This window comes from Cervus elaphus, chromosome 9 (genome assembly GCF_910594005.1).
Source record: "Cervus elaphus chromosome 9, mCerEla1.1, whole genome shotgun sequence".
Lineage (NCBI taxonomy): Eukaryota > Metazoa > Chordata > Mammalia > Artiodactyla > Cervidae > Cervus > Cervus elaphus.
The window spans coordinates 11,560,735-11,683,746 of NC_057823.1; the positions used below are offsets into that span (position 1 = coordinate 11,560,735).

At 50.8% G+C, this 123,012-nt stretch overlaps 5 protein-coding genes across 22 annotated transcripts; all 5 read left to right on the forward strand.

The window, feature by feature from the left end:
• Positions 1 to 9,382: 9,382 nt before the first annotated feature.
• PGLYRP2 (peptidoglycan recognition protein 2) lies at positions 9,383 to 15,577 on the forward strand. 2 transcript variants are annotated; one of them, XM_043913894.1, is made up of 6 exons: positions 9,383 to 9,438; positions 10,100 to 10,223; positions 11,370 to 12,455; positions 12,970 to 13,180; positions 13,798 to 14,095; positions 15,097 to 15,577. In XM_043913894.1, exons 2-6 carry the CDS (start codon positions 10,133 to 10,135, stop codon positions 15,184 to 15,186), a joined length of 1,776 nt encoding a protein of 591 aa, XP_043769829.1. In that variant the 5' UTR covers positions 9,383 to 9,438; positions 10,100 to 10,132; the 3' UTR covers positions 15,187 to 15,577. The 2 variants fall into 2 exon arrangements, with proteins under 2 accessions (XP_043769829.1, XP_043769828.1); XM_043913893.1 differs by lacking the exon at positions 9,383 to 9,438 and having other exon boundaries at positions 9,782 to 10,223.
• Positions 15,578 to 18,420: 2,843 nt separating this feature from the next.
• RASAL3 (RAS protein activator like 3) lies at positions 18,421 to 30,649 on the forward strand. Of its 2 annotated transcripts, XM_043911143.1 has the most exons (18): positions 18,421 to 18,498; positions 18,641 to 18,975; positions 21,042 to 21,172; positions 21,325 to 21,403; positions 21,514 to 21,575; positions 22,343 to 22,413; positions 23,137 to 23,263; positions 23,351 to 23,449; positions 23,894 to 24,436; positions 24,774 to 24,918; positions 25,170 to 25,314; positions 26,389 to 26,625; positions 26,713 to 26,914; positions 27,020 to 27,138; positions 28,168 to 28,558; positions 28,847 to 29,004; positions 29,496 to 29,559; positions 29,683 to 30,649. In XM_043911143.1, exons 2-18 carry the CDS (start codon positions 18,654 to 18,656, stop codon positions 29,824 to 29,826), a joined length of 3,039 nt encoding a protein of 1,012 aa, XP_043767078.1. In that variant the 5' UTR covers positions 18,421 to 18,498; positions 18,641 to 18,653; the 3' UTR covers positions 29,827 to 30,649. The 2 variants fall into 2 exon arrangements, with proteins under 2 accessions (XP_043767078.1, XP_043767077.1); XM_043911142.1 differs by having other exon boundaries at positions 29,496 to 30,649.
• A 1,216-nt stretch (positions 30,650 to 31,865) lies between these two features.
• On the forward strand, positions 31,866 to 58,159 carry WIZ (WIZ zinc finger). 10 transcript variants are annotated; one of them, XM_043911145.1, is made up of 13 exons: positions 31,867 to 32,029; positions 33,453 to 33,716; positions 38,796 to 38,868; positions 40,857 to 43,009; positions 44,100 to 44,423; positions 49,093 to 49,263; positions 50,167 to 50,670; positions 51,729 to 52,127; positions 52,700 to 53,251; positions 54,375 to 54,902; positions 55,096 to 55,515; positions 55,791 to 55,986; positions 56,995 to 58,159. In XM_043911145.1, exons 2-13 carry the CDS (start codon positions 33,512 to 33,514, stop codon positions 57,152 to 57,154), a joined length of 5,685 nt encoding a protein of 1,894 aa, XP_043767080.1. In that variant the 5' UTR covers positions 31,867 to 32,029; positions 33,453 to 33,511; the 3' UTR covers positions 57,155 to 58,159. The 10 variants fall into 10 exon arrangements, with proteins under 10 accessions (XP_043767081.1, XP_043767080.1, XP_043767082.1 ...); XM_043911146.1 differs by lacking the exon at positions 49,093 to 49,263 and having other exon boundaries at positions 31,866 to 32,029; XM_043911147.1 differs by lacking the exon at positions 51,729 to 52,127.
• A 2,963-nt stretch (positions 58,160 to 61,122) lies between these two features.
• On the forward strand, positions 61,123 to 91,799 carry AKAP8L (A-kinase anchoring protein 8 like). 6 transcript variants are annotated; one of them, XM_043911161.1, is made up of 15 exons: positions 61,123 to 61,254; positions 66,101 to 66,175; positions 69,792 to 69,824; positions 70,111 to 70,168; positions 70,271 to 70,351; positions 72,183 to 72,636; positions 72,728 to 72,824; positions 72,907 to 72,977; positions 73,346 to 73,409; positions 74,236 to 74,344; positions 75,801 to 75,942; positions 76,036 to 76,141; positions 76,378 to 76,508; positions 91,235 to 91,330; positions 91,420 to 91,799. In XM_043911161.1, the coding sequence occupies exons 1-15, from the start codon at positions 61,242 to 61,244 to the stop codon at positions 91,729 to 91,731; spliced, it is 1,842 nt and encodes a 613-aa protein (XP_043767096.1). In that variant the 5' UTR covers positions 61,123 to 61,241; the 3' UTR covers positions 91,732 to 91,799. The 6 variants fall into 6 exon arrangements, 3 of the variants coding, with proteins under 3 accessions (XP_043767096.1, XP_043767095.1, XP_043767097.1); XR_006342595.1 differs by having other exon boundaries at positions 70,111 to 70,351; positions 76,455 to 76,508; positions 91,420 to 91,558; XR_006342596.1 differs by lacking the exon at positions 91,420 to 91,799 and adding an exon at positions 76,237 to 76,286 and having other exon boundaries at positions 70,111 to 70,351; positions 91,235 to 91,329.
• Positions 91,800 to 91,941: 142 nt separating this feature from the next.
• Positions 91,942 to 109,741, forward strand: AKAP8 (A-kinase anchoring protein 8). Of its 2 annotated transcripts, none has more exons than XM_043911158.1 (14): positions 91,942 to 92,207; positions 94,885 to 94,923; positions 96,359 to 96,391; positions 96,886 to 97,162; positions 97,614 to 98,097; positions 98,672 to 98,801; positions 99,043 to 99,089; positions 100,283 to 100,316; positions 102,155 to 102,242; positions 104,039 to 104,180; positions 104,538 to 104,631; positions 105,075 to 105,205; positions 106,346 to 106,441; positions 108,085 to 109,741. In XM_043911158.1, the coding sequence occupies exons 1-14, from the start codon at positions 92,189 to 92,191 to the stop codon at positions 108,520 to 108,522; spliced, it is 2,052 nt and encodes a 683-aa protein (XP_043767093.1). In that variant the 5' UTR covers positions 91,942 to 92,188; the 3' UTR covers positions 108,523 to 109,741. The 2 variants fall into 2 exon arrangements, with proteins under 2 accessions (XP_043767093.1, XP_043767094.1); XM_043911159.1 differs by lacking the exon at positions 91,942 to 92,207 and adding an exon at positions 92,260 to 92,904.
• The last annotated feature ends 13,271 nt before the right edge of the window (positions 109,742 to 123,012 follow it).

Below are 123,012 nucleotides of genomic sequence, written 5' to 3' on the forward strand. Positions count from 1 at the left end.
AGAGATCATGGGGCAAGTGAAATGAACAGCCATCAACCACACCAAAGGCTGGTCTTCATCCAAAGAAGGTGATGTTGTGTATATGGTGAGATTGGAAGGGAGTCCTCTATGATAAGCTCCTTTTGGAAAACCAAACAATTAAGTCTAGCAAGTACGGCTCCCAGTTAGATCAACTGAAAGCAGCACGTAACAAAAAGTGTCCAGAATTAGTCAACAGTAAACATATAGTCTTCCATCAGCATAATGCAAGACCTTTTATTTCTTTGATGACAAGGCAAAAATTGCTACCGATTGACTGGGAAGGTCTGACTCATCTGCCTTATTCACCTGACATTGCACGTTTGGATTTGCATTTATTTTAGTCTTTAAAATACTCTTAATGAAAAAAATTTGATTTCCCTGGAAGACTGTAAAAGACACCTCAAACAGTTCCTTGCTCAAAAACATAAAAAATTTGGGGGAAGATGGAATTATGAAGTCTCCTGAAAAATGGCAGCAGGTAGCGGACAAAACGGTGAATACATTGTTCAATAAAGTTCTTGGTAGAAATGGAAAATGTGCCTTTTATTTTTAACTTAATAACTGAAGGAACTTTTCGGCCAATACAATTCTCTATTTTTTAAAAAATGCATTTATTTTTAATTGGAGGATAATTGCTTCACAATATTGTGTTGGTCTCTGCTGTCCCATCCCCCTTGAACCTTCCTCCCATCTCCCACCCCATCCCACTCCTCTAGGTTGTCACAGAGGACCAAGTGTGAATCCCTGCATCATACAGCAAATTCCCACTGGCTATCTGTTTTACACGTGGTAATATATATGTTTCAGCGCTACTCTCCCAATTCATCTCAACCTCTCCTTCCCCTCATGTGTCCACAAGTCTGTTCATTATGTCTGCACCTCCACTGCTGCCCTGCACATAGGTTCATCAGTTCCATCTTTCTAGATTCCATATATATACGTAAGTAAACGATATTTGTTTTTCTTTCTGACTTACTTCAGCATATAATAGGCTCGAGGTTCATCCACCTCATTAGAACTGACTCAGCTGTGTTCTTTTTTATAGCTGAGTAATATTCCATTGTATATATTGTACTACAACTTCTTTATCCATTCATCTGTCGATGGACATCTAGGCTGCTTCCATGTCCTGGCTATCGTAAATAGTGCTGCGAGGAACATTGGGGTACATGTATCTTTTTCAATTTTGGTTTCTTCACAGTATATGCCCAATAATGGGATTGCTGGGTCATATGGTAGTTTAATTCCTAGTTTTTTAAGGAATCTCCATATTGTTCTCCACAGCGACTGTATCAATTTACATTTACACAAACAGTGCAAAAGTGTTCTCTTTTCTCCACACCCTCTCCAGCAATTATTGTTCATAGATGTTTTGGTGATGGCCATTCTGACTGGTGTGAGGTGATACCTCATTGTAGTTTTCATTTGCATTTCTCTAATAATGAGCAATGTGGAGCATCTTTTCCTGTGCTTATTAGCCATGTATAGATCTTCTTTGGACACATGTCTGCTTAGGTCTCCTGCCCATGTTTTGACTAGGTGGTTTGTTTTCCTGATGTGGAGCTATATGAGTTGCTTATATATTTTGAAGATTAATCCTCTGTCAGCTGTTTCATTTGCAACGTTTTTACAGTTTTACTTATTATTTATTTATTTTTGACTGTGCTGGGTCTTCATTGCGTTACAGGCTTTTTCTGCAGTTGCAGTGCATGGGCTTCTCATTGCAGTGGCTTCTCTCGTTGCAGCACAGGCTCTAGGGAGAGAGAGTCACTAGTTTCTGCACACAGCCTCAGTATTTGCGGCTCCCAGGCTCTAGAGCACAGGCTCCGTAGTTATGATGCACGGGCTTAGTTGCTCTGCAACACGTGGGATCTTCCCAGACCAGGGATTGAACCCATGTCTCCTGTTTTGGCAGGAAGATTCTTTACCACTGAGCCACCAGGGAAGCCCAATTCTCTCTACTTTTGAATATACTTGAAATGTTCTGTCTAGGAAAAAATGTTAAAAATTCTTTTGCCCTGTATCATTTCCTCAAAGCAAGATGATTAGGAGCTCATTGGTGCTGGGGAAATATTTCTCAGGAAGTGCCAACACCTGACCCATTTACCTCACACTCACTCTTGGCCTCTAGCGTACCGCTGAGGGCCGAGCTCAAGGTTTCGCTGCAATATCTAGAGTGCTCAGTTGCCACACTCCCTCCTCTCTAATTCCAGGTGTTGAGAGATTAAATCTCACCTCTAGTCCCCCAGAAAAAGGCAACTGAAGTCAATCTCTGCCCACCGGAGAGTATAGCATAACACCAGCTGGAAGCTGTGAGGTCACTCTTAGACATCACAAGTTGTTTTCCCCTTTGGCAAAATAGATCTGATCAATTCTTGGAGCAGTCTGCCCTGGGATGGAACAATTTGGCTGTGGTTTCAGGCTGCCTAGAGCCCAGCTGGCTGCTAGGAGTGCTCGGTGGGGGGCAGTGGGGAAGACTTGGCTTGATAAGGGCCCCCAGATGCAGAAATAATAAATGACTGTGAGTCTGGACTCATCCAGGATGTGGGAGTCTGGCCATAATAGATTGTCCTGTGGGCTGGCCCTCTGCTGGGGAGGCGGGGGCAATCAGGTGGATGGGCAGAAATGACTACTTATTGAATACTTTCCACATTATGGCACAGTTGTTGTTCAGTTGTTCAGTCATGTCAGATTCTTTGCGATCCCATGGACTACAGCACTCTAGGTGTCCCTGTCCTTCACTGTCTCCAGGGGTTTACTCAAACTCATGTCCATTGAGTCAATGATGCCATCAAACCATCTCGTCCTCTGTTGACCCCTTCTCCTCCTGCCCTCAATCTTTTCCAGCATCAGGGTCTTCTCTAATGAGTTGGCTCTTCGGGTCTGGTGGCCAAAGTACTGGAGCTTTAGCTTCAGCATCAGTCCTGCCGATGAATATTCAGGTTGATTTCCTTTAGGATTGATTGATCTTCTTGCAGTCCAGGGGACTCTCAAGAGCCTTTTCCAGCACCACAGTTTGAAGGCATGGTCCTTCAATCCATTTTGCATGGATCTCCTCATTTAACTCTCTGAGCCACCAGGGAAGCCCATTTAACTCTCACAATAACCCTATGAGGTTGATACTATTCTTCCACTTCAGAGATGGGCAAAATGAGGGCTCGAGACTAAGTCTTTCTCTAGTTAGTAAGAAACAGAGTGAGAATAGGAATCTGGGTGGGCTGGCTCAGCAGGGGTCAGCAAATTTTATCTAAAGGTCACATGAAGCTGAATGAAATGAAATTACTCCCCAGAAAGGTTTCTGCACCCCATGTTCATTGATGCATTTTTTTTCATAATAGCCGAAACAGGGAAACAGCCTAAGTGCCCCTCAATGGATAAAGAAAATGTGATATCTTAAAATATACAAGGGCTTCCCTGATGGCTCAGTGGGTTAAGAATCTGCCTGCAATGCAGGAGACACAGGAGATCCGGGTTCGATCCCTAGGTTGAGAAGATTCCCTGGAGAAGGAAATGGCAACCCACTCCAGTATTCTTGCCTGGAGAATCCCATGGACAGAGGAGCCTGGCGAGCTACAGTCCAAAGAGTTGCAAAGAGTCACACATGACTGAGAGACTAAGCATGTATGCATATTATGTATATATATATATATATATATATATATATATATATATATATCACAAATGTTATATATATTATATATTTATTTGTATGTATATAAATTGTGATATATACAATTCAGGCATAAAATATAAGAAAGTCCTGCCATTTGCAACGGCATGAAGGGAAGTTGATGGCATTATGTGAAGTAAAATAAATCAGACAGAGAAAGACAAATACTGTATGGTCTTGCTTATATGTGGAATCTACAAAAGAAAAAAATGAACTCATAGAAACAGAGAGTAGAATGGTGGTTGCCAAGGCAGCAAGTGGGGGAAATGGGGTGATGTTGGTCAAAGGGTACAGACTGTTAGTTATAAGACAAAAAACTTCTCAGAACCTAATGTACAGCACGGTGATTACAGTCACCAATTTTGTATGCTTGGAACCTGCTGAAAGAGTAAATCCTAAACATTCTCACCGTATACACACAAAACAGTAACTATGTAAGGTGAGGTGATGGATGTGTTAACTAACCTTATTATGGTAATCATTTTGCAATATGTACCTACATCAAATCATCACATTGCATGCCTTAAACTTACACAATGTTATATGTCAGTTATATCTCAATAAAGCTGGAGGTGGAAGATGCACATTGTAAGCATTTTCAACTTTGCACAAAAAATGGTTTCCATCGCAGGGACACAACTCTGCTGTTAGACCATGGAAATAATCATAGGTAATGTAGAAACAAGTGGGAGAGAATGTATTCCAAGAAAATGTTCCTTTTACATAAACAAATTGCGCTACATCCGTAGAATGGAATATTATTCAGCCATACAAAGGAATGATTCATAATAAAATGCATTGATTCAGGCTACAACATGAATGAAACTTGAAAACATTATGCTCAATGAAAAAAAAAAGCCAGCCACAAAAACCACATATTGTATGATTACATTTATATGAAATAACCATAATAGGCAAATCCAGAGACCAAAAGATTGGCAATTGCCAGGGGCTGGTAGATAACGAAAAGTAGCTGTTTATTGGGTACAGGGTTTTATATTGGGGTGATGAAAATTTTGGAACTAGATAAGATACTTGTGATGGCTGTACAATATTGTAAATGTAATAATACCACAGAACTGTACACTTTTAAGTGGTTCACTTTATGTTAGGTGAATTTCACCTTGAAAACAAAAAACAACTGTTTACAAAAACAGATGATCAATCCACAGACTGTGTTTTGGCCACTCCTGCTTTAAAACATCTCTTCACAAAACCCAGAGCTGAACTTAAAAGTGCGGGCTTATACAAAACACAGAAACAATTTAAATGACCATCGATGGAGAAGGAAATGGCAACCCACTCCAGTATTCTTGCCTGGAAAAGCCCATGGACAGAGGAGTCTGGCGGGCTGAAGTCCATGGGATTACATGACTGAGCGTGTGTGCATGAGGGTGGAGGGAAATGGGTTGGTAGCAATAAAGTGGTAGAACTAAAAAAAAAAATGACCATCGATAGATTAATGAATAAAGATGTGATACATATTTACAAAGGAATACTACTCAGTCATGAAGAGGAATGAAGTGATGTCATTTGCAATGACATGGGTACAACTAGAGGGGTTTCCCCGATGGCTCAGATAGTAAAGAATCTGTCTACAATGCGAGAGACCTGGGTTTGATCCAGAGTTGGACAGGATGGGTACGACTAGAGATTATCACACTATAGTGAAGTAAGTTAGAAAGAGAAGGACAAATATCAATACCACATGATACCATTTATACTTGGAATCCAAAATATGGCACAAATGAACTTATCTACAAAGCAGAAACAGATTCACAGACATAGAGAACAGACTTATGGATGCTGAAGGGGAAAGGGGTGGAGGAGTGAAGGACTCCCAGGATTGTTGTTGTTTAGTCACTAAGTCATGTCTGACTCTTGTGACCCCATGGACTGTAGCCCACCAGGCTCCTCTGTCCATGGGATTTTCCAAGCAAGAATACTAGAGTGGGTTGCCATTTCCTTCTCCAGGGGATCTTTCTGACCTCCCAGGATTAGCAGATGTAAACTATTATACACAAGATGAATAAACAACAAGGTCTTACTGTATATCACAGGGAACTATATTCAACATTATATAATAAACCATAATGGAAAAGAATGTTCTAAAAAATAATATCTGTATGTGTATAACTGAGTTCACTTTGTTGTAGAGCAGACAATGACACAAAACTGTAAATCAGCTACACTTCTGCAAAGAAAAAAAATGTTTAACATGGGCACATAAAATCTTATCTTGGACTTCCATGATGGCTCAGTGATAAAGAATCCCCCTGCCAATGCAGGAGACACAAGTTCGACCTCTGATCCGAGAAGATCCCACATGTCTCAGAGCAAATAAACCTGTGCTCCACACCTACTGAGCTTGTGCTCCAGAGCCCAGGAGCCACAACTACTGAGTCCATGGACTCCAACTACTGAAGTCCACACTTGCCCCAGAGCCTGTGCTCTGCAATAAGAGAAGCCACTGAAATGAGAAGCCTGGGCACGGCCATTGGAGAGTAGACCCTGCTTTCAACAACTAGAGAAAAGCCTGAGCAACCACAAAGAGCCTGCACGGCCAAAAATAGATCAATAAAATTATTTTAAAAATAAACAAATAAAACCTTCTCTCAGAGACCGGTACACAAGTGCATCAGGGTCCTCACTCTTATTATTGCTACTGTTACCCAAAATGTGTAGTGAAAGTGCTAACTGCTCAGTCATGTCCGACTCTTTGTGACCCTGGGGACTGTCACAAAGTCCAGGCTTCTCTATCCATGGGATTCCCCAGGCAAGAACACTGGAGTGGATTGCCATGCCCCCGAGCCCAGGGATCGCACTGGGGTCTCCTGGATTGCTGGCACATTCTTTACTATCTGAGCTACCAGGAAAGCCCACTGTTACTGAACTAAAAGTTATTAACTCTGATCTTGGCCCCAAACCCAGCCCTGCCCCCAGACTCCATTTCCTCTGTCCTCTGGCCTTGATCCCAGCTTCACTTTAGATCCAGATTCCAGGGCTCTGACGGTGTGTGCTGAGGCTACCTCCATTCATGATGGACCCAGGTGCCAGGTACTCTCATAAGACCCCTGGTCTGTCCGCAGCCTGGAGGGGCCTTGACCTTCCCTGCCACTGGGCATCACAGAGGTGTGAGGGACGCGGGGGCGGGGGATGACTCATCATGGGAATTCCAGCCTTCATGTCGCCTCCCAGGCCCGGCCCAGCCCAGGTGCCTTGGTGTGTGGGTGCCTGCATGTTGCTTGCGTTTTCGAGCCTGACCTCAAACTGACCCCACGTCCTCAAGTCACTCCCTGCTACCCATCTGGTCTCTGACCTGTGGTGGGCATCCTTGGACATCCTAAGAAAATTCAACATCTTCTAGTCTGGGGGAGACGGAACCCCAGACAGAGAAACTCGGGGTTTTGTATGGCGAGGTCTGGGTCAAAGGTAGGAATCCTGGGCTAGGGAGCCAGAATGGAGAAACTGGGGAGCCAGGGGCAATCAGGGAGGTTTCCTGGAGGAAGGGTCCCACCCGAGAAAGTCACTAATCCCAGATGGACCCTTGGGGAAATGCTGGCTGGCCATGTCCCTGGCTCCAAAACAACCAAGCTCCTACCACAAACTTCAAGCTTTAAAAGGATATCAAGGCTGCCCATCGGGCCCGAGAATTACTGGGGTGAAGTTGGTCGGTCACCGGTCTTGCCTCTGACCCTGATCTTGCCACAGGATGGTGAAAACACGCAGTGGGCTTGGAGCTCTCCCCCGGTTCTCACTGTGTGACCTTGGGCAAGTTATTTAACCTCTTTGAGCTCACCCTCCTGCTGGGTAAAACGAGCATGAATGGGTGGTTAAGTAAAACTTCAAGGGACTTAGAGAACAAACTTACGGTTACCACAGGAGGAAGATGGTAGAAAGGGAGAGTTAGAGAGTTTGGGATGGACATGTCCACGCTGCTATATTTAAAATGGATCACCAACAAGGACCTACTGTATAGCACGGGGAACTCTACTCAATGTTATGTGCCAGCCTGGACGGGAGGGGAGTTTGAGGGAGAATGAATACATGATATACGTATGGCTGGGTCCCTCTGCTGTCCATCTGAAACTATCACAACACTGTTAATCAGCTATACTTCGATATAAAATAAAAAGTTTTAAAAAATAAAATAAAATGGATGACCAACAAAAAAAATTTTTTTTAATAAAACTGCAAGTGTTCCCCAACAGCCACAAGAATCAGAGAGACAAACCCAGGGTTCATAAGGCTGCATCAAGCTCATTTCCAGACTGCGAGGACAGCAGGTAGGGATCTCATGGGACAGTCCACCTGGCAGCCCCTGGGGGCTACCCTCAGTGGGTCTAGGGCCTGAATGAAGATAAAGCCAGTGAGGCACAAAGACAGTATCAGAGTTCCTGGTTTTTCCTTTCACCTCTGGCTCCCATATGTCTGAGCACAACACTGCCCCTGATCCTGTCTTTACTGAAATGTTGCTATTTTGTTCATCATGCATTTTTTTTTTTTTTTGCTTTGCTTTTAGTCTTTAAAAACATTGCATTATGAAGTAGGACACTGAAAGCTGGTGCTCTGTGACAACATAGAGGGATAGGATGAGGAGGGAGGTGGGAGGGGAGGATTCAGGATGGGGGACACATGTATACCTGTGGCTGATTCATACTGATATATGGCAAAAACCATCACAATATTGTAAAGAAAAAATTATCCTCCAAATAAAATAAGTTAATAAATTTTAAAAAATAAATAAGTAAAACATTGCGTTAGCAGGACTTCCCTGGTAGTCCAGTGGTTAAGACTCCATCTTACAATGCAGGTGGCATAGGTTCCATCCCAGGTCAGGCAACAAGGATCCCACATGCCTTGGGGCACAGCCAGAATAAAAAATTGCATTAGAATATTATTATCTTGATGGCTGAGATTTTCAGCACCACCTTAAATTCTACACTCTCCACTCTAGTCCTGCACCCAACGGACACACAGTCCACATCCTCCGCATGGTTCTACCAGGCAGAGCCCCTGACCCCAAATCCTCAGAATGGGCTTGGGGGAGGAGATTTCCTCAGAATCTCCTGGGGAGCTGCCTCCAGGCTAAGCAACCCCCTCCCTCAGCACCCAACTGTGAGCCCCCACTGTGTGCCCAGATTTGTGCTAGGCCATGCTTCAAATTTTGGATTTTTGGCGAATTTGAGGTGCCTGCTTGGTTGTGTCTGACTCTCTGAGACCCCATGGACTGCAGCCCTCCATGTTTCTCTGCCCATAGGATTTCCCAGGCAAGAATACTGGAGTGGGTGGCCATTTCCTTCTCCAGGGGATCTTCCCGACCCAGGGATCAACTTCCCAACCCAGAGACCAACCCGCATCTGCTGCATATCCTGCATTGGCAGGTGGATTTTTAACCACTGAACCACCTTGAGAACCACCAAGGAAGCCCATGCTGGGTAAACAGAAAGAGGACTCTCAATAGCTAAGTAGGCCCCCTGGGGAATCCCAGGCCTGGCTCAGCCCGAATATTCCCAGGCCCGCCCAGGGCCCGCCCTCTACTGAATGCCCAGCCTGGTGGGTCTCCTGGAAACTCCCCGGGCTGGTTTCGAGATGGGAGGCCCACAGTGAAGCAATATCCATGGCAGCCCCAGCCAAGCTGAGCCCATCCCACCTGACACCAGATAAAGGGGAGACGGGCTCTCTTCAGCAGGACTTGGCCACAGACACCAGTGGAAAAGGGAGAGAACCCCTCAACACCAGCCCAGGTGAGCCCAGAAGTCAGGTCCGGGGACAGAGTCAGGGTCCCGAACACCTTCCCCGAGCCCAATTCCTGCTCTCAGCTATCCCTGGCGGCATGGGATCCGGAGCTGGAACCAGATGAGAAGTGACATCTCCGAGTCCCCCTACGCTCTGAACAGACTTCAGCAAAAACAGTCCTCGGCCCCTGCACCCACCCTCTGCCTGAGGCTAAAGTGCTGGCATCAAAGAAGGCAGGAGGTAGTGTCAACTTCAGGCCTGCCTCTCCTCTCTCCACTCTCAGCACAGCCTGTCCTACCAGTTGGGCAGGCACTTGAGAGTCCCCTCTGGTGGCCAGAAGCAGCCACAAAACTATCGCCATAGGAAGAGTGGAATGCTGGATGGGCCTTAGTCTACCTCTCTTGGGGAATGGGCTGAATCTGCTGGAGTCTGAACTATCTGGTTTCCAAGGCCCGTCCTGGAATTTACTGATCCTTGACCTCAGCCTGGGAAGAATGGGATAGGCTAGGGGAGCCCCTGCGACCCAGATGACCTTGGGCATGGGCACTCTGTACCCATGCCTCTGCGGCCTCCCGCCCACAGCTCCACAAGCGGCAGCCGTGTCATTCACCGCTGGACTTTGACAGTAGCTGAAGGTACTACTTGTTTGCCCTGTCTGTCTCCTTCCAGCCCTGCTGAGATCTCCGCTGAGGTCAACCGGCTATGTCCTTTGGAAACTGGAAGCCCACAGTGGTGGTCCAGGGTATACTCTGGATCCTGTATGGATTGCTGCTGCAGCCGGAGCCAGGGACAGGTGGGTCAGAAGGCAGAGGCCTGAAGCCAGGACTCTTAGTTCAGAATATTGCTGCCCCTCTGTGTCCAGCTCTTTACAGGGTGAGGTTGGACTCACAAGGCTCAAGTCTCTCGGAAACTCCAGTCTGGGAACACAGATGTTCCCAACCCCATAGGATCTGGGCAAGGGCTGGGGGAAGAAACTGGGGCCAAAAGAACAGAAATTAGGAAGACTTCCTGGAGGAGGGGATATAAATCTAGGACAGGAAGAAGAATTTTACTTGGTGGTGAAGCAGTAAAGGACATTTTAGGCAGAGAGTAAAGCAAAATTATAGAGGAATTACTATGTGAACTGTCTGGAGAAGAGTCTGAATTGCAGCAGACAGTGGAGTGTAAGGATTAGGACTTCCTGTGTTCAAATCCCGCCTCTGCCACTTCCCCCCTATGTGATCTTAGGTGGGTAATTTAACCTCTTCACACTCATAGGGTCCTTGTGAAGATTAAATGTGTTCAGTTATATAAGTCACCTACAATGGTGCCTGGCACTCAGTGTTTAATTAATGTCAGCTGTTATTCAACAACTCACCCTAGCTCTGAGCCCCACACTTCTAAGTTCCAAGTTCAGCCACTGACATTTCTCTCACATGGCACAGGCTCACCCTCCCCTGGGTACCCGTCAAGACACCGTTCCCTCTATACTTCTGCAAACTCCAGTCCACTAAGAAAAACTGTCCATCATTTCCTCAAGATACCTGGGGACACTGCCCACTCTTATCCATCACAGCATCACCATCCTGGCTTCAGCCACCTTCACTACTTACCTCCACCTATACTACTTACCTCCACCCTCTCTCCCCTTCTCTACTCTGATCTGCCCTCCAAAAAATTATACTCTTCATACGGCACTCAAAAGAGCAATCTTAGAATCTCAACCTGGCCATGTATCTCTCCTGCTCATGAAGCTGCTGTGGCTCCCCAGTGCCCACTGGTAGTGTAAGCTCCTTAACCTGCTGTCTGTGTCTCAGTTCCCTCACCTACACAAGGGCAGTGTCAGACATTGTGAAGTTGTCCACAAAGAGCTGGGGGCATTGAGAAGATGTATACACGGCAGGGGGAGGCTGAGGAACAGGAGGTACTGCCTGGGTTAATGCCATCCCTCCTCCCACAGCGACCCTGCCCCTGCTCATGGACTCTGTCATCCAGGCGCTGGCGGAGCTGGAGCAGAAGGCGCCAGCCACTGAGACTGGCCGTAGTGCTGCTGCATGGCTGCTGTCAGCCCAGGGCTCTGGTACCCTCAGTCCCCTCCGTCACTTCCTGCTGGAGGGGAAGGGTCTCAACACCACCGATCTGGATCCTCCTTCGCTGAGCCCAGAGCTTCAAGGCCTGATGGGAGAGGTGGCGAGACACAGCGTGCAGGATGGGAAGGAATATGGGGTGGTTCTAGCACCCGATGGCTCGACCGTGGCTGTGGAACCTCTTCTGGCAGGGCTTTGGGCAGGGCTTCAGGGACACAGAATCGTAAACCTCTCCTTAGAGAGCTCGGCCACCCCTCCAGATGCTGAAGTCACCTTTCCAGACCTTGCAGACACCTCCCCGGGGCTCAGCGATGCCTCTCCTGATGTCACCTCTGCGGATGTCAGAGCTGTGTCTCCAAATGTTAGCACCAAAGATCTAGATGTTGGAGCCACCTCTCCAGAAGTTAGACCTGGCTCTCCAGATGTCCAAGCCTCCTCTCCAGATAACAAGGCCAAGTTACCAACCGCTGTGGACAGTGTCCTTGTGGTCACCCTGGCTGGAGACCTGGGCCTGAACTTCCTCCAGGGCCCTCAGACCTGGAATCATTCTGGACTGGGAATTGAGGGATGCTGGGACCAGCTCTCTGTTCCCAGGACCTTCACGCTCCTGGGTCCTGAGGCATCATCCCTCACCACGGCCTTCCTCAATGGTGCCCTGGACGGAGCCCTCCTTGGAGACTACCTCAGCCAGACCCCTGAGCCCCGGCCACCCCTCAGTCACCTGCTGAGCCAGTACTATGGAGCCGGGGTAGCAGGAGACCCACGATTCCGAAGCAACTTCCGACGGCACAACGGAGCTGCTCTGACTTCGGCCCCCACCCTGACCCAGCAAGTATGGGGGGCCCTCATCCTGCTACAGAGACTAGAGCCGGCACATCCTCGTCTACAGGGCATGAGCCAAGAAGAGCTGGCACAGGTGGCCACCCATGCTTCCAAGGAGTTCACTGAGGCTTTCCTAGGTGAGCAGGACCCCCACCCACTGAGACAATTCTTCTCACAGATACCTTCTCAGTGCCAGTGGGAATCTATGGTTAGTGGGATCTATGGTTAGGGGATTCCAGAGGGGGCCAACAGGACTAGGATGCTGTTAGATTTAGTTCCCAGTGGGGGCCAGAGTGGTGTGATTGAAAAGTGAAAAGAGTAAAAAGTGTTAGTCACATTGGACTCTGAGTGACTCCATGGACGGTGGCTAGGCTTCTCTGTCCATGGGATCCTCCAAGCAAGAATACTGGGGTGGGTAGCCATTCCCTTCTCCAGGGCACCTTCCCCACCCAGGGGTTGAACTCGGGTCTCCTGCATTGCAGGCAGATTCTTTACCATCTGAGCCACTGGGGAAGACTGAAAAGAGAATGAACCCTCCCCAAATCTGGGAGCAGACTGGAGGGATGATCCTTACATGCCCTCTTAGTGTGGGAGAAGGCAGCAGGCAGAGAAACGCTCGCTGACTCCCACTCTGGACTCCCTTCCCCTCAGGGTGTCCAGCCATCCACCCGCGTTGCCGCTGGGGTGCCGCACCGTACCAGGGCCGCCCGACGCCGCTGAAGCTGCCGCTCGGGTTCTTGTATGTACACCACACGTACTTGCCCGCGCCACCCTGCACCAGCTTTAAGCGCTGCGCCGCAGACATGCGCTCTATGCAGCGTTTCCACCAGCAGACGCAAGGCTGGGCCGACATAGGATACAGGTGGGCGGGAACCTGCGGAGCGCGGGCAAGGCAGACCAAGGGGCGGCGCAGTGGAGAGACTGGGTGGGCGGAGCCTTACTCAGGGGGCGGGGTTTGAACCTGAGCGAAGCAGGCAAAACAGAGGCGGAGTTTAGTGTGGGTGGAGCCAGGGTGGAGAGGGGCGTGGCCTAGACTGGGGGTGGAGTCTTCATAGCTACTAGAAAGAGTTCAACGGTGGGACTCTCTTGAGTCTGAGGTGGGAACCAGGAGAGGAGTCCAAACTTGGGAGAAGAACAGGACATGTGGTAGCGGCTAAGTCTGGGACAGAGCAATGATGGATATGATCTCAGCCAGAAAAGGGTCAGAATTGCGGAGGAGTTAGACTTGAAATAATGGGGAGGGAGCTGGGTAGAAAGAGACCGGGTTAATGTTGAGGACAGATCCAGAGAAACGGGACTATCTCTGGGGTGGCATTTGGAGGGAGAGTGGGACATGGCTGGACCAGGTGGAGTCTGCGTGACCGGGGGGATCTTGGGGTGACGGTGGCCCTTGGCACGGGTGCGGAAACCGGGGTAGAGGGCCAGATGCGGAGGGAGGCCTCACGCCGTCTGGTTCCTGCTTCCCTCTCTCCTCCGCAGTTTCGTGGTCGGCTCAGACGGCTACGTGTACGAGGGCCGCGGATGGCACTGGGTGGGTGCGCACACACTCGGCCACAACTCCCGCGGCTTCGGCGTGGCCTTGATCGGCAACTACACCGCGGTGCTGCCCTCAGAGGCCGCGCTGCGCGCGGTGCGAGACGAGCTCCCGCGCTGCGCTGTACGCGCCGGCCTCCTGCGGCCCGACTACGCGCTGCTAGGCCACCGCCAGGTCGTGCGCACCGAGTGCCCTGGCGACCGGCTCTTCAACCAGCTGCGCACCTGGCCGCATTTCGACCAGGTGAGTCCCCCGACGCCCGCACTATCTCGGCCTGAGACCCCTCTGTGCACACAAGCTCAGCGCGTGCCCTGATCCCTGCCTGTTTGCCTAACCCCAGCAGGCCCCTCTCACTCCTTCCTGTAACCCTGTGCCCACAACCTCAGCCAAGACCCCTGCACGCCCTTGCAATCTCTTCAGGCAATCTAGACCCAGGCTTCAGTCATTCTGCTTGCAACATAGCCTACTGCCCCTGCCCCTCTGCATTTCACAACCTTATCCCAGCCACCTAACCTTGCCCTCACCTTTGCTCACAGCCCAACAGCTCTCTGTCCACACAACAGTGATCAAGCCTGTGACCCACTACAGAAAACCTCTTTGCATAGGACAGCTTCTGTGCTGTGTGCTAAGTCACTTCACTCATATCAGACTCTTTGCAACCCTGTGGACTATAGCTCGCCAGGCTCCTCTGTCCATGGGATTCTCCAGGCAAGAATAGTGGAATGGGTTGCCATGCCCTCCTCCAGGGGATCTTCCCAACCCAGGGATGGGACCCAAGTCTCTCATGTCTCCTGCATTGGTAGGTGTGTTCTTTACCACTATCACCACCTGGGAAGCCCACACAGCTTCTGCCCAGCCCCTAACCCAGTTGTTGCAATCCTCTGCCCAGATCATCTCAGTCCCAAGGATGCTTGTTCAGCTCCCTAACCCTTGATGACAACTCTTATGCTGGAACAATCTGGAGCCAACACTTATGCTGGCCTAGTCAGCACATTCTCAGCTTGATGATGGCACCACACCACTGACCATAATGACAGAAACACCTCTATAATCACCCCTGTACAATCAAGCTCCACTTTCAAACTACCACTCCATTTCCATAAGCTGGCCTGCAGTTGGGATTGTACCCACCTCCTCACTTTGGGCCCCTGTCCTCTTACCCATCAATGGTGCAATCATGAAGAGGGCAGACCCAGCTCCATTATCACCCCCACCCCCAACCTAAACTCTCTTGTCTTTTTCAGAATGTGAAACCAAGAACTGCCAGGAGGGCCTCCAGCAGATCCAAGAGAAGACCACCTCCAATGATACTGCTATCCACTGACCTCCAATAAAGAGACCTTGGAGGGGCTTCCCTGGTGGTCCAGTGGTTGAGAATCCACCTGCCAATACAGAGGATATGGGTTTGATCTCTGGTCTGGGAAGATTCCACATGCTGCGGAGCAACCAAGCCTGTGGCCACAACTACTGAGCCCCGGCTCTAGAGCCCACAAATCACAACTACTGAGCCAGAGTGCTGCAACTATTGAAGCCTTGCACACCTAGAGCCCCATGTTCCACAAGAGAAGCCACCGCAATGAGAAGCCTGAGCACTGCAATGAAGAACAGCCCCCACTTGCTGAAACTAGAGAAAGCCCACCCACAACAACAAAGGCCTAGCACAGCCAGAAAATAAAATAATTTTTTTAAAACACTAAAAAAATTAAAGGACACCATGAATAGAAAGCCTGTGTTCAAGCATCATCTGCGTATGCACATTCTGTCTTAGTTTGGGTGGCCCAGAAGCAGACCCTGGGACAAGAATCCCAGTGGAAATAGTTTGTCTGGGTGGTGATGCCAGGACATATCACCTGGGGAATAAGGAAATGACACAGGGAAGCAAAGTCATGTTGGTATGGGAGGCATGTGGAGTTTCATCCCACTGGGGACCTCTGGGCAACAGTGTAGGGTATATACCTCAGAGACATCCCACTTACAGGGCAAGGGAGCTGGAGTACTGATCCTCCAACTCCCATAGTCATTGGTTGAGGGCAGCCCCCTGGTTATTTTCTTTTTTTTTTTTTTTTCTGTTAATCACTCAGTTGTATTCAACTCTTTGCAACCCCATGGACTGTAACCCACTTGGCTCCTCTGTCCTTGGGATTTCCCGGGCAAGAATACTGGGGTGGGTTGCCATTTCCTTCTCCAGGGGATCTTCTCATGTCTCTTGCTTGGCAGGTGGATTCTTTCCCACCAAGCCACCTGGAAAGCCCCGAGCTCCCAGGGAGATGTTAACATGCTGGCACTTTGGGATTGCTAGTTGTATGGGCAATGTGGACTCCATCTGTCAGAGAAAAGTCCTCTAGCAAAAATGTAGGGAGTGGGGCCAGTACACAATGAAGTGGTGAAGGCTCAGAGATCCAGCAGAACACTGGGAGAAGCTACCTGTGTGTGCAGTGAGCGGACTGAGTGCAGTATGAATGAGGTGGGCATAGCTAAGGTGTGTGCACCTGCGTGAACATGTCCAGCCCCTGGAGAAGGATTTTTGATCCTCGCTGAAGACCCTTCTCCTCAGGACAGGTTATAAAAGGTTCGAGGCCCAGTGTAAAATGAAAATGCTGGCCCCTTGTCCGAAAAGCAGGAACTTCAAGCCAGCAACAGCAGAGCATTAAATCAAGCTCAGTGTAGAGCCCTGAGCATGGGGCCCTGGGTGACTGCACAGGCCACATGCTAATGAGGGCAGTTCTACCCATCCCATCACGTAAACGCTGGTCACCCTTGCCTTTGCACAAGCTGTTCCTTCTATGTGGTATGCCCTTCCCACGATCAGCTCTTTCTCATGCTTCAGGTCACAAATGCCAGCTCATCATGGAGGCCCTCCTGGGTTTTTCCAGCTCAAAGTGGGTCTCTTGTGCTCAGCCTCTCCTCTAGTCTGTCTATTTTCTTTTAAGTCCTCCTCACCAGCTAGATGTCCTACATTCATGTTCAGGACTTGTCTCTCTGGCTGTACTGTGAGCTCCAGGAAGGCAGGAATCAAGTTCATCTTGTTCCTTGTTGCTTCTCCAGTACCAGCACATAGTAGGCATGAAAGGAACATTGGTTGAAGAAACAAAGTGTCCCATTATAAATCTTTTGAAACTGATGCTATCATCTTGTACAAATCAGGAAACCAAGGCTCAGAAAGAGGAAGTGACTTGCCTGAGGTCACACAGTGAGAGAAGGACCAGCTGGCACTCAAACTCACTCTGGGACCAATGGGCCAATATTCTACTGATTCTCACGTTAACTCACTCATCCCTTAGATCAGCATTTGGCCACCTTTTTTTTTTTTCCAAGTGAACACTTATTGTGGTTATAACAGAGATGCAAGAAAGGGTGCCAAAATGTGTGGTTAATGAATTTTCACAGCAGAACACACCCATGGAACCAACACTCAGCTCAAGAAATAAAAGAGGTTATATTTATACTACGTGAAGTTCACTTCATTTAAAAAAAAAAATTGGCTCCCAAAAGGCTCCCTTGTACTCCCCCACCTCCCCAGTCTCCAGCCCCTCCAGAGGGAAACCCATCTCCTGACTTTGTTACACATGTTCTGCCTGCTTTGGAACGTCATATAAACGGGAAGACATAGTGTTTAGTCTTCATTGTTTGTATTTTTTTGTCCAGCATTGCTTGTGATTCATCCGAGTTCGATTATTCTTATTGCTACATAATATTTCACTATGGGAAGAGACCACAATTTATCCATTCTACTGTATAAGCACATGTTGGCTGTTTTCAGTTAGGGGCTATCAGGTAGTGCAGTGGTAAAGAATCTGCCTGCCAGTGCAGCAAACGCAGGAGACACGAGTTCGATTCCTGGGTGGGGAAGATCCCCTGCAGGAGGGTATGGCAACCCACTCCAGTATTCTTGCCTGGAGAACTCCAAGGACAGAGCGTCGCAGAATTGGACACAACTGAAGCGACTTAGCACACAAGCATGCAGTCTTTATAAGGGCTTCTCTGGTGGCTCAGTGGTAAAGACTCCACCTGCCAATACAGGCAACACAGGAGACCTGGATTTGGTCCCTAGATGGGGAAGATCCCCTGGGGTAGGAAATGGCAACTCGATCCAGTATTCTTGCCTGGGAAATCCCATGGACAGAGGAGCCTGGTGGGCTATAGTCCATGGGGTTGCAAAGAGTAGGACAAAGAGTTGAACAAGACTGAGCACCTGAGCACACACACACATTATGAATAGGGCCAGTGGGCACGTCTATTGGGTGTTTACCTACCATATACACCCAATACGTGGAACTGCTGAGTCAGAGAAGAGGTATATGGTCAATACTCATAGATCACACCAGGTTTCCAGCTTGGATGAGCCGGTGGATGAGAGTTCTGACCAGCAGTGGGTGAGAGTTCCAGCATTTGATCTACATGTACCCATTTTGCAGAGAAGGCAACTGAGGCTCAAAGAGGGGCATGGGCTGCCTCCCGGTCACTGAGAGATTCTGGGTCCTGCTCTATCACCTCCTCTCCGCTAGCATCCTGCCCCCTGTTGTGCCCTCCCAGCCTGGCTGTGGGGTGGGGTGGGACAGACAGAGTCACGTGGAGTAGCGTTCAGCCGGAGGAAGCTGGGCAGGGTGCAGACGGCTGCTGATCCTGAGGCTGGTCAGGAAATCAAGGTAAGAGAGGGAGTGCGTGTTGCCCCCAAAGGGGGTTCCCTGGGGGTAGAGCTGAGAGTGAGGAGGGGGCGGATATGAAGACAGCACAACCCTGTCCGGGGAGGGTACACCGGACAGAATTATCACCCTCTCATTCCCCCAGGAGAATCTCTGCCATGGACCCACCTTCACTAAGCCGGGCCTCCCAAACCCAGCCTGCAGCCCCATCCCCTCTAACCTCCTACCGCTGGCACTCAGGGGGTGGTGGGGAGAAGGGGGCTGGGGGGTTCCGCTGGGGCCGCCTTGCAGCATGGGGGAGGGCACAGAGCCACCAGGAGACCACGGCCAGCAGCCAGCCGGCCCCTCGCTCGCTGTTTCGTCGCGTCCTCTCCGCGCCCCCCAAGGAGTCACGCACGAGCCGCCTGAAAATATCCAAGAGCCTCTGGGGGAAAAACAAGAGCCCACTGCTGGATTCAGAACCGGAGCCAGAAAACCCAGGTACGTGGCTCCCCGCCCCCCCCCCCCCCCCCAGGCTGGGAGGCCCGGATGCAGGGAGGTTTTGTCTGCCTCCGGAGCATCAGCCTTACAGACACAGGAAGTTGTGGGGAGTGCAAAAGCCCAACAGGAAGTGGCTGGGGGCCCGGCAGGCTGCCCTCTTCCCTCTTTCCCCCTCACCCCAGGGGCCTGGGCATGGTGGGAGTGGCTAGGACCCCGTGAGTTGGGGGTCCAGCCAGGGGAAGGGGCAGGGAACAGAATGATGGGGCAGCACTGTCCAGACGCCAAATGGTTCTTGGCCCCGGTAGGTCTCTCCTCATATTCAGTGGCCCGGGCGTCTTCTCTCCTGCCTGGATGCCTATTTCTGCTGTCTCCTGCTCTCCTGCCCTCTGGCCTCAATGTCTTAGTATCTCCTCTTCCTTGAGCTTCAGTTTCTCCACAAGTTAAACTGGAATCATGACTCCTATCCTGAAGGGTATATCATTCATTCATTCGGTTATTCAAACAGAGGTCTGTGAGCATTTGCTGTGTTCTAGGACTGCCCTGATTTAGATCATGAGGACACAGCAGGAACAAAACAGATGAAACTGCCTGCCTCATTGAGTTCATGGTGCAGCGAGTGTGACAGACCGTAAACAAGTAAATAAGGACATGACAGATGGGGCTAAGAGTCACACAGAGAGATCTAGAATTGTAAAGGATACCATGAGGATCGGAGCTCAGGAATGCCTGGGACTCAGCACATTTTATGTGATCCGTTAGCCAGTGGAGTTATCGCTTATTCCCCTGGTGGTAAAACAGTAGGACAGACGGGTCCTCTGGGAGGGTTGATTCAGTCCTCCCATTTCTGAAAGGTCATTTAATTCTCATTTTTCATATCCCCATTGTGCAGAGGTATCCCTTCAGTCCCCTCCAGGGTATCAGATATTGCCCACTCCATAGCATCCAGTGAGAGCTCTCTGACCAGCCCACCTAGTCTTCCCCTAGTCAAACACCTCCCATGGCTCCTTAATACCTTCAAGAGGAATCCCCATCTCCTCTAACTGACACCCAAGGCTCTGCCAATCTCTTCCTGAACCTTCCCCTCCAGGCTTTAAGCCCTCCAAGCCCTCCTCACCCCTCCCTTTATTTCTCTGGACCAGGCCACGTGCCAGCTGCCAGCCTTTGCTCAAGCTCTGTGTGTGTGTGTGTGTGTGTGTGTGTGTGCACGCGAACGCACGTGTGCCTGAGTTGTTCAGTCATCTCCGACTCTCTGTGACCCCATGGACTGCAACTCACCAGGCTCCTCTGTCCATGGAATTTTCCAGCAAGAATACTGGCGTGGGTTGCCATTTCCTGCTCCAGGGCATCTTCTCAACCCAGGGATTGAAACTGCGTCTCTTGCATCCCCTGCATTGGCAGGCAGATTCTTTACCACTGAGCCAGCTGGAAAACCCTGATCACTCTGTTCATGCTACCATCTCCTCACTCTCTGTCAACTCAAATCTGCTCTTCAAGGCCCAGTGCAGGGAATTTCCTGGTGGTCCAGTGGTTAAGGGGTTCCCTAGGTAGCTCAGTGGTAAAGAATCTGCATGCAATGCAGGAGACCTGAGTTCAATCCCTTGGTCAGGGAGATCCCCTGGAGGAGGGCACAGCAACCCACTGTAGTATTCTTGCCTGGAGAATTCCATGGACAGAGGAGCCTGGCGGGCTACAGTCCACAGGGTCACAAAGAGTTGGACACAACTTAGCAACTAAGCAGCAATGGCAGCAACCTTGGCAAAATGGGGGTTATAATAGCCCTTTGAATGGCTTTTGGAGGATTAAATGAGAGAAGGAATGCGGAGTGGTAAGTATGGTACAGGGCTCATAGTCTGTGGGGCTGCGTCCACTACCCATTACTACCCATGGCTACTAGAGACAAGGCCCAGAGAGGTGTGGAGGCTTGTCCAGCACCTGACATGACTTCTAGGTGGGTTGGGAAGAGGAGGCACTTAGGAGGGAACCCTTGATGAGCCTTGGTGAGTGGAAAGGTATCCTGAGGGAGAAGAAAGGACTCCCAGGTCCCTAGCACCTCCTCCTCTACCCAGAGCCTGAGCCAGAGCTAGAGCCCCTGACCGCACAGATCCCAGAGGCTCCCACCCCCGATGTGCCCGTCTGGAACATCGAAGCCTTCACACTACTTGATGGGAAGCTGGTGCTGCTTGGGCATGAAGAGGAGGTAAGAGGGGCCACACGGGCAAGGGAAGGGGAAGAAGGGAAGGGAGCAAGAACAGTAGTAAGGAAGCATGAGGGGTATAACAGAAAGGTGTCTGCCTCTCCTTCTGTCTATCTGCTTCCGCTTTCTGACCATCCACTCCTGCTGGGGGACAGGGTCCTCGCCAGCCCGGGATGGGGAGCGCTATTTCCGAGAGCAACATCCAAGTGGCTTTGGAGAAACTCAAGGATCCAGGTAAGCTTGAGCAACAGGGAGAGCTGGGGCATTTGGGAACCTGTGAAAGTGGGGCAGAATCCAAGATGATTCCACCCACCCCCCAATCTTCCACCCCTGACCACCCACAGATCGGATCCCTGGAAAGACAGAGCCAGAGTCTGCTGGCCCCCACCAGGTCCACAATGTTCGGGTAAGTTGTGGGTGGATGGGAGAGGAAAGATTTCAGGCCCTCAGAGGTGAAAGGGAGGACTTTTCCTGGGTGATCTTTTTCATTAATTTCCTGGGATTTTTTTCTTTTACTTTTTAATTTTTTAATTTATTTTTATTCTTGGCTATGCTGGGTCTTTGTTTCTGCTCATGGTCTTTCTCTAGTTGCTGCGAGCAGGGGCTTCTCTTCCTGGAGGGGCGTGGGCTTCTCATGGTGGTGGTTTCCCTTGTTGTGGAGCATGGGCTCTCGGCACATGGGCTTTAGGAATCACCACTTGGCTCAGTAGTTGCAGCTTATGGGCTCTAGAGCTTGGCCTCAGTGATACAATGCTCAGGCTTAGCTGCTCTGCAGCATGTGGAATCTTCCCATACCAGAGATGGAAGCTATGTCCCCTGCAATGGCAGATGGATTCTTACCCACTGAACCACTAGGGAAATCCTACTGGGCCATCTTGACCAGGTCACTGACCCTCTCTGGGCCATAGTGTCCATATCTGTCAAATGAAGCTGGTGAGAGAAGCTTCTTCTTGGGGCTGTTTATGTAAAGTCCAGAGAGAATGCAGGAAAGCACCATGGCTGGTGCTTTAGAAATGGCAGCTGTTGATTGCCTTTAATATTCCTGCAAATGTAGTCTGAGCTTGTGATTTCCGCCAAGATCAACAGATCTTCCAGAGCATCCTGGGTGGGGCGAGGAAAGGACCTGAGAAGGGAACACAGGGTTCTGCCCAGCTGACATCTCCCTCCCCACAGGGGCTGCTGAAGCGGTTGAAAGAGAAGAAAAAGGCCAAGTCAGAGCTAGGAGCCAGTGCTTCCCGAGATGGGTAAGGGTCTCTGAGGAGCTAGAGGGGCTGGGATTCAACACTGCCCCTCCCATTCCTCCTGCCTGTAATTCTGATCTTCACCAAATATACCCTGTGGGCCTCTGTGTCCCCCTTGTTGGGCAATGCTGGGGCCACTGAAGGACCCTTAGCATGGAGTCAGCCCTCCATTGAAGGGTGGGGGCAGAGTGTGACACAGTAACTCTAAAATAGCAGCTGAGTCTACACCTTGGTTTGGGAGTGAGTGTCTCGGAAAGGGACGCTTGATCTGAGACGTGAAGGATGTGTGTGTGTGTGTGTGTGTGCGCGCGCGGATGCGCGCTTGGTCATGTCTGACTCTTTGCAATGCCACGGACTGTAGCCTACCAGGTTCCTCTGTCAGTGGGATTTTCCTGGCAAGAATACTGGAGTGGTTTGCCATTCCCTCCCTCCAGGGAGATCTGAAGGCTAGATGGAAGTTAATCAGGCCAAAAAGGACAGGAAAAGCGTTCCAGGCAGGAGGAACAGCAAGTGCAAATGTCAAGAGGACGAATGAAGTGACAAAAAGAAGGCCAGTGTGACTGGAGTACAGACAGTGAGGAATTAAGTGTCTAAGGATGGATTCAAGTCCAGCTTAGGTTCAGGTTCCCTCTGGCTTCCTTCCACCCTTTCGGCTGTAGAGGGCAGGTTGCGGGGGGTCAAGGGAGTCAGTAGGAATGACAGCTTGCTCACGTGAGCCTTCCTCAGGCCCCCCAGTGCTCTGGGCTCCCGGGAATCGCTGGCCACGATTTCCGAACTGGACCTCGGAGCCGAGCGGGACGTGCGGGTCTGGCCACTGCACCCCAGCCTGCTGGAGGAGCCCCACTGCTTCCAGGTAAGTAAAGGCAACTCTCTACCTCGCCAGTCCCTTTGGCTCAACCCTTGGCCTCAACCGCACTCTTGGATTCCCCCTCCTCAACAGGTAACATGGGCAGGCGGGAGTCGCTGCTTCTCCTGTCGCTCCGCTGCTGAGAGAGACCGCTGGATCGAGGACCTTCGTCGCCACTTCCAGCCTAGTCAGGTCGGTAGTGCGCAAGATCAGACCTGGAGGCCCCGCCCACAGCCCGGGCCCCGCCCCTTCCACCCAACCCAAATCCCACTCGCGCCGAAACTTTACCCCTTGGACACACCTGCCTTCCTACACTTTTGCAACCAGTCCGAGATCCTCCGCCGATTCCATGAATTACCAGCCCCTTGCACAGCTCGGACTGTATTCAACCCAAGGCCTATTTGCACCCCAGGGAGTCGCCAAGTTTCCACCCCGCGGTTACTCCTCCATGCCCTGGACCCCGGATCTCTCCGGGGGGGGCCCAGAAAAGCTATAGGATCATTGTGGGACCCCCGTAGTCCCGCTGTCTTCCCCCAGAGGCCCAGCGAACCCCTGGGAGCATGCACCCCGCGCTTCACCTCTGGTGCGCAATGTGGAGCACCGAAGCCACGCTCCTGTCTCTGCTTTGGTCCGCAGGACAACGTGGAGCGGGAAGAGACATGGCTGAGCGTGTGGGTGCACGAAGTGAAGGGGCTGCCCCGGGCGGCGGCGGCGGCTCCAGGAGTGCGCGCAGAGCTGTGGCTGGACGGGGCGCTCCTGGCGCGCACGACTCCGCGGGCCGGCCCGGGCCAGCTCTTCTGGGCAGAACGCTTCCACTTTGAGGCGCTGCCGCCAGCGCGTCGCCTGTCCCTGCGACTACGCGGAGCGGGCCCTGGGGACGCGGTGCTGGGCAGGGTGGCGTTGGCGTTGGAAGAGCTGGGCGTCCCCCGGGCGCCCGCCGCGGGTCTGGAGCGCTGGTTCCCGCTGCTCGGGGCGCCCGCCGGCGCGGCGCTGCGGGCACGAATCCGGGCACGGCGCTTGCGAGTGCTGCCGTCGGAGCGCTACAAAGAGCTGGCAGAGTTCCTCACGTTCCACTACGCGCGCCTCTGCGGGGCTCTCGAACTCGCGCTGTCCGCTCAAGCCAAGGAAGAGCTGGCCGCTGCCATGGTGCGCGTGCTGCGGGCCACCGGCCGGGCTCAGGTGCGGCGCCTCCACGGGACGAACCCGGGTGACCAGGGGCTGACCGATCGCCTGCTCCAAGGGAGGAGTTGGCTGGGACCAGTACCAGAGTGGTGCCTTCGAGGGGCGGGGCAGCTTGAGGCGTGGGGTCTGAACTGAGCTTCTGCATTGCGAGCCCCAAGTTTCTGCTTTGATGGAGAGGTTCCCGTTTTGTTAAGAGCCCCAGCATCGAGGGTTGGGCCTGGACAGCAGCTGCGAGGAGCAGGGCCTGTGCCCCAAGGGTGAGGGAGCCGCCAAGAGCAGGGATTCTCACGATTCAGTCCGCGCCCAGCGCGCAGTGTAACCCCACTATGCCTAGGCCCTGGTGACGGACCTGGGCACCGCAGAGCTGGCACGCAGTGGAGGCCGTGAGGCACTGCTGTTCCGGGAAAACACATTGGCCACCAAGGCCATCGATGAGTACATGAAGCTGGTGGCACAGGATTACCTCCAAGAGACGCTGGGTGAGCAGAGTGGGGCAGGGGTCAGAGGCTTAGTTGAGCCTGCTAGGGCAACCCAGGGGAAATATGAGAACCCTTGGGTAAACTTGGATTCTGGTAGTGGGTGATGCCCTGGGGATGCTGGGATCCTGGCGCGAACTGGAGGTTCCCTAAGATTTTAGGTGCCTCCGAGGTAGGTTGGAGATGGAGCTGGAGGCTGGGTGTTGTGGGTTGTGGTCATGGCCCAGGCCCTCTCTGGTTGTGCTGGACTGCAGGACAGGTCGTGCGGCGTCTCTGTGCCTCCACCGAGGACTGTGAGGTGGACCCCAGCAAATGCCCAGCCTCAGATCTGCCCCAGCACCAGAGCAGACTGCGAAACAGCTGCAAGGAGGTCTTTGAGAACATCATCCACTCCTACAAGTGAGTGTCAGGGCCCCACTGCCTCTCAGTCATGATGCTAGCTCTGACTCCAAATTAAGGTTTCCAGATAAAATATAGAATGCCCAGTTAAATGAGATACCATATTTGTGACATACTTTTTTATACTAAAAAAAAAAGTATTCATTTTTTAAAATCTGAAATTCAAGTTTAACTGTTTATCCTAAAGTTTTATTGGCTAAATCTGGCAAATCATTCCCAGTGTCATGCTACCTAACCCCAAATAACATGGGACCCAATTCTTTGTCTTTTAGACTACAGGTGACCACACACCCTAATTCCATGCCACCTGACCCCAGTTAACATAGGGTCTCAATCCTATTGGGGCTTCCCTGGTGGCTCAGATAGTAAAGAATCTGCCTGCAATGCAGAAGACCTGGGTTTGATCCCTGGTTTGGGAAGATCCCCTGGAGAAGGGAATTGCAACCCCACTCTAATATTCTTGCCAGACTTCCATGGACAGAGGAGCCTGGCAGGCTTCAGTCCATGGGGTTGCAGAGTCAGACAGGACTCAGCAACTAACACTTTCACTCAATCCTATGATCTCTGATTCCAGTAATGCCATACTCCCAATCCCATGATCCCTGACCTTAAGCAACTCTGTATCCCAAATCTCATATAACTGGAATTCCTAGGCTTCCAATGCCTTGACCTCTGACCCTAGGTTAACCTGTGTGCCTAATCCCACGTCACCTGGGACATCAATCTCATGATTTCTGAATCTAGATGACTCTGTGACCCAATCTTATACTACTTCATATTATGTACTCTGTCTGGCACCCCAGTTTCATGTACAGCTATAACTGGCTTCTGTCCTCCTGTGAACCTATACCCCCAAATCTAAGATTTCAGACTCCAGAAGTCCCCACAATGAGTACACCACCAACAAGCCCTGACCCCAAGAGGACCTATAACCCCAAGCATCATTATCCTCAATGTCTTCTATCCTGGAACTTAGCATGCAGGCGTCGAGTGACCCCTGACCTTAGGATTTCGATCATCCATGAACCTTATGCTCACAGCTTTCCCCTCTGACTATTGCCTCTTCTCTCCCAGCTGGTTCCCAGCAGAGCTGGGCACTGTGTTCTCAGGCTGGCGAGAAGAATGCAAGGCACGTGGCTCTGAGGCACTGGGGCCCCGACTGGTGTGTGCTTCTCTCTTTCTGCGGCTCCTGTGTCCTGCCATTCTGTCACCCAGCCTCTTCGGCCTAGCACCAGAGCACCCGGCACCTGGCCCAGCCCGCACCCTCACACTGATCGCCAAGGTCATCCAGAACCTTGCCAACTGTGCGCCGTAGGTGCTGGGAGGCTGAGTAGCCACACTGGGGCGGTGGGGGTGGCAGATGCTGGACCTAACCCACTCACTTGGGCTCTGATGCAGGTTTGGTGAGAAGGAAGCCTACATGAGCTTCATGAATACCTTTCTGGAGGATCATGGGCCTGCCATGCAACATTTTCTGGACCAAGTGGCCACGGTGGATGCAGACACAGCACCCAGTGGTTATCAGGGCAGCAGTGACCTGGCCCTCCAGCTGGCAGTCCTGCATGCCCAGCTCTGTACCATCTTTGCTGAACTTGACCAGGTGTGGCCTGAGCACAGAGCCCAGAACATGAGGTAGGGAGGCAAGGGTGTAGGGGTCTCTGGTCCTGGAGAGTTTGCTCAGCATCCTCCCTGCATGCTTTACCAGGCCACCCGGGACAACCTGGAACCACTACCCACTATCCTGCATGCCATTGAAGAGGGCCGACCTGTACCTGTGACTGTGCCAATGTGTCTCCCAGCACCCCGCACCCAGGGCCATTCCAGGTAACTATTTACCTCGAGTCTGACCTGATCCAGTTCTGATGGGTGGGAGTAGGCGAAAGGCCAAAGGCATGCACGGGGTCAGAGGTGAAGGCAGGATCATCTCAGGGGTCAGAGACAGGGTCATGTTCATCATCAGAGACATTGTAGGATGGAGGTCAGAGGCTGGAGACAGGGTCATCTCGGTGGTCAGGGAGAGGCTAACAGTGCCATCAGAGAGGGGGGCATCAGGTCAGATTGGAATCTGAAGTGGGGATTAGACATTGCAGAGGTCACATCTAGGGTCAGAGAGAGAAAGTGACATTGTCACTGTCAGCAATGAGGGGCAGATCTCAGGTCATGCCCAGGGGGAGATGGGGTCAAAGTTTAAGGGCAGAGTCATTTTCGGGGCCAGAAGTCAGGGATCATGTTCTTTCAGAAGGCAGAGACAGGTTCAGTTGAAGGTCAGAGGTTGGGGACAAGAGGAAGTCAGATTGGGAAGGAAGAGGGTACAGTTTTGAGCAGAGGTCAAGCTCCCATGGGCTTCCCAGGTGGTGCTAGTGGTAAAAAAAACCTGCTTGCCAATTCAGGAGATGTAAGAGACGCAGGTTCGACCCCTGGGTTGGGAAGATTCTCTGAAGGAGGGCATGAGAACCCACTCCAGTATTCTTGACTGGAGAATCCCATGGACAAGGAGCCTGGTGGGCTACAGTCCTTAGGATTGCAAAGACTCAGGCAGGACTGAAGTGATTTAGCATGCAGACAAGCTCCGGCAGATTGGAAGTAGAGATTACACAGAGGCTCAAATCAAGGGTAACACTATGTCAGAGCTTCGGGACAAGGCTAGAGAGGAATCAAAGGTTAGATTGAAGTCATAGAAGGGACAGTATTATCGGAAGTCCAGGACAGGATCACAAGTCAAAATGGGATCCCTTCAGTCACAGGACTTGCAGAGAAGTAAAAGATCAGGGATGGAGTTATTTCTGGTGGAAGGTAGAGGTGGGGTCAGCTCAGAAACCGGTGGAAGGTCTGAGCTCCCCATCCCACCTCCAGCATCTCTGCAGGGGAGAAGCCTGGCTTTCTGGCCCCCCGCGACCTCCCCAAGCACACCCCTCTCATCTCCAAGAGTCAGTCCCTGCGCAGCGTTCACGGCGCAGGTAGTTGGGCCCGGCCGCGGCTGGAGGAGGAACAGCCCCCGCGGCTGCCTCGGCCGGTACAGCGCACGCAGAGTGTCCCGGCTGGCCGCCCCGCTCGCCGCCGCCCGTCCGCCGGACCGCGGCCGCGACCCAAAGGCTCCCTCCACGTGGGACCCGCGCCCCGCGGCCGACCCTGGACTGGAGCCTCAGCATCGCTGCCTCGGAAGCCGTCGGTGCCCTGGCAGCGCCAGATGGACCAGCCAAGAGACAAAGACCAGGCGCTGGGCACCCACCGACCCGTGGGCAAGGTGAGGTGTACAGCTCAGGTCCGCGCATAGAGTGGGGCGACAGGATTGGAAAAAGACTGAAAGATAGGCAGGTCTCGGTTCAAACACCTAGCTTGCCGTGCTGTGTGATTCAGGCCTAACCCAACCCTCTCTGAGCCTCAGTTTTCCTCTTCTGTACAATTTGAGCGTCATTACCCTATAGGCAGGGCGGTGAGGAGGCAGAGCAAAGGGGAACAGGGAGGTCAGTCAGGGTCCGTGGGGAGAAGGGGCAGGACAGTGGCTCAGGTTACAGTTGCTCCCTCCCCACAGCTGGCGGAGCTTCAGTGCGAGGTGGCTGCCCTGCGTCAGGATCTGAAGGCGCTGTCCGGCCTCGTGGAGTCACTCAGCACCCACATCCGGTCCTTGAGCGAGCAGCAGGAGCAGCTTCGGACCCAGCTTCAGCTCCTGGATTCCAGGCTCCGAGGAGGGTAAGCCCCGCCCTCTCTATTAGCTCCGCCCCAGGCGGCCTTGCTAAAGAGAGATCGGCTCAGGCCCCGCCTCCCAGTAAGTCCACCCAAATCACGCATGGCACGGCCACGCCCCCTCTGTAAGACCCGCCCCTACACATCTAACACCCGCTTCTCGGTCACCTCCATCCACCCGAGGTCTCTGGGAGGTCCTCTCGTGCAGTCCCTCAGTCAGCTCCTTCCAAACAAGTTGGGACAGACCCGCTATCTCTTAGGCTGGGCCCGCCCTATCCTGCTCACGACCTCACGCAGGACTGGTTGATTGGTCCTTTAATCGCAGCCAGTCCAGGTTCTAATTCAGCCCCTTCTTCAAACGTATCTAGGCCCCACCCCCAGGCTAGATAAACCCCACCTCCATCTCCAGCTCAGCGCGGGACTCCCAGACTCCAGCCGGGAGCTCTAGGGGAGTCCCTCAGCCTCTGACTCTTTCCATTCACCCGTTATCCCTACAGGACTGCGAAGTTGGATCCAGGGCGCGATCCTCCAACCAATGAGGGCCACAGGCTGAAAAGTCTGGTGAGACCCATGGCCGAGTCCTGGACAGATTTAGGCTGGGTGAGGGAACACGAGTTGGGATGCAACCCTGCCCTTCCCCCCTCCCCCCACCCCGCTCTGAATCCACTGCTGCTGCCTCCCCAGGAATGCCGACTGGCTGAGATAGAGAGTACTCAGTCCCAGCTGAAGGATACCATCCAGAACCTGCAGCTTCTTCCCAGGACATCGGAGTCCCAGAGCCAGCCCCTGCCCCTCAAATCTCCCTGCGTCAACGGAGACACCACTTGAGTTGCCCACTCGGCCCAACGTGCTTTGGGAGCAGAGAGAAAGCCGTCTAAGGGGTCTGTCCACCCCCTGCCTCAAACCCACTTGGCCTACAGTAGGGAGTGGAGCTGTCGGTGCCAAACAGTCTGGCACTATCAGGTTACCCAGTAAAATCTTGATTTCAGTAAAAATCGATGGTTTTTTTGCCCCAGAGTTTTGCCAATCAGGAAGCAAACTCCATCCCCTCAATCCAGCTCTCTCAAACTCTCCCTTAATTGCCGGTCTCAAGGGAGGGGGGCGATGCAGGGAGATTCACACCAGCGGGTGACCTTAGTCCCTCACTTTCAGGGCCTTGATCTCCTCATTTGTAAAATGGATTTAAAGTTCCTTATACAGTAAAAGACCTATAGTTTAAAGTGTTTGATAAAGGTATTGGTCATTGTTAGGGGTAGCAGTTGATTCTCAGTAAAGCCCAGATCTCATCTCCACTAATTTCCAGATCTCAGATGAGAGCATCTTCCTAGCACTCCAGTTCCAACACTGGCTCCTTGATTCAGTGAGGGCGTGAGTCTGGGAGGCAGATGAAAGAAGGAGTGGGTAGATATAGAGAAGGTTAAACTCTGTGTGTGGTGGTTGAAAAAATGAATGGGCACTTGAATCATGAGTGGGTAAATGGGTGAGAGTTAGGGTGGATAGGACAATAGGCAGATGAATAGGTTAAGCATTTGCTGGATGTTTGCCCTGGTAGGTGAGTAGTTGAGTAGGTGGTTAGCTGGGATGGCTATGTCTGTCTAGAAAAGGCCTGGTTCATAGTAGGAAATAAATATTTGAATTAAATGAGTAAGCAGTTATATGTATTGCATGTACATTTGTTGAGGTCTCCTGAGACTCTCAGGCTGGGCAGTGGGGAAACAATAATGAACTCCACAGACAGACTCTTGTACTCATGGAGCTTACACTCTAGTGGAGAAGACAAACATGCAATTGATGGATAGGTGTTTGGGTGACTGTCTTCCCTGGTGATTCAAATATAAAGAATCTGCTTACAATTCGGGAGATCCAGGTTCCATCCCTGGGTTGGGAAGAGCCTCTGGAGAAGGAAATGGCAACCCACTCCAGTACTCTTGCCTGGAAAATCCCATGGACGGAGGAGCCTGGTAGGCTACAGTCCATGAGGTCACAAAGAGTTGGATACGGCTGAGTGACTTCACTTTTGGGTGATTATGGATTATGTGCAGAGATGGGTGGATGCTTGCTTGGTTGTATGGATAAGTAGGTATTTACATAGGTAGTGGATGGATGAGTAGGTTGATGGGAGGTGGATGGTCATTGAGTGAGTGTTTGGATGGATGGGTGGATAGATGGATGGATGGATGGATAGGTGGTTGGGGGGTGGATGGCTAGGTGGTTAATCAACTGGATGGGTAAATGAGTGGTTGGGTGTGTGGGTGAATGGGTGGAGAGATGAATGGGTAGTTTGGACATGTAGATGGGTGATGGGTGGGAGAAGTAGCATTGTGTACATTATGGGGTCGTCTTGGCAACTGTGATCCTGGGGGTTGGGTGGAAAGGTGGGGGGCTTTGCACTGGGGACCTAGGCCAGCTCTAGGGGCATGAAAGTACTGAAGTCCAGTGTAGGTAATGGGGAAGGAGGGAACGAGCTCGTGGTTGGAAGGCAGCAAGGGTCTGAAAGCTAGGGATTGGCCATGTGGAGTCCTCAATGACCTATGAATGACCCATAGGGGAACTTCTCTGCCCCCTCCCCACTCTTCTGGTGCTATTAGCGGGCCTAGCACTGGAAGAACCAATGGGGTGATGAAGAGCCATTGGGGACAGGAGGACAAGAGTGTTGTCATGGTAACAGAGCCTCTCCCTGGACTCTCAGGTCGTGCGGGCCCTTTAAGGGTCACCCTTCTGGCCACTCCCAAAATGGCGGCGCGCCTGCTGGCTGCCCCCCCACCGGGGTGGCGCGGGGGGGCGCCCTGGACCTCCCCATCATGGCGGCGCGGCGGGGCTGTCGCGCTGAGGTCACGGCGGCGCGCCGGGGGGGCGGGGCGGCGGGGGGAGCGATTTAAAGGGACAATGTCCCCCGAGCGGTGGAGGCGGCGGCGGCTGCGGAGGCCGCGGCACCGGCACCGGGAGCGGCAAGGGCGGTAGCGGCAGCGACGGCCGCACCAAAGAAGGGAGCGCCGAGCCCCGGCGCCCAGCCGGCGGCGCCGCCTCCCCGGTGAGGCCCGGCCCGGCCTGGGGAGCCCGCGGGCGGGGCGGAGCCGGCACGGGGAGGGGGAGGCCCGGGCCGGGCCGGGCCAGGCGGGACCCCCCGGGGCGGGGGGCGGGGGCGGGGCCTGTAGGGGCGGGGCCTGGTCGGGGGCGGGGCCGCACAGGTTGTGGGGAGGAGCGGGGGTCTTGGGGCAGGTGTCCCCCCCCCCCCACCTCGGCGCGTCCCGCGGGGTCTCCCGCCCCGAGGTGCACGGGCGGAGGGCGCGTCGCGTGGACCCTGGCGCCCCGAGGGGTGTGCTGGCGCGGCGCCGCCACCACCCCTGCGACCCCCGGGGGCGTCCAGGAGGGAACCCCCTTCCCCACGCTGCCAAAGTGCTCCGAAGTTGCGGTCCCGCCCGTTCCCCGCGGGCAGTGCCCACCCGGTGGGCACCCGCAGGTGCTTCCTCGGGGCCTGGGCAGGGACCCCCACCACAACGGCCAGTCCACGGATAGGCCCCCTGGGAGCCCCCAGGCCCTCGAGGGCAGCGCCTGCAGCCAGGCCTGGAGCCCCGGCCCCGCCCCGGTTGCCTGGGATCGGCCTCCCTACCATCTCCCTGGGGAGGGCGCCTCATTCCTGCCCTTCACTTTCCGCCGTTACCTTGAAGGTATTTATAGGTGGAGAAGACAGCCCCCACCCCCCATGGCCTCCCCAGGGTCCTTATTTCTGGACCAGGAGCTCCATCCTTCCCTTTTGCCCGCAGACTGGAGAGATCTTGGGAGGGTGGGATGGAGGAACCCAGGCTGGGTATGCATGAGGGGTAAGGTTGGGGTGAAGCAAGAGGGTTAAGGCTGGGGTCACTTGCGGCTGAGTGTGAGGGTGAAAGGGTTAATGCTGGAGAACCCTAAGGTTGTGTGTGGACGGAGGGTTGGAGTGTGGGAAAAGTGAGGGGTAACTGATCCGGGCAACAGGAGTGAGAAAAGTGCAGGGGTAATGATGGGGGGACTTGAGACAGTGTATGGGATCAGAGTGTAGCAGTGCTGAGGCACGCGCATAGGATATGCATGTGCATGGAAGTGAGTTCACAACTGGGAAAAGTGCAACCACGAATGAATGAAGGGAGGCATCTAGGAGAAGTAATAGGTTTAATGCTGCAAGAAAACAAGGTGTCTGAGCGTGAATGCTGTAAAGTGGGGGAAACTGAGGCAGTGCAAGGAGAGGAGTTGTGGACGAAAGCCGAGGCATGCTGAGATTAGAGACCATTGAGATCAACGTGTAGGGATAGGGCCTCAGCACTATGGACTTGCTCATCTGTGCTTGGGGGGGTAAACTGAGGCACCAAGCCACAAGGGTGAGGACAGGGGCTTCGAGGAAGGAGAAACTGAGGCAGAATCCCTTTCCAGCCTCCCCTGAGCACCTGTCTCTCTACCCCCTCCGCCCCCCCCTCCCCCAGACCTACAATGCCTCACTGAGCCGGGCCAGCAGCTGAGTGGAGCCAAGCAGAAAGCATCTATGGATGGGCCCCTGGCAGGCGGCCTGGCCGCCCCAGATCGCCCTCGAGGCCCCGAGAGACTGCCTGGCCCAGCGCCGAGGGAGGACATCGAAGGTGGGGCCGAGGTTGCTGAGGGGGAAGGTTGCATCTTCCGGTCTACCCATTACCTGCCTGTCACCAAGGAGGGCCCTCGAGACATTCTGGATGGCAGAGGTGGCATTTCTGGTAAGAGGATGGGCCCTGTGGCCCTGAGGGGAGCATCCAGCCAGGTCCCCAAGGCTCAGGGAGGGCCGAGTCACCCAGCCCATCAGGGGCTGAGTTGGGATCCTGATTCTGCCTGGGTTCAGAGCCTTTGCCTTCTGCTTAGTTGCCCACTTTACAGTTGTGAAAACAGAGGTCTTGGGAACTAATGACCTGACCAAGGCCCGCCCCGGTGGAGAGCAAGGAGCTGGGACTTGACAGGTCTGCCTGGCTTCCTTTTTTGAGTATACTAATGGGGTCCAAATGCTCAGCTTAGCACCCCCGAGCTCCCCTCCCTGAACCCACTTGTTCTCCAGGTATGCCCCCATTCCCATCAGTCTATTCCAGTTCCTTCTTGATGCACCGTCTTGGTGAGTCCCACTTCTGAACCAGGGGCCCAAACAGCTTATGCCCCCTAGTGGCCGGGGAGAGACTGGGCAGTCAGGGATGACAGCCGTCCCTTTTTGCCTTGATTTCCCAACTAAAGGGGATCTCGCACCATCCCCACCTAAAGAGTTGTCATTCCCTCATTAAATACTCAGCAACTACCATGTGCCAGGCTGCATTCTAGCTGCTGGGGATACAGCTGTAAGCAAAAGCGACAAGAGTCCCTGCCCTCAGGGACCGGACGTTCTAGTAGGGGAGACAGACAACAGGCAACTGTGTAAATAACATACGGGCAGGTAGTGACAAGTGCTGTGAGGGTATTAAACAGAGTGCCAGGATCATGCCTTGGGGGACCTGGGAAAACCTCCCTGCAGGGGTGGAATTTGAAACGGCATGTGCAGAGGCCCTATGGTAAGGAGGAGCCTAGTGTAGTCAAGGGCCAGGCAGGAGCCTGGTGTAGCTGAAGAGTGGTGGGTGCCGTGTAGGCTGGTGCACTCCGTGTCTCCCTTCATCTCCTTGGCCTGCTCTAAAGGCCTTGGTTTCTAGGACTCTCCAAGTACCTCATCATGGGTCTCCTACATGCCAAGCCCTTTATGTGATCATCTCCTGTCATTCTCAAAAGAACCATGTGTGGTAACCTCGGTTGTCATTATCCAGTGTTAGAGATGGGGAAACTCAGATCCTAAAGTGTCAAGTCAATTTCCCAAGGGCCCACAGCCAGGCAGTAACCTGGCTTGACAGCCCGCATCCTCCACCACCACCCTATGTCAGGGCATCCTTGACCTGCCCCAGCTCACCTTAGTGAGGCTCATGATGCTCAGTTACTTACAAAGCATGGAATTCTCACCTCCTCGGGGCTGGACACTGGTGCGCAGCCAGGGACCAAGCATACACTCCACCTCCGCCCCCGCTGGACCCTGCCATCTGGGGTCAGACAGCCAGACCCGCCACCAGCTGTTAAGACATAGTTGCAGAGGATGCAATGGGCGATGGCCAGGCTGGGGGACATCCCAGAGTCCTGGATGAGGAACAGTGAGTCAGGCAGGGGGCAGGGGACATCCAGACAGGGGCCTCCACACGTGCAGTGGTGTGGAGGTGACTAGTGGTACCTGAAGGTGTCATGCAGGAGGACGAGAGGGCAAGACCCCTGCTCAAAGAACCATACCCTCCCCCAAACTGTTAGGAACCAAGGCCCAAAGAGAGGCAAGACCATGTCCCAAGTCATGCAGCTGACCAGGGCGGGTCCAGGACTTTGACTCTGTGGGAGTCCTGGGGAACAGACTTTGGGGCCTAGGGCCCTCTTTGGATCTGGCTCTGAGGAATTGGGCGTTCTACTCTACCTGGCAGAAGTCCTAGGTCTGAGGACTTCCCTGGTGGTCCAGTGGTTAAGACTCCACGCTGCCACTGCAGAGGGCGTGGGTTCGATTCCTGGTCAGGGAACTAAGATTCCCACGTGCCACGTGGTGTGGCCAAAAAAAGAAAAAGAAAAATCACAGGTCTGGAGAGAAGGAGAAAGTAGGTAGATGGGTAGGTGTGTGCTCACTCCCCCGGGGAGTCCACCAGGGTCCAGGGCATGTACCTGGGGAGGAGGCGGGGGTGTGGCTGCTGAGGGGGGACAGGTCTACTCTTAATGGTACTGCTGAGCATCTGGGGCATGGGGCTGGGGCTTGACTTGGAGTAGGGTCATGGCCTGGAAGGTGGAGAAGGGCCTGGGCTTCAGACAGAGTGTCTGCCCCACTGCCCTCTTAGCCCGTTCCACCCCGCCTTCTCTAGGCACCTGCCCTAGGAGTCTTGTGATGCCTATAAATAGGAACAGCCTCTGAGGCTGCCATTCCATGCTGAAACCTGGGCCCTCCCTCATCCCTGCCTAGTCCTGGGAGCCCCTCAAGAGCACTTCTGGAGGGGCTACCTCCAAACTCCTCCACCTAGATATGGATGAATCCACTGCCTCCTCTGTCCTCCATCATGGCTGTTGGCCTGGAGCCCCCGTGGCCTCACCTGCAGCCCCTCACCCAATGCTTGGCTTCTCTGGTTGGCCTCCTGGGTGCACCTGAAGCTTGGGGGGCTGGGATGGTCTATATGGATTTCTGAAGAGTCTGGTGCATGCCTGGCATTGGGACCAGGGAGCTAAGGGCTGAGCAGTGCATACTCTCTGCCTTCATGGGGCCCCAGAGTGTGGAGTGAGTGGGCCTGAGGTTCTCAGTCAAGCCTCCACCTTCCATCTTGGGGGATGTCTGAGCCAACCCTGAACCTCAACCTGGGCAAACCGCCCCCCTTCCTCCCCGCCACTGCCGACTCTCTGGATTGAGCATTTATTCTGTGATCTTCCTTGGCGCCCGTCACTGGCCCTTCGAGACTGGGGCCATAGCTGTTGCCCTTATGTCGAGGAGGAAACAGGCTTGGAGGAAGAAAGGCATGCCATTCAGTTTCCCGCTTGGCCTTGAACTGGATCTGTCTGACTCTGATGTCTAGATTCTTGGCCACTTTGCCAAGCTGCCTGGCTTGGGCTTCAAGCTGCTCACGGACATCCTTCTCATTTTCAGTTGCTCACTTTCAGACCCTCTCGGGGACCCCAGATGGCAGGAGCCAATGAGGGCCCCTTGGCACGGCCGTCACTGGGGGCTGCATCCAAGGTGCCTTGTCTGACCCGTAGGGACTTCTGGACCCCCTCCCAGCGGTGGAGGCCACTGGATGAGCCCCCAGGTCCCCCAGGAGTCTTGGATATGGGACCCTGCTTGGTCTGCTTCCTCCAAAGCACCTAAAAATAGGTGCTTCACTGGAGCCGCTCAAACAAAGAGGCCAATACGGCCCCCTGGCTCGCGGAATTCTTAGACAACGGCAATCGCAGAACCATGGAATCTGGGACACTCGGAATCTCAGGAGCTTGGGGTCCCAGAATCTCAGAATCAGGACATCTGGACCCTCTGACTTGTGTGAACTGGCTGGCCTCTCCCAAGAAGCTCACGTCTGGGATTCTTGTGTTCTCAAGAGACACATTTCTTGGGGTCTCACTCCCTTAGCTGGTCCAGGCCTTCATTCCCCAAACCTTGAACCCTCTCCAGCACTCCCCTGACCCTTGCATCCGGGCTCAACCCTGACCTGGCCCTGCTCCCCATCCGCCTACCACAGAGCTTCTCAAAGGAAGGAGATTCTGCCCCCAAGGGACACTGTGGCCATGTCTGAAGACAATTTTGGTTGTCATGACTGCAGGTTCAAGGCTGGGGGTGGGGTGGCTCCTGGCATCTGGTGGGTGGAGGCCAGGGGTGCTACTGAAGATCCCACAATGCACAGGATGCCCCCTCACCCCAGAGAATGATTCGGCCCCACAAGGAAGCAGCACCACGTTTCAGAAACTGTTCTAAATGATGCAGACTCCTATATCCCCATCACACTCTCACCTCCCGGAGGCCACGTGCCAGTCACGTGCCTTCTCTCGGGCCCCACAGAAAGACCCTTGTGGCGGCGATCACAGCCTGCTGACCGCGACCCTCCACCCTCACCAGCTCTGAATTCTGTGGCCCCTGACAGTCGGCTCTCAATCTCCTGGGCAAATTGGAGAGTAGGGGTTTGGGAAAAGTATCAGTACCAACCCCGGTGCTTAGCCCTCTTTCTGGACCATCCTCAAATTGGAGCTGACCCAGCAACTGCATCTGTTGGGCTCTGGATGGGGCACAAGATCTCCCTGTGTGTTAACCTTGGCCCCAGCAATTGGCCTGTGCCCCGACTGGCATGCTTGCCTGCATCAGGCAGGCGCGGCAGGCAGAGGAGGCACAGGCCAGGATTCCTGTGGTCACTCCAGGCATTGGCTCCACAGGCGGATAATGGAGAGTTGGCTCTATCTGTGTGAGGGTTCCTAGGAGGGATGTGATTCCAAGTCGTAGGCCTGAAAGGGGGTCTGGGAGGCAGGAGGCAGGGACGGGCCCTCTGCAGCTCAGGCTCAAGGGCTCCTCACTCTTCATCTGGCAGCTATTGGTTGAGTACCTGCCATGTGCCCGGCACTAAGATGCTGCAGTGAGCGAGGCCCCTGGGGTGGGGGTGGGTGGCTTATGTGCCAGCGGAGGACCCTGGCAATTTCAGAGAGTGCTAAGAAAGAAAAGAAAAAAGGCAATGAGTGAGAAAATCACAGGGGCTCAGTTTTTAGCAGGTGGCCAGGGAAGTGTTCTCCGGGCAGAGGGAATAGCCAGTGCAAAGGCCCTGAGGCCAGAAAGAGTTAGGTGGGCTTGAAGCTTCATGAGCTGTCTGGGAAGAGTGAGAGAGGGGTGAGGAGGAGAAGGCGGTGAAGCTGGAAAGACCCACAAAGGTCTGACCTCGCAGGGCTTTGCGGGTGGTAGTTGGGAATCTGGCTTTTATTAGAGGTATGATGAGAAGCCAGGCAAGTTTTTACCAGGGTGTGACTTTAAAAAAAAAAAAGATCACCCTGACTGCCAGGTGGGGGACAAAAGGAGGAAGACCAAAGGCAGTAAGCCCTGGTGGTCCCCTAGGAAAGCTAAGAGGACTCCTCCAGAGAAACCCCTTCGGGGCTCAGGAGTACAGAGGCCAGAGGCCTCTCAGGGGAGAGGGGTGGGGAGCCAGCTGGGCCCTTCCAAGGTGCCCGGTCGGGCTCCCAGAGCTGGGGTGCTGTGAAGGGCCCCAGCCAGGGGGACCCCAGCCCCTCAGGGTCTCCCCTCTCTGTTGCAGATGGGCAGCCCCATCCTGGCCTCAGCGAAGCCCTTCCCCGTGCCACCTCCGCCACCCATCGGATCAGCAGCTGGTGAGTTGCCACGCTGGCCCTGACCTCAGGGAGGGCAGGGGGGCGAGCAGGACACACCTAGGCCCAAGAGCAGCCCCCAGGAATGAGATGGGGTCAGAAGGGAATCAGGACACCAGGCAGGAGGAGGTGGCTCCACTCAGGCAAGCCCCTGGGCGCTTGCAGGGGGTGGTGGGAGGACTGGGATGAACACAGACAGTCAACTCTCATTATCCCTGCCGGGAGCAGGGCCAGAAGGCCAGGCGCCTGGAGGTTGGACCCTTGGAGTCCTGTCTCTGCCAGGTGACCCTTAGAATAAGGTTCGGCCTCTCTGAGTCTCAGTTTCCTCATCTGTAAATGGAGTCCTTGTAGTGCATCTCACAACCTCACCTCGAAGACCAGAGGGATGTAGCGTCGGAGCAGGAATCAACAGCAGTGCTGATGACAGCAACCTTTTATTAAATGGCTTGAAAGTGAAACTGTTAGTCGCTCAGTCGTGTCCGACTCTTTGCAACCCCATGGACTGCAGCCCGCCAGGCTTCTCTGTCCATGGGATTCTCCAGGCAAGAATACTGGAGTGGGTAGCCATTCCTTTCTCCAGAGAATCTTCCCGACCCAGGGATCGAACCTGGGTCTCCTGCACTGCAGGCAGATTCTTTACCATCTGAGCCACCAGGGAAGCCCCCTATTAAATGGATGGGCAGGCGCTAATGTGTAACAGCATCCATATTGGGATTAATAATAGCTCTCTGTTATTTAGTGATTTCTGTATACTATGCTCTCAGTGCGGGAGTTTACCCCACTGAATCTTTGCCATAGCCCTGGAGGGAGTGGTCCCGTTAACCTGGAGGTAACCCCATGATTTCTGCTCAGTCTCTCAGTGGAACCCATCTCCACATCTGTTCCATGGGTGTGATTCATAGCCGCTCATGGAGGCAAGATCTTGAAAATGAGAGAAATCGATCAGAAACAGTCATAATAAGAACCCACATTGGTCGTGGGCCTACTGGGAGCCAGGCTTCAGGCCAAGTGAAGCGTTTCCCAGCACTGAGTTGTGTCTTGTTCACCCTGCACTTCACGGGGTCAAGGTTCCCATTTGAAAGCTTGTGGTTGCTATAATTTAAATAAGCACCTGCAGCGTGTTAAGTTTTCTTTGATTACGGGTGTGAGAAAACTCCCTCAGTCACTGCATACAGGCACAGAAGCTGTTGGTTTTTGGGACTTGTCCCCATTTTTAGGGCTGGAAAACTGAGGCCTAGTGAGGTTGCCGCGCCTCCACTTTCCCCTCAAAGGAGGGCAGGTTCACTAGAGCCACAGGCTGAGAAGGGCCTGACTCTGCCCTCCTCCCAGGAGGAAAGTGCATTCTCTTGAATGGTTCCTGCTGCCAAGTTTTACCAAATTTGCTGGAAAGAGGAAACTCAATGAACAAATCACTCCAATTTGGGGAGGACCAAGACAAAAAAAGCAGCCTGTGACGTAACCAAAATGGGAAGGTCATCTAGGACCCTCCCAGGGGACAGATGAGAGTTGACTGTGCCATCAGACTTGGAGACATTCCTTGTGATCCCCGCTGTGGTCTCTGCACACTACACACACACACACACACACACACACACACACACACACACACCCACTGCACACTACACACACACACACACACACACACACACACACACACACACACACACACACACACACACACACACACACACACACACACACACACACACACACACACACACACACACACCCTGCAGTGCAGCAGGGCTGGGTTCCATACACAAGTATGAACCCTGGGAGCTGACCCAACTGCTCTGGAAGGGTCCACACATACTCCCCCGACCTCCCAACTGACACACACTCCCCACCTCTTGGAGGTGGCCCACGGGCTGAGTTCTCTGGAACCTGTCTCAGACTGCCTGGGAACCACCCCCACCCCCTCACTGTCCCTTGCCCAAGGAAAGGAAACCGAGGCCTGTGGCTAATCTATCCCCATTGGCCCTTCCTTGCAGCTGCTGGGATGGAGGCAGCCTGGACTTCCAACCGGGCTCCCCCTCACCCCATCCCCTGGGCCACTACCCAGGCCCCCCGGATGGCCGGGGGCCCTGGGAGCACCCCCTGATTCAGGAGGCTGGGGAGGACCTCCCATCTGAGCAGAGGTTCGAGGACTCCGTCATCGTGAGAACCATGAAGCCCCATGCTGAGCTGGAGGGCTCCAGAAGGTTCTTGTACCACCACCAGGGGGAATCGAAGGTATTTGAGAAGGTCCCCCGGGGCCGCCCCAGTTTCGACTGGCTGCAAGACGCAGACGAGGCGGTCCCGCTCCAGGACGTGGAGCTGGACATGGACTTGCCTCCCCAGCCGCCACCCCTCACCTCCTTCAGGACAGTGCTCGTGCCCGTAGACGATACCACGAAGACGTTGGATGGGCCAGTGGTGGGCACCCTGGAGGGCCTGACCCAGCCGTCTGAGTGGAGCCTGCCCCGGTCCGCCTCAGAGGTGGCCACGCAGACTTGGATGGTGAACTCAGAGGCATCTGTGGAGCGGCTGCAACCGCTGCTGTCCTCCGTCCGGACGAGGCCCTACTTGTGCGAGCTCCTGGAGGAGGTGCCCGAGGGGGCAGCCAGCCCCGACGAGGACGAAGACGAGGAGCCAGCCGTGTTCCCGTGCATCGAGTGCAGCATCTACTTCAAGCAGAAGGAGCACCTCCTGGAGCACATGAGTCAGCACCGCCGGGCCCCGGGCCAGGAGCCGCCGGCTGAGCTGGCCCCGCTGGCCTGTGGCGAGTGTGGCTGGGCCTTCGCTGACCCCAGTGCCCTCGAGCGGCACCGCCAGCTGCACCAGGCCTCCCGGGAGAAGATCATTGAGGAGATCCAGAAGCTAAAGCAGGTCCCAGGTGATGCGGGCCGGGAGGCACGGCTGCAGTGCCCAAGATGCGTCTTTGGCACCAATTCCTCCAAGGCCTTTGTGCAGCACGCCAAGCTGCACGTGCAGGAGCCGCGGGGCCCAGTGGCCCAGGAGCCCTTCGGGGGTGGCAGCGGGGCAGGCAGCCCAGGCCCCGATGCCACCTCCCTCGCCTACCAGCCCTACAGAGACCCCTCGGGCCTCAGCGCCTGTGTTTTCTGTGGCTTCCCCGCGCCCAGTGAGAGCCTGCTGAGGGAGCACGTGAGGCTGATGCACGCTCATTCCCACTGGGAGGAGGAAGAGGATGCTGAGGCTTTTGAGGAGGAGGGCCCTGCCAGCCGGCCCGGCACCAGCCAGGATGCCTACACCCAATTCTCTGAGGCTGCCGACTACTTTGGCAAAGCTGAGCCGCTCTTGGCCCCCACGTGGCGGGAGAATCCTGCTGGATACGACCCCAGCCTGGCCTTTGGCCCAGGCTGCCAGCAGCTGGGCATGAGGGATTTCCCACTGTCAAAGCCACTCCCACACTGCTCAAGCCAGAGGCCCCTGGGAAGGCCAACCTTCCCCTCACCACTAGCATCCTCCGCCTACTCCTTACAGGCCAGCAGAAGCAAGAATGCTGTCCAGCCTCAGGGGCTCCCAGCCCACCTGGAGGACCAGAGGCACCCATGGAGCGAAGAGGAAGATGAGGAGGAGGAGGACGAGGAAGAGGAGGAATTACTGCTGGCCTCGGAGATGGACTTTCCCCCCGAAAACAGGGTCTTTGCGCCGCCAGCCAGCCCCGGCCTCATCCCACAGCCAGCCCTGGAGCTGAAGCGGACATTCCGAGAAGCCCTGCAGGCGGCGGGGGCCTCGCGGGCACAGCAGCAGCAGCTCTGTGGGATGGTGCCTGTAGTGCTGGTGGCGAAGCTCGGGCCACGAGTCATGGCCGCGGCAGCCAGGGCCCCCCCAAGGCTGCAGCCTGGGGAACTGGGGCTGGGGGGCGCCCACCCCCTGGACTTCCTGCTCCTGGACACGCCACTGGGCGGCCCTCTGGGGCTGGACCCATTCCTGGATGGGGACCCAGGGGTGGCACTGAAGCCCGAGGAGCGGAAATGCCCCTACTGCCCCGACCGCTTCCACAATGGCATCGGCTTGGCCAACCACGTGCGGGGCCACCTGAACCGCGTGGGCGTCAGCTACAACGTGCGGCATTTCATCTCCGCTGAGGAGGTGAAGGCCATCGAGCGCAGGTTCTCCTTCCAAAAGAAGAAGAAAAAAGGTAGGGTGGCTCCACTCCAGCACCCACCTCCCTCCGAGGCCGAGGCCGGGGAGATGCACAGCTGGGCGGCTGAGTCCTGAACCAACAAACCCTCAATCTAAAGCCTCCTGTAGTGCCCAGCAGGGTGAAGGCAGGGAGCTGGGGCCAAGGTCACCGCATCAGAGGAGATGTGGGGACATCCCAGCTGTCTGGCCCTTCCAGTAGCTGGAGTGTGGGCTGAGGAGTCAGCCCCAGGCAGAAAATATCACTGAGTCCTTCATTCGACAAATCTTTATTGAGTGAGGTCACCACAATGAACAGAACATGAGTCCCTGCCCTCCCAAGTGCACAGTCCCAGAGGCATGGTGGGACCCTGGCTGACTTCAGAACCCCTGGGGCTGCCTGTGAGGTATGTGGATTCCCAGGCACCAAGGTTCTGATTACAGAGGTCTGTCTCCACATGAGTGCCCTGGGGAGTTCTGGCTGGCTGGCAGACATGGAGCCTACACGGGGAGGGGCTGGTATGGTGTTTGAGAGTGTGTGTGTGTGTGTGTGTGTGCAATGCAGGGAACAGGCAGGGGACCGACTGCCACAAAATTAGGCAGTTACAATGATAAGTGACCTGGGCTGTGATGGGGGCAGCTCGGGGAGGGGTGTGGGGAAGCCCAGAGAAGATCCCCAACTCTGTCTAGGGGATCTGAGCAGATTCCCAGAGGAAGGCATCCCACCCATTGATCCATTGCTTCATTCAGCCAAGGTTTCATTGATAACACTGGGGTGATACAGACATGAGCTCTAGAGGAAAGAGGCTCATCCAAATGACTGCAAATCCATCCTGGAGAAGTATTTCTGGGGGTGAGGTCCCTGATGCTTTGAGCTGTGTGAAGGGAGACAGTAGAGGCCATGAAGAGAAGGCTTCCTGAAGTGAGCAGATGCAGCAGGAGCCATGTACAGCAAAGGGCAAGGCAGGCATCCAGGGTGAGGACCCACACTGGGCGTGTGATCCGCTGAGGGAGCAGCCCTGGGCGCGGGGAGAGCGGAGGATGTAGAGTAACACCCGCCCCCAAGCCCCCTGCCCAGGCAGTCCATGTCCCCCTCTCTCTCTCCACAGTGGCTAACTTCGACCCGGGCACCTTCAGCCTGATGCGCTGTGACTTCTGCGGGGCCGGCTTTGACACTCGGGCTGGCCTCTCCAGCCACGCCCGGGCCCACCTGCGTGATTTTGGCATCACCAACTGGGAGCTCACCGTCTCGCCCATCAACATCCTGCAAGAGCTGCTGGCCACCTCGGCTGCTGAGCGGCCCCCCAGCCCTCTGTGCCGTGAAGCCGGGGTGCTGCCTAGTGGCTTCCTGACCTCCCGCCGGCCCCGCTTACCTCTTACAGTGCCCTTCCCACCCACCTGGGCTGAGGACCCTGGGCCAGCCTACGGAGATGGTAAGGGGAGAAGGGGCAGGCAGGGCTAGAGCCCTGACCCTTCCCAGGGGCCTGGAGGGATGGAGGAGTGGGAGGTGGGCCGCCACTCTGCTTTCCTTTAAGTGTTTTCAAGTCACTTTACCAAGTAGGTTGACTACTGTCCTGCCACTTAGGGGTCCTTTCTGTTTTACTCACTTGCTGGGCCAGGGCTCTGTCTAGGTCCAGTTCCTCCCTGCCCTGCCTGACAGTGGTTGTAACAGAGGCTTACTGATCTCTTTACTAGGAGCCAGATACTCTCCTAAGCCTCTTGCAAATATGAACTCATTTATATCCTCATAACAACCCTTTAAAGGCAGGTGTTATTATCCCCATTTTACAGATTAGGAAACTGAGGCTCAGAAACCTTCATTAATATGCCCAAGGTCATACAGCTAAAAGTATGTGGCGCTGGAGTTTGAAAGCCCAGAAAGCATAAGCTTCAGAATCGTTGAGCTTAATGATGTCTTTTTCCTGGAGCAGCACTGTCTGGTGGAACTTTCTGAGACAATGGAAATGTTCTCTAGAGATTCATACTGCAGGGTCACCACTGGCCACATATGGCTGTTGAGTCAAAGGCAGTTAGTACAAGGTTAGTGGTGATCCAAGTGGACAGTGTAGATCTAGAGTTTACATTCTAGATTTTGAGTGGTGCCTACAGTGTCCATCTGGGCTTCCCAGATGGCTCAATGGTAAAGAATTCGCCTGCCAACGCAGGAGCCACAGGGACGTGGGTTCTATCCTTGGGTCAGGAAGATCCCCTGAAGGAGAAAACGACAACCATTCTAGTATTCTTGCTGGGATAATCCTGTGGACAGAGGAGCCTGGTGGGCTATAGTCCATGGGGTCACAAAGAGTCAGACATGACTGAGCAACTGAGCACAGACGCATGCACTGTGTCCAGCAGCATTGATGACCCCTCCCTTAAGTGAGTGCTTGCTGTGTCCCAAGGTTTCATCTCACTTACACCTCAAAGCAATTCCGTGGAGCTGAGGATTTCTGTGTTCCTGTCTTTTGGATAAGGAAACTGTGGGTCATCTGCTTTGCCAGAGCTACAAAGCAGCACAGCTAGACTTCTGAACACCACGTTAGGTGGTCTCGTCAGAGGCTTGGGATGATCCAGAAGTTATCTTTTGGTGAAGGAGCCTGGGGCTGGACTCCGTGGAGGAAGTGGAAATATGAAGGACTCAGCCTTACAAAGCCTGACTTTGTGGGAGTCTTTACTGAACTTCACAGGAGAAAAACTCAGCAGTGAGGAGAAAGTGGGCTCTGAGGAATGGAGAAGGTACCTGAACAGGGGAATTGTCCAGGGGCTGCTTGGGGCCAAGGGTTCCTTCTGTTTCTCCTACCTGGAGTTTTCAGGGTCCTGGGCTTCCCAGGTGGTGCTAGTGGTAAAGCACCCATCTGCCAATGCAGGAGACATAAAAGATGTGGGTTCAGTCTGGGGTCAAGATCCCCCGGAGAAGGGCAGGGCAACCCACTCCAGAATTCTTGCCTGGAGAATCCCATGGACAGAGGAGCCTGGCAGGCTACAGTCCATAGAGTCTCAAAGAGTCAGACACGACTGTAGTGACTTAGTGTGCGTGCATACACACACACACACACACACACACACACACACACACACCCTAGATCTATACGCTGCCTTTGCTGGATCCATCCACGAGACCCCTTACCAGTGAAGGACATTTGAGGGTCTGCAAAGGGAAGAGTGTGGCTGTTGAAGCCCCCTCCCATCCTTGGACAAGGAAGAGATTTGAGGCAGAGAGAGAGGATAGTGGTTGGTTGAGGTCACACTTCAGAGAGAGGCAGAGTGGGGCCGTGACCTCAGGCTTCTTGCCTCTGTGAAGGCTATCCCCTAGGCACTCAGCTCACATACCTGGCTAGGTTTCTTGGTGTCTCAGTGGTGGCTGGGAGGTGCAGTTTGCTCTGAAGTTGGCTAGTTGCAGGTGGGAGTGGGGGAGGGGGTGAAGGAGGGGGACAGAAGCAGTTTATAGGCTCCAACTTTGGCCCCTTCTTTCTCTGACTGGAGTCCTGAATGTCAGGCTTACACCCTTTACTTGGCACCTGGTTCAGGCACCCAGGGGATGGCAACACGCAACCCGCAGCCAGGTTCTGTTTCTACCAGAAGACCAGTGTACCAGCCCCCAGCTAGTGCTGAGGAAGCTGACCATGTCACTGGGACAAAGGAGTCAGCCTGGTTCCACACTGGCCCTGTCCTTGGGGGCTTAGGGTTATGATCAGTCTTTCAGTGAACATGTTGGGGGTGAGGGTGTTAAGGAGTGGTTGAGACGATCCTAGAAGCCTTGAGGAACGATGTCCCACAGTCTGGCCAAGTCTGGCCACCAACCACGAGAAGCGGCCATCCTTAGAAGGATCTCCCATGCCTCCCAAAGTGGGCTGTAGGAAGCGGACTCCAAGTTGGGGGCGGGGCAGTGGTCAGATGCTGGTCCCACTCAGCTGTCAAGTAACAGCTGGGGGCAATCCGTTTAGTTTGGGGAAGGGAGAAGCAGGTTGCGCTTGAAATGTGGTGCCGGCCTTGTGGGGAGTTCAACAGAATTGCCAGATAGCGCCGTCAGGGGACAGCTGGATGCCAGCATGATGTTGGGGGATCCTCCTGGTTGGGGATCAGGTGTCTCCCAGGATTCCTGACCCGGAGGGGAGACTTCCAAGGAAGGGAAAGAAACAGTGTCCCCGGGCAGGTCCTGGCTCCGCCCGTTGGGCTCTAGGAGCCTGGATGCTGTTAAGGCGAATGCGTGTGGCCGGAGGATTCCCATCGTACTCTTAGAGATGTCCAGGGTACGGGGAGAAAGTCTCGGCCCGTTGAAACCAGGCTAGGGCAGCAATGCTGGCAGCCGCTAGTAGCACTGCGTCCGTGAGTGCGCGAGCTCTCCTCTGGTCGGGCGGGGACGAGGGTTTCGTTCGCGGTGCTCGGCGCTCGGCTGGCCGCCCTGGGCGCACCCCTAGGGGTGGGGCGGAGCGGAGCAGGCTCCGAGGCGGCGGCACTCGGCGTTCGGCTGCTCTCGCCTGGGGCGGCCGCCCCGCGTGCGCCGGAGCCAAGATGGCCGCCTCCACCGCCCAGTGCCGAGTGACAAAAGCGGAGAGCAAGGCGGCGGCGGGGCCGCGCGCGGGGGGCGCCCGTGAGCGCGCGCCCGCGGGGGCGCCCCCGCCGGGCCCCCCGAGCCCGGGCCCCGCGGCTCTTCCCGCGCCGCCGCCGCCGCCCCCACCCCCGCCGCCGCCGCCGCCGCCGCGGGACGGGCCCAAGGCCGAGCCGGAGCCGGGGCCCGGGCCCGCGCCCGCGCCGGGTAAGAGCCCGCGCCGGGGAGGGTGCGGGGAGGGCAGAATTGGCGTCCCGCCCGCCCCCTGCTGCAGCCGCCGCCCCAGACACCCGCCGTCCAGTCTCCGGGACTTCCCCTCCCCCCAAGCGCTCCAGTCGCGGGGACCCTGGGCCTCCTGTCGCGGCTTGCAGGGTCCCGAGCTTCAGAAACACTCTCCGCCGCCACTTTGCGGAACCCTCACCCCATCTGACAGATAGCCACTAAGCTCCTTGGAGCCCCTGGTTTGTGTCTCACCGCAGCCTCTGTTCCTCCGGCGCGGAAACCGACTCCAAGTCACTTCAGCCTTGACACGGTCGCTGCCCCGACTGACAGATGCGCCCACTCCACCCGGAGACTTTGACAAAGTCCTCGGCGTCCCAGGCGCCCACCCCCGCCGAATCCCAGCTTCCTTTCTCCTTACCTCTGTAGGACTCAGACTTCAGACTGAGCCGGGGACCTACCTGTCCGTCCCCACCTCCCCCACCCCCCGCTGCCCATAACACGGAGCACCTCCAGGACCCCATCTGACGCACCGTTCCTTCATTCTGACCTCTCTCCTTGCTCTGAACGCTAAAACTCGGACTCAACAGGCCTGTCAGGCCCCTTTCTCTAAAAAAAATTAGACCATGAAAACTCACCTTTGATTCCCTGTCCTCATATACATCTTACCCAGAGAAGCTTTCCAGCTTGCTGGATGCCTCAGAAACTTCTGAGAAAGTTCTGTGATTACCATCCTCACTGTCCCCAGTCAGGCCCCCGGCTGTTCCAGGCTCCCAGTTCTTACCTTTACCCTTTCCTTGGGCTTAGCTTGTGATAAGAAGACCACCCTAAGGCCCCTGAAGTTGTCTTGCCTGGTGGACTTCCCCACAAGTCTCAGGGAGCCTCCCTTCCAGTCTAGTGCTGCCTGCCTCTGTGGCCTCTGGCCCTGGCCTTTTCTTTCCGAATTCCCCTTCTGACTGCCACCTACCTGCCCCCCAAGACTGACAGATGCTCTGCTCCGCAGAGAGGAGCCCAGAGACATCTCTCTGCCCGGAGAGGTCTATTCTCTGAGATTAGCACCGCGGCCGGTGACCTATCTGTGCTGTGGTAGGTGGAAGCCGTTCCTAGGCTGTGCTGTCAGTTGGCGGCCTCGACATCCCTGCGTCGTATCGGAGCTCGGGGTTATGGATGGAGCCTCAGCTTTCATGGGGTGAGCTGCGTCCCAGAGTGAGAGCAGGCACCAAGGATGAGGAAGAAGGCTCCCACTGCCACCAGCCCTATGCCCCTGGCCATCTGTCCTCACAGGGGTAGACATCCCATGCCTTACCTGGGCTGAGCCTGTCTTCCCAACCTCACAGGCCTGGGTTCTGAGGAAAACGCAATGGTGGCCATGGACTTGGGCTCCCCCCCGCTTCCCAAGAAGAGCCTGCCTGTCCCTGGGCCCCTGGAGCAGGTGGCCAATCGGCTGAGCAGCAAAATGGCTGCAGAGGTTCCTCATGGCAGCAAGCAGGAGCTGCCGGACCTCAAGGGTGAGTGGCGCAGGTGACAAGGGTGCTGGCCAGGCTGGTCACGCTCTCAGGGAGCTCTTAGGCTGGAGGGTTAATGGGGGTGGGGGGGCCCTAGGTTAGCCACAGCTCTCTCTGGCATCTCATGGTACAAAGGAGACCCCCAGCTGTCTTCTTTCATGAGTTATTGCTGCCACGGGCATGCTTGGCCTCAAGCCCTGGTCAGGGGAGGAGCATCCAGAGAGACAGTGGGCACGGTCATCAGGAGCGCACCCCCAGACCCAGTTCATTTGCTGACTTTGATCGTTGGTAGCTATCTGATTTTCTGCATGAAACTGCCTTGTCTGCCCGTTGATTCTCAGGTTGTTACTCAGTAATGGCAGGCACTGTGCTGGACCCTTGGAATGTGAGAGACGCAAAACAGACCCAGTCTTTGTCTTTGGGGGTCACTGCCATTGGGGGACAGCAAGGCAGAGGAGTAGAGATGAGGGCTCTGCAGAAAAAGTGTGCAGACAGGGCCCCACGGAGACCATGGCTGAGGCCCCCAGCCTAGCATCTGGGGCACAAGTTAAGCTACTCTTTAAAGTGTGTGTCTAGCAGGTCAGCGTCTGTATGAAAACCTGTTGCCAGGACACCTTGGTACATTAGAAATGTGAACAGCATGCCACTGGCTGGACCACCAAGGGCTTTGCCTCCCACTGTGTGCCTTTGGGCACAACTCTTCCTCCCCCCTCTCTCTGAGACTCAGTTTCCTATATTTGAAAACTGAACAGGCTAAATTCTACCTCATTAGGATCATTTTTAGTGTGGGAGGGGTTGACGGAAGCCAGGAGCCTGGGTGAGCGGGACCCCAAGGGGAGGGAAAATGGGAGAGCAGAGCCTGTGCAGCTCACAGACAGCTCTCCCGGCCTCGGTCTCACCCTCCAGCCCAGAGCCTGACCACCTGCGAGGTCTGCGGTGCCTGCTTTGAGACACGCAAGGGCCTGTCCAGCCACGCGCGCTCCCACCTGCGGCAGCTGGGGGTGGCCGAGTCGGAGAGCAGCGGTGCCCCCATTGACCTCCTCTACGAGCTCGTGAAGCAGAAGGGCCTGCCTGACACACCCCTTGGGCTGCCCCCAAGCCTGACGAAGAAGTCCAACTCGCCGAAGGAGATAGTCGCTGGAGCCCCGCGACCTGGCCTGCTCGCCCTGGCCAAGCCCCTCGATGTCCCTGCTGTCAACAAGGCCATCAAGTCGCCTCCCGGCTTCTCAGCTAAGGGCCTGGCCCACGCGCCCAACTCCCCTCTCCTCAAGAAGGCATCGCTGGCCCTGGCGGGCTCCCCTACCCATAAGAATCCTGAGGACAAGAGCCCCCAGCTGTCCCTGAGCCCCCGGCCAGCCTCTCCAAAGGCCCAGTGGCCCCAGTCTGAGGACGAGGGGCCCCTGAACCTCAGTGAGTGTGGGTCCTGGGAGCCAAGGGAGGGGCGGGGCCTCAGGCTGGGCTGCGGGGCTCGGGTGGATGCAGTGGGGACCTTAGCGCCTGCGCGTCCTGGATCGGCTGGGTCAGAGCGTGTTAATCAAGGTGCTGTGTCTCCGGTTGGGCGTGTTACCTGTCTCCCATTTCACTTTGCCGTTCTTCCCCCTGGAAGTCTCGCGGTGGCTACTAAGCTTACCGGGGTCATCCTCCCCCTTAGGGCCGCTTTTGACCTTGTCTGGGCCTGAGGGTTGGGGCAGTGAAGGTAGCCAGGGACCCCATGGGGCACCTGGGGTCCTGCAGGTAAACAGGCAGTCCACTAGCCAGGTGGGCCCATGCTTGGCCCTGTCTTCACATCCTCTTGTTCCTGGTGTCCTTTGCAGAGGTACCTCCGTGCCCAGGGCTGGAACTGTACCTCTAGGGCTGCCTGTGGGCATGGCAAAGAAGGGCTTGGGAAGCAACTCCCAGGCGTGGTGAGCAGACTTAACAAAGGGCATCTCTTAGGAATTCAGACCTCCCTGCACAGTTGTGGGCCTCAGGCTCTGAGAGTCAGCCTAGGGTCTGGCCCCCGGCCCCACAGGGCACCCCAGTTGCACCTCACGTTCTAATGAATCTGCTTCCACGGTCTTCTGTGCTTCCAGGAGCAAGGGTCTGAGCAGGTGTGCCCTTGGTTGTGTGATGCCTGGCAGCCAGTGTGCCCCTGCTTTGGTTACCTCCAGCCCAGCCTGCACAGCTTCCACAGCTGAGCTACCTGGGAAGGGGGCCTGGAAGCCTGAGAGTGTGTCATTAGAGCTGGGCCACTGCCTCTCTAGCCTGCGGTCTCTGTAGCCGTAAGCGCTGTACACTCACCTTGATGCCAAAGGCCTAGGCAAGGAACATGACTTTCTCCTTCCCCAAACCTCGTAAATCCACGGCAGCGAGTCCTGGACTCCCAGCAGCCTGGGCCGCCGAGACTCACAGCAGGCCTCCCGCCTCAGCCCCGGAGGGCCAGCCGAGGTGGCGGCCGTGAACCGCCCCCCTGTGTTTTGTCTCCGCAGCTTTAGATAGTGACGGGGGCAGAGAGCTGGACTGCCGGCTGTGCGGTGCCTGGTTTGAGACCCGCAGGGGCCTGTCCAGCCACGCCCGCGCCCACCTGCGCCACCTGGGCGTCAGCGACCCGGATGCCAAGGGATCCCCCATAGACGCGCTCCACGGGCTCATCCGGAGGGCCGGCGTCCAGATCCGCCTCCCACTCGGGCGGGGCGCCCTGGCCCTGCTGGGGCGGCCGCCTCCCGCTCCTGCGGCCCTCTCCTTGCCCCTCCCCCCACCGCCGGCCAAGAGGGCCAAGCTGAAGGCCAAGGGTGCGGCCAGCCCCTGGGGGAAGCAGGACCTCCCGGCCGCCGCAGCCGCTGGCATTTTCTGGGCCTCTGATGTGGAGCCGTCTCCTCTCAACCTCTGTAGGTTCTCGCTTCAGCCGCCCCCGTCCTCCCTGCGGGCCCTGGAGCCCCTCCCAGGGTGGGGAGTCACAGCCCTGTCCCTCCTCCTTCCCTGCTGAGGCCGGGAGTGGACAGGGGCCCTTAGCAGTGGCCCAGTTCTGCCCAGAGATCTTGCTGGCCATTGGCTGCTAGGCCTTCTCTCTCGGCCTTTGACCTTCCCTCAGAATGAAGGCCAAGGGTGGGGTGCTGCCTCTTGGTATAGAAGGTGCCCATGGTTGCCCCTGGTCTGGATGGCAGGGCTACCACTTCCTGCCCCCATCCCGGTTGGGACCCTCAGAGCTGTGGTGTCTTGGTTCTGTCCTTTTTCCACCAGGACCCAGGGCCCACAGGCTCGCTCTAGAGCCTCCCTGTGCTCCTGCCGGGTGTCTGCCCCTCACCCCCACCCCACTCCTCAGTTCCCTCCCTTGCACTTACCCTCCATCACCACCCCAGCCCCTGGACATGCTGCTGTCCACGCCCAGCCGACCAGGAGACCCACAGGTGATGATCCTAACAGTGCCAGTGAAGCTAACCGCCCCTCTCTCCTGCTGCAGCCTCGGGCCCGGAGCCGGCACGCGACATCCGCTGTGAGTTCTGCGGAGAGTTCTTCGAGAACCGCAAGGGCCTGTCGAGCCATGCCCGCTCGCACCTGCGTCAGATGGGCGTAACCGAGTGGTACGTCAACGGTTCACCCATCGACACGCTGCGGGAGATCCTCAAGAGACGGACCCAGTCCCGGCCTGGCGGACCCCCCAACCCATCAGGGCCTAGCCCCAAAGCTCTGGCCAAGGTGGTGAGCAGCGGAGGTCCTGGCAGCTCACTGGAAGCCCGCAGCCCCGCGGACCTTCACCTCTCACCCCTGGCCAAGAAGTTGCCGCCAGCACCAGGCAGCCCCCTGGGCCACTCACCAACTGCCTCTCCTCCTCCCACGGCCCGGAAGATGTTCCCAGGCCTCTCCTCACCCTCCCTGACCAAGAAGCTGAAGCCTGAACAAATGAGGGTGGAGATCAAGCGGGAGATGCTGCCGGGGGCCCTTCATGGGGAACCGCACCCATCCGAGGGTCCCTGGGTGGCACCTCGGGAAGACATGACCCCCTTGAACCTGTGTAAGTGTGACCCTGGGGCAGGACAGGGAGAACAGGTAGAGGGGTCTTCCCCTCACTTCCCTCGGGGGTACCCGGAGCACCCAGAGTTGAAATGAAAAAGGAAGTACACGGGTCCAGAGGACAAGGGGCTACCCGAGAGTTCCTGATATGCAGACCCCCCAGCTGAGTGAGCTGCTGCTTGATGATTCTTCATTCCTGTGAGGGATGCAGAATTGTGTCATCAGGCAGTGATAAAGAGATTCTCTCTGCCATCTTTGATTGATTGGTAGTGGCTACTATCCAGATTCCTAGGGGAAAAAGACACACTTGTAGGGATCAGTTGGTGATGTCTGCCATGGGCAGGAGTGTAAGTGCTGGAAATGAGTGTCTTTCTGATATGCCCCGTCACTAAGCACTTGATGTTTGGAGTTCAGGTTAAGGTCTCAGCTGCTCCAGAGTCTAACAATATGTGACTTCGGACAGTTTCCTCTTTTGGAAGATGGAGATGTGCATGCTCCCAACGCTGTGGTTTTCCGAAGTGGTGTAAAGCCCTTAGCTTTAACGCTGAAACAGCTCCGTGTATGCAGTAGTTGTAACATCCCTATTACAGCAAGCAAGAGTGCTCCCCTCTCGAACTGTCACTGTTCATTCTGCTCCAGTTGGTTGAGCTGCTGTGTGCCGAGCAGGTAAGGACGGCCCAGGCCTCTGCCTTAGTGCTCACATGCGTTCCACGACTGCTGTAAACCACATGTTTTGAATTGCTCCTGCTTTAGACCCCAGGAACACAAGAGAGGTGGTTTCCATCTCCCATTTTGCAGAGGAGGAAACTGAGACTCCCAGCTTCACACAGGGAGTCACAGCCAAGCTTGCAGCTGAGTCCAGGATCCAGGGAGCCCTTGCCCCTCAATCCATCACAGTGTCATAGGGAGTAATCGTGAAGCCAGCTAGAATTTGAGGTGACAGAAGCAGCAGAAGGGCTGGATCATGTACTCAAGGGCCTCTGGAGGCAGATGAGGGAGCGGGTCCATTCAGGTCTGGGATTGCATGGATGGGCAGCGGGGCACTTAACACTGACCTTGAGCTTGGAGGCTTCCTGCCAACAGCCGCGGCCTCCCTCTCCTCCCCCTACCCCGACCCACTGCAGCATCCCGGGCAGAGCCGGTGCGTGACATCCGCTGCGAGTTCTGTGGCGAGTTCTTCGAGAACCGAAAGGGCCTGTCAAGCCACGCACGCTCACACCTGCGGCAGATGGGCGTGACCGAGTGGTCCGTCAACGGCTCACCCATTGACACTCTGCGGGAGATCCTCAAGAAGAAATCCAAGCCATGCCTCATCAAGAAGGAGCCGCCGGCCGGAGACCTGGCCCCTGCCTTGACCGAGGACGGGCCCCCCACAGTGGCCCCTGGGCCCATGCAGGCCCCCTTGCCCCTGGCACCGATGGCTGGCCGGCCAGGCAAACCCGGAGCTGGGCCAGCCCAAATACCCCGCGAGCTCAGCCTGGCTCCCATCACTGGCACCAAGCATTCGGCCCCCAGCTACCTGGGCTCCGTGGCAGGCAAGCGGCCCCTGCAGGAGGACCGCCTCCTCCCCGCAGAGGTCAAGGCCAAGACCTACATCCAGACTGAACTGCCGTTCAAGGCAAAGGCCCTCCACGAGAAGACCTCCCACTCCTGTAAGCAGTGGGCGGCAGGGTCCAGGGAGGGCGTCTGCCAGGGCCTGTCGGGCTGGGCAGTGCCATGCCGCTCGGCCCCCGTGGGGGTCAAGGTGCCCGTGGGAGGCGGGACTGACTCTCGACCCGGGCAGTGCCTTCTGGGTCCCCCTGCTCCCTCGGGGCTGGGGCTCAGCAGCACCCCCTCTGCCTGCAGCCACTGAGGCCTGCTGTGAGCTGTGTGGCCTTTACTTCGAAAACCGCAAGGCTCTGGCCAGCCATGCCCGGGCACACCTGCGACAGTTCGGCGTGACCGAGTGGTGCGTGAATGGCTCCCCCATCGAGACGCTGAGCGAGTGGATCAAGCACCGGCCCCAGAAGGCGGGCGCCTACCGCAGCTACATCCAGAGCGGCCGGCCCTTCACCAAGAAGTTTCGCAGCGCTGGCCATGGCCGCGACGGTGACAAGCGGCCGCCCCTGGGGCTGGCTCCTGGGGGCCTGGCTGCGGTGGGCCGCAGTGCTGGGGGTGAACCAGGGCCCGAGGCTGGCCGGGCCGCCGACAGTGGTGAGCGGCCTCTGGCGGCCAGCCCGCCAGGCGCTGTGAAGGCAGAGGAGCACCAGCGGCAGAACATCAACAGTGAGTGCTGGTGGAGGAGGGTTGCGGGCTGCCCCCGGGCCCTCTGCTGTGCATTTCCCCTCAGATCACGTTCCCAACCACCCTCCTGTTCAGCCATCCACCCTTCATCCCGCCTGTCCCAAGGTCCAGGAGGTGGCCAGTCTCCAGCCATCCTGACTTAAAATTCCCACAGCATCTGCCCCTCACTCACTAAAGGCAGGAACCTCTTCCGGGGCCTTGCCCTCTGGCTCATCTCCCGTCCCTCCCCCCGCCCCCCCCGCTTTTCCCCACCTCAGAATTTGAGCGCCGACAAGCCCGCCCTCCAGATGCCTCTGTGGCCCGGGGCAGTGAGGAGGCCAGTGACCTGCACCAGAAGCTGGAGGAGGTGCGGCAACCTCCGCCCCGGGTCCGACCAGTCCCCGCCCTGGTGCCCCGGCCCCCCCAGACATCACTCGTCAAGTTTGTGGGCAACATCTACACCCTCAAGTGCAGGTATGCAGCCCTCCCCTGGGGGAGGGAGGGAGACCGCCCGCCCAGGGCAGGGCCCCCAGAGCCTCTGGGCCAGACTGGGGTGTGGCTGGACCCAGGGTAAGGGATCCTCACAGCCAGCGGTACCCCTTAGCCTCAGGCCCAGACCTTGAGCTTTATAGCCGGCAAGACCTGGGTTCAGTTGCGGGCTCTGATGCACAGTTTAGTGACCTTGAGCATATTTCCTGCTCCATACCTCAATATTCCCAACTATAAAACGGGATTGATAACAGACCCACCAAATAGACTTGTTAGGATTAAAAGTTGCGTAGTTGCAAAACACTCAAACTGTACCTGCCACATGGTAAGCAGTTGGCAAGTGTTTGCTGGATTAAGGGAAAAAAGATAGGTCTTAGTTCATTGTTGGCAAAGTCCACGCATCCATCAGTGTCCAGGAAACTGAGAGTTCGGGATGCAATGTGCCTGCCCCAGGCCACACAGGCCAAGTCAGAAGTAGGAGTCAAACCCAGGACTCAGAACTGTGAACTTGGGTTCTGGATTTGAGGCTGAGAGGGTGAGGGGCGGGTGAATTGGGAGCGTGAGTCGGGCGGGTGGGAGTTAGTGCCCAACCCCCCTCCCTGGCTCCCATCCTTTTCTCCTGGGGCCTGGCAGGGTTGCATTTGCTTCCCTGGGGTCCCATTCCGTCTCAGAGCACATGCTTCAGTCACCTGGCAGAGATGTTTGGGAAGCTCAATGACGCATACCCAGCACCTGAGCTAGCAGACTGCCCTGAGCATAGAGCGGTCTCTCCAGGGGACCCTGCCATGACCCCGTGATGGATAGAGGTAGCTGTGCGTAGGAGAACACCTAACTTCTGGGTCCCCCTTCCCTCACATCCTGGGCTTGCGTTGTTCACAAGGAGTAGCAGCAGGGGTGCCTGATGCTCAGGGTGCGGCCAGGGCTGTGGTTCTGCCTCTCCTTACTGCAATGGCCACTTCTTCCTCTCTCTCTTCCCCGTGCCCCCCGCCGCAGGTTCTGTGAGGTGGAATTCCAGGGGCCCCTCTCCATCCAGGAGGAGTGGGTGCGGCACTTACAGCGGCACATCCTAGAGATGAATTTCTCCAAAGCGGACCCCCCGCCGGAGGAGCCTCAGGCCCCACAGGCACAGACAGCGGCGGCAGAGGCACCCTGACACAAGCATTCCAGAACCCCTCTCACGCCGCCTTTCTCTCCTTTTTCTCCTCTCTCTCCGCCCTCTTTCTTTTCTGTTTCCAAAGGAGCAAGCCAAAACCTCAAACCGGCACCCTTCACGGGCCGGGCACACTACAGCCGGGGCACCGGAAGCCAGCTAGCCACCCTTCCCCTAGCCCGAGGACTCTGGGGCCACACACAGGGCATCTTCCTCCAGTCCGCACCCACCCGCCCATTTGGTTCAGCAGCGGCGGCGGCCAGGTGTCTGGCGGCAGCCAGTCCGTTCACAAGGGAGGAAGACCAGCGTTCTCCCACGTCCAGCAGCCAGGCGGGCTATTTTTGCCATCTGTGGCCACTTGCAAAGACCCCAAGGACCGCTGTCCTGGTTCCCTCTTGCCCCTGCCCCTGTGAATATCCTCTCACACACGCACGCACGCACGCACTCACGGACCTCGTGAGACCCGGGAATCGGCCCCAGCCCTCCAGTTCCCGAGTCGAACGACTACCACGTCACGCCACGGTGCTTGCTCAGGAGAAGGCACGCTCCCTCTGCGGCCCTCTGCTGGGGCCTGGGAGCCCCCCACCTGAGCCCACAATGCCACGGAAATCCTTGTTGGCCGCCTCCCCCTCATCCCTTGCAAGAGGGGCCTTCCCAGCCAGGAAGAGCTCAGAGCTGACAGCTGCCTCCTGCCGTGTCAAGGCCCCCCCCCAGAGTCTTGGGGGCTCTGGGGCCTGGGAGGGGGTGGGGGTGGGACTCTCCTTCCCCACCCTCACCCCCCCTCCCTCTTTTCACTGTTGCTTTCTATGTATAGCTCCCTAGACCTTTCACTTTTTTAAAAACGCGTTTTGTGTAGAGAATAAGGAACGTGGATCTTTTTATTTTGCAATCCTGGGCCAGCTAGAAACTGGGAGCCGATTGCCCTTTTAACTTTTTTCAGTGGCCACATTTTGGTTATCGATGTACCTAGAAGTATGTAAATTAGATTAAATTTCTCTTCTGGAAACACCCCGGGGCAGGCAGCCAGCGTTGTGTTTTTCTGTCGAGTGGACAGGCTGGCATTGTCTGTCTGGCAGCCAGGGCTGGGATCAAGCCACCTCCGCCAAAAGCCCCTGGAAGCCCTGGGTTTTCCTGTTGGCCGCCAAGCCCACCAGACCTGTCTGGGATGAGCCCAAGTTCCCAGCTGTTGGCCCTCCATGGCATAGCTGGTGGTTGGGGGAGGGGGCGGCGGGTGGGACTCTGGCCAGCTGGTGCAGCAGCTCCTATGAGCCAAGGAGAGGAACCAGAGCTCTGGGCAGCTGGTCTGGGAAGGGAGCCAGGATTGAGCTGTGACTGAGGCCTGAAGGGCTCTCCGAGGGCAGGAGCTGTCCATTGAGGGTGTGGGGAACTTCACTGGGGTGGGGGTGGGGGGAGGGCCAAGCGCACAGCTGCTGGGACCGCCCTGCCTTCAAGACATGTGACCTGTGTGGGGAGATACACACGCACCCTGAACCCAACTAACACAAGGGGGAAGAAGAGCTGCTGGCTCCTTTTTGTTGTTATTTATTTTCTCATTCTGCAAATGTTTATTGAACGTTTCTGAGATTTTAAGAGATTTTGTTGGCTGCTCCTTCTTGTTTATTGCATGTGATTTTTTAGCTCATTATTTTCACTTAACACAGCCAGGGGCTGGGAAGTCGGAATGACCTCCTGGGGCAGAGGCCTCTCCTACCGCAACCCCATTATCCTGGGCCCCCAACCATGCCCCTGACTGGGAAGGGGGGACTCACAAGCTGTGACAATACGTACACCCCACCCCTCAAGGGTGGTCTTGGCCTGCACACTTGGCTTTTCTGCTCCTATGACATCAGGATACACATCTTGCCTGCCGGGGGAGGGCCTCTACTACTCATGTCTAACCAATGCTGCGGTTGGGCCTGTGTGAGACTTTGAAAGTTGGTAGAGACTCTCTTGGAATGAGATCTGACCCAAAGGCCTCGTTCAGCTTTTTATAGGTTTTTTAAAAAAAAAAAAAAAAATGAATAGTTTTAAAAAGTGATGTAAGCTGGATGGACGTAAAGAAAAAGTTCAAACTATACAAGAACTTAGAAAGTAGGTCCTGTGCCACCCACAGTGATGCCATGATAAGGGCCAGTCCTTGAAAGGGTTGAATGCTGTTCTTGCCACAGAGGGATCTTTCCCTAAAACTTGTGGTCACGTTCTCCTAAGCAGTTCTACTACTACTAGTCTCAGAGGCAGAGCATTAGATATTAATGAAGTCGACCTATGAGGGTAAAATGGCTGTGGTACATGCCATGAAGGAAGCTATGGGATCCAGGAGAGGTGTCCTGGGGCCATGCCTTAGTTTGGAGGGCAGGCAGGCATCCCTGAGGGTGACATTGAAATGAGCCCCACACTGGAGTGCACACTGGGCAGAACTTCATGTACTTCACATATGGAGCTTTTCAATGCATTGTGAACTTTGGCCCACGTGGCAGCCAAGTTTTGCATAGGCCCAGGTTTGGAGGAGTTGCTAAAACCTTTCATGGAGAATTCTAAGCACAGAAAAGTGGAATAGTAAAATGAACTGACCTACTCATCAGCTGTAAACTCATGACCAGTCTCTTCAGCTACAGCCCCTCCATGTGCTGCTCTCCTCCATCTGAATTAACGATCATCAGACCAATTAATCTCTTAATGTTTCAGCTTATTTCTCTGAAGGATACAGACTTTAAAAAGTGCCATGGAAATGAGAGATTAATATCAAAAAGTCAGTAGTGGCATACTTTAAAACAAACAAAAAAGTACAAGTCACCCAGCTTGATGAATTGTCACAAACAAACACATTAAGCACAATTTTCAGTGTCTGCAGCTCCCTCAAGTTGTCTCTTAGCAGCTATGAGATGACTCTTGACAGTGGACACATCCAAAGAGGCTGCTGAGGATACATTGCTGGAGCCTGGCTGCACTTCTTACTATAGGATCTCTGAAGTCCAGAACAAACTGAGAAGGGTTTAGAGCAGGTAGTTTCAGCTTTAACACTCAAGTGTCAAGGACCCTGAGGAAGTCATGAATGTCAAGCTTCAGTTTTCTTATCTTTTTATTTTTTATTTTTTGCTTTTTTTTTTCATTTATTTTTATTAGTTGGAGGCTAATTACTTTACAATATTGTAGTGGTTTTTGTCGTACATTGACATGAATCAGCCATGGATTTACATGTATTCCCCATCCCGATCCCCCCTCCCACCTCCCTCTCCACCCGATCCCTCTGGGTCTTCCCAGTGCACCAGGCCCGAGCACTTGTCTCATGAATAGTTTTCTTATCTTTTTAAATGGGAGTTTTTAAAAAGAAAAACCAACTTCCTCACAGATACAATGGAGCATTTGAAATAATACGAATATATTTATTACATATAATGATATAAACATGCTGTATATCTGTTATCTTTATGTAACGGTGGATAACAAAATGTAACATTTCTTTAGGTCACCCGGCACCGGACTGAATTCTTCACATATGTTATTTCACATATTTGAAACTGTGCCCAGTATCTTGTTTGGCACTTAGCTGTAATTTTCATTCCAACATGGCTTTACCTTGTTCGCTTTGGAGCTGAAGGCCAGGGAAGTTAGGAGAGTGTAGATTGGCACAACACCCCCGCGGCAAAGCCGGGACTGGAGGAGTGCCCTGCCCTGTAGACCCAGCTCCCTCTGGCGGGCCTCCAGGGCACAGGCCTTTCCCGCCTGGCCGCGCTTGGGCCTCAGGTCTTTCCGTAGTGAACAGCTCCGCCCCTTCGAACTCTGCGGGAGTCCACCTCCGGGCAGTTTCCTCTAAGCCAATCAGCATGGTCTCAAAATAACGGGAGGCGGGATTAGGGCGGGGCTCTCGTGAGATTGGCAGAACCCTCAGCCACGGGCCTAAGGAGGCTCCGAGATGGACAGCAAGGCTATCCAACCGGCGTGAAGCCTGGGTCCGGCGCGAGCCAATGCTGTCGAGAGGCGGGGCTTAGTTGTGTGTAGAAGGGGCTCGGGGGATTGTCTCCGCTAACGCGGCGGCGTCCCACGCGTGGAGTAGCTGCCAGACTGTTCGGGTGCAGTTTTCGCTGCTGCCATGAGCTACACAGGTGGGCCCGGCAGGGTTGGTGAGGAGGGGGGTCGGGCTCTGGGTGCAGAGGGATAGGGATGTGCCGGAGCCGCGCCGGGCTCGTCCGTGCCTCTCCCGGGGCTTGGACACTGCCCTCTCTGCGGTCACAAAATGGCGCCGGGAGCCCGTCGCTTCAGTATCGTGCCCCTCACGCCTCGGCGTCTCAGTTCTCTGTGCTGGCCACCTTGAGTCCCGGCTCCCAACCGCCCGAAGTTTTGGCTTCTGTCGCCTGTGTCGGTGGGCCTTGGTCTCGGCACCCGAGTTCTCGCCTCCGTTCCTGGCCCGGCCCCTTGGGCCCTCGTCGCCTCAGGTCGCCCTTTCTCAGGCCTCGGCCCTTCAGGTCGATCTGCGGACTCGGCTGCAGTCGCAATTGTTCCCCGCGCAGTTTCCCTGCAAATACCGCGGTTGGCCGCCCCACCCCCTCGCCTTTATCTGCCCCAGGGTGGGAGAGGCGTCAGCCCCCCGCCGCGGGGGGTGTGTGTGTGGGTGGGTGAATAAATAAATGAAGCGTTTGGGCCGAGTGGGGAACCTCGCGTCCTTAGGGACTGAGCCTTGTGAAGAATGGCTGGCTTCCGTGTTAACTCATTCCACAACTGTCAAATTCATCGTGGCGTCGGGGGTTGAATAGACACTGATATACTGACGGGAATTCCTCAAGTGTTTTATAGAGGAGGGCAGATCATAATCGGGAAACGAACGTAGTATGTGTTGTGGAGTAGTCAGTACCCTGAGGACCTTGTTCTATTACGTGGGGTGGTTGGGGACCTCTGGAGAGCATTGAGCATTTGAGTAGAGACCTGAATGGAAAGTGGGAGTTAGGGATATCTGGCCAAGGGGGCCGTCGATATAAAGACCTAGTGACAGGAGCTGCCTGGCCTGTTAAGCGATCAGCCCGAGGTGATCAGTGGGTCTTGAGCTAAGGGAGGGAGCCGTAGGATATGCCTGGGTGATTACAAATCATCCCTGAATGAATTCAAAGGCTGGTCTGGGATTGCTTTCGGAATAACTGATGAGACTTCTCAGCCAAGAGCTTCCCTTGTTAATGGGTTTTTACAGGCTTGAGCTTGTGTGGTTGCTGGGTAAGCTGCATTCTACTTGGAATGTTTAGGACTGAGAGTGGAATCTGAGCCTCTGGGGCTGCTCCATAGGCAGCTGTATATTGGCCTTAGAGGAGAAGGTAGTGTTAGCCCTCCCTTCTCCAGGTCAGGAGCTTGGCAAGAACTCCAGTTTTTTTAAGCAACCATCCCTTAGCCCAGTGGTTCTCAACCACAGGCAAGTTTGCCCTCCAGGGGACATTGGCAAAGTTTGAAGCGTGGTATTTGGTTGTCACTTCTTGGGGTGGGAGTTGCTACCTGTCCAGCTAGTGGGTAGAGGCCAGGAGTGCTGCTAAAACATGCTATAGTGCACAAGGTGGCCCCACCATAAAGAATTATCTGGCCTCAAACATCAGCAGTGCCAAGGTTGAGCAACCCTGCACTAGCCTTTGTGTACCTTTTCTGATTCACCAGGGAAGTCAGTCGGATTGATACTGACATATCTGGAATTGAAAACTGATCCTTTTCACCAAATCTTATCAAGAACTGGAAGACAGTTCTGTGGTTATTAGGGACAGGACTGCTGAAGAAACCAGGGGATGACTGGTTGGGTGCTGTAGGGTAGCTTAATAATGATCCATTTAATTTTATAGAGAAGGAAACTGATGTATAGAGGTTACAGATGGTCAAGTTTGAATTTCAGCTCCATATCTTGTAGGCTATAATTCTGTGTTTGGGTTGGCAGTGAGGTAGCCAAGCTAATGAGGTTATGATTAGTTTTCCCTTGATCTTAACCAACTGAAAACCACAGTCGCTTTATAATGTGTGACTTTGCCTTTTAAGAAGCAGACCACTAGAGTCAGAGGGACTTCCCTGGCAATCCAGTGGTTAAGATTCCACTGCAGGGGCACAGGTTCAGTTCCTGGTGGTGGAACTAAGACACCCACGTGTCAGGAGGTGCTGTCGTAAATAAATAAATGAATGAATGAATGTCAGGCATTTTATGTCACATTTTAGACAACTCTCTTTGCCTTTAAGGAGAATTTCTGGAGGCCTTAAAGCAAATGTTACCATTATTAGTAACGGTAGAAGGTGATTTAAAATGTATCTTTTTGATAATTTATCTAATTTTTTAACCTAATTTTTTTAATGTATACTTGAGAAAGAAGGTTCTGTCTCTACCACTAAGAGGAGGAAGATAGGAGCAGTAGAAATACAGGACAAAAATCCAGAATCAGATCTTTAAACAAAAGTCTGAAATGCCACCGGTCTTTTTATAGAAACATTCATCATCTCATATATTTTCTCTGTGTTAGGAATGCACAGGTGGTTTACCTGGATGGCTCTGGCTTGGGATTTCTCATAAGGTTACATTTTAGATGTTAGTTGGGACGTTAATCATCTGAAGGCTGAACTTGGGCTGAAGGTGACTCAAACTAATGTGCCTGACAGGTTGATGCTGGCTATTGATTTCTATACTATCTGGAGCTCTCCACAGGCCTGCTAGAGTACTATATGCTGTTTTATAGTAAGAGTGAGTAATCTGAGAGAGAATGAGGTGGAAGCCTCAGAAGTTGCACTGGGTCATTTCTATAATATCTTTTTGATTAAACTGCCTCCCTCTATTTGGGAAGAGACAACATGATGTCAGAAGGCAAGAATCATTGGAGGCCATCTTGGAGGCTGATTTTCTCTGGATAGTAGAGGTTGGCGGCAACCTAACCTCTTTCCTGTTGTCTTCCAGTTTTTGGTCATTTAATATTATTTCTTCAAAGAATCCCGTTCTAAAAAACATAGGAAAAGATGTGTTTTTGAGCAAAAAAAGATACCAACCTCTCTGAAATCAAGCTGAAAAATCAAGCTGAACCAAGACAAGATCAATACTCAGCCAGATAAGAATTGGTTCACAATTGGACCATAACTGGCTAAAGAAGGTCCTGCCCTGGGGGCAGTGTTGTGGCACAGAATATTAATGTAGAGAGGACGGAACTAGAGCTGAGTTTGCCTTTGAACTCTGAAGGTCTGATGGATTGATGGATTATCTTTCCTTTTTCTCAAGGAAGAATCAGGGCCCTCTCCCCTCAATATACATAGATCTTTTGCTCTGTAGCTTTAATACTGTGTTCCAGTATGTATTCCTGTTAGTTTGTGGTAGGTTAGTTGCAGCTGCAGTACATTCAGACCACGTTACCTAAAGTCTGGAGTTGTTTTGCCAGTGGCACTATTGCTGAACAAACAGGTTTCCTAAAGCTGCTTGAGCAAGCAGTGGAAAAGGCCAGTGTAAGGTGGTACTTAAACTGGGAGCCTTCCCCACAGGTGAACCTTCTTTAGATTACTTTCAATGTTTCTTGTGTACAGTTATTATCAGGGTTACAATTTAGGCATCTCAGGAAGGTCCTGGGTCCCTGGAGGAAATCCATTCCAGTGTACCCTCTTTAATTAGGGAATGTAGAAAATGTTGGATTTATATACTTCTGTCACCAGCTATCTCATTCCCCAGTGCCCAGTCTCAGTTCCCTCCTCTGGGAAGTAAAGTGTGGATCCACTGATCTTTATTTGAAACCCTTGGAGCTGGGTGTGTTTTGGAATTCTAGCTTAAAAGGACGTTCCACGACACCTGCAGTGGGGTCTGGGGCAGCACCTTGTAATTAAATGAAGAAAGATAAAGAATGTCCTCCTGGGTCAGTTTTGCCTAAAATGCATGTTGACACCACATTTGAGGAAAACACTTGGTTTTCAGACCTTTTTGGACTTTGGAATTGACAGGGTAAGGGATCTTGGCCCTGTCCCTTTTGTTGGCTGTGGTGAGGATGAAGCGAAATAATGCAGATGAACCTCTTAGCATCCTGCGGGAAAAACACTTGTTCAGTGTTGGCTGTTGTTGCTGTCATATTTGCTGCTGTTGTCTTAAGAAATGAACTAGAAAAAAAAAGAAAAAAGAAGTGAACTAGAAAGAGTGGCAACAAATACTTGAATGCCTGCTCAGGGAAAGGCACTTGGTGTATGCTTTTATTGTGAGCAAGCTACTGGAGGTGCTGGCTTTAATTTTTAGGTCATGAGTTGGCTCTTGATGGGAACGGGCAAATGTTGCCTCTTATGGTGTCTGTCATAATTTCAGTGCTAAGGGCAAATCACTTAAAAAATATTTTACAGAAATATTTTAAAAGTGTAGATTAAAAGATAATCAGCATTTGAGACCAGTAGTTTCTGGTAGAAGTTCAGATTTTCCTTACTTGGTACTAATTCATTAGAAGTTGAGAAATAGTATAAGATTTGAGAAGATAGGACATTATATGTATAATCTATAATACTTGTTCCATGTAAACATGCTAACCCCAAGTAATTACATTTAAGAGGTAATTGTAATACACTTTTTTTTTTTATGGGAAAATGAAAAAAGTACATAAGCTTTAGATTTGGGGGAATGGAATAGGTATTATTTACCTTAACATTGTTCAGAATTAACCCCCTTTGTTTTTTGAGTTGGAGCTCACCTTTCAGTGATTTGATGTAAACGTTTTCTTCATTTACCTGAATAATTTGGGTACCCATTTATCAATACAGGATACTGGCTTAAAGGTTTAAAAATGTTTATCCAATCTTCTGACATAACAAGTTAAACATAGCCTGCCTTTCCTTTGGTTGATATCTTCTGGAGGTGTTCATAAACCCAAAGTTTGGTGGCTTTCCAGTGAGGGGAGGGTCTGCCAGGCAGTCTCCATTGAAGGGTAGTCTTAGATCATTTTCATGTGGCTTGTTTGGAGAAATTAACCACACTGTACATATATTTAGGCTTTGTCCAGGGATCTGAAACCACTTTGCAGTCAACGTACTCAGACACAAGCGCCCAGCCCACCTGTGATTATGGTAAGTGTGGGCCCCTGGGAACTGGAGGGTGCGTGCTCTGCTTTCTAGTGGCAGAGCAATCCACTGGTTTATTAGTAGCCTTTAACATTGCTGTCACACCGTCTTTTCCAAATGCAAACTTGTGTGAAATGGTATGGTGGGCTCTTAGAATAGATAGAGAGGGGTTAGGATTGCCCTTTGGGGGCAATTATGGGAAAGGTGTCTGTTATTGAGCAAGCTGGAGTTCTTGGCTGTATATGATTGGTTCCTTTGACCCTTTGACAAACTGTTAGAAGTACTTGTGGCCTGTGACAAAGATGTAGGTTCCATAAATCCCCTCGAGGGAGGGTTTGGGGAGGAGAGTGGCCAAAGTCCAAAGGATTGGTGTGAGCAGAAACCGAGCCATTAACTTAACCCCAGGGTAGTGCATGAGATTCTAGTATAGGCGAGGCTGCCTGTCTGAATCTAGATGGCTTTTAGAGACACAGTCAGGCCGGCAGGCTCCTCACACACAGGGTTGAGAGAAAGTTTCTCATTGATTTCTCAACTGTGGACAGACACACTGAATCTCTAATTCAGAAGGATCCATAGATACTCTGTTGGTGTCTCTCAGCAACCCAGAACTGCCAGTAAAGCTGTTTCTCAGTGATTTGTGACCATGACCCTAGTTCTCTGTCATGAAGGAGCTTTCTTCAAAGGGTTTTGCCTTGGTTATTGAGATGGGTAATTGGTTTTACTGCCAAGGTCTAGGTAAAGACTGAGTCTATAGTCACATTCTCTCAGGAGTCACTGATTAAGTGGAAATAAGTAAAATTCCCTGAAGGATTGTCAGATTGTCCCAGGGGAGAGGAAGACTTAAGAAAATGTTCTGAAAATGAGTAAGGAGGTATCAAATAATTCATAAGGAAGAGAAACTTTGTTTGCATGGCTTCTCTGTCCTGCCCTCCCTACCTCAACCCTTTTCATTAGACATAATCCCAAATTGCACATCTTTTTTGAACCATTTTCCCTCAGGTTTATATATTCTGGTCCAAAGCATTTTACAAGATGTGCCATTTGCAAATATTTTCTCCCAGGCTGGGGCTTGTCTATTTGTTCTCTTGATAGTGTCTTTTGAAGAACACAAATCCTTCATTTTTGGTGAAGTTCAGTTCATCAGTCTTTTATTCTTGTTTGTTTTAAAAATCTTGCAGCTGTGCTGTGTGGCATGTGGAATCTTAATTCTCTGACCAGGGATTGAACTTGAGTCTTAACCACTGGACTGCCAGGAAAATCCCAATCTTTTTTTTTTTTTTTTTTATCATTTGCACCGACTCTTCGTTGCAGTGCAGGAGCTTCTCTAGTTGCAAGATGTTTCTCTTGTAGAACACAGGCTCTAGAGCGCACGGACTCAGTAATTGCAGCACATGGGCCTCTCTACTTGTGACTTGAGCTTAGTTGCCTGACCAGGGTTTGAACACATGTCCCCTGCTTTAGAAGGCAGATTCTCAACCACTGGATCACCAGGGAAGTCCTCCCAATTGTATCTGGGAAATTTATACTTAAACCAGGGTCACAAAGATTTTCTTTTAAGCACTTAATAGTCTTAGGTTTTACATTTATTTTGTGATCCATTTTGAGTAAGTATTTCTACCAAGTATACAATATAGGTCAAGATTCTTCTTTACCTTTGTTGAAAATTAATTGAATGTATATGTGTGGGTCTGTATCTGGATTCTAATTCTGTTTCATTGATTTGCATGTTTTAATTTTCCTCAACTACCTTGTTGTCTTGATCACTATAGTCAGTCTTGAAATTTGTGAATGAGTCCTCTAGGTTTATTCTTTTTCCAAAATTGACTTGGATATTCTTGTTTCTTTGCTTGTACCTATAAACTTTAGAATCAGTTTGTCAATTTCTATAAAAATTCCTCCTGAGATTTGGAGTGGAATGGTCTTGAATCTATAGTTTGTGGGAATTGAAATCTTAACAGTATTAAGCCTTCCAGTATGCAAACACAGTATGTCACTTTATTTGTTTATGTCTGATTTTTTTTTTTTAGTGTTTTGTAGGTTTTGCACACAAATCTTGCACATATTTTGTTCCTTTCCTTGTGCCTCTCTGCTGTTCTGGCAAGTCCTCGGTAGTGGAAACCTGGAGTTGGGTAGGGACACCGTATTCGGGACTCAGGCATAGCCCCGATGGGCTGCCTTTGTCTCCCAGTCCTGTCTCTTTTTGAATAGCCAGTGTCCAGTGTCCTGGTTGCAGACAGCCACGTGGCCAGACCCTTTTAGCTGCTGGGACTAAGTGTGCATTTTTCCTTGTGTGGCTGTGCCAGCCACTCTTCTTGCCCGTTTGAATGCCTCATTCACCACTCACTCCTTGCATGATCTCCACATGCTGTCCCTTGCTGCTCTCTAATTACTTAGGGTCTGCTTTACCACACAGTGCTCTGGACCTGAGGAGTGCCTGGGACTGCTCGCCTCTGTTCTGTGTGCTCTGAGCATGGTAATCGTTGAATGAACAAACGAATGAGAAGCTCCTGCTTTGGTTTCCCCAGCTGTAGAGGATTTTTGCTTTGTGAGCTCTAGCATGTCCACGGTTCATTAGTTTCATCTCCAGGTCCTTGCTGGTTTCCAGTGTCTCCCTATTGGTTTGTGCAGTAGATCGAGGGGAAACCTGAGTATAGGATTTCAGCTTGCACCCACGCATGTTCACTCTGATTCATCTCAGTGTTTGCACTCTTGCTTTCCTGTGGCTGGATTCTGTTGTTCGTCACACTGCCGTCTCGCTGAGGTTTGGTTCTCTGTTCTGGGACAAGCATGACCTGCCTGTCTACAGGGTAGACGCTGTGGAATAGGAGACAACTCTGAGGTCCCACCAGAGACACTGGGGAAGTGGTCACCTGTTCTCATACACTTCCTTGGGAGAGAATTGTGTGTGCTCGACTCAGAGATTGCCCTTGGGTCTGCACTTGGTCAGTTTTCAGTGGCTTTATGTTTTCGAAGGAAAGAGTTTTTCTTATGTGCTATAATAAAATTCAAAGTACGTTTAGTTTATAATCCAAATTGTATTTTCATCAGCTCTTCTCAAGGGTGGTGTCTTGTCTTTCCCTCTGCTTATGTGTTCCCGTGCAGCGCACTCACACAATTCAAGGGCTTGATGGTTCTCCCTGTTAAGGCAGACATTTGAAGGACTAGGGTGGTCAGTTTCTCTGCTCCAGATGGCTTTGTCGGGTGATCTGACTGACAGGATTTTGGAGTGGATATGAGCTCTTTGCTGAGCTGCTTTTACGGCGTGGAATCAGTGTAAAGCACCGGAACTGCTTACCTCTTCCTCTTATTGGTGCTTAGCCAAGGGCCAGAGTAGTCTTCCAATTCTGACTTATTACGGCAGCCATATAGGAGCCAAATTCCTTCCCTAAGAGTGTTGAGGGGGTAGGTTCCTTAAATAGCAGATGGTCAGAGGCACGAAAGATCGGGCACCAGGGCACCATGTGGCCTAGGTCAGTTAGATAGTGCTCTCAAGCTCAAGGCTTCTCAGTTAGGGGAGGTTCAGCCTCCGCTCAGGTTCTAGGAATCATTGTTTTTATGCCGGAATTAGACTCATTATACTGTAAGCAATTATAGATATAATTGCCCTTTTACTTTTTTGTAGGATATGGAACTTGGAACTCTGGGACAAACAGAGGCAAGTATTATTCCTGTGATCACTCTTCTCTCCCTTGGGATTGGACTGGTTGAGTCTTTTCTGCCACTGTGCAGCTTAACCAAGGTTTCGGGATGGGGCTTGCCTTTGGGGGTTCGAAGTGCCCTGGGGCTGGCTGTTCCTTCCCAGAAGGCTGGGCCAATCCAGCCTTGGGTGGCTAAGATCCAGGCTTGTCTCTGTGACCAAAGGTGTCCTTGTCTCTGTGTGTGTCTGTCTCTCCTCGCCCCCTCCATCTTGTCTGTCTGTCTTTCTGTCTCCATCATTGCAGGCTACGAGAACTATGGTTATGGCTATGGCTATGGCCAGGATAACACCACCAACTATGGGTATGGTATGGCCACTTCAAACTCTTGGGAAATGCCTAACTCTGACACAAATGCAAACCCTAGTGCCATGGGTAGTGCCAGTGCTGATTCCGTTTTGTCCAGAATTAACCAACGCTTAGATATGGTGCCGCATTTGGAGACAGACATGATACAAGGAGGCGTGTACGGCTCAGGTGGAGAAAGGTGAGTGGGCACCAGCCTAGGGGCAGAGGCTTTGCAGGGTCACCCACAGCCCCCTGGCAGTCTCCTTTTTCTGAACTTCCTGTTATATCTGTCTGCTTTCTCCTTCTTTGCTGTGCTACTGGGGCTTCCCAGAGACTGTGTAGGGTCTGTTTCACGTTCCTTCTCTGGCTTGTGTCCCGTCCTCCCTCCATCCTCACCCATTGCCTGGTGGTGAGCCTCTTTTCCAGCTTGTAGAGGGCCAAGCAAGCCCACTCTGGGCTGGTTTCACTGTGACCTCTGAGTGGCTCTTCTCAGGGCATTGTCGAATGACTCTTCCTTCTGGAGACAGCCATTTGAAGTCCTTGCAATACTTTGCACCCTGCACTCTGTTAGGGCAGGACCGTTTGGGTTGTGTATAAAGGATGGGGTGAGCCCTTGAGCTGAGCACCGCAAGCTGGGCCATCCCACATAAGGCACAGGAAAGATGGGGGCATGTCCTGGCCACCCTTTGGTGCCTTATAAATGTGTAGCTGTTGAGCCTCAGAAGTGCCCCTGTAGGGAGCTGTTGATGGCCTCATTTTGTAGATGAGGAAAGTGAAGTGCCCGCAGGTCGTACCTCTTGCCCAGAGGCACGCAGGAGCTGGGCCTCCACTCAGATCTGCCTTCGGATTTGTCCTTGTCTGATCTGGTGCTTGGCCAGGAGTTTTGTGCCCTAGTGAGAGGTTTCAGTGAGAAGGGCACATGGATTTCTACCACGGGATGGAGTGAAGTGGCCTAATGGCTTCAGTTGACAGATGGGAGAGAGCCGAGAGTAAGGAGGGGCCTGCCCAGACACTGCTAGGGCCAAGTGAGGCTCCAGGAATACTAGGGGGCAGAGGGTGCCAAGGAGATTTTTGCTTGCATGGGCTCTCTAGCAAGCAAAAAGTGTTGGGGGAGGCCCAGCACATCCCCTCTCCTTGTGCCTGATAGTCATGGTGTTGGATCTGAGGCTGCCCGATGGCGGGCAGTTGTGGGGGGGCTGACACTGCTGCTGGTGCCAGCTGCCTGTGTACCGTCTTACAGCAACCTAAAGCTGGAAAGCAGGGTTCAGAGACAGAGTGGCAATTGGGTCGCCCTGGCCTCCTCTTTCATGCTGCTGGTGCTTCTGAACTACCAGGCTTTGGCAAAGAGACGTGTGGGGTCTGGGCCTGTGGGCTGCAGCCGAGGTTAGAACAGCTGTCTCTGATTCCACAGTCAGAACGCCTGGCTTGCCTTCCCACTTGCTGTGTAGGCTGTGATGCCCTGTCCTGGGCTCCAGGGATGATACGAGCTCATAAGAGTTCTGTTCTTGTCATTGGGCAAGGTTGCAGTGTCTTTACCAGCAGATGTCCTGTATTCCTCTTTGTTTTCGGTGGTGAGGGAGTTTGGGGGTTTCCTTTGGATGTTACCAGCCCCGGTGGACAAAACACTGATGCGCTGGATTGCCCATGCATTGCGGATGCTGGGGCGCATGGCTCTGCCCCTCGAGGAGCAGCCGTGGGCATTGTGACTGCACAGACACACACATTTCCTGTGGGCCCGCTCTTCTCCTGAGACCTACTCTACCCTAGCAGTCAGTCCTCTTAGGGTCTGAAAGCTGGTGCATGGTCATATGCAGGCTTGGGGATGTGAGCTGAGGGCACCTGCCAACTTCTAGAAGTCTGCCCCGAGAAGCCTTTTAAGTTGGCATTTCTGAATGTTGGTCCTCTGTGATGGGCTGGGGTAGTGCTGGAGTGGGTCTTCTGTCCCCAGAACGGGCAGGTTTGCTGGAAGGCAGGAGCAGAAGGGTGAGGGGACCCGAGGCCCCCTTGATGCTTGTCATCTGCCTCTGCAGGTATGATTCCTACGAGGCCTGTGACTCGAGGGCCGTCCTGAGCGAGCGTGACTTATACCGGTCGGGCTATGACTACGGAGAGCTTGACCCTGATATGGAAATGGCCTATGAGGGCCAGTACGATGCCTACCGCGACCAGTTCCGCATGCGTGGCAGCGACAATTTTGGCCCACGGGCTCAGGGCTGGGCCCGGGACTCCCGGAGTGGCCGGCCGATGGCCTCGGGCTATGGGCGCATGTGGGAAGACCCCATGGGGGCCCGGGGCCAGTGCATGCCTGGTGCCTCCCGGCTGCCCTCCCTCTTCTCCCAGAACATCATCCCTGAGTACGGCATGTTCCAGGGCATGCGTGGCGGGGGCACCTTCCCAGGTGGCTCCCGTTTTGGCTTTGGGTTTGGCAATGGCATGAAGCAGATGAGGCGGACCTGGAAGACCTGGACCACGGCTGACTTCCGGGTGAGTGACAGGGGGCCCTCCTGGTCTGTGACTGAGAAAGTGAAGGGCCTGAAGCTGTTTACCCTGACCCGGCTCCTCCTTTCTGACCCAGACCAAGAAAAAGAAGAGAAAGCAATGCGGCAGTCCTGATGAGCCAGACAGCAAAGCCACCCGGACGGACTGCTCCGATAACAGTGATTCGGACAACGGTGAGCTTGGGTGCTGGGCCCATGACCCTTGCCCTCTGCCCCATGGGACTCCTGCGCTGAGCTTGCTCCTCTTACCTTTCAGACGAAGGCACAGAGGGGGAAGCTGCAGAGGGCCCTGAAGGCGCTGAGGCTGTGGAGAAGGGCTCCAGAGCAGTAAGTGGCCCCAGCCCTGCACCCTCTCTGTGGGTGAGGCCTGCGAACAGTGGGCTGCTTGAGTCCCTGTGCCACAGAGCAGGCCTCTCAGAAGAACCACAGGCCAGCCTGAGTTATCTCTGCGTGCAGGCGTGATTAGCACGAGGAAGTGGAGGTCTGGTAGAGAGCACAGGCTGTTGGCAGGACGCCTAACCAGAGGCTGGATTTCCTTTTCAGAAAATGGCCGAGTGAGCCCTCTGTGCGAGGCCTGTTGGGAGGACATGAGGCGCCTGGCTCTATGCCTGGCCTGGTACAGGGCCTTGTCACTTAACAGCTGTTAGGAGCAACTGCACAGCCTTTAACATTGACTATCTGAAATTGTGTCCTAGGAAGGAGAAGACGAAGAGGGAAAAGAGGAGGGGAAGGAAGATGGCAAAGAGGATGCAGAGAAGGGTGAGTCTTCTGAGTGGCCTGGGTACTGGGGTGGCTTTTCCAGATGCTTGTGGTGGGAGGGGTCCAGCCGAGGGCAGGGTTTTGGCAGAAATATGTCCAACTTGGATCGTCCCTGTGTGGCTGACTATGTGCTGGTAGGGAGTAACCTCTCTTCCTCTGCCTGGTTCCCACTCTGGCCCTGATCTCAGACAGTACACTGGTTTTGCCTTCAGGTGGGGGGAGCAAGCAAAAGTGTGGGGGAACCCCAGGCACAGCCCCTGCCCTCAGGCCCTTCGTAACGTGCAGTTCCGAGTCCTCAGTGGCTGGTGTCCAAGCTGGGACCCTTGGTGCAGTTTTTACGGCTCTGGTTTGCGTGTCCTTTCCCTTAGCACCTCTACAGCCCCTGTTGGGTGTCCGTGTCTCCCTATTCGAGTGATGAGCGTCAGCAGGTACCTAACCTAAATCCAGCCTCAGCCTACTGTTGCCGCGGTACCCAGTGTGGGTGGGCAGGGCCGTGTGAGCTTTGGGGCCTTTACCCTTGGGGGCTGCACTCAGGCCCCACCTGAGGCCTTCCTGCATTCTGCCACCTGGGTCCTCTGAACTTTTGCCAGTATCCCCACTGAGACAGCCTCTCTTTACCTTCCAGCTTCCCTGTGGCTCACTCTGCAGAGTGTGGATGTCCTGGAACGTGGTGGGGTCAACTCCCCACCCATCCCAGGGCTCCCAGCCCTGCTCGCAGCCAGAGGCCTTGCTCGAGCAGCTGCTTTCAGAATGGACCCCCTGGAGTAGACAGTGGATATCCAGCCAGAGGCCACAGACTGGTAACCATGCCCTTCTGTTCCCATAGGGGTCCTGAGCGCCCAGGATGAGAGTGGCCAGGCCAAACGCAAGTTGCAGGCAGGCAAAAAGAGCCTGGACAAGCAGAAAAAGCGGCAGCGAGACCGCATGGTGGAAAGGTAACCGGCTTCCCTCCACCCCTTTGCCTCTGCCTCGCTCTGGGGCTGCCTACAGGAGAGCAGGGCCATAGCTCTGCTGCCTCACCGCCCTCTGGCCTCCCTTGGGAGCCACCACCTGCTCGGCCGTGCATGGACCCTGCTTTCTGCCAGGCCCAGCTCCCAAGGCCTGATTCATCCCCTGCCCCTGTGCGGCCGCCTGGCGACCGCTAGTGACTTTGGCCTGATATCTGACACTGCTCAGCACCGTTGCCCAGAAGCTCCGGCGCTAGGTCACTCGGCACATGAGCCCCGAGGTGCACTGGGGGCCTGATGCCCCTGCGGGAGGGGGCCAGCTCGGCAGAGACTCAAGGTCCAAGGCGCCTGCGCCACCCCAGCTAGCTGCCAAGAGGCCGTCACTGTGCTCAGGAGAGACGGCAGCACCTGTGGGCTGTGGCAGCCTCGGGCCTGCCCTCTGCCCGGCCCGCCGGCCCTCTCAGGCCGGGCCTGTCTGCGGCTGAGCCCTTCACGCCCCTTGGTCGGGTCTGTCTGCCCTCAGGGCTCCCGCACTGGCGCTTGCCTCCTCCTCCTCCGCCTCAGACTCTTGCTCTTGCTGGACCTTCCTCAGCCTCGCCGGCGCCCGGCCCCTGGGCTCTCCAGACAAAGCTGACCCCGTGGCCCAGATAAGGACGTCCGGCAGAGGTAGGGACCTGCCCCGAGGCCTCGGTGGCGGCTGGCCTCTTCCGCCCCTTGCCACGGCGGCCTGCTCCGGCCCAGGCCCCAGACCCCGGGCTTCTGCTGTGGACACGCGGCCCAGACAGAGCACCTCGCTCAGGTGACTCCAGGCTGCCCTCTGGCAGGCCGGGCGGGCGCCCTCCTTCCAGCTCAGACTGGTCTCTTCTCAGAAGAGGAAGATGAGGCAGAAGGTGCCCAGGCCTGCTTGCCTCCCATCCCTCCCGACACTACCCCCAAGCATTCTGAGCAGAGGATGGGCTGGGTCTTTGAGTCCCTCAGCCCCCACAAGGAAGATGCAGCACCTTTTTGGGCCCTGCCTCAGGACTGTGTACTCCACTCTGCACCTCAGGGCCACCTGGCTCATGCCAGGGCATCCTTCCTTCTGCTCCCCAGCTGGGCCAAGTGCACAGGCTCCTGCCCAGCCTTGGTAGAGAGGCCCTCCAGCAACCTTCCAGCGACTCCTTGCCTGTTGCAGCAGCAGCTGCTGCCTCAGGCTTCAGCCTCCTGCCTGTGGGAAGGAAGAGCTCCTGCCCTGTCCCCTCCGTTGCAGTAACTGCAGCCTGCAGATGTTCTGTCCCTTTGCACTCCCAACCCCACTGGTCCTAGCCTGTCCCCCTGCTGGGACCACACCTCAGAGGCCCATGAGCAAGGCCTGTTTCAGGGCTCGCGGCTGGGTTGGGTGAGGCAGCAGCACTCTTCTCCGGAACCCTCTGGGTCTCAGCTCTGCGTTTCCCTCCTATGGCAGGATCCAGTTTGTGTGTTCTCTCTGCAAATACCGAACCTTTTACGAGGATGAGATGGCTAGCCACCTTGACAGCAAGTTTCACAAGGAGCACTTTAAGTACGTAGGCACCAAGCTCCCCAAGCAGACGGCTGACTTTCTGCAGGTGAGCCTTGGAGTGGTTGGACAGCTGCTGTTACCCTGCAGACATAAAGAGTGGCCCACACAAAGCTTGGTATCTCCTTGGTGTATCTGGCAGGAATATGTTACCAACAAGACGAAGAAGACAGAGGAGCTCAGGAAAACCGTGGAGGACCTTGATGGTCTGATCCAGCAGATCTACAGAGACCAAGATCTGACACAAGGTGAGGAGGTTCCATCCCAGCACTACCAGGCAGGACCTCAGCCTTCCCTCCTCTGGTTCTCAGAGTAGGGTCGCAACACCCCTCTGTTCCCCCAGGGAGGGTCAGTGAGAACAGCCTCAGGCCCACGTGGAAATGGCAGGGCGAGGTGAGGAGCTGGTCTGGCATTTTCCCCCAACTCCTGGGTCTTTCTTAGGTGTCTGGGACCAGTGGCGACTCCCTCCTTCTCCCCTCTACAGAAATTGCCATGGAACATTTTGTGAAGAAGGTAGAGGCAGCCCACTGTGCAGCCTGTGACCTCTTCATTCCCATGCAGTTTGGGATCATTCAGAAGCACCTCAAGACCATGGATCACAACCGGAACCGCAGGGTGAGTGGCCACCAGTGCCCTCCCACCATCCTGTGGGCTGACTCACCCCTGCCTGCCCATGAGGAGCTGCCAGGGGCAGGAATATAGACACGTTTTCAGCCCAGAGCAGTCAGCCACACTACAGAGGGATGGGAAACGGGGACTCTGCCTGGCAGGTGGTAGCATCAGAGCCAGACCTTAAGAAGTAGCAAGCTGTGGGAAATGGGGCCTGTGTATGCATAAGGGCCAATGGCCAGGTTAGGTTCAGACAGCAAACAGGGAGAAGTTTGTGGTGCAAGTGTTCCTGGCGGAGGGGATGGACACAGGCTCACCAGGGCTGGGCTGAGGGACCTGGGCATGCCCCTACAGGCAGCAGGGTTTTTACGTGGGGAACTGGTGGGGTTAGAGTTGGCATTAGACTAGAGACTTTGGGCACCTGTTGTGGGAAGGAGGTGGGGGGGATCAGTGAAGGGCCTTGGGAGATGATGGAAGAGCAGCTTGGGAAAGTGAACAGGAGTTCGGCATGAGGGAGTGATGAAAGTCTGGGTTATTACAGATTTCTGACTTGTTTAACTGGTGGACAGTGGTGCTGCTAAGACGAGGAGGGTGGGGTAGCTTATGGTACAAGGAAAGGAGCCAGTTTGGCAAGAAAATTGTCTTGTGTTCCAGTGAATTCCCAAGGCCTAACACAGAAGCCAGGGTGGGTGTTTTTTTGGTTGAATGGGTGACATCCTGAATTAGAGCTGACTTTTAGAGATAAGTGAGCAGGGTGGGGCTTTGTAGTAGGGAGAGAGCTGGGAGGCCCAGGGCCAGGTCTGGGCTAGAAAGAGAGGCCTGGCTGCCGTCATCCTGGACGATGCTGACAGAGCTTATGAGCAGATGTAGCACACAAGGGGAGTGTAAGAAATCATTTCTCAGCCTTTTTCCAGGCCCATCAAATTCATCTCTGGTCTTTCTCAATGCAGTGATTCTCAACAGTGGGATGGGCTTAGAGATCTGGCTGGATGGTTGAGGAGATTCAGGATTGGCATATACCGTTGACAGATTTGGAAAGGTACAGAAAATGTCTGTTGGCTTTGGCAACAGAGAAGCTGTAGGGATCTTGCCAAGGTGAGACTCTTGGGTTGGTAGCTGATAAGGGTTAAAAGAGAACAGAGAGCAGACTGTAGAGAATGGACAGTGCATGGTATTAAAACTTAGAAAATTTAGGTGAAATGAATGATAGTTAGCAAAATATAAACTGATTGCAAAGCAAGTTGCAAAAAAAAAAAAAAAAAATAGCTGTAACAACCAGCGGCCATAGAGGGGATTGGAAGGGTGATAAAAGATACTTTGAAGACATCAGAAGTAGTTGGTTATAGAGAGTTCAAATATAAATACTATATTCTGTAAAATGCCAGATTTAGAAGTGAATAAAAAGCTTCTAGTTACTATTAATTTTGGTAACAGTTTTATTGATGCTCAATTCCCATACCATATAATTCATCCTTGTAAGGTATACAAGTCAGTAGTTTTTAATATATTCACAGTTGTGTAGCTGTCAGCACAATTATGGAACATCTTTATCATCTCAAAAAGAAACCCATACATTATAGCTGTCACTCTGTAACCGCCATAACTCCCCCAGCCTTAGGCAATCACTGATTTACTGTCTGTCTCCATGTATTTCTAGGCATTTCATATAAATGCAGTCACCATAGTATGTGGTCTTTTGTGATTGGCTTCTTCTGTTCAGCATGTGTTCAAGGTTCATCCATATTGTAGCATGTATCAGAACTTCATCCCTTTGTGTGGCTTAAAAATATTCTCTTGTATGGATATATACCACATTTAGTTTATTCATGCTTTAGAATTCAGATAGTTTCCACCTCTTGGCTATTATGGATAATTCTGTTATGATTCAAGTTTTTGTATGGACATGTGTATGGTTTTTTTAGACAGGAGTGGAATGTCTGAGTCAAATAGTAAGTTTAATTTCTTGAGGAACTGCCAGCTTATCTTCCATAGTGGCTGTGCCATTTTATATCCTCAACAACAATGTGTGAGCTCTGATTTATTCATATGTCACCAATACTTCACCAATAGTTGTTATTATCTGACTTTTTGATTCCAGCCGTTCAGTCATTCAGGTGTGCAGTGAGTGGTATCTGTTGTATTTTTCATTTGCATTTCCCTGATAACTGACTAATGATGTTGAGCATTTTATCATGGACTTGTTGGCCATTTGTCTGTCGTCTTGGAAGGGAAGAAATGTCTGTTCAGATACTTTATTTTTTAATTGTGTGGTCTTTATGAGTTAAGGTTCTTTATATATTCTCGATACAAGTCCTTAATCAGACATATGATTTGCAAATATTTTCTCCCATCCCATGGGTTTTTTCACCTTGATGTGTCTTTGTAGCACAAAAGTTTAATTTTGATGAAGTTCAGTTTATCTAAATTTTTTTCTTTTGTTCCTTGTGCTTGGGGTATCATATCTAAGAATCCGTTGTCAAATAAAAGGTCACAAAGATTTATCCCTTTGTCTTCTTATAATAAGGATTTTACAGTTTTAGCTCCTACAATTTGGTTTTTAATGCATTTGAGTTAATTTTTGTATATGGTGTAAGGTAATGTTCAACTTCATTCTATTCCATGTGATTTTTCAGTTGTCCCAATATCATTTGTAGAAGAAAGTATTCTTTCTTTGTTGAATGGTCATGGCTCTCTCACCAAAAGTCAGTTGACTATAGCTCCATGGATTTATTTCTGGACTCTCTTTATTCTGTTGTTCTCTGTGTTTATCCTTATGCCATTACCACACTGTAGCTTTATAGTAAGGTTTAGAATCAGAAACGAACACCTATAACTTCTCCTTTTTTTTTTTTTTTCAAGATTGTTTTGGCTATTCTGTGTTCCTTGAGATTCCACAGATTTTAGGACCAACATGTCAGTTTCTACAAAGAAGCCAGCTGGTATCCTAATGGGACTATATTCAATTTCTGTATCAGTTTGGAAAGTATTCCTGTCTCAGCAATATTAAGTCTTCCAGTCCATGAAAATGGGATGTCTTTGCATTTATTCAGAATCTTTAATTTCTTTCAACAATATTTTACAGTTTTCAGTGTATAAGATTTTTACTTTTGGGGATTATTAGTTTATTCCCAAGTACTTTATTCTTTTGATACTAATATAAATGGAATTGTGTTCTTTAATTCCATTTCTGAGTTGTTCTTTGTACCTGTTTCAAAATAGAATTGATTTTTGTTTGTTGATAACTGTATTCTGTAACCTCACTGAAGTTGTTTATTGATTTTAATCATGGATTTTTTAGCATTTTCTGTATATCAGTTGTCTATAGATAGAGATAAATAGTTTAACTACTTCCTCGCCAATATGGATGCGGTTTAATTTTTTTTTTCTTGTTTAATTGCCCTGGCTAGAACATCCAACACAATCTTGAAGAGAAGTATCTTCTTGTTCCTTATCTTGTCTCTTGGGGAGGAAGCTTCAGTCTTTGACCATTAAGCATGCTGTTTGGCTGTGGATTTTCCATAGATGCTCTTTATCTGGTTGTTGAATTCCCTTCTATTCATATCTTGTTGAGTGTTTTTATTCTGGAAGGGTATTGGGTTTTATCAGATCTTTTTCTGAATTTATTGAGATGATTGTGTGGTTTTTGTTTTTTATTTATTGATGCAGTATATTTCATTGACTTGAGGGTGTTAAGCCACCCTTGGCGTTATTGGGAAAAATCCTACTTGGTCATGGGGTATAATTCTTTTTATATGTTGTTGAATTGGCTTGGCTAATATTTTTTGAGAATTTGTGTATCTGTACTCATGAGATGTTGGTCTGTATTTTTTTTGTGATAGTTTTGGGTTTGGTATCAAGGTAATACTGGCCTCAAAAAATGAGTTGAGAAGTTTTCCTTCCTGTTGTTTGGAAGTTTGTGAAGAATTGGTATTAAATTGGTAGAATTTGCTCTGAAGCCATCTGGATCTGGGCTGTTCTTCGTGAGTAGCTTTTTTGTTTGTTTGTTTCATTACTAATTCAATTCCTTTTTTATTTCTGTATTGTCAGTAGTCCCCTTCTTTCATTTCTGATTGCTTTGAATCTTTTTTTCTTGATCAGTCTTGCTGAGGTTTAATTTTGTTGACATTTAAAGAACAAACTTACGGTTTTGTTGATTTCTTTTTCTTTTTTGCTCTTTTTTTTTTTTTCTGTTCTCTGCTTCATTAATTTCTGTTCCAATCTTCTGCTTGCTTTAGGTTCTTCTCTGTTCTGATGTAGCCATTTATAACTAAGTTTTCCGCTGAGTACTGCTCTCACTGCATCCCATAAGTTTTGGTATGTCTCATCCTCCCTTTCACTCATCTCAAATTATTTTCTAATTTCCCTCTGCCTTCTTTTTCTTAGACCCATTGGTTATTCAGCAGTGTGTCATTTAATTTTAATATATTTCTGAGTTTCCAGAATTTCTCTCTGTTACTGATTTCTAATTTTCTTCAGTGTAGTCAGACAGTTATACATCCTATTAAATGAAGCTTGGTTTATGGCCTAGTAGTATACAGTCTCTGCTACGCTTTGTACATTTTAGAAGAATGGATATTCTGTTACTGTTGCAAAGTGTTCTTTAGATATCTATTATGCCTGTTTGGTTTTATAGTGTTCAAGCCTTTTATTTCCTTATTGATCTTCTGCCAAGTTGTTGTTTGCATTATTGACAGTGGGATATTAAAATCAGCTATTGTTGAATTGTTGTCAGGTGCATCTATACTTAAATATCCCCCGATAGAGAGACCCTTTTATCATTATAAAATGTCCCTTTTTATCTTAGTAACATTTTTTACAGTCTGTTTGTCTGGTATTAGTATAGTCAGTTCATTTTCTTACAGTTGATGTTTGTATATCTTTTCTCATTCTTTTCCTTTCTATTTATTTGTATCTTTGAATCTATTGGATCTGAAGTTTGTCTCCTATGGATAGCATATAATTTTATCTTGTTTTTCTATTCAGTTTGACCATCTTTGCCTTTTGACTGGATTGTTTAATCCATTTACATTTAATGTTACTATTTTTTTCAAATATTTATTTATTTGACTGCTTAGTTGCAGCATGCGGGATTTTAGCTGCAGCATGTGCAAACTGGTTCCTTGACCAGGGAGTGAACCCGGACCTCTTGCATTGGGAGTGTGGAGTCTTAGCCACTGGACCACCAGGGAAGTCCCTAATATTATTATTGATATTAGATTTACATCGTTTATTATTGCTGCTTTACTGCCTTACTGCTTTCTTTGTATTCAACATTTCTTTGTTACAATATTTAATCTTTTTTAATGGCTTTTTTGCACTGCAAAAATTCGGGGATATTATTAGTGGTTTCTCTAGGCCTTACTTTATATATATTAACTTCAAAAATTTCCTTTAGATGCAATCATTTCAGTGAGATTAAGTTACTCCTGTGAACCTCTCTCTGCATAGGTTTTTGTTATACAAAGTAGTACATCTATATGTGTTACAAACCCAATAATGTAATACAATGTAATTATTATTTTATATAATTTGTCTTTTAAGGACACCAACAGAAGAAAGGAGAGCAGTTACATATTTCTAGCTTTTGTTAAACTAGACTTCTTATTGCTCATTTCTGGTTCTCTTTGAACTCTTCCTGTGGATTCAAGTTACCATCTGTGGTCATTTCCTTATTAGCCCAGTAGTTTTACTCTCCTGACTTTCTTTGTGCTCTTACTGGCAAATATATTACATTTCTATGTGTTACTACAGGTTAAGTAATACAATTATTTATATAGGTTTAAGAGCTATATATATTTTTAATATTTAAATATGTATTGTTTTATACAACTCCTTTTAAATTAGTTGAGAGGACAGGAAAAGATATTGCATTTATAGTGTTTCTTTATAATTATATGATTACCTTTATTGTTTTTTCTTATGGATTTGCACAATCTGGGATCACTTCCTTTTCAGCTTGAAGGACCTCCTTAGGTATTTCTTTTAAAGGTCTGTCAGCAGCAAACTCAGTTGTTGTTTGTTGTGGACTGTTATTATTTCAGTTTCACTTTTGAAAGATAGCTTTCCTGGGCACAGGATTTTTGGTTGACAGTTTCTTTGAGCATTTTAAGTATGTTATCCCACTGCCTTCTGGTCTCATTTCTGGTAAGACGTCAGCTTTTAACATTACTGGGGTTCCATTTTAAGTAATGATTAATTTTTCTTTTGCTGCTGTCAAGATTTTTCCGTTGTCTTTTGCTCTCAGCATTTTTATTATAATGTGTCTTTTTATGGATCTTTTTTATTTGGAGTTTGTTAGCTTCTTGGATTGGAGAAGGCAATGGCACCCCACTGCAGTACTCTTGCCTGGAAAATCCCATGGACGAAGGAGCCTGCTAGGCTGCAGTCTGTGGGGTCCCTACGAGTCGGACACGACTGAGTGACTTGACTTTGACTTTTCACTTTCACACATTGGAGAAGGAAATGGCAACCCACTCCAGTGTTCTTGCCTGGAGAAGCCCAGGGACGGGGGAGCCTGGTGGGCTGCCGTCTGTGGGGTTGCACAGGGTCGGACATGACTGAAGTGACTTAGCAGCAGCAGCTTCTTGGATGTGTGGTTTCATGAGATTTACGCAGTTTATAGCCATTATTCAGACATTTTTTTCTGCTCCTTTTGTCTTTTTCTGGTAATTTCATTATGAGTGTGATGGGTCACCTAACGGTGTCAAGGGTTGTTTGAGACTATTCATTTTTCTTCATTCTTTCTTCTGTTCTCCAGATTGTGTGATCTCTGCCAACCTACAGATTTTGCTTATTCTGCCATTTCAGATCTACTATTAAACTCCTCCATTGAATTTTTCATTTCAGTTCATTGTATTTTTCAGCTCTAGAATTTATATATTTGATTTCTGTCCCTTTATTGATGTTCCCTATTTGATGAGACAGTGTCATCTTGTACTTCAAGCATGTTTCCTTTTAGTTCTTTAAATGGATTTATAATGGCTGCTTAGAAGTCTTTAAGTTTGACATCTGGCCCCTGGGCACAGGCAGTTTCTGTTGTTTGCCTGCCTTTTTTCCTGAATGTCAGTTTCCTTTGCACATATAATTTTTTGTTGGAAACTAGTCAGTTTAGATAATATATTGTGGCAGCTTTTTGTACTAGACCTCCCTTGCTGTGGGTCTTGTTATTGTGTGTGTTTGAGTGAACAGTCAAAATATTTTAGTGAAATCCTTTAATTCCCACAGCGCAGAGCCTGTTACTGCACCTCAGAAGAGGAAGCCACAGGCCAGGCCCACAGCCACGTGACCTATGGTGGTGGCAGCTTTGGTGGTGGTTTTGGTGGTAGTTTTGATAGGACTTCTTTTTTTTTCTTTTTCCATTCTTTTCTCCGTTCTTTTCTGGACTGCACTCTATAAGTTCACCTCCATAAGTTGTTGGCAGATAGCTCTGTTGTTTTCAACAATGCCTAAAGGCATTGAATTGTTCTAATCCAACTGAATTAACCTAATACAATTAAATTGCTTTAATCCAATTAAATTGGATTTCCATTGTTTGAGATTTATCCTGAACCCTAGGGAGGCTCCTCCTACCTGTTTTACTGGTTCTCTTTGGAGACAGCAGTGGTTTAGTTTGTATTGCTCATCAAATCCATGAGCAGTCATGTCCGATTCTTTGTGACCCTGTGGACTGTAGCCCACCAGGCTTCTCTGTACATGGAATTTTCCAGGCAAAAATACTGGAGAAGTTGCCATTTCCTCCTCCAGGGGATCTCCCCGACCCAGGGATGAGAACCCTGTCTCCTGCATCTGCAGGTGGATTCTTTACCACTTTGCCACCTGGGAAGTATATCTACTTTCCTTTTAATTGCTTTTCTCCACACCCTCCATTGTTTTGAGAGAGCCCTTAGTTTTGAACTCCCCACATTCTTAAAAAAGGAGTTCCTTTGGGAAGAGATTTGACAGCTCATTGTTTAAAGGTCTGCCTTTCCCTCAAAACTCCTGAGTCCAGGCTTCAGAGCTGGGAGTGGCGACAAGACTGTCTGACTCTGCTGCTTTAGAAGAGAAGGGTTTGGGACTTCCCTGGTGGTGCAAAGACTCAGTGCTCCCAGTGCAGGGAGCTCAGGTTCAAACTCTTGTGGGGAATTAGATGCCACATGCCTCAACTAAAGATCCTGCATGCTACAAATAAGACCTAGTGTAGCCAAATAAATATATTAAAAAAAAAAAAGGAGAGAAGCAGTGTGGAGGCAGCTGTAGCCTCTGGTCAACTTGGTTTGGTTTGCCTGTCTAGGCGTGGGACCTCTGCCTTATGAACAAGCCAGGGTTAGAGCAATGCATGGTGTTAAACTTCATTCCATGAGTGGGGCTTGATAGGAGGGAGCCCCCACCTCTCACCTGAGTTTGCCCAGAACTTAGCAGCAGGCAGTTAGGGGGCACGGTGAGAAATGTTTACAGTCCTGCTTCTGGGAATATACATCCCTCAATGGTGATAATGGAGTAGAGAGGGAGGCCTTTTTTTTGTTATTGCTGTTGTTTTTAATTATTATATATTGGCTGCGCTGGGTCTTCGTTGAGGTACAGGGCCTCTTCATTGCTGGTCACGGGCTTTCTATAGTTGGGAAGAGCAGAGCCTGTTCTCTTAGTTGCGGTGCGTGGGCTTCTCATTGCACAGGCTTCTCTTGTGAATCACAGGCTCTAGGGCACATGCTCTTACTTTCCCTGTGGCATTTGGGATTTTAGTTCCCAGACCAGGGATCCAACCCATGTCTCCTGCCTTGGCAGGTGAATTAACCACTGGACCACCAGGGAATTCCTTTAGGAAGTCTTTATAACCTTAATTCCAAAAATCTGGTAGGATAATAATGAGATGAAACTATAGTTTATTGAAGAATAAAAGTGCTAAATAAAATTGTGTTGTCAAGGATGTGAAGCAAATGAAACTTTTATCCATTGATGTGGTGGTTGGTGGTTTAGTTGCTTAGTCATATACAACACTTTCCTGACCCCACGAACTGTAGCACACTAGCTTTTCTGTCCATGGGATTCTCCGGGCCAGAATATTGGAGTGGGTTGTCATTTCCTTCTCTAGGGGATCTTCCTGACCCAGGGATCGAACCCGCATCTCCTGCATTGCAGGTATATTCTTTACCACTGAGCCACCAGGGATTCCCAAAATATTCCTAATTATCAATCTAGTGGTGATTCAAATATGTAACGCACTGTAAGTAAAATTTGTTTCTGGAATATAAGGATGATTCAATAAGAAATTAGCAACATTATCAGTATAAAGTCCTGGAAATGAAAACTGTTTATATGCAAATAGTGTGACTATATTCCTAGAAAAGCTGATGATTTCAGCTAAAAAAAAAATGTTCTTAGAATTAATAGAATTTACTAAGGGGTTGAAAGGATAAGTGTGAAAATTGCTCAGTAGTGTCCAACTTTTTGCAACCCCATGGAGGGTTCAGTTCAGTTCGGTCGCTGAGCCGTGTCCGACTCTGCGACCCCATGAATCGCAGCGCACCAGGCCTCCCTGTCCATCACAAACTCCAGGAGTTTACCCAAACACATGTCCATCGAGTCGGTGATGCCATCCAGCCATCTCATCCTCTGTCGTCCCCTTCTCCTCCTGCCCCCAATCCCTCCCAGCATCAAGATCTTTTCCAATGAGTCCGCTCTTCTCATGAGGTGGCCAAAGTATTGGAATTTCAGCTTCAGCATCAGTCCTTCCAATGAGCATCCAGGACTGATCGCCTTTAGGATGGACTGGCTGGATCTCCTTGCAGTCCAAGGGACTCTCAAGAGTCTTCTCCAACACCACAGTTCAAAAGCATCAATTCTTCGGCACTCAGCTTTCTTCACAGTCCAACTCTCACATCCATACATGACCACTGGAAAAACCATAGCTTTGACTAGATGGACCTTTTGTTGGCAAAGTAATGTCTCTGCTTTTTAATATGCTATCTAGGTTGGTCATAACTTTCCTTCCAAGGAGTAAGTGTCTTTTAATTTCATGGCTGCAGTCACCATCTGCAGTGATTTTGGAGCCCCAAAAAATAAAGTCTGACACTGTTTACCCATCTATTTCCCACGAAATGATGGGACCAGATGCCATGATCTTAGTTTTCTGAATGTTGAGCTTTAAGCCAACTTTTTCACTTTCCTCTTTCACTTTCATCAAGAGGCTTTTTAGTTCCTCTTCACTTTTTGCCATAAGGGTGGTGTCATCTGCATATCTGAGGTTATTGATATTTCTCCCGGCAATCTTGATTCCAGCTTGTGCTTCCTCCAGCCCAGCCTTTCTCATGATGTACTCTGCATATAATAAGTTAAATAAGCAGGGTGACAATATACAGCCTTGACGTACTCCTTTTCCTATTTGGAACCAGTCTGTCGTTCCATGTCCAGTTCTAACTGTTGCTTCCTGACCTGCATACAGGTTTCTCAAGGGGCAGGTCAGGTGGTCTGGTATTCCCATCTCTTTCAGAATTTTTCACAGTTTATTGTGATCCACACAGTCGAAGGCTTTGGCATAGTCAATAAAGCAGAAATATATGTTTTTCTGGAACTCTCTTGCTTTTTTGGTGATCGAGCGAATGTTGGCAATTTGATCTCTGGTTCCTCTGCCTTTTCTAAAACCAGCTTGAACATCTGGAAGTTCACGGTTCACGTATTGCTGAAGCCTGGCTTGGAGAATTTTGAGCTTTACAAGCATGTCAGATGAATGCAATTGAGCATTCTTTGGGATTGCTTTTCTTTGGGATTGGAATGAAAACTGACCTTTTCCAGTCCTGTGGCCACTGCTGAGTTTTCCAAATTTGCTGGCATGGAGGGTTAGGACATACCAAAAGTAGGCTTCCCTGATAGCTCACTTGGTAAAAAAATCCACCTGCATTGCAGGAGACCTGGGTTTGATTCTGGGGGTCGGGAATCTCTGCTGGAGAAGGGATAGGTTACCCACTCCAGTATTCTTGGGCTTCCCTTGTGGCTCAGCTGGTAAAGAATCTGCCTGCAGTGCGGGAAACCTGGGTTCAATTCTGGGGTTGGGAAGATCTGCTGGAAAAGGGATAGGTTACCCACTTTAGTATTCTGGCCTGGAGAATTCCATGGACTGTATAGTCCATGGGGTTGCAAAGAGTCACAACTGAGCGACTTTCACTTTCAAAGTAGTAGTAGTTTTTATCCATTCTAATAGTAATAACCAATTAGAAACATAAATGAGGAAACATCTATTCACAGTAACCACAAAATGTGTGAAATAACTAGGAATGTAAAGAAGAAAGGTATGGGATCTTAAATTCAAGGGTATGAAACAAGCAAGACCTCAGTGAATGGAAGGAAGTACCAAGTTCTTAGATGAGAGATTTAATAGCAAAATAAAACAAAAACCAGTTCCTCCCATATTACTATTGACAGAGTTAAGTCTGATAGCCAGGAAAATTATACAACAGTCAGTGAGTACAGGGACTTGGTGTAACAGATATATAACTCATGTAGAGTCACTGTAATTGAAAACAAATGATACTGGCATAGTGATTTAAAAAAAAAGTGGAATAAAAATAAAAAAGAGTGGAGCTAGAATAGAGTCTAATGAAATATCCCTCTATGCTTTGTTTTTGGAACTCAGTATTATAGTCAGTTGCAGATCCCTTATCAGAAACCGGGATGTTTTTTAAAATAATTTTTGGATTACAGAACAGCTACATGATAGGATTGCCAACATCCCCAGCAGAATCTGGGAAAGCGCCTTGCAGTTAAACCATTGATAATTCTTCAAGTGACTTGTTTAGGTAGGATAAATAAAGATGGTATAAAAATATGTCAGCTCATAATTTGCACCAAATGAATTTTAGGAGAAAAACCTTTTGGATTTCAGATTTGCAGATGAGGGACGTCTGTAGACCTCCATGTCAATTTGATGGGGGGAAATAATGATTTATCTTACACATTTCTGGAAAGGAAAGTTGGACTCCTACCTCATACCGTATATTAAATTCTCAAGATCTTAAATGTGGGGAAAAAAGAACAACATTTTGAAGACTGTTCACCTTGACATTAAAGGAAGCCTTCCTGAACAAGCTAGGAAACCAAGAGACCGTGGAAGAGATGACTTCATAGAAATCCGGACAGACAGCCCAGTGTGCATATCGGATTCGCTGGTGGGCAGGGCAGTGCCACGGGAGGCAGCATACATTCTTTTCTCTCACCCTACAGGAAAAACATTCAACAGTGGTAAACATCTAATGCTGATGGAGAGCGGGGACAAGTACATGGTCTTAGTACAGGTGGAAGAAGCACAGCCTACAGTGTTTTTGCAGAGTACTCAGGCACTGTCACTTTAGGGAACCTGTTCAGTAGGATTAAAAGCACTAGCATGGAAGTATTTAAGTTTATCCTTAATTTGGTTATCACAGCAAAAATCTGAAAACACTAAGTTTGCTCAGTTGGGAGACAATCTGGTGTGTCTGTCTGCACCTAGAGGGAGAAAGATAGTGTGTCAGTGAGTAAGATGTAGTAGTATCCTAATTGTGCATCTTTTTTTTTCCATTCATAAAATTTTTATTCCACATTATACTTGGATTATTCATAAAAATATCATAAGATATTAAACAAAGCCATCATCTCAAGTTATTTCCATGTTAACTATTTTTTTTTAACAGCACATGCATGTTAGGCAAGTATATTTTTAAAAAAAATCACAAAAGCAAAAACCCTAAAATTTAAACATGAGATTTTTGTTTTATTGCTGTGCTTGATATACATGAAGTAATATATATCAAGCAATTCACTTTTATTGCATCTTTGTATATTTGTTCTTGAGTTACCTGAATACAAAGAATATGAGTGTAGCAAAAGTAACGAAAGCAAACAGCTGGTGACTTTACAAATAATGGAATGTGACACGTTTCTGCCCTTAGAGAAAATTGAGTCACAGCTAAAGGAACACTTCTGTAGCTGTAGTCAACGGTGTGCACATTGAGAGTGCCGTATTCCACAGATAACACATGATTTAACATATAATATCCACGGGATATCCATTTCTACTACAGCCTTGTAAGTGCTCCAGAGTTTAAAGTACCCGCAACTACACCTATGATTAGAACCAGTTATCCCTTTTATTCCCCATTAGGGGAAACCAGTATGTAGACAGTTTTTTTTTTGTGCATCTTTAACTTGTTTCATTTTGAGCATACATGAGGACTATTTTCCCCAAGTAAAAAGAAAAAAAAAAGATGAAGGTGGGGAAAGGGAATAGAAACAGACAAGTGATATTCTGAAATGCGATGTAAAGAGTTGGCTAGGGTTGAGTAGAAGTCCTGAAGGTTAGCTTCCCCACCCCTCCAAAAATAGCTTTACTTTTTTTTTTTTTTTCCTGTTTATGGCTTTATAGTTGGGTTATCATTACTTGCCTTAATGATGGAAGTGAGAGTTGCCTTCACTCACCACGGAGAAAATCATGTAGCATTTTGGTGTAAATCCTCCCAGACACTGGCATGCTCCGCACTCTGTCCTGTCACACACCTTAGGCCAGGGGAGAGAGAAGCCCTGTTTTAAGACTGCATGGTGTTCTTCTGAATGTCTGGCTTATGTAACCACTTTTCCACTGAAGAACACTAAGGTGCTTTCCAATTTTTCACCTCTGCAACCAGTGTGCTTGCATGTTCCCAATTTTAAACTTAGGCTAGACTCCAGGGAGGAATTGCTGAGAAAAATTTTTACTTTTGATTATTGTTCAGTCGCTGAGTCATGTCCAACTCTTTGCGACCTCATGGACTGCAGCATGCTAGGCTTCCCTGTCCTTGACTTCCCTGGAGTTGCGCAGACTCATGTCCATTGAGTCGGTGATGCCATCCAACCATCTCATCCTCTGTCGCCCTCAATCTTTCACAGCATCAGGATCTTTTCCAGTGAGTTCTATCAAAATGATTTTTCAGAAAATAAACACTTGAGCCTTTCACCAAGAGCGTAACTGTCTCTTTTCAACCTTTACATTTTGAGGGTGTAATTCTTTATCTTGGGAATCCTATGGATTCAAAGGATGTATATCACTTAAGGGCTTCCCTGGTGGCTCAGATCATAAAGAATCTGCCTGCAATGTGGGAGACCTGGTTTCAGTCCCTGGGTGGGGAAGATCCCCTGGAGAAGGGAGGGAATGGCAACCCATTCCAGTATTCTTATCTGGAGAATCCCATAGACAGAGGAGCCTGACGGGGCTACAGTCCATGGGGTCGCAAAGAGTCGGACACGACTGAGCAACTAACACTTTCATATCACTTAAACATACTGTTTGATATTCTTTTCCTGCTTTTATATCCTCCCTGTTTATCCTGTAGAGTTGTGTGTGTTTTAGGGCAGTTGCCCTCTTGTTAGGAGTTGCACATTTGGTTTTTAGTAGGTTTGTTCACTGCTTATAAATTTTTATGTAAGCAAGTCAGATCGCTGCAGTACAGCTGTAAAGACATAAGACTTTAATCAGTTACAATTAACTATGGCGTGGAAAGATGGGACATTTGAGGAAAGATCAAATCGGGTCCTGGCTCCATGCTTGTAGAGTGAACCCACGCTTGTACTCAAGGGTCCACTTACAGACCTAACGCAGTCTGGTTGTAGTCATTGGCAGTGCTGGGTCCCGAGGTGGAGGTGGAGAGGTGTGCGGGTGAGTGTGGGCTCTACCCGACCCGGCGGTGTGAGGGTGGGGGGCTCCTTTGGAATGCGTGGGTCAGCCTCTGCAGCCCTGCCTGCCTTGCCCGCAGCTCATGATGGAGCAGTCTAAGAAGTCCTCGCTCATGGTGGCTCGCAGCATCCTAAACAACAAGCTAATCAGTAAGAAGCTGGAGCGCTATCTGAAGGTGAGGTGCACGCCCCTGGCACACCGGCCCAGTCCCCAGCCGCAACCCCGCGGGTTCTCCCGTTCTTCATGTCGCGCCCCTCTCTGCAGGGTGAGAACCCTTTCACTGACAGCCCAGAGGAGGAGAAGGAACAAGAGGAGGCCGAGGGAGGTGCCCTTGATGAGGGGGCGCTGGTCGAAGCGGCCGGGGTCGCGGTGGGTGCAGAGGGCGCGCCGGCGCAGCCCCCAGTGCCTCCAGAGCCAGTACCCGGGACCGCGTCCCCACCCCCGCCCCCGCCCCCGGAGGAGGACGAGGAGGCCGTGCCCCTACTGGGCGGGGCGCTGGAGCGCCAGATCCGAGGCATCCCGGGCCTCGACGTGGAGGCTGACGACGAAGAGGAGGGAGGAGGGGGCGCTCCATGACTCGGGGTGGGCGGGGCCCGCGTGGCAGAGGCTGGAAGCAGAGTCTAATAAAAGTTCTTCCCATCCCACCTCGTCGTCGTCTTTTTCCTGTGTGCTGCACCGTCCGCCTGGGCGGGTATCCAGGCCTCACCGCTGGGCTGTGTGTGTCTGCAGGTGGGACCTGGGGCGGTTGGGTTGCGCCTGCGCATTGGCGACGAGAAGAAGGGATACGCCTGCGAGCGGTGAGGCACAGCGGCCAGGAGCAAAACTAGCAAGCTACGAACACCGACCCGGAACAACCGGAAGGCCAGCCGGGGTGATAAAGGAGGGCCCGCCGTGAACTACGGCCAATGGTATCGCGTAGCAGGGGTGACGTATGTTCCTGGTCTACCAGTAGAGGACCGCGGGAAGTGCGTTGAGCGCATGCGTCCTGTGGTAGCCTAGAAAAAGGAGCTGCTTGGCGGGCGGAGCTGAAGACATGGATCAGGGCTACGGAGGTTGGTGTGGGCGACTGCGGGGTGGGGCGGGAAGGTGGTGTCGGGGCACAGTTCGGACGCCATGCAGGGGGCCGTGGGCCGGAGACTACACCCGAGCACGGTTACCGCAGTTCGGGCTTGCGGAGAGGCGGCCGGGGCGCGCGCGCGCAGCTCATTGGACCTTGGCTCTGTCGTTCCCGGGGCGCTGCGTGCGGATTGGCCGACGGGGCCTGAGGACGTTGGCCGGGTTCGGCGGGCCGACCATGGGGCGGACTTCGGGGGGCGCTTCAGGCAGTCGGGGCCGTTCAAGTTTTTCAGCCCCGGCTGGGTCGGCCGGGCCCTGCCGAACCCCGCCGCTCTGCAGGCCCGGTGTCCCTTTTGGAAGACGCCACAAAATGGCGGCGCCGGGGTGGGGGCGGAGCTATGGCGGGAGCTCGTGGGGCGCGGGGTCTGCGGCCTGGGACCGAGACGGGACCGCTGCCTCTTCCCGGGCTGTCGTGCCTGTCTGGGAACCTGCGGGGTTGGCTGGGGCCTCCGTGCGGCACAGGAGGCCTGGGGCGCTGGTCCCGAAGGCCGTGTGGGCGGCGCTGGGTCGGACCCCTTGCCGCCAGCCAGGCGGTGCAGAGCAGCGGGGCCTAGTGCAGCCTCTGCAGTGGTCAACCTCACTGGGCGCCTGTCGCGGACCTGGCTCCTGCAGATCTGGGACAAGACACTGAGGGTCAGATGCGGGGTACCTTCTTGATCAAAGCCTGGAAACCCGATGTGCTCTAGGGTCGTGACAGACTGGTGGTTCTCCTAAACATTGTCCTCTGTGGTGGCCTGGAGACGCCAGAGGGGCTGTGTGAGGGGGAAAGAGCCCTTTACCCACTTGGGTTTCAGGGCCTGCGGCAGGACGGCTCTCGGGCGACTTGCTCTGTCTCTGGAATCTGAGCCTCCTGGGAGGTCTTTGCTGCGTGGTGGAAGCCGCGTTTGCTTGCAGGCAATAGTTGGAATATGCAGGACTGGGCTTGACCGCGCGGATCTCCATCCGGGCTTATGAGGTTCAGACTCTGGCGGTCAGATCTTGGCTGCCGCAGGGAAGGCGCGTGTTTTGAAAGGTGGCAGCGTTAGTAGGAGGCCAGCAGCAGAAATTGCAGAGAAGCAGAAAGGTCCTGGTGTGCTTCGGTGGCTCCAGGATCGTTGAGTGGTTCAACCTGGTTCTCCGGTCTTTTCTGCAGTCTGACTGGATTTCACCATTCTTTGCCTGCCTCCCTAACCAGATTTTTCAGCTAGTAGTAATCCTGCCTTACCTGTGCTCTTAGCTTAGAGGAATTACACCCTGCTCCCCTTCCTACCTAAAACCTTTTCAGACTCGGTTTAGGTGCAGCGGCCTCCCAGAATCCTTCTGTAGCTTTTCCACCTAGAGTTATTTCCTAAGACTTGAGGTTTAGGAGTTGCTCATTGGCCATCGGAGGCACCTCAATCTGGGTCTAGGTCCTCCTCTTCATGCTCCTCAACGTGTTCTTGGGCAAGTGACTTATCCTCTGGAGCCCCTATGTACAACAGAGTAGACAGTCTGTTAAAAGGGTCTGTTAAAAGACAGACCCTTATTTCAAGGGTCGCGAGGTTATGTGAAGGGCTTAAGCTGCTTAGTTAGACTACTGCCACAGAGTTGGGTTAGTTGCCGTTAGAATCACTACTCTGCTTTGCTGCAAAGACGTGGAAAGCTGTGTGATGGGAGATAACCTTCAGCAGAGTGACTTCAGTTCAAGTCCTGTAACATCTGAGGCTTAGCTTCCTAGCTCCCTCTGAATGGCATTCTGGGATCAGCAGCTGAGTGTCAGTCCCGTGTCTGCATACAGTAGGCATTCATCTAACGGTTTGGATTGTCTTGGTAGGAACATTCGTGCTCAATCGCTAAGTCATGTCCAGCTCTTGGAACCCCATGAACTGCCGTCCACCGACTTTCCAGACAAGAGTACTGGAATGAGTTGCCATTTCATCCTCCAGTCCTGGTAGGAGAGACGGGGATGTATTTGAGAGAGAGGAGGCTTTGCAGAGGTGAAGTCATTTGACACGTGTGAATGGTTGCCTATGCCCAGCTCAGTGCCAGGCTGGAGACACAGATGAAGAGGGACCAGATAGATGCTGTCATGGGAGTGTCGAGGGGCAGGGGGAGCCACCACAGACAGGAATGCCATCTGATGCCTTAGGACCAGGCTGAAGCCCTGGGACTTAAAGGCCCAGGGGAGCACAGGAGAGTTCAGAGTCAAAAGAAGCAGGGCTTACAGAGGCACAGCTGTTGTCTCCAGATAATCAAAGTTTGTTCCCAGTCATGAGGTTGTTATGGCTGCTTGAGGGGGCTGGCGGTGGAGACTCTGTCCTAATGGCATGTGAGCTGGTAGCTAGTCCTGTGTCTTCCTCAGTTGTGGGTTGATGCTTAGGTCCAGGGCCCTCAGCAGGCGATGGACCAGACTTGCCTGGAAGCCCACCCCACCCCCCTCCCCGTCCCTGCTTTTTCCTGCTTTGACCTAAGGCAGGTGGAGTGTGATAATGCAAAAGCCAGCTGTGGGATGACTTTAGGGGGACATTGTTGTGGTTGTGCTGCCTTTTTGTAAGGCTGGCACTCATCTCCTTCAAGGAGATTCCTTTATGCTCCTCAGAAGCACTTGTTCTCTGGTGTGACAAATATGACTGTAACTCACAAATATGTTCACAGGTTATGGGGCATGGAGTGCTGGACCTACCAACACCCAGGGTAAGTGGGACCTGCTTGTCAGGGAGGCTTGGGCTACCCCCCCCCTCCAACCCCCAGCACTAGCATGAACATAGCTGGAACCAGGAAGCCTTTTTTGTAAAGGACCAGATAGTAAATTTTTTGACTTTGCAGGCTACGTGATCTCTGTAGTGCAGAAGCCACCATAGACAGTTTATATACAAGTAGGTAGGACTGTGTGCCAATAATGTTTACAGAAAGACACTGAAATTTGCATATCATGTAATTTCCATTATGTCATCGGGCAGTCTTTATTTTAATAATTTGTGTTCTTCTAAAGTAAATAGTCGAGGGTATGACCAAAGATTTTTATAAATAACAGACTTTTCAGTAGTTTTAGACTTATGGGCTTGATCAGATAGTACATAGAACTTCATATGCACACCCACAGCCTATCTTTGACCCAGGCACAATTCCTTTTATTATTGTAGTTACAATGTGTTATAAGCCAGTGTTAATACATTGTATGGTCTATAGTCTACATTAGTTTTTACTCTGTTACACAGTTTTGTGGATTTTGACAGATATAAAAATGTGTCTTTTGTCAGAACTTGGATGTTATGAAGTATTATCTCAACTTTTTTTGTTTGTTTCCCAACTGTTTAAAAACATAAAACCCATTCTTAGCTTGTGGGCCTACAAAAACAGGGCTGTGGACTAGATTTGGCCCCCCATTCATGGATCTTGCTCAGGAGTTCCATCATGGTGCTGAGTGTGTTTGAAGAACTAGAATGTGCTCTCTGGTGGGCGAGGTTTTCTGCTTTTTGCCAGCATTTGTTCCAGGGGATTGGTTGAAGGTTTCCTTTGTTTTCTGAGCCTGGAACTTGGCCCTTGCACCACCGGCAGCAGGGTCGCTTTTGAGTCCCCTTTCCACCCATCACCTAGTTTCCCAGCGGGAGGCCTTCTGTGTTATTCAGGCACATGATGTCCCCTGCTCAGTTGAGCCGGGGACATGATTTTCCACCAGTGCACTCCGTGCTGTTGGCGGTGCCTTAGATCTGGTGCCTGGTGAAAACTGGCACTTTAGAATGACTCTGCCTGGGGACCTGGCCTGGGCAGCCTCTTCGCTGCTGGCTCACGCTGGACGAGCTTCCTGGAAAAAGACCGTGGTGTCCTTTCTGTTGCCCCGGTGGACGGCTTCCTTAGGAGAGATGCCCTGGTTATGCCTAGCTGAGCATTTCTGTAGGAAATGAGTTCTACAGCTAGTGGACCCCACCTTTCCTGATCTCAGTGGGCTACCAAGGGTGCCTCCTTGTAGCAATGACCTAGCCACCCCCAGCTCTGGCCCTGTGGATAGTGGGGTGAGGTGATGACTGTCCTTCGGTGTCTAGGCTGGGGTGGGGGTGAGGAATTATGTCTTAGATGCCTTCGTTTTGTAAACACAAATCTTGTATGTTTTCGTTTCTTCTAATCTAAGGTACATATGGAACTGGTGTGGCCAGTTGGCAAGGTAGGCCCTTCTAGGGGTCTGTGGGTGGGTGAGTAGGCCTCTGACTAGCTACCTAGAGGGGCTGGGGTGCAGGGACCCCCATCTCCCACCCTTGGTGTGCTCATGGTTGTCCTGAAGGCTCAGCAGACTGGGTCTGAGACATGGGGGAGGGCTGGGGGCAGGCCTCCGAGGGAGCTTGCTGGAGGTGGGGGGCAGGGAGGGTTGCTCTTCGGTGGGTCCATCAGTCTTCCAACTGCCAGCTCCTGGGCTCCCTGGCTTTGGATGAGAAGCAAGTCTTATGATTCGGGATAGAAAACCCACTGCTCAGAGTTGAGGCTGTGCCCTCCGGCCGCCTGTTGGCAGGTGACGTGTGGAGTGCTGGGGCAGTGGCAGCAGCCCTGGGCCCAGGACCCTCTTCCTTCTCCACAGGTGGGGGTGCTCCTTGCCTGACTTGTCCTCCAGGGACTGGTCTTGTAGCTGCTAAGATCTGACTTAGCTCTTCCTCCCTCCATCAGGTTATGAAAACTACAATTATTATGGTGCCCAGAACACCAGCGTCACCGCGGGAGCAACTTACAACTACGGCCCAGCCTCATGGGAGGCCACCAAGGCCAGCGACGGCCTGGCGCCTGGGGGCCCTGCCATGCACATGGCTTCTTACGGCCCAGAACCATGCACTGACAGTTCTGACTCCCTCATCGCCAAGATCAACCAGCGTTTGGACATGATGTCCAAGGAAGGAGGAAGGGGCGGGAGCAGCAGCGGTGGGGAGGGCATGCAGGACCGGGAGAGGTGATTACAGACCTGAGCCCTTCCCGGGGGTCTCGCGTGCCCCGCCTTGTATAGAGGGAGTGGGCACCTGCTCATCCTGGGAGGGCTCTTCCCCAGCTCCCCCCTCAGTGTGGGGCGGATAAGCTGAGCCTTTGTTGGGGCAGAGGTATTTGGTAGGACTTGCTGGCTTCCTGGGTGGTGGGCCTTAGGGCATGCCTGTTAGCTCAACTGTGTGAGACCCCTTACTTCTGCATCAGGCACCCAGCATCCTCTCCCCGTTCCTGTGGCCAGGGTTTCACTCCCCTTGTTCAGTGGTGTTTCAGAGGGATTTGGCCTGTTTTACTCTGTGACCGTCTCAGAGGGGTGCCTGGCGGTTTGGTTTTGCTGCTCTGGACGAAGGGTGCGCTTTGCAGGAGGCGTCGAGGTTGTGCCTGGACAGCGTGGTGACGGACGGCCTGTGCTTTCTTTGCAGCTCCTTTCGCTTCCAGCCGTTTGAGTCCTACGATTCCAGGCCTTGCCTGCCTGAGCACAATCCCTACCGCCCCAGCTACGGCTACGACTATGACTTTGACCTGGGACCCGACCGCAATGGTGGCTTTGGTGGTCAGTACAGTGACTGCCGGGACCCAGCCCGTGAGCGGGGCGCCCTCGATGGCTTCATGCGGGGCCGCGGCCAGGGCCGCTTCCAGGACCGGAGCAACCCCAGCACGTTTATGCGCGGCGACCCCTTCATGCCACCTGCAGCCTCCTCTGAGCCTCTTTCTACTCCGTGGACAGAGATGAACTATGTGGGTGGGCGGGGCCTTGGCGGCCCCTCCCCCGGCAGGCCCCCGCCTTCCCTCTTCTCCCAGTCCATGGCCCCTGACTTTGGCATGATGGGCATGCAGGGGGCAGGTGGTTATGACAACCCTGTGCCCTATGGATGTGGCCGGTCACAGACCCGGATCAGAGATCAGGTAAGCCTTTGCTAAGTTCTAACCTGCCTTGTTTGCGTTTCTTTTTTTTTTTTTTGCATTTCTTTTTATATGTTCATCTTTAAAGTATCTTAGAGATCTTACGAGACCTTATGTCACTCTGTAAAAGTGCGGTTCAGCGTCCAGTGAAAATGTACAGAATTGTGCCACCTTCACTCTTCACTACTATATAATTAAGAGTGTTTCCATCATCCCAGGAAGAAACCTGTTATTAGCAGTCATTTCCTCTTCTCTCCCCCAACCCATGGCAACAGCTAATCTAGCTTTTGTCTCTCTAGATGTCCTTCTGGACATTTCATACGAATGCAGTCATGTAATATGTGGCCTTTTGTGTCCGGCTTCTTTCACGCAGCATAAAGTTTTTGTGTTTTGGCGGGGGTGGGGCGGGGGGGGGTGAGGGTGGCAGAGGTTCCAGCCGTGGTGTCTTCCTTTGCTTTCTGAAAGACCTTTTCTGCCCTTGTTCTCTGACCTTACAACCCCTTTGCTGTTCATTGCTCTGGGGACAAATGGGGACCATCAGAGTAAGCAGTACATGGGAGTGTGCTTCTGGTTGTAGCCTCGGCGGAGAGGGTTCAATCGCTGTGGCCCAGAAAGCTTGGGCAGGAAACGGAAGCAGCTGCAGATTTATGACGAGCCTGACACCAAACAAGCTCGAGCTGACAGCGAAGGAGAATTTTCTGAAAACGGTATGCCCTGGGGCCAGGAGGCCAGGGTGGGTATTGGATGGGTCAGTTGCACGTTTGGTGCTGTGCCTGCCTGTCTGGACAGCGCACACAGGGGAACTCAAGGACGCATCACTCGCACTCCCCCAGTCCCACTGTAGTCAGGGTGAGCACAGTCACTCTGGACAGTGAGTCTGGGAAGTGAAAACAGGAAGTGAGCCCGCTGCCATGGGGCTGACTTTCTTTTTTCTTTTGTGTTTGGTAGATGATGGAGCTGGTGACTTCCGGTCAGGAGATGAAGAATTCAGGGGTGTAAGTTCGCCTTTACCGATCAACCTCCAGTGTCTCTAGTGTGGGATTTCTTCCTTTAGCGTCTTCCTCACAGAGAGGCAGGAACAGCTGCTGTGGTAGATTCAGCTCCACCTCATGAGTTGATTTAATAATCAGACTTGCAGCTTGATTTCTGAGAGTTTTCCACTTGAAACAATCCTTGTTTTCCTGAAAACATTCCCAGCCCTCTCTCCAGCCGTTCCTAGGTCCTCCCAGTGATGTGCCTGGCTGCCACATGGTAACTGCAGTGGCCATGTAGACTGAGGCTTTCAAATAGACACTGAAGACTCCTTGCTACCAGCTCTGTGCTGGTGCTGAGTTGCATCCCACAGATAGGCTGTGGGTGTTCCGAGGACAAAACGAGCTGTCCTTCAGCTCTTGAAACCAGTCATGGGAGATGGGTGTCGGAGGCTGGCTCTTAGCCAGGGCCAGGCACAAGCACCTGGGGTGCAAGCCTTTGCCGCCTCCTGCAAACTCTGATCCAAGTCTGGGGCAGGACCTGGAAATCTGGGCGTATGAAGCTTCATCCAGGGGCTTCTGATGGTCAGATGCGGTTGGGGGAGGGGAGGAAGGCCCTGGGTACCGTGACTTTTCCGCTCTTCTGATTGTCTTGCTTGTCCCCTGTCTAGGTTGTTCAGATCTTGAGTCTGGAAATTTCTGTATACCTGCTGATAGAGCTGTATATATCTGCTTGAGATCTAAGGAATGGGTTCAGTTACATGAGTTTTTATCTATACCTGACTTGTTATAACCTTTGGTCGATGTAAACAAGTAGCTGGGAAATGTCATAAATCTCATTTTCAGTAAAGAGTGCTAGGGCTAGCTCTTTCTACAAATCGGGGTTTCTTGACATTGTTGATGGATGAACTTTTGGTACTCCCACGTGCAGAACCGTGCATTTGCCAGGGGTAGTTCTCTAGCTTTAGAAAGAACCGAAAGCTGGTGTGCCTATAATTAAAAAAAAGCAAGTTAGTTGTTAGCACAAAACTTGGGAAGGCAAGCAGGACTAGTGACAGGACACTCAGGCTCCATCCCATGGCCGTGGGACTTGTCCTGATATGTTGTGGCTGTGTTCCTGGTGGCAGAGTGACCACCAGGTGGTGGCAGGGAGCTTGGCTGGTTGTGGAGAGTTCTAGAAATTCCACCTCACAGTGTGACTTTGTGCCCTTTTTCAGGAGGACGAATTCTTTGACTCCGGGAGGCAGAGAGGTAGGCATCACCCAGCATCCCTTTGAGCTTTCTTATGTCTGCCCAGGTGCCCTGTACTCACTGCCTAACGCCCAACTCAGCTGGGCTTCTGAGCCAGGTTGGAGGAGGGGCTGGAGGCTCAGGGCGGAAGAGGGGCTGTGACTGCCAGGTGGGCCTTGGCCTTGCCACTTGCTTCCAGGCTTTGCTGTGGTGTTTGCAGCAACACTTGCTGGAAATAGGTCTGTTTGCCTCACTCAGTGCAGGCCCTGGAGGCAGGGGGACTCATCTCTGGGTGTCTGCAATAGCTCGAAGTGGTAGGGAAGACAGAGTCTCAGAAATGCAAGAGGGAAAAGAAAAGGCGCCCTCCAGCCTGTCTTCTCTGTTTCCCCTTTGGCCAGTGCAGGTCCATGTCCTGTTTTCTCCTGGGCTTCATTCTGTCCACAGTTCCCTTGCTTGCCAGGCCAGGGCCATGCTTTCGGCCTCTGTGGTGGGGACACTGGCACAGTGTGGGGCAGAGATCAGATGCCTGCCTGGGAGGGGTGCAGGGGGTGGGGGAGCCTGGATCCTCCTGAGGCAGTCACTGCTCAGCAGGTCCCAGCAGTTCCAGTGTGAGAGACTTGAGTCTCAAATAAGTGGCAAGAACAGAGCAACGTTAAGCCCTTTAGGAGGGGCATGGAGAGGCAGCCACTTGTTTCTTTTCCTGTTCCCATGGGTATGTCCATAGCTGGTTTCCCACAGGCTGCTCCCATAAATTATGAAGGCCCTGACTTAGATGCTCCTTCTCTTACATGTTCAGGTTTAGCCAACCCTCTGAGGTCCTCCTGCCCTGTATATTGAAGCAATTACATCCATAGCATGGGACCACACAGAGCATTTAGCGGCTCGTGCAGCGGGGTAAATGCTAAAGCAAAGGTGACATGTTTATTGCGCACAGGTCCTGCTGCCTACCCGGGATGACTTTGCTATTAAACAGCAGTAATAGTTTCAGGCAGTGACCTCTTGCCAAAAATCCCACACGCCCTTTTGAGAGGCTTCTGAGCAGCGCACGCCGGTCGCCATCTTCGTGGGACAGTCTCGTGACTGGCATCAGGGGTAGGGGTTACAGTTCAGATGCTTATCCAACCTTGTTTCAGCGTCCGGCCCTGGCCTGGGCTGCACCTCTGGGCTGCACGGCTCTCCCCGGAGCGCCTGCGCTGGCCCCGTGGGATGGACGGAGGACCCTTGGTCTCTTCCCATTTCTGTTTCTGGGACAGCTTCCTGCACATCGCTGGGAGAGCCAGAGAGCGATGGTTCTTGTGAGTGGGAGGTAGGGTCCGGGCCACCAGGGACTGTCAGACCTGCTGAGGCCCTAGTTCAGAGGAGGCCAACAGGACAGTTGTCATGGTCCACCTGCAGGTGGGACGGAGGGCGGTAGAGTGGCTGGCTTTATTCTCTGAGGCCTTCCAGCTGCTGCCTCTATCTGGGAAGAATTGCTTCTCTGTCTCCTTAAGTGACATTGGGAGAAGACCCAATGGTAGGGTGCTGGATTGGAAAAGCAAGATAGGGAAGGACAGAGCAGGTGGGCCGTAGTGTGAGTGGGGTGGGCGGGCCGTGTCCCTGGCCCATCCCAACCTTATCAGGCCCTGGGGGGGGAGTGACGTGACTCCCCTGGGAACTGCTGAGGGTTCTCATCAAAGGCCCACTCCTTTCGGGAGCCTTTGACAGCCCCTTGCTGCCTCAGGGTGTCCTGACCCTGCCGTGCGTGGAGGGCGCAGCAGGGCATGGGGTATGGTGGCACAGCTGTGGCCCCCGGCAAGGCTCTGGTGCTCGGCACCTCTACAGGCGCCTCAGAGTGTCTGGAACGGAGTTCCCTGTTGCAGGAGAGAAGGACGACGAGGACGATGAAGTGAAGAAGAGAAGGGAAAAGCAGAGGAGGAGAGACAGGATGCGAGACCGAGCAGCTGACAGGTGAGGAGGCTGATGAGGTGGGCGCTGTCGAGGCTCTCCTGAGCTCATCTGTCTTCACTCTGTAGTGTGGGGGGCGAGGGGCCTGGTCACCTCATTTCCACCCCCCCGCCCCCAGGGCCTGATAAGGTTGGGACGAGCCGGGGACATGGCCTGCCCTCCCCACTCACACTACGGCCCACCTGCTCTCTGTGTCCTTCCCTATCTTGCTTTTCCAATCCAGCACCCTACCGTCTGACTGCGGGTGTGTGTCAGGAAAGCCTTGTCAGGTCGGTAGGGGGCAAAACTTGGGAAACATACTGAGTCTTATCCTTGCTGGTGTTGCTTGCCCTCCTGCAGGCCTGTGAGGAGTTCCCTTGTCTCTTGGCTGTCATCCCGGACAGGTGAAGTGCATTTAGCCAAGCTGCCGAGGTGTTTTGGGCGCCTTGTCCATATAAATCCAAACTTCTTGTGGAGTTTGACATGTATAGATGCTAGCTGCAAGATTTAGAAGCAGCAGTGCAAACCCCAGAGGGCACTGGTGTGAGCACACTGCGCCTCTCCTCGTAAACCACCGGAGTACACGGTTGAGGCGGCCTTGGCCAAGCTGGCTACTTCCCCGTGCGCAGGTTCTCCTGAAGACTTGAGAGGAAGTCCTTGCCCTTAAGGCTCAAGTGGGGATAATGGTTTTCCTGTGCAAGTAACACTTAGCAAAAGAGCAAACAGTAGAGGCTGGAAAGCGGGGTTGGAGGAATTCCAGGTATTACAGAATTCACTGAAATCTTATCTTTAAAAAGATGAATAAAAATGACGGTTATTCTAGATCTGTTTTCATGCCACATGGGAACTGAGATTACTCTTTTAAAGGAATCTTTAGACTGCCCTGGGCTTCCCTTGTGGCTCAGCTGGTGTAGAATCCACCCACAGTACAGGAGACCTTGGTTCGATCCCTGGGTTGGGAAGATCCCTTGGAGAGGGAAAGACTACTCCAGTATTCTGACCTGGAGAATTCCATGGACAGTCCATGGGGTCACAAATAGTCAGACACGACTGAGCGACCTTCACTTAGACTGCCCTAGTGACTGACAAGCCTCAAAAAAATTGGAGACGTTGTCACAGGGGAGGTCAAGATGCAGCAGGGAAGCGGGAACCCTGTATTTCTTTGGTGGCTTCCTGACAGTTGTGCACACAGGGCCCAGGAGATTTCCTCTTCACTCCTCTTTCGGGGGTATCTGCAAAGGCAAGGGTGTCTTGTGGCACTTGTCCAGCAGAACTCTGATTTGGCAGAGGAGGATTCCTGAGTGCCACAGGGCCTCTGCTGTTAGATCCCACGAGGAGCAGAGCTGAGGAAAGCAATACCCTGCTCTGGGAACCTCAGTTTTCATCCTTAGGTATGATGTTGAGTGGGAGGTAGGGTCCGGACTCAAGGACTTCCGTTGAGTCCCATTGGAGAACTAAGATCATGTGAGTTTTGAATTTTGTGAGATCATCAGGAATTCTGTGGTACTAAATGGGGTCAGTTGTCTTATATCTTCCAAGTGGCTTCAGAAAGAAACATCTGAGAAGCTATGGAGTTGGGTTCTAGGCCCCCAGAGCAGTGGGCTAGAGACTTAGGGAATCCACAGTTCTGAAAAGTCTCCACCTCTTTGGGCCAAAAAGAGTGGTATGGTAGTAAAGTGCTACAGGAATCATTTTCCTGAAATACTTGCAAGGTTCTACTCTGATTCTTAATATGGGGAAGCTTGGAGTAACTGTTACTCTGACGCAGAGATGAGCTGGTTATCTGCATCACTGCTTTTCTTTTTGTCTTCCTTCTCCAGGATTCAGTTTGCCTGTTCCGTGTGCAAGTTCCGTAGCTTTGAAGATGAAGAAATCCAGAAGCATTTGCAAAGCAAATTTCACAAAGAGACACTGCGCTTTATAAGTACCAAGCTGCCTGATAAGACGGTGGAATTCCTCCAGGTAAATCACACTTAGCCTCCATCATGGCGTGTCCCAGTGATCCTACAGGTGTTGGATCACCCACAGAGAAGGGAAGCCTAAACTAGGCCAAGACTTCTTTTTCCAGAATAGCAGTGTGCAGGTCCCTGAGGCAGAAGGACAGTGAGAGCTCCGCTCATTGTAGTTCGCACTAATTCTGCCCATGGAGCTGCTCTGATGGCTGTCTTCCCACCCTGAGAGCAGCTGAGATAAGGCTGTCACCACCCACCGTGGGCTTGGCAGCCACCCTTGGTGAGCTGCCTCTGGTGCAGTTGAAAAAATACCCATGTGCGCCATCCCTCCCCTCATTTCATTTGGTGCATCTCCCAACCTCTCTAGGAATACATTATAAACAGAAATAAGAAAATTGAGAAGCGGCGTCAGGAACTAATGGAGAAGGAAAGTACAAAACCAAAACCAGATCCTTTCAAAGGTGAGTTACGATCTGAGGTTGGGGGTGGGTGTTAGTCCAGATCACAAACCCCAGGTCAGGGTGGTTGAAAATGTGACAAAGTAAAGACAAATGGAAGGGGCGTTTAGCAGGGGAAGGAAACCTTCGTGTGTGGCCTAATGTAGATGACAGCTCTACAGGGAGCTTATTGGGGTGCTATTTAAGCACTCTGATGTTTTTCCTCCTTAGTTTGAAGAGAAGGGACCGAAGGATGAGCAAAGTTAAAAATAAAGTTCCCAGGTGTGCAGGCTGTGTGTTCTGTCTCCACGCACCTGCTGGGAGGGCAGGTGATGCGTGTCTCAGATTCTGTCCTAACTGAATTCTCAGGGCCATGGGGAGAAAATGTGAGCCCTGATGGGGAGTGAGTGAGAGGGAAGCATCACTTGGATGCCGACCCAAGTCCTACAACACTGGGGTGTTAACAGGGATTGGCCAGGAGCACTTCTTCAAGAAAATAGAGGCTGCCCACTGCCTGGCTTGTGACATGCTGATCCCGGCGCAGCCCCAGCTCCTCCAGCGGCACCTGCACTCTGTCGACCACAATCACAACCGCCGGGTGAGTGCCCCCCGGCGTGGGGTGTGCAAGCAGTCCCGGCTGCCCATGTGCGGGGCTCAGCACTTGTGTGTCTCATGTGGAAGCTAACATGTTTAGGGGCTTTTGCCATATTCCATCAAGTCCATCATTTCATGAAGTCATTGTAACATGCACCCCAGTTTCTATTAAAATGTGAGGAAAATGTGTTGCTTAAGATTGACTAAACACAGTAGCTGGGAATTTTCCCGGGTTGAGAATATTCCCTGTAAGTCACATTGAGTGTGAAAAACTGGATTTCTTACAAGCCTAGGCTGAGGGCCACTCAGAGCAGAATGGTTTGGAGGACTCAGGATCAGGGATTGGTTTGATCCTTACTAGCTGATGGGGCCTGAGGCTAAATGCCAAAGTATTGGCAGGTTTGTTTTTTTTTTTTTAATAAAGGGTCAAACTGTAAATATTTTTAGCTTCGCAAGCCATCAGGTCTCTGCCTTAACTTGTTAATCCTCAAGTCTCAAGTCTGTGGCTGATGGGCAGAAACAGCCACAGGCCTTAAGTAAAGGAATGGGTGTGGCCGCATCTGGCCTGCAGGCTCTAGCTTGCCAAGCCCTGCTTTAGCATCTCTGTGGTTAGTTTACCTGACTACCAGATTGGAGGTACCTGCCTGCCCATCTCCTGGTATTACTAAAGACCAGGCAAAAACCCCTGTACAAACAAGGGATTATCATCTGAATGTGTTAAGCTCTAAAACAGTCAAATGTTTGCAGCATTCAGACTTCTGCTATAGAATTTACTTGTAGAGTCAGTATAACTCAGAAAAATGAAAAGAAAAAGCTTGCCCTTTTCCCCTACTGAGTCCACGTAGCTTCTGATCTGTAAATGTTTTTATTTCATCCTTGCTTGTACACGTGGTACAAGTGGTGTGCCTGCGCTTTTTAAGGTCTCGGACTTATCCCCACTCTTTCACAGACTCAGTTCTGATTCTTCTGAGGTGCTTGCTTGCTTTCATTGTTGGAGTCCAGCACTTGGGGACTTGCCATACTGAAGAGAGGTTTTAGTTGCATAGGATGAATCTCAGAACAAGTCAGTGTACCCAGGCTGGTTTATTCTCTTGCTCCTCTGTGCACACCGTTTTAAAAAACTCATGTTTGATTCCCTTTGTAGTTGGCTGCTGAACAGTTCAAGAAAACAAGTCTCCATGTGGCTAAGAGTGTTTTGAACAACAGACATATAGTGAAGATGCTGGAAAAATACCTCAAGGTTTGTGCTTCAGAGTCTAACAGATGGGAAAAGCTTTGGAAATGGAGGATGAACTAACTCTCTGGATTTGGAATTCTATCCAAAGTGCAGTATTTAGCATTTCTGAGTCTTTTGAAGAATTGAGAGATGTTGGAATGTATTGGGCTTGGAGATTCCACAGTTGTGCATTCCCTGAGACTTACTGCTTGCCTGGGAACTCTGGGGACATGGTCCTGCTTGATTAATCTGTGCAATGGTGCTGACTATCACCATGAGAAAACCAGACTGTCTCTCCATCAAATAGCAATCAAAACGATGGTGAAATGCTTACAACAAAACAAAAAACTGAAGTAGATGATAATTCTCCATGTAGATGCTAAAACATGTTTTTGCTGGCAGAGACAACCAACAATAAGATGGGGAACAAGGGAGAAGGAAGAGCTAGCGGTGCCATAGTATCAGGAGCAGAGTAATAAAAAAAAATCCCAAGGAGGATACCCTGGAGAGGAGTCTGGTTGGAAGAGTCTCTGGTTCCTCCTTCAGAAGCCCATTTTGCTAAGTGCTCAGACCCATGACTTCAACATTTGGGGTTGGCAGTTAAAATTCAGCATAACCTGACTAGGACGTGTTTGCCCTCCTCTCAGTTATTAATTGCTTCAATATTTGAAGATTCATTTCAGCCATAAAGGGATGGAATTTAAATAACCAGTGTAAGAAACATGACTGATGAGGGTTTTCCCTTGTGGCTTAGACAGACCTAAAGTTTCTGGAGTCAGCTGTTAGCTGAAGCTTCTAAACACGTGGTTTTGTTTTGGCCCTACCTCACAGCTTGTGGAATCTCAGTTCCCTGACCAGGGACTGAATCCAGGCCGTGACAGCGAAAGCTCAGAATCCTAAGCATGAGGCCGCCAGGGAACTCCCTACACACCATTATTTTTTTGGTATGTGGGATCTTAGTTTCCCCAACCAGGGATCGAACGCACGTCCCCTGTAGTGGAAGCTGGGAGTCTTAACCACTGGACTGCCAGGAAAGTCCTAAACACTGTGTTTTAAAACATTTTCTGATCTGCTAGTGATACTGTTTAGGAAGTTTCATTTTCTTCACTGTAAAATAGGGGTAACCTTCATGCCAGGGCTGTGTGCTTAAATGAAACTTTAGAAAGAGCCTTGGGACTTTTCCTGGTGGTCCAGTGGTGAAGAATTTGCCTTCCAATGCAAGAGATGCTAGTTTGATCCCAGGTCAGAGAACTAAGATCCTACATGCCACGTGGCCAAAAAAACAAAATACAAAAGAGAAGTGGTATTGTATTAGATTCATAAAGACTTTAAAAATGGTCCACATTTTAAAAAAAAGCCTGAACTTCTGTTAAAATGAGGTTTTGGGGTGGTTTTTTTTTTTAATTGGATTAAGAATATCTATGCCTTTTTAAACCTTTCCTCATCATTATATGCTTGAATAACAAGTGCAAAATAGTACTCATAAAGCTTTTCTGAGATGTCTTTTCTGAGTACCTGTAGGATTGACTCACTTGATGTGATTTAAAATGTTTCTCTTGTTGCCTCTGCCCATCATGAAAACATGAACTCCCAGCAGCCTGAGCTTCAGTCTCTCATTTGGACAGTTCTTTAGACTGCACTAACCTGAATTTCCTCTTCTTGGCCAGGGTGAAGACCCTTTCACCAGTGAAGCTGGTGATGCAGAAATAGAAGGAGATGAGAATTTAGGAGGTGAGGATAAGGAAGAGACACCTGAGGAGGTAGCGGCCCAGGTCTTAGCTGAGGTGATTACGGCAGCAGTGAGGGCAGTAGATGGGGAAGAAGCACCTGCTCCAGAAAGTGGTGAAATGCTGGCCAAACGGGACGACCCTGCGGACACAGCTGAGGCCGCTAGTGGTCCCCACCCCGAGGCAGAGACCCCCTGCGGAATGGCACCTGAGAAGGGCAACACTGAAGCAGAAGCCGGAGGTGAAGCTGCTGAGGCTGGAGTTGCAGCGGAAGCCATGGCAGCGCAGTCAGAAAGCACCGTGACGGTCACGGCTGCTGCAGAAGCCACAGCGGGACAGACTGACGCAGAGTCCAGAGATGCTGTTCCCACAGAATGAGCCTCCTTTCCCTGTTTCAAGGGATCTGTTATATAATGCATTATTCCTGTCCTTTGGTTTGTAAGTAGTACTAGGGTATGTGATACTGGAATATTATTTTGGTGAAGAGACTCAGCCATTTCCTTCAGAAAAGTGTACCTCACAGGCTTGTCTCACAGAGTCGTGTGGCTTTCTGCCTTGGTGTGAAGGCTGCAAAAGTTGTACATTCCCCCAAGTGGCTGTGACATCGCTCTTTACACTGTAGTTGGAATAATAAAAGTTGGATAATTAGACTTTGCTGATACTTTGCTTGTTAAATACAGCCACTGGCTGAATGCACCCCTTTTTATTATTTTTTGGTCTGGGAGCAGTTCAATACTAGGATGTATATTGCTTTATAAAGCTTTTATTGTTTTTTTTATAGAGTTTCAAGAATTTACTTTGGCTTCGGTTTTTGATCTCTGCTTTTGTGGTACACTGTGTGGTATGTGGTCCTCCTTCACAAGAGGTAGCAGAATCTTGTTCAAATGTGATTTGATTCTGTCACATCAGTGAATTCTCAAAGGCCTGAAGAATCTTACACGTGAACCACTGGAAGCACACATACTTACCCTCAAGAATGAGGATATTTTGCCTGGGGCATTGTTTCCCAAACTTTAGTCCTTGGTGAATCACCTTTGTCATGTTTTACCTCATTTATGTCCCACCTCTGCATTACTTCAGGGTTTCTTGTTTTTCTTTAAATTGAGTTACTTTTACTTAAATATATTTAAAAAGAAAATCTGATGTCTTGTGAATGGAAAATCAATATAAATTGCCATAGGCAGAGATACCTATCTGGAAGATGAATAAACATTTTATTTTAAATAAATATTCCTTTGGAAGTTTCTGAATCTGTGAGAAAGAAAAGCGAGCATGTGTTAAGGTTCATAAGCAACAGTTACACTTTCCTGTAATCAGAAGGACTGGACGATAACCGCCCTTTTGAAGTGATCCTGCTGGGTCTGTTTTCCTGTAAACCTTTGAACTGTCACACTTAGGAAGGCATTGGCTAGTGGGAAATTATTAGAAAAGAGGTGGTAGAAAAGAGTGCATCTGTTATATACCAGGTGCTGATTCATGACAAAACTTAGGTATGTGCACTGCTCTCAAGGAGCCTTACTAGAGATGTGAGATGAGTATTTATGAAAAAGTCAAGTGGTCGAACTAAGAACAAATAAACTGCTTAGTAAGCAAGAAACTGTGCCTCTGAATCTTTTCTACTCATCATTCCTTAATACTGCATTTGTTTTGTTGCTCAGTCGCTAAGTTGTGTCTGACTTTCCAACCCTAGGGAATACAGCATGCCAGGCTCCCCTGTCCATCACCCAGAGTTTGCTCAGATTCATGTCCATTGAATTGGCAATGTTATCTCATCCTCTTCCAGCCCCTACTTTTGCCTTTAATCTTTCCAGGATCAGGGTCTTTTCCAATGAGTCAGCTCTTCACATCAGGTGGCCAAAGTATTGGAGCTTCAGCATCAGTCCTTCCAAGGAACATTCAGGGTTGGTTTCTTTTAGGATTGACTGGTTTGATCTTGCATTCCAAGGGCCTCCAAGAGTCTTCTCCAACACCACAGTTTTATTTATTTATTTTTATTTATTTATTTATTTATTTATTTATTTCAGTGGGTTTTGTCATACATTGATATGAATCAGCCAACACCACAGTTTTAAAGAATCAATTCTTCGATGTTCAGCCTTGTTTATGGTCCAACTCACATCTGTATAGGACTACTGGAAAAACCATAGCTTTAAAAAAAAAAAAAAAAAAGCTTTGACTATATGGACCTTTGTTGGCAAAGTGATATCTCTGCTTTTTAATACACTAGGTTTGTCATAGATTTCCTTCCAAAGAGCAAGCACCTTTTAATTTCATGGCTGCAGTCACTGTCCACAGTGATTTTGGAGCCTGAGAAAATAAAACTTGTCACTGTGTACATTTTTCCCCCATCTTATTTGCCTTGAACTGATGGGACCAGATGCCATGATATTCATTTTTTGAACATTGAATTTTAAGCCAGCTTTTTCACTCTCACCCTTATCAAGAGACTAGTTCCTCTTTGTGCCATTAGAGTGGCATCATCTGCACATCTGAGGTTGCTGATATTTCTCCTGGCAATCTTGATTCCAGCTTGAGCCTGGCATTTCCCATGATGTACACTGCATATAAGTTAAATAAGCAAGGTGACAGTACACAGCCTTGTACTCCTTTCCCAATTTTGAACTAGTCAGTTGTTCATGTCTGGTTCTAATTGCCATTTCTTGACCTGCATACAGTTTTCTTAGGAGACAGATAAGGTGATCTGGCATTCCAATCTCTAGGAATTTTCCGCAGTTTGCTGTGATCCACAAAGGCTTTAGTGTTGTTCATGAAGCAGAGGTAGATGTTTTTCTGGAATTCCCTTGCTTTCTCTATGATCCAACAAATGACAATTTGATCTCTGATTCCTACGCCTTTTCTGAATCCAACTTGTATATCTGGAAGTTCTCGGTTCCAGAAGCCTCGAACGTACTGCTGAGGCCTAGCTTGAAGGATTTTGAGCATAACCTTACTAGCATGTGAAATGAGCACAACTGTACGGTAGTCTGAACATTCTTTGGCACTGCCCTTCTTTAAGATTGGAATGAAAACTGACCTCTTCCAGTCCTGTGGCCACTGCTGAGTTTTCCAAATTTGCTGACTAATACTGCATAAAGTGGCTTAGTTATGCATGCCCGCTGAAGCTTGTTCTCTTGAGGCAAAAGTGTCTGAGAATAACAAAACTATGAAACTGGGTTATTTTGGCCACGCCATGCATCTTGGGGGATCTTAGTTCCGCAATCACCAGTGCCCTCAGCAGTGAAAGCATGGCATCCTAACCACTGAACTGCCAGGGAATTACCTTGTTTTTCTTGTAAAATTAATACAAGGCCTGCCATTGAATCTGAATTTCTATTAAGTTATTTTACCACCACTCTTACCACCTACCCCCAGTATGAAATGACATGGTTCATTTTATTCCTAAATTTAGGTTTAAATCAGGCCCTCATTCCCCAAGATGGGGAGTCATTACATGGTTGCACAAAAGGATGTCCTAATATGCCTGGGATGACAGGAATAAGTTTCAGGCTTACTCATTGGAAACGAATGTCTATCAGTTATTTCTTATCTGTAGGGGAGAAACCTGAGACAGAAGTTAAGTAACTTCTGAGGCCCCACATTAAAGATACAGGAATACTGTGACATCCCTGGTGGCTCAGAGGTAAGGAATCTGCCTACATGGGGTTCCATCCCTGGTCCAGGAAGAGGCCAGTGCCTCGGAGCAACTAAGCCTCTGTGACACATCTATTAATAAGCCTGTGCTCTTTAGAGCCCAGGAGCCAAAACTAACGGCAGTCCGCAGACCCTAGAGCCTGTGCTCCACAATGGGAGAAGCCACCACAGTGAGAAGCCCACACATCACAACCAGATAAAAGTCTGTGCAGCAACGAGGACCCAGCACAGCCAAAAATTTTAGAAGTTAGTTAAAAAAAAAAAAAAGAATCCACCTTCTAATGCATTGGACACGGGTTCAATCCCTAGTGGGGGAACTAAGATCCCACATGCCATGGAGCAATTAAGCCTGAGTGCTTCGGGGCCCACGAGCCACAGCTAGAGAATCTGTGCCACAACGAAGATCCCACTACCCGCAACTAAGACCCAACGCAGCCAAAAAACAAAAGATGTGGGAGTCTGAAATACTGAGATCAATACACAGGTCTGTTTGGGACTTCCCTGGCGGGCAAGTGGCTAAGACTCCGAGCTCCCAGTACAGGAGGCCCAGGTTCAATCCCTGGTCAGGCAGGGAACTAGATCCCAGGTGCCACAAACAAACAGTTTGCATGCTGCAACTAAAAACAACAACAACAAAAAAACAGGTTTAGAGAATATGGTATTCTTTGCTACTGGCAGGCAAAAAAATGATCTTAAGAATGTCAACCTATTAATAGTTTCAGCTTTAGGTAATACTGTGGGTCTGTGTGATCTAATTGGGTTTTTATGAAATTACTACAGTTGCTAAAGAGGAAAAAAATACAATAACCAAAGTGCTCATTCAAGAGAACATAATCAGTATTTGTAAATCTTTTCTTAAATTTTGGACCATAAAGAGATCATGTCTACTGCTGAAAGTGATCCTGGCTCAGCAGAAAGGAGGCCAGGAGTGATTAGACAGGCACCACAGAGTTCGAATAGAATTTTAGAACAAAGTAGAAGAGCCTTTTAGAATTGGGCCTCTTCCTTCATCTTGAACAGGACCCTGAGGCCTATGAGGTTTAGTTGGTTTTCTATAATCAGACTTAAGAGTCTATGTACTTCCTCTCAAAACGCCATCTGGTTGAGTATATACTTTATATGTATTTGAAAGAAACTGGAATTCAGTTTGGGGGATAACATAATGTGGTGGGATAGGGAGCAATCTGTCCATTCTGACAGGGCTGGTATCAAAATTAAGTGAGGTAAGGGGACCTGCCTGGTGGTCCAGTGGCTAAGACTCTGCACTCCCAATGTAGAGGGCCAGCGTTCGTTCCCTAGTCAGGGAAATAGATCCCACATGCCTGAACTATTAATATGTGTTTACATGCTGCAGTGAAGATCCTCCCTGCCACAACTAAGACCTAGTGCAGCCAAATAAATATTTTTTAAAAAATTGTATAATAAATACTTGGCACTATTGAAAAAAAGTGGTTTCTAAGTTTTTTTCCCCCCAAGAGGTAAAATTCATGTGACAAATGGGCCGTTAACCATTTTAAAGCTGACAGCACAGTGGCATTTAGCATACTCACAAAGTTGTACAACCATCACTTGTAACTGGTTCCAAGACATTTCTCTCAACCTTCAAGGAAACTCCTTACCCACCCGTAGTTTCTCCCCACTCCTCCTCCCCAGTCTCCTGACAAACACTCATCTGCTTCCTGTCTCGGCATTTATCAATGGTTGGCTTCTTAACTAAGCATTAATGTTTTTGAGGTTCCTCCATGTTCCAGCCAGTATCAGTAGTTCATTCCTTTATATGGCTGAATATCCCACTCTAAGGACACAGCACATTCATTTATCCAGTTGTAGCATATACATACGATGGGATATTCAGCCATATAAGGGAATGAAGCACTCATTTATTCAGCTGGCTTCCCAGGTGGCCAGAATCCGCCTGACAATGCAGGACATGCAAGTTCGATCCCTGGGTCAGGAAGATCCCTGGAGGAGGAAACGGCAACCCACTCCAGAATTCTCGCCTAGAAAATTACATGGGACAGAGAAGCCTGGGGTTGCAAAGAGCTGGACATGACTCAGAGACTGAGCACGCACACCGCACGTCACGTGGGATGCTAGTTACCTAATGAGGGGTTAAACCCATGCCCCCTGCATGGGAAGCATGGAGTCTTAACCACTGAACTGCCAGGGAAATCCACCGAGTACCTTTTTTTGGGGAGGGGGCTTTGCAGGGTCTTTGTTGGGAAAATCGGGGGCTTCTGGAGTTGTGGAGCACAGGATCTAGAGCACACAGGCTCAGCAGTTGAGGCACACTGGTTTCTCTCTAGTTGTGGTGTGCGCATGTGGGATCTTAGTTCACCTCCAGGGATCGAACCTGAGTCCCCTGCATTGGAAGGCTGATTCTTAACCACTGGACAACCAGGGAGATCTCTGAGTACCTATTTTCAATTTTGGGGGGTATATACCTAGCACAGAAATTACTGTATCATATGGTAATTCTTATGTTTAAAATTTTGAGGAACCACCAAATTTTTTCTTAGCAGCTATACCATTTTCCATTCCAATCAGCAATTTGCAAGGGTTCCACTTTCTCTACATCCTTCAGTTCAGTTCAGTCGCTCAGTCGTGTCTGACTCTTTGTGACCCCATAGACTGCAGCATGCCAGGCTTCCCTGTCCATCACCAACTCCTGAAGTTTACACAAACTCATGTCCATTGAGTCAGTGATGCCATTCAACCATCTCATCCTCTGTCATCCCCTTCTCCTCCTGCCTTCAATCTTTCCCAGCATCAGGGTCTTTTCAAATGAGTCAGCTCTTCGCATCAGGTGGCCAAAGTATTGGAGTTTCAGCTTCAACGTCAGTCCTTCCAATGAACACCCAGGACTGATCTCCTTTAGGATGGACTGGCTGGATCTCCTTGCAGTCCAAGGGACTCTCAAGAGTCTTCTCCGACACCACAGTTCAAAAGCATCAATTCTTCAGCGCTCAGCTTTCTTTATAGTCCAACTCTCACATCCACACATGACTACTGGAAAAACCATAGCTTTTGACTAGACTACATCCTTACTGACACTTATTTCCCTTTCTCCTTGTTAAGAGTCTAGCCATCTTAGTAGGTATGAAGTGGTATCTATCTCACTGTGAGGTTTTCTTTTTTTGTTATGCCACTGTATGGCATGTGGCATCTTAGCTCCCTGACCAGGGATTGAACCTGGGCCCATGGCAGTGAAAGCATGGTGTCCTAACCACTGGACTGCCAGGGAACTCTTTTACTGTGGTTTTGACCTATTTTCCTAATGACAAATGATGTTGGGCACCCTTCCATGGGTTTTTGGTCCAGTCCAATTTATCTTTTTGTCTCTGTTGCTTGTACTTTGGGTGTAATAGGTAAGAAATCATTGCCAATTCCAAGGCTGTGAACATTTACGCCTATGTTTTCTTCTAAGTTGTATGGTTTTAGCCCTTACATTTAAGTCTATGATCTACTTTGAGTTAATTTTTATATATGGTAGGAGGTAGTCCTACCATATACAAAAATTCTATTCCATGTAATATCCAGTTTTCTCAGCACCATTTGTTAAAGAGACCATCTTTCCCCATTGAATGATCTTGGCCACAGTTGTCAAAAATCAGTTGACCATAGCTTCATGGATTTATTTCTGTATTTTTTAAATACTCTGTATTTTTTTGCTCTTTATATCTATCCTCATGCCAATACCATGAAGTAGATTTATAGTAAGATTCGGAATTAGGAAGTGTGAATCTTCCAATTTGCTTCCCCTTTTTCAAGATTGTTTTTGGTTATTCTGCATGTGAAGTTGCTTCAGTCATGTCCAAATCTCTGCAACCCTACGGATCATGGCCTGACAGGCTCCTCTGTCCATGGGATTCTCCAGGCAAGAAGAGTGGAGTCGATTGCTGTGCCCTCTTCCAGGGGATCTTCTCAACCCACGGATTGAATCTGCTTCTCTTACACATTCCTCACTCGCAGGCAGGTTCTTTATTACTAGCACCACCTGGGAAGCCCTTTGGTTATTCTGCTGCTGCTGCTGCTAAGTCGCTTCAGTCGTGTCCGACTCTGTGCGACCCCATAGATGGCAGCCCACCAGGCTCCACCGTCCCTGGGATTCTCCAGGCAAGAACACCGGAGTGGGTTGCCATTTCCTTCTGCAATGCATGATAGTGAAAAGTGAAAGTGAAGTCACTCAGTCGTGTCCGACTCTTCCCAACCCCATGGACTGAAGCCTACGAGGCACCTCCGTCCATAGGATTTTCCAGGCAAGATTACTGGATTGGGTTGCCATTGCCTTCTCCGTTGGTTATTCTAGGTCTCTTGAATTTTCATATTAACTTTAGGGTTATCTTATTTTCTACATATAAGTCAACAATACTCTGGCAGGAATTACACTGAATCTGCAGACCAATTTGGAGATTACTGTCATCTGTAAAAAGATTAAGTTTTCCAACTCATGATTATGTATGTCTTTCCACTATTTAGTTCTTTAACTTCTTTAAGCAGTGTTCTGTAGTTTCCAATGTATAACTTCTGCACTTACATTGTCAAATTTATTCCTACGTATTCTTTTGGTGTAACTGTAAATGGAATTGTTTTCTTTTTCTTTTAGCTGCACTGCACAGCTTGTGAGATTTTAGTTCCCCGACCATGAATCAAACCCGGGCATGGATCGAACCTCAGCAGTGACAGACTCCTAACCACTGGACCACCAGAGAAGTTACAATACTCTTTTAAATAAAGTTACTTATATCCTTAGTAATTTCTCCTTTGTGTGAATTGCATTAAGTTTATGTGGACGACCATGTGTCTAGGTTCCTGCAAATACTCTTAATTCCAGCCAATCCATTTAAGCTGGATTATTTAAATAAAGAACATAAAGTATACAGCAGCTTCTTTATGAGTAAGGTCAACACATTGACTGCTGAATGCCTGCAGGGCCAAGGCCTTGTGGATGCATGCGTCAACTCTTTGTTCAGTAACCTGTCCACAGATACAAACTCAGGACAGATCCTCAACTTGCCCCATGGGAAACGCTTGGGTGTTTTAGCCTCTTAGATGCCTACAAAGATTTGGGAGCATTTCTCTAAATAGGAGTGAAGACAGACAGCTCACAAATGTATCATAAATTCCCCTTATTTGCTGCCTTGAAATTATCTGTGGAAGAATTCCTCTTCAGAGATAACCCCCAAGAGTCAATGACTGACTAACTTCAGGGTAACAGAATGTGTGAATTGTTTACTACAATAGTCCCCAGAAGGAAGACTCTAGCCTCCTTAGAGACATAAGTTCCTAACTCATTCCCGTTGGAAGAGAACTTAAAGATAATACTGTTTGTCTCAAAAGAACTAAGACCACAGCAACATTCCCCAGTGACTCAAATACACTTTGTCTACTTTAACAATGCAAAACCAGAGCAACTAAGGGGATATTTTGGGAGAAGGAAGAATTTGCTTGCCACACTGTTCATCAACCCCACAAAGGCTGAAATATGTCTTCCCTAGGGGAAAGGGTATTTGGTCCCAGGATGTGTTATTAGTTATCTATTGCCGCATAACAAACTACTCCAAAATTTACTGTCTTAAAAAATTAAAGGACACTTATCATTTTGTAATTTCTGGAAGTCAGGTGTTACTTAGCTGGATCCTCTGGTTGGAATTACAGGGTTGTAATCAAAGTGAACTATGGTATTGGAGAAGACTCTTGAGAGTCCCTTGGACTGCAAGGAGATCCAACCAGTCTATCCTAAAGGAGATCAGTCCTTGGTGTTCATTGGAAGGACTGATGCTGAAGCTGAAACTCCAGTACTTTGGCCATCTGATGTGAAGAGTTGACTTAATGGAAAAGACCCTGATGCTGGGAGGGATTGGGGGCAGGAGGAGAAGGGGATGACAGAGGATGAGATGGCTGGATGGCATCACCGACTCGATGGACATGAGTTTGAGTAAACTCCGGGAGTTGGTGATGGACAGGGAGGCCTGGTGTGCTGCGATTCATGGGGTCACAAAGAGCCGGACGCAACTGAGCGACTGAACTGAACTGAACTGAATCAAAGTGTTGGCCTAGGCTGTGGTTTCTTCTGAAGGTTTGATTATGGATCTACTTTCAATGGTACTGATGTGTTTGCTGGCACAACTAAGTTCCTTGCAGCTGTTGGACTGACGGCTTTAGTCCAGTGCTGGCATTGACCAGACGCTACCCTCAGTCCCTTGCCACATGGGCCTCTCCTACATGGCAGCTTGCTTCATCAAAAAAGTTGAACCTGAGAAGGCAAAAAAGAGTCCAGCTGGAAAGTCAGTCTTTTGTAACCTAATCATGAAAGAGATACCCTATTGCTTTTGCCATAACTTCTTTGTCATCAACAAGTAACTGGGTCCAGACCACACTCGAGGGGAGGAGTTTACATAAGGGTAATCTTTGGGGGCCATTTTTGAAAGTTGGCTACCAGACAATACTAGTATAAATCTAGATGCAGATGCTCTTTTTTTTTTTTGGCTGCACTGCTCAGCATGTGGGATGTTAGTTTTCTGGCCAGGGATTGAACCTGTGCCCCCTGCACTGGGAGCACGGAATCTTAACCACTGGGATGCTGGAGAAGTCCCCACATGCAAGAACATGCTTCATCAGTGCATTTGTCTTGAAGATGAAAGGAGCAAAAGAGATGTAAGCTTTCAGTCCTGATATGTACTTACTCCAGTTAGAGCATTCCAACATGGGCTTATCCATGAAGTCCTTGCAGAAATAAATGGTCAGGTATCCTTCACCAACATAGGCTGGCTGCAATTATAGTGAAGATCTGTCAAGAAACCTTTTCTGCTCAGCAAGTGCTGAAGAGAATATTTGAGCAGTTGGAGCAATTTCACTTGACTTGTCTTTCATTCTGATGCCATGATGATTCCACAAGGGCTTGAATCCCTGTGACCACCAGTAGCTCATGATCAAAATTTTATTTCCTAACCACTCCACTGGTTCTTGCCCAGAACACATCCAAATCAAGGAAAGATGCAGAAGCAGCAGTCCTCCTATCTCCTCAGGACTTTGTGATGCTGGATCTCAGGTTCAGAGCCCTCAGGTGACAGGAAATTGTATAATTTTCCTAAAAACCTCTACATATGTTTATCTGTTTTAGAAATCAACATAGAAATGGAATCATCACATATGCCTTGCTTCTTTGGTTTTCCTGAGTTTCATCTGTGCTACTGTGTGTGGCTGTGATTTCTTCATTTTCATTATACTACATTCTACCAGGCAGACATTTGGGTTGTTTTCAGTGTGGGCTCTTAGGACTATGCTGAACTTTCTTAAGTATGTCACTGAGTTTCCATGGATTAGAATTAGTGGGCCATGGAGTGTGCAGAGCTCCAACTTCACCAAACAAGGCCAAATGTATTCTACAATGATTAAATCAAGCAATGAGCAGTATATAAGAGCTCCAACTATCATTCCTTCTTTGACTTCCAGACTCCTTCCTCTTAAGCACTTTTATCCCATGTGTAATACTTGCATTTTCTTTCCACTTTGAAACTTAGGGAAAAAAAAAATCACTTCCTTTTCAAAATTGCAATTGCACAGTTCTTCACACTAGGTCTTCCAACACTCAAGTGTTATAGTGAATGATACTTGTAAATAGTTTGAAACTAAGCAAAAACAGCAAATAAACATGAACAAAGTAGCAGGAAACAAAATGACCCTTAGAGGGTCACCTTGTACCTATTTGTGGCTGACAGAATTATAATGCTTTATTCTGAAACTTATTTTTGTTCTTAGCTAGCTTTTGAGTTAAAAAATTGGCAAGCAAAATGGTTGACGAGTGTGTCATTATACATTTGTCAAAACCCATAAGATGCACAACACAAAAAGTGAACTCTAATGCAAACTATGGACTTTAGTTAATAATGTGTCACTATTGGCCCATCAACTCTAACCAATGTACCACATTCTGCAAGATGGGGAAAGTGAGAGGTGTAAGGGAACTCTGTACTTCCTACTCAATGTTAAATCTAAAACTGCTCTCCCAAAACTATGAATTAAAAAAAAAAAACTGTAAGCAGATAACTTCTGTATAACGGGAAAGAAATTTCCATTTCTCTAAACTTGAGGTTCAACAGCAGAGATCAGCAAATCTATGGGACAAATATGGACTGCTGTCTGTTTTTCCAAGGCCTTCCAGCAAAGAATGGTTTTCATATTTTTTCAGCAGTTGGGGAAAAAAAAAACCCAAAAGAATAACATTTTGTGACTTTTGAAATTTACATGAAATTCTAATTTTAGTGTCCATAAAGTTTTATTGGAAAACAACCACACTCTCTTGTTTACATATTAATTATGGCTGCTTTTGTACTACAATGGCAAAGCTACAAAGATTGGTAATGTTACAGAGATGGCATGGCCCACAAACCCTAAATATTGACTACCTGGCTCTTTATAGAAAACATTTATTGGGAGTACACTGGCAGTCCAGGGGTTGGGACGCTGTCCTTTCACTGGGGGTTAGGAGGGGCACAGGTTTGATCCCTGGTAGGGGTCCCACAAAGTGCACTAAGTGAGCAAAAAAAAAAAAAAAAAAAAAAAACAACAAAGAGTTAATTCCTGGCTTAGAGAACACAGCCTTCATGGAGTCATGAGATCTGAGTTCTAAACTGTGTAAACGTGTGATCTTGGGTGAGACATTGCTGTCATACAAGATCTTTGGACAAAGCTTTTGGGACTGCCTTCACAGCTTGTAAATTCTCTTCAGGTTGGATCTGACTTCCAGTCATAGCCAAAAATAGCCCTGTAGTAGGGCCCAGTAAATCAAGCTAGATATTATGGTTTTGTCTAAAATGAAATGTAACAGAAGACTTTGTTATGTTACTTGCAAACTGGCAGTGCCAAATGCTTCCCTAAACATGTTTACAGCAACAACAATAAATTAGGTAGATAATGCAACTAGGCTACTATGGGGAAGATGAGTTTTAAATGGATATACTGTTTTGTCTTCTTTTTTTCTTAAAAAGTTATTACTCCATATTCATTTATCCCTGTGTACTTTCCTATTCTTTTTCCATTTCTCATCACCTTCTGCAAATTGCCAGGTATGTGACATTAGGAGCCAGAGATATTCACAAACTTCAATATTCTGTAATACAGTACTAGAATAAACCTTACGAATGAACCTGTTACAATTACCTCCTTTGTTGCTGGTAGTTAATAGTTTGTTACTTCATGCTTTGTTAAAATAAAGGGCAAAAGTTAAGTCTTTACTTTGCCCAGGACCTATCATTAATTTATAGTTGACCTTAGTGAAGAGTGAGCAAACCCCATCAGTCAGGTCAGTTGCTCAGTCGTGTCCAATTCTTTGCAACCCCATGGACTGACTGCAGCATGCCAGGCCTTCCTGTCCATCACCAGCTCCCAGAGCTTGCTCAAACTCATGTCCATCGAGTCAATGATGCCATTCAACCATATCTCATCCTCAGTCGTCCCCTTCTCCTGCCTTCAATCTTTCCCAGAATCAGGGTCTTTTCCAATGAGTCAGTTCTTTGCATCAGGTGGCCAAAGTATTGGAGATTCAGCTTCAACATCAGTCCTTTCAATGAATACTCAGGACTGATTTCCTTTAGGATGGACTGGTTGGATCTTCTTGCAGTCCAAGGGACTCTCAAGAGTCTTCTCTAACACCATAGCTCAAAAGCATCAATTCTTTGGCACTCAGCTTTCTTTATAGTCCAACTCTCACATCCATACATGACTACTGGAAAAACCATAGCTTTGACTAGACGCACCTTTGTTGGCAAAGTAATGTCTCTGCTTTATAATATGCTGTCTAGGTTGGTCATAGCTTTTCTTCCAAGGAGCAAGCATCTTTTAATTTCATGGCTGAAGTCACCATCTGCAGTGATTTTGCAGCCCGAGAAAATAAGTCTGTCACTGTTTCCATTCATTCCCCATCTATTTGCCATGAAATAATGGGACCAGATGCCATGATCTTAGTTTTTGAATGTTGAATTTTAAGCCAACTTCTTCACTCTCCTCTTTCACTTTCATCAAGAGGCTCTTCAGTTCCTCTTCACTTTATGCCATAAGGGTGGTATCACCTGCGTATCTGAGGTTATTGATATTTGTCCCAGAAATCTTGATTCCAGCTTGTGCTTCATCCAGCCCGGCATTTCGCATGATGCACTCTGCACATAAGTTAAATAAGCAGGGTGACAATATACAGCCTTGATGTACTTCTTTCCCAATTTGGAACCAGTCTGTTGTTCTATGTCTGGTTCTAACTGTTGCTTCTTGACCTGCATACAGGTTTCTTAGGGGAGCAAACCCCATAAGAGAGACAAAACTATTTGACTGCTATCCTAGTGTATCAATATGTTCTGAAAGAAAGGGACATCAGGAATTTTTTTAAATTACCTAGACTTTTTAGAAGAACTGAGTTTGCTATTTTTAAAAGATGGCACTTAAAATGCTAAAAGAGTGATAATAAGGGCAAAAGGGGAGGTTATGGCTTCCCATTTGAAAATTTTTAACAGGATTACCACACTAAACTGTCAGCAACCTAAACCTAATCTCTTCGTTTTAGGGAGCTGGATTGTGGCTTGGATCTTAAGGATGAGAAGGTCAGCTGAGGGCCAAATGCAGGGAGAGTGCCCTGGGCATAAAGTCTGATACCTTCTAATCCTTAGATCCCAGCGGCTGGCGAGCCAGCCAAGAAAGATGCCACCCCAGCCTTGCTAACAGCCTCCTCTCCCACCTGCCTTCCCTCACCCCAGCGCCCCCATCGCAGCTCTCTCCCTTACCATTCAAGCCCCACCCTACTCCAGCCTCCTCCAACACCCTTCAGCCTCTCCTGCAGCGCGGCCTCCCTCAGGCAGGTGTCTCTCCCGGCCTCGGTCATCAGTCTGTGGAATCTATCCTCACTGTCTTCCCTCTGAGGGTCTATCATCAATCCCTTCTTAAATTTTTGGATGTCGCCCTGTGTTTTCAGATGTCTTCCCTCAGGCTCAACTTTCAGCCTTCCAAGCGTCTATTCCCTCCCTCAGTCCAAGGGACCCCCTCCGTCAGCCCGCAGGTCTCCTCGCTCGGTCTGAAGTGTTTCCTCTCCGTCTTCGGGATCCCAACTCCCGGTCTGTGAGGTCCCCTCTCAGTCTGAGGTGTATCCTTTTCGGTCTCCGGGGTCCCCTCACGGTCTGGGGCGGGGGGTCCCTCTCGGTCTGCAGTATCTCCCCTCTCGGTCTGCGAGGT

What these genes read in the sequence shown, in the direction of transcription:
- PGLYRP2 (XM_043913894.1), top strand. Translation starts at nt 10,133, where the DNA reads ATGTCCTTTGGAAACTGGAAGCCCACAGTGGTGGTCCAGGGTATACTC. An exon ending in TGGGCCGACATAGGATACAG is followed by an intron (nt 13,181 to 13,797) that starts GTGGGCGGGAAC and finishes TCTCCTCCGCAG; the next exon opens with TTTCGTGGTCGGCTCAGACG. An exon ending in CCTGGCCGCATTTCGACCAG is followed by an intron (nt 14,096 to 15,096) that starts GTGAGTCCCCCG and finishes TGTCTTTTTCAG; the next exon opens with AATGTGAAACCAAGAACTGC.
- RASAL3 (XM_043911142.1), top strand. Translation starts at nt 18,654, where the DNA reads ATGGACCCACCTTCACTAAGCCGGGCCTCCCAAACCCAGCCTGCAGCC. An exon ending in AGGAGCCCCACTGCTTCCAG is followed by an intron (nt 23,264 to 23,350) that starts GTAAGTAAAGGC and finishes CCTCCTCAACAG; the next exon opens with GTAACATGGGCAGGCGGGAG. An exon ending in GCCACTTCCAGCCTAGTCAG is followed by an intron (nt 23,450 to 23,893) that starts GTCGGTAGTGCG and finishes TTTGGTCCGCAG; the next exon opens with GACAACGTGGAGCGGGAAGA.
- WIZ (XM_043911145.1), top strand. Translation starts at nt 33,512, where the DNA reads ATGGATGGGCCCCTGGCAGGCGGCCTGGCCGCCCCAGATCGCCCTCGA. An exon ending in TGGCAGAGGTGGCATTTCTG is followed by an intron (nt 33,717 to 38,795) that starts GTAAGAGGATGG and finishes TCTCTGTTGCAG; the next exon opens with ATGGGCAGCCCCATCCTGGC. An exon ending in GCCGTCTCCTCTCAACCTCT is followed by an intron (nt 52,128 to 52,699) that starts GTAGGTTCTCGC and finishes CTCCTGCTGCAG; the next exon opens with CCTCGGGCCCGGAGCCGGCA.
- AKAP8L (XM_043911160.1), top strand. An exon ending in TAACAGTGATTCGGACAACG is followed by an intron (nt 72,825 to 72,906) that starts GTGAGCTTGGGT and finishes CTTACCTTTCAG; the next exon opens with ACGAAGGCACAGAGGGGGAA. An exon ending in AGACCAAGATCTGACACAAG is followed by an intron (nt 76,142 to 76,377) that starts GTGAGGAGGTTC and finishes TCCCCTCTACAG; the next exon opens with AAATTGCCATGGAACATTTT.
- AKAP8 (XM_043911158.1), top strand. An exon ending in GAGATGAAGAATTCAGGGGT is followed by an intron (nt 99,090 to 100,282) that starts GTAAGTTCGCCT and finishes GCCCTTTTTCAG; the next exon opens with GAGGACGAATTCTTTGACTC. An exon ending in TGACTCCGGGAGGCAGAGAG is followed by an intron (nt 100,317 to 102,154) that starts GTAGGCATCACC and finishes TCCCTGTTGCAG; the next exon opens with GAGAGAAGGACGACGAGGAC.